This window comes from Giraffa tippelskirchi, chromosome 5 (genome assembly GCF_054371585.1).
Source record: "Giraffa tippelskirchi isolate mGirTip1 chromosome 5, T2T-mGirTip1v1.2.pri, whole genome shotgun sequence".
Classification (NCBI taxonomy): domain Eukaryota; kingdom Metazoa; phylum Chordata; class Mammalia; order Artiodactyla; family Giraffidae; genus Giraffa; species Giraffa tippelskirchi.
The window spans coordinates 109,510,991-109,655,169 of NC_137279.1; the positions used below are offsets into that span (position 1 = coordinate 109,510,991).

The 144,179-nt window shown below is 41.5% G+C and overlaps 1 protein-coding gene and 1 long non-coding RNA gene across 49 annotated transcripts; one reads left to right on the forward strand and one right to left on the reverse strand.

Annotated features, from left to right (window-relative positions):
* Nucleotides 1-8,350: 8,350 nt before the first annotated feature.
* LRIG2 (leucine rich repeats and immunoglobulin like domains 2) lies at nt 8,351-112,793 on the reverse strand. 48 transcript variants are annotated; one of them, XM_081493443.1, is made up of 25 exons: nt 86,549-86,892; nt 85,342-85,407; nt 83,886-83,960; nt 83,598-83,732; nt 82,915-83,058; nt 82,649-82,792; nt 82,036-82,179; nt 81,686-81,829; nt 79,398-79,478; nt 78,594-78,665; nt 78,387-78,455; nt 73,932-74,095; nt 71,883-72,203; nt 70,636-70,917; nt 69,049-69,498; nt 68,303-68,452; nt 65,736-66,026; nt 63,742-63,783; nt 41,143-41,343; nt 40,033-40,580; nt 30,714-30,916; nt 30,309-30,443; nt 29,267-29,365; nt 27,118-27,201; nt 25,851-26,043 (listed from the first exon to the last, which is right to left on the reverse strand). In XM_081493443.1, the coding sequence occupies exons 3-19, from the start codon at nt 83,954-83,956 to the stop codon at nt 41,222-41,224; spliced, it is 2,826 nt and encodes a 941-aa protein (XP_081349569.1). In that variant the 5' UTR covers nt 83,957-83,960; nt 85,342-85,407; nt 86,549-86,892; the 3' UTR covers nt 25,851-26,043; nt 27,118-27,201; nt 29,267-29,365; nt 30,309-30,443; nt 30,714-30,916; nt 40,033-40,580; nt 41,143-41,221. The 48 variants fall into 48 exon arrangements, with proteins under 48 accessions (XP_081349538.1, XP_081349557.1, XP_081349569.1 ...); XM_081493418.1 differs by lacking the exons at nt 25,851-26,043; nt 27,118-27,201; nt 86,549-86,892 and adding exons at nt 41,911-42,012; nt 42,839-42,903; nt 100,004-100,114; nt 112,323-112,793 and having other exon boundaries at nt 29,026-30,443; XM_081493426.1 differs by lacking the exons at nt 25,851-26,043; nt 27,118-27,201; nt 86,549-86,892 and adding exons at nt 41,911-42,012; nt 42,839-42,903; nt 112,323-112,793 and having other exon boundaries at nt 29,026-30,443; nt 30,543-30,916.
* LOC145507284 (uncharacterized) lies at nt 39,867-41,736 on the forward strand. Its single transcript, XR_014054744.1, has 2 exons — nt 39,867-40,277; nt 40,395-41,736. It is a non-coding gene; the product is annotated as an uncharacterized LOC145507284 (long non-coding RNA).
* Nucleotides 112,794-144,179: the final 31,386 nt, after the last annotated feature.

Here is a 144,179-nt window from a genome sequence, read left to right on the forward strand (position 1 = left end):
CATTCTGGGCTCACCTGGATTCTAGGAAGTCTCCAATTTAGACACAAGCCTAATCTGTGGACAGACTCCAGTCTCCCCTGGAACCTAAAATAACATAGGGCTGATACGCTCATGGTATCAATGTTGAATTGAACCTTTTCCTTCTGACAGTTCTGCCAGAAACTTGTTCCAACAGAGTGACAGTGGCTAGCTTGTGAATGAGCGTCATCTGGGGGACCTTCAGCTGCTGCTGCAGGGCCACCTCTAACCCTGCACGGCGGTCCTTCTGGGGCAAAATGCGAGTTGCTGCCTAGCACTCTCTTCCCAGATCTTCCTTGCCTCCCTCACCTCTGTCTGCTTCTCTGAACTTCCTAAGCAGATTGTTGCTACAGAATACACGCCAAGGGCTCACTTCCCCATTCATTAATAGTGGCCTAAGACAGGTACGGGTAATTTACTACAAACTTAGTCCACCACTGTTACTGGCTAAGACTCAGAGAAAGGACCCAGTTACAAGGGGTCAGTGCTTCCCATCAGCGCTCCCCTCCCCACTTGATAATTTTGTTTCCTTAACACACCTGCATGGACATCCCTAGTAGCTCAGCTGGTAAAGAATCCGTCTGCAATGCAGGAGACCTGGGTTCAATCCTGGGTTGGGAAGATCCCCTGGAGAAGGGAACAGCTACCCACTCCAGTATTCTGGACTGAGAGTCGCAAACAGTTGGACACCACTGAGCAACTTTCACTTTTCACTTTCAGCACGCCTGCATACCTTTGTTGCCAAGCCTTTGCTCATGCCATTCCCACCCCACGGAATGCTCTTCCCCATCTCTGTCCTTGGAAGTTTGTAACATCCCCTCTACAAGTTTCCAGACACCCACCACCATTATGATCAGCTCACCCATCTATATTAGCAATAGTACATTCCTCTGTGTGTGCCTGAGACTGCATACGTTTTGGTCAAATTGATTTATTTTATTTCATTTCATTTAACACATTTTTAATATCTTCCCCTTTGTTTTTTTAATTAATTTACTTGGCTGCGCCAGGTCTTAGTTGCCGCACATGGAATCCAGTTCCCTGCTCACTGCTCAGTCACCTCAGTCGTGTCCGACTCTGTGCAACCCCATAGACGGCAGCCCACCAGGCTCCCCTGTCCCTGGGATTCTCCAGGCAAGAACACTGGAGTGGGTTGCCATTTCCTTCTCCAATGCATTAAAGTGAGAAGTGAAAGTGAAGTCGCTCAGTCGTGTCCGACTCTTAGCGACCCCATGGACGGCAGCCTACCAGGCCCCTCCATCCATGGGATTTTCCAGGCAAGAGTACTGGAGTGGGGTGCCATTGCCTTCTCCACCAGTTCCCTGACCAGGGATCAAATCTGGGCCCCCTACATTGTCTTAGAGTCTTAGCCACTGGACCACAAGGGAAGTCCCCATTTTACACATTTTAAAAACATTATTCCAAGAAGAAGTCCATACCTCCCCTGATTACCAAAGGCACCAGAAAGTGAAGCAGCCTTGGTCTAGACTGTGTAGCCCATGCCCTCCACATCCAACAATGCCCAGCATACAGCAGGCTCTCAGTGCCTGCTTGTTCATTTGAACTGGGCCGGTGCAGATGACAGTCCTCACAACCTACTCTGCCAGTGCGTCCCCAGGCAGCTCAAGCAGCTCTGTCTCTTACCAAGGACCAGGGTCACTCTCATTCTACATGTGCTGCTTGGCTGCCCTGCTGACCAGGCCCCAGCACGGCCTTGAGGCTCCCACACTGCTGACCCAGCTGTGACAACACGCAACTGGGATCCAGCTGTGAGCGTGTCCGCAGCTTCTCAAGGTCACACCGCAGGCTCCATCTGAGGGGCCCAGGATCTCAAGTATGAAATACAGTTTCAGCAGAATTTCCCTTTGGCTAATTTGTCTTCTTTAGTATCCAAGCAGAAAAACCAGACTCATTGTTCTGCTCTTAATAAAAATAAAATTCACACTCCAGTACTCTTGCCTGGAAAATCCCATCGACGGAGAAGCCTGGTAGGCTGTAGTCCATGGGGTCGCTAAGAGTCGGACACGACTGAGCGACTTCACTTTCACTTTTCCCTTTCACGCACTGGAGAAGGAAATGGCAACCCACTCCAGTGTTCTTGCCTGGAGAATCCCAGGGACGGAGGAGCCTGGTGGGCTGCCGTCTATGGGGTTGCACAGAGTCGGACACGACTGAAGCGACTTAGCAGCAACCCCACTGGATAGCACATCTTCTTAATAAGGTGTGAATGAGGAAGGTGGTGTTTTGGTGGGTATTTTGTCAGACTTAACCACTTTCATTTCAGGGCAGAGTCAAAGGCATCATCTGCCCTTCCCAACCCCCACCTGATTGGGTGTTTCGGATCCCTTCTGGCACCTTCTGGCAGAGAATTCTTTGAGATACGCAGTAGTGCTGTATTGACACAAGCTGCTAATCTGCATCTTGCTGTGTTCTGTTTGCTAAGGTTGGGGTCATTAGTTTAACACGTACTGACTGTTTTCAAAGGCTCCGTGGAGAGTTAGTCATGGAATAAAGCACATCCACCTGATGGAAACGTTCCTCTGGAGCAAACTTCCAACAGGAAGGGCTTAGAAGGTGTAGCTTTGAGGCATGTGAAGAGATTGTGCCCTCACTTCCACTTGTGTTTTTGGTTATTCATTTATAATAAAAGGTTGGCATTGATGTGGTACAACCTGCAAGTTAGTTTCAATTCTGAGTTTCAGATAAAGCATTGTAAGACAAAATCGGTACATACCGCTCCTTTGAAATTTGGGTAAAAAGTTATACAACCATATATAAAGTCATTTTTATATTTTTTCTATGTTGTAAAACCAAAACTGTAATTTTATAAGTCTTTGATTCACTAAAATTATATAATTTAAATGTATTTTTTGTATATTTAGAAATAAGGAGTTCAAAGACTATGCTTAACTTTCTATGCATGCATTTGGAAGCTGTTTTTACCTGATAATGTAGTAATAAGTTGTATTCATAAAATACTGATCTGTGTTGCATTTCAAAATAAACTGGTGTATGCTCTGCCTGGATTTGAAAAAAAAAAAAAATAAATAAAATTCAGTCTGGAGAAGCAGCAGAAAGCTGGTGGTGTCCACTCAGCTGTGCAAGCCCGGTTGTCACTGAAGCTGATTGATAGTTACATGAGCATACAGAAACGATACCACTTTTATGTCCCTAGAAATTCCTCATTACACATTTTACCCCTCCTTCTGGGTTTTCTGTCGTGATTGCTTCACAGTCAGGGACGGTCTAAGAAAACAACAGGGATCAGACTAATGAAATGCAAGAAGACAGAGTTGATTGGGGAGGGGGAGGAACACAGCTGTCTTGGAGGATCTACTGCATCCCAGACCCTATTTCAGGCAGGTTACAAACTTCCTTTCATTTATTCTCATACCAACCTTCTGCATTAATTATGCTGATCCTCACTTTGCAAGGGGGGAAAGCCAGGGTTCGGAGAGGGCAAGAAGCATGTGCAAGAGCACATAGCACTAAGGCAATAAGCACTAGCTCCACACAGCTAGTGAGGAGCAGGTCTGGGTTTGTCTCAGCTTTGTCCCACCACAAAGCCAGTACACTTCCCAAATTGGTCAAGTGGCCTAGGGCGAGGGCAGCTTCGAGCTCGACCTGGATCTCCGGAGTGACAGATGTTTGGTCCTTTCATCTGGGTCTGTCTGAGTGTCCATGGCCCCTGGTGCTGTCTGACCTAGCCACAGTCCTTGCTGGATGGGTGAAAAAGCCACGTTTTTACTGACCGTAAACTGAGCAACAGGCAAAGTTATTGCCAAGAAGCCCCAGAGCAGGTGGCAGCACTCAGCCAGCCTCTGCCACATTCACAAAAACAGAATATTCCCTTTTCTGAAATCCCCAAATTCCTGGCTGTCCTTTACCAAATTCCTGGAAGGGAATCCCCTGTTGTCCCTTCCAACTAGCATCTTTCCTACTGTTGCTCTGAACATCCTCACAATGGCTTCCTCTTCTTCTGTAAACCTGCCCTAGCAAAGGACTTGGTAGATGAATTCCCTCTGACTCTGATAGGGTCTAGTACATACTGCTCCCAGAGATATTTATATTTTCCAAGAGCCAAAAAATCTTACAGGTCAGGAATGACTTTATAACTGTGAAGTCTTTGGAGGAGATGGGTGAGGTAAGCAGAGAGAAAGTATGAGAACGGAGGGACAGAGGAATGTCTTCCCAGTGGAGCCCCTGAGTTATACTCAGGGGGCAGTTGCCAAAAGTAAAATTAGTCCTTTAAAAGTCTCTATCCAATAAAGGGAACCCTCCTACACAGTTGGTTGGAATGCAAATTGGTATGGCCACTGTGAAGAACATTACAGAGGTTTATCAAAAAACTAAAAATAGACCTACCAAAGGACCCATCAATTCCATTCCTGGGTATATATCCAAAAGAAATGAAAATACTAACTCAAAAAGATACATGTGCCCCAGTGTTCCTAACAGCATTATTTACAATAGCCAAGATATGGAAGCAAACTAAGTGTCCACCAACAGATGAACAGATAAAGAGAATGTGGTATATATGTACAACGGAATACCACTACTCAGCTATAAAAAGAATGACATTTTGCCATCTGAATCAACATGGATGGACTTTGAGGGCATTATACCAAGTGCAAAAGAGAAAGACAAATACTGTATGGTATCACTTATATGTGTAATCTAAAATATACAAAAACTAATGAACATAATTTTTTAAAAAAAGCAGACTCACAGATATAGAGAATAAGCTAGTGGTTATCAGTGGGAGGGAGCCAATATAGGGATGAGGGATTAAGAAGTACAAACTATCAAGTATAAAATAAGCTACATGGATATATTGTACAACATGGGGAATATAGGCAATATTTAATAATAGCTATAAATGGTGTATAACCTTTAAAATTGTGAATCACTAACTATAGTATACACTTGTAATTTATATATTATATAGCAGCTATACTTCAACAAAAAATTAATATTTAAAAAAGTCTCCATCCAGATGAGAATCTTGAAGTTAGTTCTGTAATTAATCACTGGACCAATTTCCTGTAGCCTTTTAAATTCCCAGCAGGGTTTATAGAGAGCCATTGTTTTCCCTTTGTTTCTGATCTTCACCTCTTTGGAGGAGTACTTCTTCTTTAGCTGCCCATTTGGCTGTTGTCTGCAACTGTATCATGATACCAGGATAAAAGGCGATGCCTGAAGAACTGATGCAGGCCTATAACTGTTGTGTCTCAGACAGGGCCAGGTTCCAGTCAGGAGGGGACCTTCAGGGCAAGACAGAGGCAAACTCAATTCACTGTGCTCAAGGGGCTTTCAGTCTGGTGGGGTATGGAGGAAATTTAAAGCATACCCACATATTTTTGTACCTGGAAGTGGACTGCTGCCATAACAAAACCCTTAAATGTGGGAATGGCTTTGGCATTCAACCTGTTGAGTGAATAAACAGGTGGATGAATGAATGGATTAAAACAGAAAGAACATGACATGTTCTGGAAACTGAACCTACTTTGGAATTAGTAGAGCAAGGGGTCCATTTTGATGGGAGGTGCAGGAATTTTCCTCATTCAAAAACTATTTATTGCCTATTTTGTTCCTGATACTATGCTGCTATCTAACACTGCAGTGATGGGCCCAACACACACAGTGCATGAAGCTGGGAAGGTGAGCTGATGGAACCCAGGTACATATAAGGCTCCTCTTTCTCCCTCCATACCTTCAGGGTTTTACAAGGTCTCGACTCAGTTCCTTCTCTCCCTCTCCCTCTGCATCCACCTCCCTCTCCCCTTGGCTCTCAGTCTATATTTCCTGCCCAGACTCGTCTGCGCCCCAGCTCCATTTGTGGCAGGTTGAACTGGTTCACAGAGAGAAGCCCTGAAGACCTCTGCTGGATGATGCCCAGGCTTTTGTTATGCTCACTGAGGGGTGCAAGCTGGGAGCCAAAGAGGAACACCTCAGTTAATGGGAGAGTTTAGAGGGCTCATGAGGAAAGGGAAAGAGGAAGTAGGAATGAAGAAACTATGTTTCTGCTGTCTGGTGGACAATGTCATTATTATAGTCTAATTCCCCCTGAAATCTTTGGCATATTATCTGTTAATCTATATATAATGTCTATTTTTTTATGAATACAGTATCTGTTAGATTAATGGATATATTAACAATGCATTATCATATCTACTTATCATTAAGAAATACTTATTGAGCACCTCCTATGTGACAGGCAGTCAGTTAATGCACTGTGAAATGGGCTCTCTTTGAGGGTGAGAGTCGCAGAGTGAGGGCAGCATCAAGATGGGTGTAGGGGGACTTCCTTGGTGGTCTAGTGATTAAGAATCTGCTTGCTAACACAGGGGACATGGGTTCGATCCCCAGTTTAGGAAGATTCCACATGTTGTGGATCAACTAAGCCCATGAGCTACAACCACTGAAGCCTGTGCCCTAGAGCCCGTGAGCTGCAACAAGAGAAGCCACCGCAATGAGAAGCCTGTGCACTGCACCAAAGAGTAGCCTCTCCTGCCACAACTAGAGAAAGCCCACTCAGCAATGAAGACCCAGCGCAGACATATGCTGTATTGTGCTCAGTCGTGTCCGACTCTTTGTGACCCCATGGACTGTAGCCCGCCAGGCTCCTCCGTCCATGGGAATTCTCCAGGCAAGAATACTGGAATGGGTTGCCATGCCCTCCTCCAGGGCATCCTCCCAACCCAGGGATCAAATCCAGGTCTCCTCCATTGCAGATGGATTCTTTACCAACTGAGCCATAAGGGAAGCCCCAGTGCAGACATAAATAAATAAATAAAGATGCAAGTAGGGCAATGGGAAGATCTTCCCTAGGGATACCCCCGTCTGAGTTATATACCCATTCCACAGATATCCATGGAGCACCTGACATGTGCCAGAGGGCTGCAGAGTTGGACAAAGTAGGCAGAAAGCCCTGTCCTCCTGGAGCTTGGCCTCTTGGAACATATCTGTCTACAGCCCATTTCTTGGGGTCCCACCTCAAATGCAACCTGCTGGACTCCTATTCTTACATTCAGCAAACTTGCTTCTTTTGTATTGTTCCTCTCAGTTTGTGGTGCCTGTGTTCCATATCTTAGCAAAGAACACTCTTATGCACATAATTACTTAAGCAGAGTGTCATCCCTCTCCTTTCCCTGTTATTAACTCATTATTGGCTAATAGCACCTGTTAATATCGACCAACAACCATTGTTGCTTTGCATGTTTGTATTCTCCATTATGAGCTCTATATCAAGACGCCTGGCACATAGGAGAAACTCAGCAAACGTTTATCCAACAGAGGAGGGAAGCAATTGTAATAAAGTCAGCACAGGTAGAATTGATTCCCCCAGACCTTGGGAAATATTCCATGATTATTGTCCTCATTGCCTCTCCTCTCCCTCCTGCAGGTAATGACGGTTCTTGCTGTATATTTCAGCTGTCATTTGGCATCAAATCACATCACTGCCCCTGCTCCAAAATCATCACATCCAGGTTTCTCAAATTCCAGTCTGAATGCCTGTCTAGGCCAGGCTCACCCTCACTCCGGGCGCCGACCCTGCTCAGAGAATCTGCATTTTTCAAGCAGCCTCCTCCATAACTGCTCACTGCTCCCTCCACCAGATGTACATGACCCTCTTCTATGAGCATCTGCTCCTCTCAACCTAGCAGTGGGGAACCAGCCTACTCATGTATGTCTCATTCATTCATTCATTTTACACCCTGCCTTGCTCTGAAGCTAACAGAGATGTAAAAAACAGCAAGATTCAGAAGAGCCACCACATCCAGTTGTGCAGGGTGTTCACTGCACAAAAGCACCCACTGAAGGGGAAGTTGGGGGCTGAAATCCAGTCCATCTCACCCAAGCCATGCAGCCCAGCTCAGGCTACACCTGCCCAGAGACGGCTTCTTTCTCCAATGTGCACAGTCTTCCACGTGCCAGTGAGAATTAAAAGTAGAATGAAAGATGAAAGAGAGAAATAAGGCTGAAGACAAAGAACAGCCAGGAAAGCTATGAAAGCCCCCAAGGAGAAGACATCTGTTCAAATCCTTGCCCAAGTGTGTCCCTTAGGAAAAAGAGAACCATAAACATGTCCAAGACACATCCGGGGCTAAAACGAAGAGAAAGGGTAATCACTGCTGCTCCACGGAGAAAGACAAGAAGGATTTTGAAGAACATGTGTCACACTGCCTTGCACTCTGGTTGTTTCACTGGCCTCATTTCTAGACACATCAGAGTCTAATCAGGTAAGGCAAATGCTTATGAAGGGTAAGACAGCAGCCTCTCCTCCCACATTGAAGAATCAGCATCACTAGTTCACAAAAATATACTTACCTGGGAAATGCTTGTGCGTGGGCTCTGGCCCCACTGTACCAGCTACCAACCGGGTAACCTGGGACTATAGTTGTTTTCTTGGGTACTTCCATTTGCACAATTCTGATATGAATTCTGTGGGTAGAGAGAATGGGGAATGGATTCTGTAAAGGCTATGAGACTCTCAAATCTGAAAAATAAAGATCAGTGGCGATCCCTGGCCCTCCCATGCCTGATCCTACTTACTGGCTTTGCTACCCTTGGCAAAACAATTTAAAAGGGCTTTGGCTTTAGCATCTGAAAGTCAATACTGCAACATGTTTCTCACTCTGCCTGACCCACGTTTTACGGACACAGTGACAACTCAGAGCTACTCAGGAATTTAACTCACCAGTGGGACCAAGAAAGAACTATAACCTCTGCTTACTGGCCCGAGGGTCTCAGATTAAGAATTTTATAAACATTTTGCTTTTCTTAGTATGTGTAATGCGTGGGAAAAACTATTACAATAAACCAAATGATGGTTTACCTCAGGTCCACATCTTATAAGACCCATTCACAAGAGATTATATTAACAAATGTAATTAACACAATGACAAGATGTAACATTAAGTCAACAAGTGTTTCAGAAAGATGATACAGCCACTCACCTGCCACCCCACTGGGGGATGTGTCTGGCTTTGTGGGTGGGAGCTGGGGGTTCAGGGGGTCACACAGGGTCCACCGTCCTGGAGCCTGTCCAGGATCTCTGTCTTGTATCTTCCGGGGGCCTGCAGACAACCCAGCAGCTCCCACCTGTGTGCTGGCCACCTGCCAGCCCTCAAGACTCCAGAGCCACCTCTAGCTTCAGAATAGCCCTTTCATTTCTTTCAAGTACTCTCTCAACATCTCTGAGTTTGTTAACTTATAAAATGAGAATAATACTCTCTACCCCATTCAACAGTTCTTTTGAGGTTTTTTTGTTTTTTTTTTTGAGATAACATGCCAAGCACTTACTTAAAGTACCTGGCACATTAGCAGATCCTCAACAAATTATAATCATCATCAATCTTCAGAGAAATAAAGGGATAGAATGTAGGGGTACTAGTCTAGCTCCTCTCCCTGGTCTTCCTTCTCTGGGTTAACTAGCATCCCAGAAGCTAAAGCAGAAAGTGGACCTCTTCTTTAAAAAAAAACTTTTTATTTTCTATTGGGGTATAGCTGATTAACAATGTTGTGATAATTTCAAGTGACGCAAAGGGACTGAGCCATACATGTACATGCATCCATTCCAGAAAGTGGGCCTCTTTTGGCATGCCATACACTGTGCCTGGGTTTAGGCTTGTGTGCTCAACACTTGCAACGAAGACTGCTTTGTATTCACATCACTGTGGGACTAGAGGCTGAACACGGTCTGGAGAAAGGTACCCAGCTCTTGACCTGGGTAAGCTGGAGAGTCTCCTGGAATAGTATATCTTCATCAATAATAAAAGGCTCTTTATACATATAGAGCATAAGACACATAGCACTTTTTTAAAAAAAAATCTGCTTCAAAGGACAAGAGGCAACCTTTAAGAAGGTGTAACTTGACAGCAACAAAAACAAAAAGAAAGAATCACCATCAGGCTCCTGTCCAAACCCTCACCGTCACACAGCAGGGAGAGAAACCCAAGCTGTCAGGCTTACGTATGAGAGGAGAGACAATTCAAGTACTCTGTGCAGAGGGAAACAGAGGTTACTGCAGATCAAATGTTCAGGGGGTGACTCCTGAAAATTGAGTCAGAAAGGCTTCAGTAAGGCCTTGGAGTCAGAATGGGCTCGCATTTTGCAAGCCTAAACAAAAGCCCCCGCCCCAAACCAAACCCAAACGTAAACTGTTATCATCACTGGTGAGACAATCCCTGAATGATTTTGGCCCCCATACTCTGCCCATAATTAGTTTTATAATAATCAGGGCTCCAGCCAGGGGTAAACATGATAGGCTGAGCGTGAGAAAATCAGACTACTTCCATGGAGGCTTGGTACAAGCCTTGGTACAACCCTGTTACAACAGTCGGGATTTTCTTTCCATGGCAAGTAGCAGAAACCCACTTCAAAGGAGGATAAGCAGAATAAGAGATTTACTGGCTCCTGGGAAGAGGTGGATTCAGGGGCTCAAACTTTGACTTTAAGGTTCCCTTTACCTTTACATCTCTCAGCCGTGTTTCTCTTTGCTCATTGGCTTTATTTCCTCCAGACGGTGTGGTTTTCTACACCCCTCAACACTGATGGAGATAGCTGAACACGAGCTTCCGAACAAGACTTACTATCCAAAAGGAGGGCAGAGCCTCGCTCCTCTGGCTTCCATAACGATGACTAAAACAGATGCTGATTGGCTGTGTTTCAATCATGTGCCCAACCCTGTGCCAATCATTGGTGTCAAGGGTGAGAGGTCTATTCTCATTGGCCAGACTGAGGTACCTCCCTGTGTTGGGGGAGGTGAGGGCAGCAGCACCTGAACCACGAGTAATGGAGAAAAGAGTGGCTTTATTTCTAGAAGAAGTAGGAGGGTAAGGTGGGCAGGCAAAAACAACACAAGTCCTCGACTTCTGATCAATAGGAGAGAACCATTTGGGGGCCAATGGGCAAATTGATATAGCTAGAGCCTCTATCCGCTAGACTAAATTCTAGATATTTGGAAGGAGGGCAAGTCAATTGGCCTTAAATTGGAACCAGGTTTCCATAAAGAGTACTAAGTACCCTCCCCACAACACGTTGGAAACCCAGGGACTCAGAGTGACTGTAAAATTGGCGGGACCAGCTTCTGTGCCACTCAGGGACAGCTTGTGGGTAAGCCAGCCATGTCTTTTCCTGACCTCCCTAAAAGGCCAAAATAACCTAACAGCCCAGACAGCCGGACTTCCTGACGGGACCCTCCTCTGCTTTGCTTTACCTTCAGCTTGTAGTGTCCACAGAAGTGCATGCCCAGCTCCTGACACATGATAGGTCTCCTCTCCTCCTCGTGGGTCAAGCAGTATGTTTGCTAAGTAAGCCAAACTCCTCCCATTCCTCAGTCGGCCCCAGGCACCAAGGAGGCACTTGATAAATGTTTGCTGAGGCCTTTTCCCAGCAGGTGAAAGTAAATACTTTTGAAAAATGACCTGGGCTCCCTATCTGTGGTTTATCCATCAGCAGATGAGAGCTCCTTATAAGACCTGGATGGGCCGTTCTTGAAGACACCCGTACAAGTAAAAAGAGACAAACACCCACAGCCCACACAAACCTGTTTCCCTGTGAGTTAGAAGCTATTAAGGACTAATAACTCGTTTCCCACAAAAAAGCATCCTGAACCCAAAGGGAAGATGGCTTGTTTATTTGCTGAACAAGACTGGTGGCAGCAGAGCCTCAGAAGGTTTTGGCCCTGCAGCAAGAGAAGCTCACTCAGAGTTTTGGCAGGTGTCTCTAACTGCCTCTTGCCTTGATGCCATAATGGAAAATGACCAGCAAGGCTATTTTCCACTGTGTTCTAAAGGCCCATCATGGGTAGTCCTGGGTAGGTCCAGAAAAATATTTATATAGTACTGTTACAGGCTGAATCTGCCTAAAATTGATATGTTGACGTCCTAACCCCCCATGCCTCAGAATATGACTGTATTTGGAGACAGGGTCTTTAAAGAGGTAATTAAATTGAACTGAGGTCATTAGAATGGGCCCAAATCCAATATGACTGCTGTCCATATAAGAAGAAGAGGAGATTAGGACAGAGACAACACAAGAGGAAAGACAAGATGAAGATACAGAGAGAGATGGCCATCTCTATAAACCAAAGAGAGAGGCCTCAGGAAGAACTGACTGCTTCATCTGACACCTAATCTCAGACTTGGCTCCAGAATTGTGAGAAATTACATTTATGTTGTTTGAACCACCCAGTCCATGGTAACTTGTTATGGCAGCCCTAGCAAACTAATACATATGCTTTACAATTTATAAAGCTTTTTTCTCATACTTGAGCTCACTTAATTTTCACAACAATCCAACTGAATGGAGAGTATTATCCTCATTTTATTGATGAAACACTGAGCCTAAGAAGCTATTAGCCTAAAGTCATACTGCTCAAGAGTAACAGAGCCTTGGCTTGAATCCAGAGTTTCTGATTCCAGACCCCATGTTCTTTCCAATAGACTTGCTTTGTCCTCAAAGTGCTTGGTGCCATTGTTGTCATTTGTTTTTCTGCCCATCAGCCATTTAGAGACAGGTTACAATTGGTCCCTTCATCTGGAGAGTGGCTCAGCAATTCACTCCAACTTACACAATAAATTGGTGGCAGGAATGGTATTAAAGCAGCTCCTGAAATTCTGGGTCATTGTTAAGTGACGATTTCTTATTTCTCCTGTTCACTCAGTCAAACCCAAAGAGTCAGGAGCTTTGGGGTGGGTGGTTTTGTTCCCAGATCCAAACAGTAACTGGCCCTGCCTCTAACTCCTACTTCAGGTGAGCCTGCTGAAGGCAATCCTGGAATTCAGATGCTCAGCACCTGATCTCCCGACCCCCCACCCCGTTATTAACAGGCCTCAGTGCAAGGGCGGGATTGATTTGGTCCTTAAGAACCTGCTTTCATCGTTTACCACCTGCTGGGAGGAGAATTGAAGAGGGTTCATGTGGAGTTTGCTTTCAACTTAAAATAGTCATGTCTTTTCCTGAGAACATTGATTGAAAAGTTGATACCAAAGTAAGCAAAGGAGCCAGACTAGCAAACTCCAGTGGTCTGAGTTCTTTTTCCTTTTTTGGGGTGGGGCAGAAGTACATGATAGGTGCAAATAGCAAGAATTGATATCAGAATACATAAAAGAAAGAGAAAATGATACCCATAACCCTATTACCTCAATTTTTTCTTTTGGTGTTCCTTTGTTTCTTTGTCCAGATACACATGTAATTTTTATAGTTATGCAAAGATGAGATTTTATATTTTCATTTAACATCATCATAGAAGCATTTTCTCACATCACCACATAATCATCACAATTATATTTTTAATGGCGCATAATATCACTTGAAGTGATGGAACCCTCATTTGCACAATCCTTCTTTCCTTAGTCATTAGGTTGTTTCCAATTTTTCACTTCAAATGATCCATTCTTTTGCAGACTGCAGGAAAGCGGCTGATTCTTGATTTAACTGGGAGTTTTCTGGTGTCAAACAGTGGTTCCGTTTACAGGTGGGTACCCAGGAGTCGCCCTGAGGCTGTGGTGACTGATGGAGCAGTCAGTACAGAGGGAAGGCTGGGTGGGGAGGAAGGGCTGGGAGCCAGCGAGCTCGAGTCAGGCATGATCGTGCATTTTCCCACCCAAACTTTCCTGCCTCTCAGGGACCCCTGGCAGCTACTCAGCTAGCACTGAGGTAGGAAGCAGCCTGTGAACACGGGGTAAATGAGAGGGTCCCATTTTGGCTGCCGTAAAAAACAAAACCAACAACAAGCTACCCGAGAAGGTTCTGTGCCTTTGGCTCTTCCCAGGCTGCAGAGCATTGGGTCTCCTGATAATAAATACTCAGGCTACTTGGAGGACCTAACCACTAATCCCAAGAGGCTGAGCAGAAGAGATATGATGGATTTTGCTCATTTCATCAAGTTGCATTCTGTCTGACCTGATCCTGGCATATTTTCTGCTTTCCTGCAACTTCTGCCTGAAGGGACAGAAGTCCCAACCCAAACGCAGCCTGGGCACAACCGCCTCAGTCCTGCCCCAGCCAGAAATTCCTTCTGGCTCTCCACACTTCTCCCAGAGTTTCTTACCTGGCCCCTTTGGGAAAAGCCCCCACTTGGTGAGAACTGCTGACAGCCTTGGGAAATAGAAACAAGCAGGAAGACAGAGGTCGCGTTCTCATTGTAATGAAAGTCAGCTCCATTTGGAGGCAATTCAAAATGCAAGCGTACTCATGCAGTCACTGTTGGCCAAGTTAATTTATTGCCTCCTGGTTACAGCAGTGGTCCTGCCCCCCTTAGAATGAATTGAGTTTGGAGTCTTGTGGCTGGGCAGAATCCTACGGGATTTTCTCTATCATCCTCTTCATGGCCCATCCGAAGGTCATTCTGGGTTTGCTTTGACTGACAATAGAAGAAGCCAGCCATGAAGAGTATTTACTGCTAGGTACTAAACAAAATGCTTTACATAAATATCTCAAATGATCCTCATAACTTTATGAAGAAAGGAGTATTATTACCTCCATTCTATGGATGAGAAATTCTATAGATGAGAAAAGGCTCAGAAAGGTCAAGTAACTAACCCCAAGTTATACACGAGGTAAGGGGTATTAGTTGAGACTCAGATTTGGACCGTCTGACTGGAGTGCACCAGTTCCTCAATATGGACACCTCTTCCTGCCAGCCTAGCCGCACCACAGTAATAATAATCATTAAACTGAACCATTTAAGTCCCAGGCACTTTGCTAAGGCATCTGCTTGCATTCCTTAAACTCTTGAATGAGGAAACAGAGAATCAGAGAGGTTAATTCACTTCCCCAAAGTCACAGGATTAGTAAGCAAGTATGACAGGGACTATTTTCTTCTAAGGGCTTCCCTGCTGGCTCAGTGGTAAAGAATCCGCCTGCCAATGCAGGAGACACAGGAGACGCAAGTTTGCTCCCTAGGTCTGGCAGATCCCCTGGAGAAGGGAATGGCAAACCACTCCAGTATTCTAGCCTGGAAAATCCCATGGACAGAGGAGCCTGGCAGGCTATCGTCCACGGAGCTGCAAAGAGTCAGACAGGACTTAGCGACTAAACAACAGCGTCCTCTAAAATCCATTTTCTCCTTCTTGTGGAATAATAGATTCCCATTATTAGCTGAATATGTGGCCTTCTAGGATCAAGACTATATTTATTTGCTAGATTTTGTTAAAGCTAGGTGGGTCCATGTGACTAAATCATGGATAACAAGATGTAAGCAAAAATGCTTTATACACAAGGACCTACACTATAGCACAGGGAACTCTTTTTTTAAATTTATTTATTTATTTCAGTTGGAGGCTAATAACTTTACAATATTGTAGTGGTTTTTGCCATACATTGATATGAATCAGCCATGGGTTTACATGTGTTCCCCACCCTGGGGAACTCTCCTCAATGTTGTATGGTGGCCTGGATGGGAGGGGAGTCTAGGGGAGAATGGATACATGTGTATGTATGGCTGGGTCCCTTCGCTGTTCACCTTAAACTGTCACAACATTGTTTGTTAATCGGCTATACCCCAGTACAAAATAAAAAGTTTTAAAAAATACTATGTGCAACTTCCTGGAAATGTCAGTCTTCTTTCCTCCTTCCTGCTGGTGGAATGCTGACATGAGAGTTGGAGCTGGAGCTGGAAGGGTGCCAGCTTGAGCCGTGACATGACCAAGGCCACAAATAGCAGAGCCACAAGGTAGAAGGAGCCTGGGTCTCCATGGACTCCATGGAACAAAGTCAACTCAGCCATTTTGAGGTAACCACCTCTCAATTTTTACATGAAAGAGAAATAAACACCCAGCTTGGTTAAACCACTGTTGTTTTGGGTTTTCTGTCATTTACAGCCAAACCTAATCTTAAGTAACATAGTGGTGGAGCTGGAATCTAAACCAGTTTGAAACCAAAGGCCCAAATTAACCACTTTGACGTGCTGTTTCTACTGTACAACTCTATGCCCACAGTGGTTCACAATATTATTATCAGTCTTCCACTCCCTTCATTTGGAGAATCTTACAATAAACATTTACCAAGTGCCAGGTCCCGAGCTAGGGAATAAACCAAGAATATAAACATGAATGGTTTGGTCAGTGCCCTCAAGGAGTTGGCAGTCCATCTTGAAAGACAGATGGCTAAGCAAATAAATAAAATACAGTGGGATGAGTCCTATAATAGAGACGTGAGCCAGATGCTGTGGGAGCGCAAAGAGAGAAGCGACTCACTGCCTGAGGACCAGGGAAGATTTCACCTAACAAATGAGCTGCACACGCTAAGCAGCTGCAAGAAAGTGTGAAGTGTCCTTGGTTCTCATACATCAATACATGTAAAGGTGGCACTAGTGGTAAAGAATCTGCTTGCCAATGCAGGAGAAACAAGAGACGCGGGTTCAATCCCTGAGTCAGGAAGATCCCCTGGTAGAGGGCATGAGAATCCCATGGACAGAGGAGCCTGGCAGGCTACAGTCCACAAGCTCACAAAGAGTCAGACACGACTGAAGCAACTTAGCACACAAGCACCAATGACCTACCATCTTTTGTCTAGAAGTGCAGCCCGTTCTCCTTTCTCTCGAGTTTTAGACTCGAATTCTTCAGTGGTGGAACCCCGTGGAGCCCCTTGGGAATCCAGACTGGTTTTGTTTGCTGGACCTTCAGCTATGAAGAAAAAACTTATGTGTGACTCGTAAGGCCAACCCGCCTCACAACAAGGAAGAAAATAGAAGCAGGACACAGAAGGCCCCCAGCAGCAGGGCTGGATAAATAAAGATTCTTCAGCATAGCTGTGAAAGCCAGAATGAGTTCTGTCCGTAATTACTCTGCGCTTGGAAATGGTGTTTCCAATGTGACCTTTCTACCTGCGATTCTAACAGAGGAGCTGCTGTCAGTGTTAATAAAGCCCGAACTCAGCTCTCCTTGATTGGAGCCAATTAGAATTACCCAGAGAGGGCAGCCAGGACAGCGTGGCTGCTAATGAGGGCAGCTGATGTGTTGGCATTGGCTTCTTTGCCCAGTGAGGAGGGGATGGGAAACTCACCCCGCCTAGCAGCCCCCTCTTCCCCTCTCCCATGGCCTCCAATAACTCTACGGAACTATTTCTTGAGCACCAGCTTTAAATCAACACAATGAGATCTACTGGGGAAAAGAATATCTCCTGGATAATGAGGCCAAGCAACACTTTTTCTCACTCAGCCTGTATTTATTAAGCAAACTACCACAGTCCCCCTTATCCGAGAGGATATGTTGCAGAATGCCCAGTGGATGACTGAAACTGTAGTCATCCCTATATACACTGTTTTTCCTTATACATGCATACCTGTGAAAGAGCTTAATTTATGAATTAACACAGTAAGAGATGGAACAATTATAACAATATATTAGAATAAAAGTTATATAAACATGTTCTCTCCCTCTCTCTCACTCTCAAAATATCTTATGGTACAAATTTAATGCCTTTTCCATTTTAACTAAGCACTTATCACACACTGCGGCATTAATTTTGCAGTCTGAGGTTCGACAAAGCTAGCACGAATTTCTCAGTGTTATGTGGCAGCCTGCATGGAAGGGGAGTTTAGGAGAGATTAGGTACATGTATATGCTGAGTCCCTTCACTCTTCATCTGAAACTATCACAACACTGTTAATTGGCTACACCCCAATACAAAATAAACAAACAAAAAAAAACTAGCATGAATTTCTCTTCCTCCTCACAATTTCACAGACAGAAGTTTCATTCTTACCACAGATCTTAGCAACCTCAGCATAGGATTTTTTTTCTTCCTTATTAAGTGTAGAACTTTCACCTTTTCATTTAAAGAGCTTTGCGACTACTCTTTGGCATATCTGAATTGCCAGCATCACAACTCTTGCACTTTGGGGCCATTATTAAGTAAAACAAGGGTGACTCGAACACAAGCACCACAATATTATGACGGTCATGCTAGTAACCGAGATGGTTACTAAATGCTAATGGGGGAGAGATCCTGGATAAAAGGATGATTCATGTCTCAGTGGGAGGAGGTAGGATGAAGCAGGACACTCGATATTTCATCACACTACTCAGTTCAGTTGAGTTGCTCAGTCATGTCCGACTCTTTGCAACCCGATGGACTGCAGCTCACTAGCCTTCCCTGTCTATCACCAACTCCTGGAGCTTGCTCAAACTCATGTCCATCGAGTTGGTGATGCCACCCAACCATTTCATCCTCTGTCGTCCCCTTCTCCTTCTGCCTTCAGTCTTTCCCAGCATCAGGGTCTTTTCCAATGAGTCAGTTCTTTGCATCAGGTGGCCAAAGTATTGAAGCTTCAGCTTCAGCATCAGTCCTTCCAATGAATGTTCAAGTTTGAGTTCCTTTAGGATTGACTGGTTGGATCTCCTTGCAGACCAAGGGACTCTCAAGAGTCTTCTCCAGCACCACAGTTCAAAAGCATCAATTCTTCCGCTACTAAGAATGGTAGGTAATTTTAAACTTATGAATTGTCATTTCTGAAATTTCCTGTTTGACATTTTCCGACATGGCTGACTACAGGATAACTGAAATTGTAGAAAACAAAAGGATTAGGGGGACCACTGTACTATGGCCCAGTAGAGGTGCTGGGGCAACATGCAATAACAACTAAGATACAGACTGAAGCAAACTTAACATGAAGTGAAGGAAGCTTGAGCTTTAGGGCATCCCATCAGCACAAGTCCTGAAAGGGATGCTAGCAATGCTGTTCATGTTTTGGTCAACTTTGCAAAAGTAAGTTATTTTAACCACATTTAGTTAAGAATGCTGTCTCTTTCTGCTCAGGCTCTGTCACACTTCCCCCAGGGTAGAGCAGCAATGAAGTGGCATTTATGGGATCTGGCCAAGGGCAAGTAAGTAGGGGATACGATTAGGTTTGCATTCTGCGGGGGTATATTAGGTGGTTTGCAGTCACTTTTTTAAAATTTTATTTCTTTACTATTATTTTTTTTGGCTGCACTGGGTCTTCATTGCTGCTGTGGGCTTTCTCTAGCTGCGGGGAGCTGGGGCTACTCTCTAGTTCTAGTGCATGAACTTCTCATTGCAGTGGCTTCTCTTGTTGTGGAGCGTGGGCTCTGTAGTTGTGGCATAGGTGCTTAGTTGTTCCTCGACATGTGAGATCTTCCCAGATTAGGAATCATACCCATGTCTCCAGAACTGGCAGGCAGACTCTTTATCACTGGACCACCAGGGAAGTCCTGCAGTCACTTTTTAAATAAACTTCTCTAACCATCTCAGTGTGGAAGTAGCTTCCAGGAATCCTCCTATTGCCCATGGTATCTTCTCATCTGGCATGTGGCACTAAGGAGCAGGGCCAAAGTTAGTATCTGATTTGAATACATCCTACAGAAACTGGCACTGGAAGTATGCGGGTAGTGGAGGAGAAACAAGATTTGAATTGTACAGAGCCAAAAGTTAGTCTATGGGAAAATCTTCTATGTGTAAAATTCTAAATGCAGGATTTAGTTCTCACAGATACCAAGTCATATATACTAGGAATATTCAGTAATACAGTGATGCAATTCTATGCTATACCTTTTTTCTTTTTGATGACAATTATGCCAAATAGGACTTATCAGAATATGTTTGTAAAGTATAAACTGTAGCAGCCCTACAAACAGCAAGTATGTCTGGTTGTGAATTCACATGTTTTATGCATCCCAATCATCAATAATAAATCTTATTTTTATTATGCTGGAGGAAAGACTTAATTCACTTTCCTTTTTCTATATAGAAAAGATGACAAAACTGTTGTTATATAAAGAGGTGAGAAAAGAGTATTCAAACAAAAAATGCAGAGGAAGAAAAGTATTACAGCAGTGTGCGAGGCAATTAATAAAAACATTGTATTACTTTTCTGTATCTTGTGATATTTGTGAAATATTTCAACTTTAAGAGTCCTACAGTTTGTTGTCATTTTTCTCAATCTAAGCAAAGATGCACTTTCACACTGAATTTCGGATTTGTAATTTTGTATTTTTCTTAAAGAGAGTCCTTCAAATTGTCTAAGTTTCAGGTCCCACAGACACCCCTGGAGCATCCAGTCATGGTTTACTCCCTTTCACACTCTGATGAGAGAACACAGTTGCCTCCCCCTGCTCCACACATGTGTGACCAATGCCCACCAATCCCACCAATGCCCGGTTCAGAGCTAGGGCTGGGCAGGCACACAGTGGGCAATGGAGCAGATAAGGCATCTTCCTAGGTGTGGAGAGGGAGACACCACTATCAAATAAGCTAAATCATACAGCATGCTGTGGGAGAGAATAAGGGAGCAAAATTTTCATAGGAAATATTTTAGCTGAGACCCAAAGGTTAGGAGTTGTTCAGATGGACTTCCCTGGTGGTACAGAAGACAGGAATCTGCCTGCCAGGCAGGAAACATAGGTTCAATCCCTGATCCAGGAAGATTCCACATGCTGTGGAGCAACTAAGCCAGTGTACCACAATTACTGGAGCCCGCGTGCTGCAGCTACTGAAGACCATGTGCCTAAAGCCTGTGCTCTGCGACAAGAGAAGTCACCACAATGAGAAGCCCACACACCACAACGAAGAGTAGCCCCTGCTCACTGCAATTAGAGAGACCCCATGCATAGTAACAAAGACTCAGAGCAACCAAAAATAAAATAAATAAATAACTTTTAAAAAAAGAGTTGGTCAAATAAAGAATTAAAAAAAAAGAACATGGCAAGCAGAAAGAACAGCATGAGACTTTACTCATGGTTCTGGGATGGTAAGGGTTTGATGTATGACAGGTACTCAGTAAATATCTATTGAATTAACTTTTAAAAATAAATACAATTTGTGTAGGGCCAGAGTGCTACAGGAGCACATAGGAGAGGCACTGAACCCCTGTCAAGGGCAGCTGGAATGAAGTAATGAGGAATAAGCAAAAGTTAGGTTAAAATTGACTTCCTGGCTTTCAGGAGAAGAAACAGCATGTACAAAGGCCCTGGGATTAGAAAGAGATTAGAAAGCAGTTCTGTGTGGCTGGACAGATAGCAAGCTAGATTTAGGAAGGAAAGTTTGGCTGAGGGAAGATGGAAAAGTAGAACTGGCAAGAAATGAGGCTGGACATGTAAACCAGAGCCAGACCATGATAGAGCCTCATAAGTCATGGTAAGATGTTTGGACTTTATGTTGGTGAGGTGGTTTTAGCAAAGGAAATGACATGCTGAGGATCAGTACATTAGAAAGATTTGGCTGCCAGGTGAAGAGGAGACTGCACGGGGGCTAAGACAGGAAGACCAAGCAGGAAACTTAGAGAAATGCAAGGGAAAGTGGTGGCCAGAGGCAGTGACAGTGGGGATGGGAGAGGTAGAGAGATCCCTAGAGGAAGGTTATGGTACCTGATGCAGCTAGATCAGCAAGGTAGAAGAATCACAACAGGGGCTGGAGCCAGGCTGGTTCCTAGTTCCTCTTCCTCAGGAAGCTAGCCAGTCTCTTGTTTTCTGTGGAGGGTTTCTTTCCAGTAATAGGACTGCCTGTGTCCTACTGGTCATCCTGGGCTCCATATCTTTGTTCACTCCTCGGACCCTGCCCTTTTTTCTCTGACTTCTCGTTGGGTTCAGCCAGTGGGAGCTGACAGAAGACTGGAGGTCGGGGGAGAAAGGTCACAGTATTTAATCCCTGTGGCCTCCCTGAGAGAAGGACCCAGGCTAGTTATGCCCTTCAGTCTCTCTCGGGACAGCCTTCTCATCGCTACTTTCCCCCTCCCTGGTTTCAGTATTCACTTCCCTCCCCTTCAGTTAGGACTTAGGGAGGTTACAGCTCCACTGACCTGCGGCAGAATCACCCCAACATCTCTTGGTTTCCGTATGTCTCATTCACCCCTTGGTAAGAGCTTCTGAGTCAGACCACATCCCCACAAGCCCAGTAGCCAATAAGGCCAAGATCGCACCCTCAACTCTTCCTGGTGACCAACCAGCATCTTCCTGTGCACCTTGTCCCATGTCAAGTTCAGTTTCCTCCCGCAGTATGAAATTTGTCTCTAATTCATGGCTCTGACTCTCAGGACTTCCCTAGCGCTGCCCGCCCCTGCCCTGTTCAGTCCCTGGGGCTTTCCTCCATCACTGGGGAGACCTGGGGAGCCAGTCATCAAATGACTAGTGGTCAAGATCCCTGCCTGCCTCCCTGAGAGGCCAGACTACACCTGCCCAATTGCTGTTCTCAGACTCACCATCCTCTAGGCTCCCTGCTGACCTGTAACCTTCTTTATGTCTATCAAGGTGTATGTGTCCAGTTCAGTCTCTCAGTCATGTCTGACTCTTTGCGACCCCATGGACTGCAGCATGCCAGGCTTCCCTGTCCATCACCAACTCCTGGAAATTGCTCGAACTCATGTCCATCAAATCAGTGATGCCATCCAACCATCTCATCCTCTGTCGTCCCCTTCTCCTCCTGCCCTTCAATCTTTCCCAGCATCAGGGTCTTTTCCAATGAGTCAGTTTTTTGCATCAGGTGGTCATGTAAATAAGCATAAATAATTGTACTTGGAACAGAATCCAATCTCCTTACCTTGCCCCTGCCTATTCTTTTCCTCTACTGCTCATCTCCTTTCTCATCAGGGTCTTTTCCAATGAGTTGGTTCTTTGCATCAGGTGGCCAAAGTATTGGAGTTTCAGCTTCAGCATCAGTCCTTCCAATGAATATTCAGAACTGATCTCCTTTAGGATTGACTGGTTGGATCTTCTTGCAGTCCAAGGGACTCTCAAGAGTCTTCTCCAACACCACAGTCCAAAAGCATCAATTCTTTGGTACTCAGCTTTCTTTCTAGTCCAGCTCATATCCATACATAACTACTGGAAAAACTGTAGCTTTGACTAGATGGACCTTTGTTGGCAAAGTAATGTCTCTGCTTTTTAATATGCTGTCTAGGTTGGTCATAGCTTTTCTTCCAAGGAGCAAACATCTTTTGATAGCTCAGTTGGTATGTGTCTCAGTCTCTGGTATTTGTCTATTCCTCCCTCTCCACCTCCAGGGGCAAGGATGTTGCCCAGTTCTTGCTTTATTCCAGCATCTACCCCGGTGCCTGGGACCTAATGGTTACTGGGTAGCTTTTTATCGACCAGCAGACCAACCAACTGGACTCTCATTTTCCGCTAGACAAGATAGAGCACCATTGATTAGGCTGCAGATTTAGTCTTACCTCCTGGAGAAGCATCTCGTCAGCATCACGACTATTTCCCATTCATATATGACAACTCCTCGGTCATATATGTATAATATTCTTATGCGACACTCCCTGGGCCCAATTAATGTCTTCATTGGCCCTAAGCACTGCTAAGAACACAAGGACTGACTTCACATGAAAATAAAAATAAAATTTTATTTTTTGATCTAACAATTGCTAAAAATTTAAAAAGCAACTTTCTTCTAGATTTTTTGCCTGCCAAATTATGAATAAACTCATTACAGCTGTACTTATGTTTCTTCCTGTCTCTCAGTTTGATGGGGACCCAGGCATGTATTTCCTCTATTGGGCAATGGTTTCCATGATGCAGAATAACTCCATTCACTATATGTGGATTTTACTAGTTTGACTTGACAAAGTCAAGCCAAGGTGGGGGTGGGGTAGGGTAAACCTCCCCCTTCTTTTGTCATCTTGGAAGGATGGAGGGGGCAAGGAGGAGTGAGGAGGAGTCAATTCCCCATTACCATTGCATGTGTTTTTCAACCTTGGCACTACTGTAGGGACAAATCTTTGCATGAGACTCACCTACTCATTGCAGGACATTTATCATTTCTGATTTCCATGTACTAAAGGCTAATAGCAACTTTCAGTCATTGTGACAATTAAAAAAAAAAACCTCCAAAATCTTCCTAGGGCACAGTACTACTTCAGGTTAAGCTGTACTACCTCAGGTTAAGAAGCATTGTGACCTGCATGGTTGAATGGAGATTGAAAGAATGTCCTGAATGGTCCTACCTTCCCCAGTTCTTTACATTCTCTCTGTCCCTCCCTCCTGAACTTGCTGAGCCAAGGTCAGCAGGTCTCTATGCCCTCAGCTTCTCCCCGCTCTGAGCAAGCAACTATGGCTAGTGTAGTATTTTGTCATGTGGTGTGACTCTTGTTATATCATCACTTTTCATATTAATTAACTCTCAGGGTTTGTTCTAGAACATTTCCAAACCTGCTTGGATGTCTCTGAGTAAATCATAAGCTCCCCTGTTTTATACCTCTTTAAGGTGAAGTTTGTCCTTTTATACAGTTCAGGAGGTTCTCATGACAAGTATACTAGGGTGGTTTGCCATTTCCTCCTCCAGTGGATCAGGTTTTGTCAGAACTCTCCACTATAACCTATCTGTCTTGGGTAGCCCTACATGGCATGGCTCATAACTTCATTGAGTTACTCAAGCCCCTTTGCCATGACAAGGCGGTGATCTGTGAAGGGAGGCATGGTGTGCTACAGTCCATGGGGTCGCAAAGAGTTGGACACAACTGGGCGACTGAACAACAGCAACAAGGTGAAATTTAGGTGTAAGGTGACTCAGGAAGATGCATCTAGAGATCAATGTGGAATGTAGGTCTGAGGAGGAGAGAGGAGTTTGGAACCTGACACAGATTTGGGATGCAGCTACCTACAGGAGAGCTGACACTGGTGGGAGAAGCTATGGCATTGTTTGAAAAATGACCACCTTCAGGATGTGGGAGGACATATAATGCCAAACTGAGGAAAAGACAGGATGATAGGCTTGTGGGGGTTCATGGGAATGTTGCTGACTCACAGAAGTCGACAGGGAGGGGACAGGTCACCAGGACCAGAGCACGCAGGAGTGAGGAGGGGCTGCTCCACAGGTCAGCTGAGGAGTTGAACGTGCCTTCTGGGTCCTCATGGTACAATGCTGAGGGTGGGCCATGCTGCAAGAAGCCAGCAAGTAAGCAAAGTAAGGCAGCAAGTGCGGTTTCCAAGAATTTCAGAAGTGAAGGAAAGAGAGGGCAGTCCCATGAAAGGGCAGCTTGGCACAAAGGAGGCATTCCTTAAATATATCTATTTATAAAAATGTGTAATCAATATGTATATTTATTTTTATAAATATATATAAATATATAGGAGAGAGAGAAACAGTTTGTTGGCAGAGGTGGAAGAACTGTGTGCAATGGAGTGTTTGAAGATGCAGGCAAGCCAGGTCTGGGTAGGAGAACATGAGCTCCAGGTGGGGGCTCTTGGACTTGGTGAAGAAACAAACATTCCTGGAAGACAGGAATGATGGCATGCAGGGAGAGTGGGGGAAAAAATGGATATTTTGCAGTGAAGGGATTGCTTCCCTAGCAAGTTTGCCAAAAACATGAAATAACTCTGATTCTTTCTTATTTATGCAGAGTCATTTTGATGGATGTCAGAAGCTCTTGAGCCTCTTATAGAATGCAGGATTTCTGTCATTAGATTTTAAATGTCTACCCTATAACATTATAGCTCTAGCCTAGACAGGGCATTTGAGGGCAGGCTCAGAAAAAGGATATAACACTACCAATGAGCCCAGAAAACCAAAATGCCTCTTTCATTCCAAGTATGGAGGTCAGTAATAAATAAGCATTTAATCCACAGCCTGAATGCAAAGGTTAGAAGCCGGGGGGAAAAAAGGCAACCCTAAACTATATGATGCCCACTCTTCCTTTTTACAACCCTGACAAAAATAGGCAGGAGACAAATCCCATTTGTAAGGACAGCAAAATCTCGATCTCCTCTCTGACCCAAACCCTCTCCATGCATCATAAATATTTCCATAGTCATAAATATCACTGATGAGGAAGCAGAAGGCTCTTAATTGGCTCCAACTCATTTCATGGTGGAGGAAGCTAGGAAAAATGCACTGAATAAGAATAAGACAGAGTGAGAGATCTCCTAGGAGGAAATTAAAATCGAATCTTCTACCAAAATGATGCTCTATCTCTATGCTGATTTACACCAGGAAAGAATTAGCTGAAGACTCATTGTGAGAAGTGTCTTCTCCCACTGTCCCAGGGCCTTTTCTATCTTAGAAATGCCAATTCTCTTCAAGCTGAGTTTTATGGTGGTTGATTTCATTGAAAATGAGCCACTGTAAGGGAAGAATGGAGCTCATTAGCATTTATTAAAACGTCATAGCAGGATAGTGGATAAATAAACAGTAGTATATTCATACAATGGAATTCTATTCAACAGCAAAAAAGATGGGCCACTAATCACACATCATCAGGGACAGGTTTCAGAAACATTATGCTGAGTGAAAGAAGTCTTATATGAAAGAGTACACACTATAGGATTCCATTAATATTATGCGCTCTAATAGGTGATCTATGGTGGGGAAAAAGTCCAAACAGTGGTTGCCTCTGTGGGTTGGGGAAAGATGGGAAGGGATGTGAGGGAATTTTCTATGATGATAGAAATGTTCTCTGCATCTTGATGAGAGTTTGGATTACACAGGCACTCACATTTGTCAAAACTCAGCAAAAGTACCCTTAAGATTCGGGCATGCCATTGTATCTAAATTTTACATCAAATGAAAAATCTAAACAAAGACCGACCTTCAGTAATGATATGCATACTGAAGTATTTAGGGGAAAGTGTTCTGCTGTCTACAAATTACAGTGAAAAGCACCACTAAAATAAAATAGATTCATGGATGGATATAGAAATGGATAAATACATGAGAAAGCAATTTTAGTAAGATGTTAATAGTAATTTAAGGGTCAACAGCTGGTCTAGGTGGCTAGTAGACAGCTGTTCCCTGTAAAATTCTTTCCACTTCTCTATGTGTATGAAAAATGTCACAATAAAATGGGAGAAATAAGAATAGTGTGACTTGTTAAAAATAGCGAACATTTACTGATTCCCTAGGTTCGCCAAGTGCTTTACATAAATTTTTCCTCATCCTATCCTGATTTTACAGACCAGGAGGTTAGCATTCAGAGAAACACAGTTTCAGGGTCAGGGACACTTCTTTGCCCTTCTTTTATGCGTGCCCTCCAGATGAAGGCACTTATAGTTTGGGTAACAAACACTCTCTTCTGCACCTGCAACCACTAAACCTTCCTCAGTGCTGGCTTCTGATTAACTGGGAAAGGGAAGAGACGTTCTTGACCACCAATCAATTAACAGTGTTACAAAGACTAACTAAACACCTACTACTTACCAGGTGGCTCAGTGGTAAAGAATCTGCCTGCCAACACAGGAGACACAGGAGACTTGGGTTTGATCCTTGGGTCGGGAAGATCCCCTGGAGGAGGAAATGGCAACCCACTCCAGTATTCTTGCCTGGAGAATCCCATGGACAGAGGAGCCTGGTGGACTGTAGTCCATGGAGTCGCAAAGAGTCAGATGCAGCTGAACACACATATTCATTACTACATGTAGGGACTTCAGAGAAATATAAAACACAGGCTCGGCCTTCAAGAGGCTCCTGCAGTATTGAGCCTAGCCTGGAGAACTGGATTCTGTGTGTGACTTTGGCACTAATTAGCTGTATGACCTTGAGCAACTTACTTCAACTCTTGGGCTTTCTTCTCTTTATCTGTGAAATAAGGGCTTGAACTAGACCAGCCCTCAGGTTCCTGACCACCTTCATGTTTCTGTGACTCTTGACCCATAGTAATTTAAGGGTCAACAGCTTGTCCAGATAGTGTTTGCTAACAGAATACTGAGGAAGGAAATCTCTAGATGGAGGTGAGTGGGGGAGGAAAAATCTCCAGGAAATGGGGCCTAAGCAATGCCCGTGCGGAAGGGGGAGGAGATGCAAACATGGGGCCTGGAGGGAGGACACACAGGGACTGTGAAGAGGGAGTGTGACTGGAGAGGGAGCTTGGTTACCAGAAGCTGAGACAAAAACCAAGAAAACAATTTGCACTTTAACTTCTGAGAAGCAACATCCCACCAGAGGTGTTAAGCATGGGAGGTATGTGATGAGATGATATCTGAGGAAGATTAATCTATTTATTTTCAGTCCTGGAAGAAAAGAGCAGCATAAATAATCACAAATGGCAGATCATTATAAGACTATGTGGGAGACTCTAGAATACCCTTGATCTGTGGCTTTCAGGTTACCATCTTGAGAACATTAGGGCTCCTGGGAAGCAATGGGACACTGAGGGGAGGCAGGGTCCAGCACCCTCTCCCATTCCCACCTTAACCGCAACAGCACTGCTTTTAATGGTTTCATACATGGGCGTTCCAGATCAAATTTATTTTTAAATAATTCAACAGACTTCAATTGAATGATGTAAATTAATTACACAAATAAGCAGCCAGACAAATGTGTCAGGAGGGGGCTGTTGGAGGAGAAATAATTTGCTGGGCACATGCCTCACACAGCTAACTGAGATGATGCCACATTTCCACCTGTGAGGTGCCAGCTCTGACAAAGGAGAAGGGTCTTAGGAAGAGGGCAGGTTTGGAAACAGCCGTGCCTGTGCCCCACAGTGTTAACGAAACATCCTCACTCCATGCAATTTGCATGTGCACGGGACTTTCAACTATTAAGCCCCGGGGGCCTGACTCAGGCTTAGCAGGGCTCTGTCCTAACTTGATTCCCTCCCTCAGCAGGTCCCAGGGCTTCACTCACTTGCCTCTCTTCCTGGTGGTTGCCTCCAAGTAGCTTTGGGTGGGGCACTGTCTCTCCCCACTCCCTGACTCTTTGTGACGTGCCACCCTAAACAAACATTCAAGAGCTTTCCACCCTGTAAAACTAGACCAGAGTGGCAAAAACAACAAACTTCAGGAGGTTTCACAGGTTCTAGATTCTTGCAGGTGTATTTTGGTTGGCTCTCCTGGCTTTTGTCTTCTTTGCAGGAGATATTAACTGATAGACTCTGCCCTCCACATTTATTCTTGAATGGTCTCATCAGTGGTCTTCTTTCAGACCTGACTCTTAGATGCCCTTAGGCACAGCATTAGCTCTCTGCTTGTTTCAGGTACTCCCTGACCCTCTGTCCCACAGAAAAAAGGCCTTCCTCATAGCTGTGTTTTCACCCCACTACTTCATGCATGACTTTACGCTCTGCACTCTGGTTCTCTAACCCTGCCTGACAAGTCGCCCAAAGCTTAATGGCTTTAAAAAAAATCATCATTTATTCTCTCTCACAGTTTCTGTTGGTCAGGAACTTGGGAAGGACTCCATCATTTATTATCTCTCACGGTTTCTGTTGGTCAGGAACTTGGGGAGGACTCAGTAGGGCAGTTCTGGCCCAGGGTCTCTCGCGTGATTGCAGTCATACATCAGCTGGAGCTGCAGTCATCTGAAGGCTTGGCTGGGGCAGGAGGATCCACTTCCAAGGTGGCTCACTCACCTGACTGTTGAATTGCTGCTGGCTCTTGTTGGAGGGACCCAGTTCCTCTCCGTGTGGGCTTCTCCATGTTGCTGCTTGAGTGCCCTCATGGCGTGGCAGCTGGTCTCCCCCAGGCAAGAAACCAAGAGTCCAAGTCAGATGCTGCAATAACTTTTATGGCCTAGCCTTGAATGTCATACCCTATCCCTCCTACTCATCACACAGGGACAGCCCTGATTCAGTGTGAAAGAGGACCACGAAGGGAGGCAAGTATCACTGGAGGTCATCTTGGATGCTGGCCCACCACATCCAGGGTCAGAAGAGGAGGACCAGACTCAAGCCATCAAGTAGTTTACAACTTAGTTGGTACAAGATGGAGGAGAGAAATCTTACATACTTGTAATAGTAGGAGGTAGAAGGAAGAGGAGGAAGAGGAGGGGAAGGAGGAGGAGGGGAAGGAGGAGAAAAGAAGCAGCAGCAGAAGGGGAAGCAGAAGAAGGAGGAAGAGAAAGGAAGGAAGGAATAAAGGGAACAACAAAGGAAGGAAGAAAAGGTAAGCAGTACATGCCCTAGAATGCAAATTAGGTATGGAGTAAGCATACAGGAAAGATATAGTCTCTGCCCTCTTGAAGTTTGTAATCTTCAAGTGGGAATGACTGTTTTCATGTCAGTTCAGTTCAGTTGCTCAGTCATGTCTGACTCTTTGTGACCCCATGGACTGCAGCATGCCAGGCTTCCCTGTCCATCACCAACTCCTGGAGCTTGCTCAAACCCATGTCCATCGAGTCGGTGATGCCATCCCACCATCTCATCCTCTGTTGTCCCCTTCTCCTCCTGCCTTCAAACTTTCCCAGCATCAGGGCCTTTTCCAGTGAGCCAGTTTTTCACATCAGGTGGTCATGTAAATAAGTATAAATAATTGTACTTGGAACAAAATCCAATCTCCTTACCTTGCCCTGCCTATTCTTTTCCTCAACTGCTCATCTCCTTTCTCACTGAGTGTCAACCATTCGACCACACTGGCCCTTCCTCCCACACACCAAGCTCCCATCTCCCTCAGGACCTTCCACTTCTGTTCCCTGGAATGCTCTCCAGATCTCAGCACAGCCAACTCTTTCTTGCCATTCAGGTCTCTGCATTTAGTTGCCACATGATCTTTTCTGGTTTTGTCATTCAATTCCTCCAACTGGAATGTAAGCTTCATAAGAACAGAGACTTCATTAACCTCGAGACCCAGAGAGCACTTGTTACACACCAAGTGATGAATATATGAGTATATAACGAGTAAATGGAGTACCTCTTTCTGACATGGTTCTAAAATTGTATAAAATCATCCTTGTAGAATGTTGTAAACTGAAGCTCCAGCCCTGTCTCTTGTTCATCTTGCAATCCAAACCAAGGTTGGTGAATTGCAGGCCTATCCGAGATCTAACCTTGCTGACTCCTCGACTCTGAGCAAACAGCATACCTCTGCCACACCTGATCTTCCGCCACATCTGAATTCAGTGGATCCAATCTGGGCCGACTGTGTTGCTTGTGTTTTCCCTCGGAGTGGGGTCCTGAATTTCTGATTGCCTTTGCTTGGCTTCTGGAACAACCCCCCCCCTCTCTCCTCCAAGGGAAGGGTCTTCCAGCCTGTTTTGCTGCACTCATGTTTTCAGCTTTCCTGGGCTGAAATATTGAAAACAGTTGCTCATTAATATCCCAGCTTCCCTGCTTTTCAGGAGAAACAATATGACAAACAGAGATCCCTACACATATTCGTTTTGAAAAACGAATTTTGAAAAACATTTTTAATTTGAAAGTAAATGGATGCTGCTGGTCTGCAGGTCTTTTCACCTGCTGCGGTGTGTGATTAGTGAGGCCTTTCTCTCTGGGTGGTGGTGCCAGCTAATGGACTCACGCTTCCTCTGTATGTTTATTTATCTCAGTTAATTAAAATTTTGCCAAGTCTTCCTCACCGCCCTTGTGCACAGCAAGGCCAAACATTGGCTTGTGGCACTGATCCGGGCTGGCAGGCTGGGTGGGGGCAGCCATTCTATTAAATATTAATCGAAGAGGGCAATCAGGCCTGTGGGCTTCCACCCCTGGGCTTCTCCCTCTGGGAAGTCACAAATCGATGCCAGAGCTCAGTGCTGGTGGCAACTGTCCCCACCAGGCCTGAGTCAGCATCAGATGCAATTATTTGGAATGGTTATTTGACAATAAATCTGAGCAGAATTCTGGGAGATGTCTCTTAAAAACTAGAATGAATTACATGCACATCTGTCTTGAAAGGGGATGTTAACCATCATGTGAAACTCTATCTTATAAATGATGACAGAGTCAATTTGCTAGCATTAATTTTGAAGTTATGGGTTAGATTAAGGCTAGAAGAGTATCCTCTACTTCAGATGTTATGAAACTGTGCCTCCACAGGGCTGGGGGAGGAGATTAAGAATTGAGTGGGCACTCAAGGCTTCTGCTGCCCCATTTTTGGAAATGCTCACAAGTTCACCTTCTCACCAGCCTCCTCCCTTCAGTCACTGTTAGTTGTGTCCTAGCTTTTGAATCATTTCAGCAGGTATCGTGACTGACAAACTTGGAAGACAGGAATAGTGCTCTGTTGTGAGCTGAAGTGTTCTATATGAGCAGAAGATGAGTTGAAGTCTTAACCCCCAGGACCTGTGAATGTGACCTTATTTGAAAATAGGGTCTTTGTCGACGTGATAGTCAAGATGAGGCCATACTGGATTGGGCAGGCCTGATCCAGTGACTGGTGTACTTATAAGAAGAGATCACAAGGACCTACTGTTCTGAAACTAACCCAACATTATACATCAACTGTACTTCAATAAAAAAAGAAGAAAGAAAATAAGAATAGATCACAGAGCCACACAGGGAGACCACCGTGTGATGTGAGAGGTGCAGACTGCATTGATACATCTACCAGCTAAGCTGTGCCAAGGATTGCCAGCAATGCCAGAAGGTAGGAAGAAGCAAAGAAGGACCCTCTCATAGAGCCTTTGGAGACAGCAGCCCTACTGATGCCTTAATTCTGGGCTTCCAGCCTCCAGAACTCCAGAGAGGATAAATTTCTGTTGTTTTAAGTCACTGAGTTTGCCATACTTTGTTACAGCTGCCCTAAGAAACTTCTACACACTCTACTCTGGGCCCCACTGCAGCCTGCCTCAGCCAGCTTGCCTCTCTGCTGGACCTCTTGATAAGCTTGGTCACCCTGGTTCCTTTCCCTTTCTGAGAGGTCTTACACAGTGAAATCCCAATCCCAACTGGCTAGTTGGTTTACAAAGTGGGAAGTCAGACTAAGAAGAAAACCTCATCATATCTCAAGTCTTGTGTATGATTTTCAAAACATCATAGTCTGACTTCTTGCCTAAGTGGAGGTAAGTGAACATAGTAAGATGGTTCATTGATAATAGAGGATGTTGCTCTGCCTCGAGGGTCATCACTCTAAATTCAAGTCTCCCTGGTTGGCATCACAGATAGAAAATAAGATGTTGGCATAAAATTGTACTGACCTCAGCACTTATTCTGGAAATTGAATTTTTATTTTCACATTCCTGACTAGCTCTTTGTCTCCTTTAAAATTTGAGTGTATAACAACAAAGTACAGTTAGATTGAGAGCTAGGGGAGTTTCTAGTAACCAACCTATCGCTAGGTGAGTTTCCAGCAAACAAGATTCTATAATATTCTGTTGTAGCTGTGGGGAGGGATACTGAACTTGAGGTCCGAAAACTTGGACTTGAATTCTAGCTCTGCTCATCCTCACAACAGCCTTGCAAGGTAAGTATAATTATCCCCCAGTTATACATGGCAGGATGGACTGAGGCTGCCCCTAGCCCCTCTCCAAAGAGATATACTCAAGAACTAAAAGGATGGCTTCCGCTTGGTCTTTGTTTTGCTGAGTGGGGCACACCCACTGAAGGTAGAGGCAAACTACTCCCAACAACAGAGTTTTAAGAAGATATAAAGGTGAAAAGGGGAGAGCAGGAAAATGATTGACAGGGAAGAGGAATTTTGGAGGGTAGGTGGGAAAGAAATGTGTGATGCAAGTGCTTAAGCTCCAAAATATCCAAACACCCATGCAATTCAACAAAAAATAAATAACCCAATCAAAAATGGGTAGAGGACCTTAATAGACATTTCTCCAAAGAGGACACACAGATGGCCAGTAGGCACATGAAAAGATGCTCAACATCACTAATTATTAGAGAACTGAAAATCAAAACCATAATGAGGTACCATCTCATACCAGTCAGGCTGGCCATCATTAAAAAGTCTACAAATAACAAATGCTGGAGAGGGTGTAGAGAAAAGGGAATCCTCATACACTGTTGGTAGGAATGTAAACTGGTATAGCCAGTATGGAAAACAGTGTGGAAGTTCTTCAGAAAACTAAAAATAGAATTACCATATGATCTAGCAACCCACTCCTGAGAATATATCCAAACAAAACTATAATTAAAAAAGATATATGCACCCCCGACATGGAAATAACCTAACTGTCCATCAACAGATGAATGGATAAAGAAGATGTAGTACATATATACAATGGGATACTACTCAGTCATAAAAAAGAATGAAATAATACCACTTGCAGCAACATGGATGCAACTAGAGATTATCACACTAAGTGAAGTAAGTCAGAAAGAAAAAGCTAAACATCATATGATATTATTTACATGTGGAATCTAAAATATGGCACAAATGAACCTATCTGCAAAATAGAAACAGACTTAAAGAGAACAGACTTGTGGTTGCCAAGGGGGAGGGGGGCGGGAGAGGGATGCACTGAGAGTTTGGGGTTGCATATGCAAGCCATTGCATTTAGAATGAAAAAACAACAAAGTCTTACTGTATAGCATAGGTAACTATATGGATATCCTGTGATAAACCATAATGGAAAAGAGTATTAAAAAGAATATATAAATATGTGTATAACTGAGTCACTTTGCTCTATAGCGGAGATTGGCACATTGTAAATCAACTATACTTCAATTAAAATTAAAAAAAAAAAGAAAGGTGTCTGATGGAGAATTTGATTTAGTATCTATTATGTAGTATGTGTGTGGGCTTCCCAGGTAGCTCAGATGGCAAAGAATTCACCTGCAATGCCGGTTCGAGCTCTGGGTTGTGAAGATCCCCTGGAGAAAGAAATGGCAACCGTGTAGTGTGTGATCTGTATCTTCTTCCCTATATCCCCCCTAAAAGATTTCTAGCTAATATCTTATTGAGTTGGATCTGGTTGGGCAGTAGGAACCTGATGAGGAACAGAGACCACCCATGAGGATTCAACTGTCCCAAGGCTAAAAGGGAGCTGAAGTTCAAAGAGCTTGAGTGCCTCACACAGGGTTACACAGCCTCAGGTTCTGAAGTCAGATCTGTCTGACCCCACACCTATATTCTCTCCTATAACATACAGCTTATTCTCATCGTCAACTTGCCAAACTATTTTAAGCCCAAGAGGCAGTGCAGGCTGAAATTTTAAATATCGCAAAACTATTTGTATAAATGCCCTGAACAACAAGCAATAATGACTTATTAATTATAGTTTTCATATGGCTAGACCTTTGCAGTTTTGAGACGTGGCCTTCATTTATTGAGCATTTACTCAGTGTCAAACCCTTCCCTGTGCATTTAATGATCTAATCTTCTGAGTAGGCCTGAATAGTAGACATTTTTATCCCTATTTTACAAATGAGGAAATATTAAAGAGTTACTAAACCAGGTTGCTGGTGAAAGGCAACAGATCTAAGACCTAAACACCAAAAATCATGTAATTTACTTTCTCAATAGGTAACATATACACATAGTACAGTGTTTACCAAGGAAAAGATCAACAGTGAAAAGTTAAAGCCTCTCTCTTCACCATCCCCCAAAGACCCAGATCCCTTTCCTGCCAGCCTCATATTACCCACTCTGACCAGTTCTTAAGTGTCCTTCAAAGATATCCTAGGTATTTACACATATTTCCCTGAGGGTGCAGATTTCAGGGAAAAAGAATGTTTGAAGTTAACCGGAGGAAACAGTACCTCCCCTCAGCCCTCCCTAAGCTTCAGTTTTAAACTTCTGGAGCTCAGATACAATGGAGTATGTTTTTATGTTTTCCTAGGAGCCGGTGAGGGATACAGAACAGAGCATGAGGTCTGGAATCTGATAGGACTACGTTCAAGTTCATGCCAAGAGCTGGTGACTTGACCTCTCTAAGGCATTTCCACACCTGAAAACAGAAGCAAATATCCCTACCTCCAAGGGCTGCTAGGAGGATAAGAAAATAAAAGTAAAACATCTGGCACATCAGACAGCCTTCCTCTCTCCCTCCTGAACAAGAGCCTACAGCTTTCACAAGACATCTTTAAGAACAGAGAAAAGGAAAAGCAAACTCCCCACATTTATGTGCAGTTTAGTGATCGGCTTTGACCCAATTCTACTTCAAAGCCTTTCCTTCTCTTTCCTACCTCCCACTGCCTCCCACCCAGCTGCCAAGTATAGAGAATACATGAAAACTTAGGCCAAATGGGAACCTGGAATGTTAAAGCCTTTGAGAAAACAGCTGTTTGTTTGTTCGTTTATCACCATACTTTTGCCCCTGTCTCATTTGATTACAAGAGTCTGTAGGGAAAATAAAAATCCATCGTACTTAGACTAGTCTATACAGGGATATCCCACCCTTGGTTTCACTCTGCAGCAGCTCTGTGAAAGAGGCAAAACTGCGACTCAGGTATTAAACGCTTTGGCTAAGAGGCGCGAGGCAGAAATGGGGCCAGAACTCAGGTCTTCATTGATTTCCTTGCCTTTTGGTCTCTCTAGTAGTTTCTTATGTATAATCGCTGGTGTATTGGTTAGGATCCATTTAGTTGCAAGCAACTGAAAAGCCAAGCGACACTTGTTCATATAACTGGAAATGCAGAGGTTGGATGTCTTTGGTAGAAGCCAAGGACTGTGACACTGTGTTCTCTCTGCCCCTCTCTTGTTTATTTCCTCATCTGTGTACTGGCTTCATTTTCAGGCTGGCTTCTCTCATGCCAAAATTATTTATTGCACTCCAAGCACCACACCAACACATCACAATGTCCAGAGGAAAAGGAAGTCTCTTATTGTGTCTGTCTTATAAATGAGGAAGATTCTTCCTAAGAATTCCCAACCAACAACGCTGTTGGGCCTCAATTTCTCAAACTGGAGCCAGTCTTGTGGCAGAGTCTGTTATACGTGTAGTCGCTCTGTCTCTTTGTAACACTCAGCCTTTATTTGGACAAGGTTAAAATTTTAAGTCCCAAACTTCCCTGGTGGTTCAGTGGTTAAGAAGCCGTCTGCCAATGCAGGGGACACAGTTCAATACCACATGCCACAGAGCAACTAAGCCTGTGCGCCACAACTACTGAGCCAGACTGGAGAAAGGAAGAAAAGTTAAGATGGCAGGAATAGAGGGGCAGATTAGTCTGGGCCCCAACCTGGGCCATGCTATGGCTGAGCCTCTCTCACCTGCTCTCCTCGCCTCCTCCTACCTCTGCATTTCATTCAGCCTCCTCTTCCTGCCCCAGGTTTGATAGGTTCTGCTACTCCAGGAGTCCTGGACTTTCCCTCTCAAAATCAGCCCATGTTGTAGTAGATGTTTGTCTTTTGGGGGATATCCATCATTCCCTTCAACTTTAACTTCATATTGTTGCCTTAATTTCTCTTTGGAGGAAATTACCCATTGTATATATGTGTGTTTGTATATGCTCATTCAATCATGTTCAACTCTTTACAACCCCATGGACTGTAGTCCACCAGGCTCCTCTGTCCATAGGGTTCTCCAGGCAAGAATACTGGAGTGGGTTGCCATTTATTCCTCCCGGGGATCTTTCTGACCCAGAGATCAAACCTGTGTCTCCTGCATTGGCAGGAGGATTCTTTACCACTGAGCCACCTGGGAAGCCCTGCCCATTGTATATATAATGCCTCCCTTATGCTATGGAGGCTGGAATGATTAGATCATTTCTCTCCTTGGTCCAGAGTTGGTGGGAAGAAGAGTGGATACATAAAGCTTGACCAACTGTAGGCTCTTTCCCGGAATTTGACTCTTGGGTGAGAAGCAAAGGGCAGGCTGCAATGGTATGCAGGCCTGAGCATTTCCATGGGATGGCCCTGCCTAAGGATCAATTGCCTGGCCACTGACCTACCTGTGGCTCTTGTCCCATTTCCCAAGCCCAGCCTTCCAGCCTCTTCCTTATGCATTCTGGAAGACTCCATGATCTTGCTGATAATTTCTTCTTTGTTCAAGAGGGCCAGGGTCAATTTCTGCTGTTTGCAATCAAGAATCCCAATCATACCATATGACCAGTCAATTCCACTTCTAGGCATATATCCAAGAAAAATGATAACTTAGGTCTATGCAAAAACTTATACACCAGTGTTCTTAGCAGCATTCATCATGATAGCCAAACGTGGAAATGACTCAAATGTCCATTAACTGCTAAATGAGTAACTGAAATGTAGTATATCCATACAATGGAATACTACTCAGCCATCAAAGAAATGAAGGACTAATAGATGCTGCAACATGGATGAACTTTGAAGACATAAACTAAGTGAAAGAAGTCAACACAAAAGACCACATACTATGTGATTCCATTTATGTAAAATGTCCAGAACAGGCAAACCTACAGAGACAGAAGGTAGATTAGTTGTTGACAGGGGCTGGAGGGGGAAGGTGATCACCAATGGATATGGTATTGCAACTCACCCAATATTTTGCCTGGAAAACTTTTTGGACAGAGGAGCCTCGTGAGCTATACAGTCCATGAGGTGGTAAAGCGTTAGACACGACTGATTGACTGACCACACACTCATGTACTGATATTGATAGTGATAAATGTCCTAATATTGACCATGCTATTGGTTATAAAATGCTGTGAATATACTAAAACCCACAGAATGACCTACTTCAAAAGGGTGAATTTTATGGTATGTGAGTCATATTACAATAAAGGATTTTTTAAAAACAAAAGAGCTCTGAGGATTTCTTGGTTCAGTGGTAAAGAATCCACCTGCCAATGCAGGAGACATGAGTTCAATCCCTGGTCCCATGTGGAACTAAGCCCATGTGCCACAACTACTGAGCCTATGCTCTGGAGCCAGGGAGCAGGAACTACTGAAGTCTGTGCTCCCTAGAGCCTATGCTCCACAACAAGAGAAACCACTGCAATGAGAAGCCCATTAGAGAGCAGCTATTAGAGAGTAGCCCTCGCTCACTGTAACTAGAGAAAAGCCTGTGCAGCAACCCAGCACAGCCAAAATAAATAAATAAAATTATTTGAAAAAAGAAAAAAAAAGAGCTCTAACCAAAATGCCTTCTGGTTTAAAAAAAAAAAAAATTGCCTTCTGGTGCAAGGAGCTCAAGGTGGGAAGGTAGCCTGGGCTCCTGAGAAGACCACCAACCCTGGGCTCTGGAGGGTCCAGTTCTCAACCCAGTTCTGCTTCTTGCCAACCTTAAACTTCACTCTTTTGGACCTTAGTGTTTTCAGTGCTGACAAGAAGGGGCTTATAAGATCAGTGTTTCCCATACTTCAGTCATTCGTGAGCCACCTTTACGATTATTATTGTGTCAACTGAAGGATTATCTACCTGATTCTTTAAACAAATGCATTTTTTAAAACCTAGCATCATTCTAGACAAAAATATTTATCAAATCATGCATTTGCTGTGTTGGTTGCATTTTCCCAAAACACATTAAAATCAACATTAGGTGGTAAAGTTAGAAGGGTTCACTCCCCATGTCACTGTCTGATTCCTACCATTTGGGGATCCTGGACTGGGGTCTTCAAGGCTAGTCTACAAACTAGCCCACTGGGTAGAGGACCAGGTCTTGCCTTTGTTTTCTCTCAGCTAACATGGATTTTTAATTATTGCCTCTTAGGACATGGCCTTGTACTATGGCCATCCCTCGCTCTGGTTGTGGGAACTTCCAGTCAGAGAAGATGAAGACTGTCCCAAGGCCACTCAAGGGGTACTTCCTGAGATGCTGGGGATGGTTATTGTTAATCTGATCTTACAGAGTGGGGAGATTGTCTCAGAAGAGACAGGATTCAAATCCAGATCTTTTCAAAATTCCTGTATTCTTTATATCATAATAGACTATTGGGTCAGATAATTTGGGGTGGATGTAACTCTCAGTTGCCATTAAATCAGGCCCTACACATAACTGCCACCTTTGCCTAAGGGCAGGAACAGCACAGAAGGAATGGGACACTAATGTGGCTTCTGAGATGAAAACTAGATCCATCGAATTTCTATCATTTCTCTATAATAGTAATAAACAGTAACAAACTTTGCTGTACTTCCTTCATTATATACATCCCATTAATATTTCCTTGTTCAAAATCCCTATCCCCCACTAGTCGAGGACCATGTCTTTCTTATTCATTGCTGCTTCTGAACACTGGTCCCAGCATTTGGCACAGAGTAGGCCTAGCTCAGTGGTAAAGAATCCACCTGCCAATGCAGGAGATGGGGGTTCAATCCCTGGGTTGGGACGATCCCCTGGAGAAGGAAACGGCAACCCACTCCAGTATTCTTGCCTGGGAAATCCCATGGACAGAAGAACCTGGTGGGCTACAGTCCATGAGGTCACAAAGAGTCAGACACAACTTAGCAACTAAACACACATAGGCCCCTAATAAGTCTCAATTATAAGTTCGATTCACTCATAGTCCCTCACCTCAAAGGTCCTCTAGCCTAGGTGCGTGTGATTGTGACGGGGAGTGAGGTGGGCCGAGACAAGCCCACAGGCAAGAGCAGGACTCACCGCTGTGTCCTGGCGCCTGCACAGCAGGCAGGAGGGGGTTGGTACAGCCTTCAGTCATGTACCATACATAGATCGACATGTATCCCACATCCTCTGCCATGGAGCAGACGGCTGTAGCCACCTGGGTCCATCTGTGGAAATGGTTTCGATCTGTCCAGATCAGAGAGCAGAGCTGAGCAGCGATGCATTTATTCCACCCAACAAGTAACTGTTGACAGTCAACCCGATGCAAAGTCCTGTGCCAGGTAGGGTGGAGGAGACAAATGCAACTGAGGCTTGTGCTGAGTCCCATGCCAGGCTCCTGGGTACACAGATCCACCAGCCTAAGTCTGCCAATTCCTTGTGTGGTATTCTTTCCACAGCAGCACTGCCTTCCAAAGAGGACGTCTGAGCTGCCAGGATTACAAGCATTCTTCCCTTCTGTATCCTCTGAAAAGATGAACCTGGGACTTCTGCACAAGGGGTCTGCAGTGAGCTGGTGAGAGCATTCCCAGGTAAACAGGACTCATCCTATCCAAGGATCCTTCCAGTGGTGGCTGGGTCAGTATCTAGATGAGATGGAGTGGGTAAGAAGGACCTGCTCTCAGAGGGCTAGACGGGGTAAGATATAGGGTTAGTGCTGGGGTGGGGGGGTGGGTGCAGGTATGGAGGGCCTGTGAAGTGCTGTGTTCAGGGGCTTCAGTGACCTGGGGCTTTCTGGTTGATTCCTGGTCGGGGAGGGGAACACTCCTCCCTAAGGTAACAAGCCCACACACTCCTTCCATAGCCTCTGCCATTTTGGGACCAGCAATGACAATGGACCTAAATGCTCCTTGTTCCCTGCTTCTGGCACTCAGCATGCTTTCCTCAGGTGTTTTCTGCCCTTCAGGCTCCCAGAGAGCCAGGTGTGCCCTCCAGGATGAATATAGTGGCCCACCCCCTTGGGAGGCATTTCAGCTGCACAAACAGATCAAAGATGAAGAACCAGGTAAAAGAGTTTTCAGGGAGTCCTAAAGAGATGATGTAATGGTTGGTCTACACGGGATTTCTCAACCTTGGCACTACTGACATTTGAATCATATCATTCTTTGTAGTGTAGAATGTTCAGCAGCTTCTGTGGCCTCTACTTACTACGTAGTAGTGAGCAGTTCCCCAGTTGTGACAACCAAAAATGTTTCCAATCATTTCCTATGTCCCCTGGTGGGTAAGATCAGTCCTTGATTAGGGACCACTGCTGTACAGGCTTCAAGGCTTCAGATTTGAATCTTGGCTCTATCACTGGCTGTTGTGTGAGCACTGCAGTTAGTTTAATCCAGGCCTTAGTTTTCATATCTGTAAAATGGGATAATAGTAATATCTATCTCAGAATATTGTTATGAAATAATATGTGTAAAGAATAGTGTCTAGCACATCATAACCTCTCAATAAATGCTATTGCTCTTATCACCAGAGACCAAACGCAGATAAAGTAGCATATCAAAAAACTGCTCATAAACACTCACTGTAGTACAAAATAAGAAATTTAATTAGTTCATTCATTTCTGCCCTGCTTATTTCTGGAAAACTATTTGAAGCAGCTTAAAATAAAAGCACACACTCTATTGGGCAATTTAAAGAATTTTTTACAACACAAGGGTAATTTTTATATTTAAAGAAATCATACAGATCAATAAGTAACCACTAACATCACTTAGATTGATGAGGACAGGACATAAAGCACAAAAATTTATAGGAGAAAATAACATGAAAAAGTGCTCAACAAAGATAAAACAATTTAAATACCAACCAAAAAACAACCTATTAAAAATGTCAGATTAATAGATAAGAGGCAATGAAAGTGACAGTTTCATATATTGTAATTAGAAGCATGACAAATTAAAATTGATTCAGAGATGAAACTTCCCTGGTGGTCCAGTGATTAAGACTCCATGTTCCCAATGCAGGGGGCATGGGTTGGATCCCTAGCTAGGGACTAAGATCCTGCATGCTACATGGCATGACCTAAAAAAAAAAATTGATTCAGAGATTAATACCTTTTAAAATTGGAGGGAAAACTAGACAGGGGGGAGTTAATTTCATCAAGAACTCAAAATTGGATAGAGTATTCTCTTAAGCAACAAATAGAAACCTGAGCTTCCTAGCAGCCACTGCAAAAATAAAAACATAGCCAAGAGAACTCACCACCTGGACTTTCAAGATCCATCTAGATTTACTTAAGTGAGCACAGTTCACCATTCAACCATCTTTCTTTTCCCAACTTCCAAATGAGATAAACTTTGTTCACAAAACCCAAGAGGAACTTTCATCAAGTGAGTCTTAACACAAGGGCCTTGAGTAACAGAGTTAGACAACGTTTCAACAGCAGTTCTGAGGCCATATAACATGTGCCTCAGCTAGAACAAAAACTCATCTCAGGCACTACATGCAACTCTATACCTCTGCTCCCGCCGCTCTTCACCTCGAATGCCTTCCCTGCATTTGCTTGCCCCTCTAAGCACAAGTTGGGGCTGGCAAGAGAAGCAGGTTCTCTCCACTGCCTGCTCAGCTGGCCTGCAGGCCCCCTTCCAGGCTGACTACAGGACTGGTGGCTAGGACATGCTGCCAGCTGCTGAAACCATGTTGATGGCTTGGTTCTCTGACTGTAGCCCCTCAGTGAAGGGAGATCCACAACAGAGCCTGGCACTGGGGGCGGCACTATAGCCAAACTCCCCCAGTGCTATTCTGAGTGACTCCCTGGGGACAAGGAGGCAGGGGATGGGCCCAGCTCTGAGGGTGTGGAATAAAAGTAGAGGCTAGGAGTGCCCCCAAGGCAAAGGAACACAGTCACCTGAACAGGACGTGGTGAAAGCAGCTCCTTCCCCTCTTAACCTCGCTGTGCTTCAGTTTCCTCTTCTGTAAAATGGGGATAATATTGACTCATGGGGGTATTGTGAGGATTAAAAGAGTTCTACACATGAAGTGCTTAGAGATACAGCACCTGACATACAGTAAATGTTCACTACTATTACTATTTTTTTTATTTTTGCTCTCAGCACTCTTCTGTGTATATTCTAGACTCAAGCAATATATCTCCTGGCGGTGCTCACAGTGCAGGGAGGTGACAGGAAAATATTTCTGAACCTTTGAATCACTGTGTAGCCCTCAGCCTGGAGACATGAACCAAGTACTAGTTCATGATACACTGGAGGAGCCCTAAGCATGGAGGACTATTTCAGCCCTGCCACTAACTAGTGCCCTGGCACCAGGGCCTAGGGCCTTAGGCACATCCTTGCCCTAGTCTGGGCCTCAGTTACTCACCTGCAAAATGAAAAGAAGGGACTCAATAATTCCTAACTTTGACTATGCATCCACATCATTTCAGTTCAGTTCAGTTCAGTCGCTCAGTCGTGTCTGACTCTTTGTGACCCCATGAACCACAGCATGCCAGGCCTCCCTGTCCATCACCAATTCCCAGAGTTTACCCAAACTCATGTCCACTGAGTCGGTGATGCCATCCAACTATCTCATCCTCTGTTGTCCTCTTCTCCTTCTGCCTTCAATCTTTCCCAGCATCAGTGTCTTTTCAAATGAGTCAGCTCTTCGCATCAGGTGGCCAAAGTATTGGAGTTTCCACTTCAACATCAGTCCTTCCAATGAACACCTAGGACTGATCTCCTTTAGGATGGACTGGTTGGATCTCCTTGCAGTCCAAGGGACTCTCAAGAATCTTCTCCAACACCACAGTTCAAAAGCATCAATTCTTTGGTGCTCAGCTTTCTTTATAGTCCAACTCTCACGTCCATACATGACTACTGGAAAAACCATAGCCTTGACTAGATGGACCTTTGTTGACAAAGTAATATCTCTGCTTTTTAATATGCTATCTAGGTTGGTCATAACTTTCCTTCCAAGGAGTAAGCGTCTTTTAATTTCATGGCTGCAGTCACCATCTGCAGTGATTTTGGAGCCCCCAAAAATAAAGTCAGTCACTGTTTCCACTGTTTTGCCATCTATTTGTCATGAAGTGATGGGACCAGATGCCATGATCTTAGTTTTCTGAATGTTGAGCTTTAAGCCAACTTTTTCACTCTCCTCTATCACGTTCATCAAGAGGCTCTTTAGTTCTTCTTCACTTTCTGCCATAAGGGTGGTGTCATCTGCATATCTGAGATTATTGATATTTCTCCCAGCAATCTTGATTCCAGCCTGTGCTTCCTCCAGCCCAGTGTTTCTCATGATGTACTCTGCATGTAAGTTAAACAAGCAAAGTGACAATATACAGCCTTGACGTACTCCTTTTCCTATTTGGAATCAGTCTGTTGTTCCATGTCCAGTTCTAACTGTTGCTTCTTGACCTGCATACAGGTTTCTCAAGAGGCAGGTCAGGTGGTCTGGTATTCCCATCTCTTTCAGAATTTTCCACAGTTTACTGTGATCCACACAGTCGAAGGCTTTGGCATAGTCAATAAAGCAGAAATAGATGTTTTTCTGGAACTCTCTTGCTTTTTTGATGATCGAGCGGATGTTGGCAATTTGATCTCTGGTTCCTCTGCCTTTTCCCAATCCACCTGGAACATCTGGAAGTTCATGGTACACATACTGCTGAAGCCTGGCTTGGAGAATTTCGAGCAGTACTTTGTTAGCAGGTGAGATGAGTGTAATTGTGTGGTAGTTTGAGCATTCTTTGCCATTGCCTTTCTTTGGGATTATAATGAAAACTGACCTTTTCCAGTCCCGTGGCCACTGCTGAGTTTTCCAGATTTGCTGGCATATTGAGTGCAGCACTTTCACAGCATCATCTTTTAGGATTTGAAATAGCTCAACTGGAATTCCATCACCTCCACTAGCTTTGTTCATAGTGATGCTTCCTAAGGTCCACTTGACTTCACATTCCAGGATGCCTGGCTCTAGGTGAGTGATCACACCATCGTGGTTATCTGGGTCGTGAAGATCTTTTTTGTACAGTTTTTCTGTGTATTCTTGCCATCTCTTCTTAATATCTTCTGCTTCTGTTAGGTCCATACCATTTCTGTCCTTTATTGAGCCCATCTTTGCATGAAATGTTCCCTTGGTATCTCTAATTTTCTTGAAGAGATCTCTAGTCTTTCCCATTCTATTATTTTCCTCTATTTCTTTGCATTGATTGCTGAGGAAGGCTTTCTTATCTCTCCTTGCTATTCTTTGGAACTCTGCATTCAAATGGGTATATCTTTCCTTTTCTCCTTTGCTTTTCGCTTCTCTTCAGAGCATCATAAAATGCAGATTCCCAGTCTGCAGCAAGTCTGGAAAAGGACTTCCCCAGACTTGGGAGTCTGGAAAGGGAGACAGAGAATCTGCATTTTAATGAGCTCCTTGGAAAATCTGGTATTCAGTCATGTTGGAAAGCTATTGACTAGATAAGCTCTAAGGCCCTTTCCAATATTCATGTGCTAAATTAAAATGATAGACTCCTGGAGCAAAAGGAGATTGGAGTGATCATACACCTTAGGGGCCCAGAGCAGGTGACCACTTGCCTGTGAGAGAGCTCCAGAAGAATAAGGCTAGTGCCCTTGGTGCTCTCCCAGGGTTTAACCATCCCCAGAGGTGAGAACTGCAAGGAGATCCAATCAATCCATCCTAAAGGAGATCAATCCTGGGTGTTCATTGGAAGGACTGATGTTGAAGCTGAAACTCCAATACTTTGGCCACCTCATGCAAAGAGTTAACTCATTGGAAAAGACCCTAATGCTGGATAGGATTGAGGGCAGGAGGAGAAGGGGATGACAGAGGATGAGATGGTTGGATGGCATCACCAACTCGATGGATATGGGTTTGGGTAGACTCCGGGAGTTGGTGATGGACAGAGAGGCCTGGCATGCTGCAATTCATGGGGTCGCAAAGAGTCAGACACGAGTGACTGAACTGAACTGAGAGGTGAGAAGTTATACTTTCTGTCTAATCAAACATTCTGTCTTGGCAATCTGCCTCCCACCCTGCAGGTTTTGTTCCCACAGCTGCAGAGCAGGGCTAGTTGGTGCTCTTCACCACAACCTGCACGACCTTGAGTGCTGCTTGAAGTCAGCCTGGTCCTAACAATACTATTGGGGAGATGGATCTTGATTTGGGCCCTTTATCTCCATTCTTGCTTCCCTAGTTTATATGCTGTTAATTCTTCTTGTTTAGACCATATAACAGCTTCCCAGATAATCTTCTGCCCTTCAATCTCTCCAGTCTTCAATCTCTCCTTCTTGGCACCAAAAGTTATTTTCCTACCCCCAATTCTGATTGCATTACATGTCCCGCCCACTCTCCTTCATGCCTACCAATCAAACCTTAATTCAGCTAATCATTCAAGGCTTTTCAGGTTCAAAAGCAAGGCACATTTTTGCTTTTATAGCTAATCGCATTTCTCTTCCATAACCCCTCTCTGGCCAAGAGTCATCTTGGGCTACTATTGACTATCTTGACTATTTTTGACAGACACTTCTCCAAACTTGAATACTGTGGAACTCCATTTCCCCACTACTGCCTTTTTTTGTGTGTGGCAAAATACGGATAACAGCTCATGGATACCAAGTGATTCATGGGACTCAGTTTGGGAAACACTCCCTAGGCGCTTACACCTGCTTATCAATAGCTTGACTCTGGGGTCTGCCCAGGTCTTGAACTCCAGCTCAGAACAACTGCTAAGGTTGTCATGCCATCTGACATGACAGGTTTCTCTCCCTCTGGCTGTTTTTGAGTACCATCGAGGTTCTACAAAGACATGAAACCAGAACATTACTCTGTCCCCAACCTTATTCCTCCTTTGCCTTCCTTCTTGAGCTGGTACTACATTTCCCCCCATTGTTGAATTTCTCAAGGTCCATCTTGATTTGCTTACATGAACATAGGTGACCATTCCACCATTTTTGTTTTTCCAACTTTCAAATATACAGCCTCCTCTTCTAATGAGCAATTTTAGCAGGTACATATTTACCTCTCTTGGGATTACCCCCCTTTCTCACATCTACAATGGACGCTGTTGACTGATCACAGCACTTGCTCCCAAGCCCCAGATTTGATGATGTGGATTCAGAATCCTTCTCAACACTCTTCCCCAGGCAGGTATTATCCATCAACCAAAGGTGGCATGTTAGTTGAGACAGTCCTGCTGCTGCTGCTGCTGCTGCGTCACTTCAGTCGTGTCCAACTCTGTGCGACCCCATAGATGGCAGCCCACCAGGCTCCGCCATCCCTGGGATTCTCCAGGCAAGAATACTGGAGTGGGTTGCCATTTCCTTCTCCAGTGCATGAAAGGGAAAAGTGAAAGTGAAGTCGCTCATTTGTGCCTGACTCTTAGCGACCCCATCGACTGTAGCCTACCAGGCTCCTCTGTCCATGGGACTTTCCAGGCAAGAGTACTGGAGTGGGGTGCCATTGCCTTCTCCGAGACAGTCCTACTTACCATCAATGACCTAGTTGATTAAATGGCTAGTGTGTCTACTAGAAAAGCTCTGTTGAGTTTCAGTTTCAACTCTCTTATGGAAACTTAAACTAGAGTAGTCTCTAGTTACATTCTATCTACTCTGGTCTTTGAGGCTGGAGGATTTGGGCTGTGGGGGAGGCTCTATTAGAAGTCTCATTTGGCATAAGAATTGAAATAAGATTGCCACGGTCAGAAGGGTTTCAACTAAGAGCTGTCTTGGGGCATTGTCTACTTCCCCTCTCCTCCCGCCAAAACCCACAGAAATGTCTGGTGAGCTGGCTGGTCTCTAGCCATTAAAAGTAGCACCTGAGAGACTACAAAACAAATAATAAACTACCTCTAGAAAGATGAATCTCTGGGGCAGGGAACAATTGGAGATGCCTTTGATGTCCCTGAGTAGCGGCAAGGTTTTCAATTTGGCCTGAACCAATGGAAAAATCATCATTGGAAACACTGATATCTTTGGTCAGATAGCAGGCTGCTCCAGTTTCTTCTCTCTCTCTACCCCTCCTTCTCCTCCAAGCTGATCACATTTCCTTGGTGATTTTCATGCTTAGTCAGTAGTTCTTACGGGACAAGTGTCAATTCCATAGGGACCTTGTCCTATAAACTACTGTGTACTAATGTTATCCTCTGTATGGTTTCTTCCTCCTGCCAAAAGTGCTGATTAAACACCTACTATGTGCTATCTGGTGAGCACCGCTGTGGAAAGCATTTGAACCACAAACAGGAGTCACCAGGGGAGGCTCTGTCGAGACAAAGATAATAGCACTGCGCAGATCAGCAGAAAAATGCATTTCAAGTTACATTCTCTCTTCTTTAGATCTCGAAAGAGCTGTAACTGAGTGGGAGCAAATTGAGAGCTTGGCAGCTAGAACGCAGGAATTCCAGGGATTCTACAAAATCATGAAGAGGTGAACATAGGGTGAATACAAAACAGTCTCAAATCCAGAATACAACTGAGAGAGGTCAGCAGAATACTTTCTAGACTCTCTAAATCCCCATAATAATGCTCTGAATTAAATATCTCATTATTATCACTCCAAAGATGAGAAATAGAGGCACAAGAGGTTAAATGACTTGCCCAAGGTCAGCAACTAGGAAGAAAGTGGTGGAGTCAGGACTTGAACTTATGTAGCTCTCACTGTAGAGTCCCAAACTACCTGAAATATGTACATTTAAACAACAAAGAAAGTGTTAATTCATGGATTGGAGTGGGGTGGGGTGGATAATAACTGGGTGGAGTTTTTGATCCAAAGATATTCTGTTAGTCAGAGATGGAAGTTTGGGGGACTTCCCTGGTTTCCCAGTAAAGAATTCATCTTGCAGTGCAGAGGACACCGGTTTGATCCCTGGTCTGGGAACTAAGATTCCACATACCATGGAGCAACTAAGCCCACACATTGGCCACAACTAGAGGGTCCGTGTGCTGCAACGAAAGATCTCTCATGACAGAACAAAGACCCCGTGTGCCGCAACTAAGACTGATACAGCCAAAAATTGTTTATTTTCTTTTTGTTGTTTGTTTGTTTTGGCTGCGCTGTGCAACTTACAGAATCTTAGTTCCCCAACCAAGGATTGAATCTCGGCCCTCCAAAATAAGAGAGTGGAGTTCTAACCATTGGACTGCCGGGGAATTCCTGATAGAAGGGTTTTGATAGATGGGAAGCTCAGAGTGTCTAGCATGCCCTCACGCTTCTAAGGAAGGACACACGAAGGCCAGTCACTCCCCTAGACTCACTCAAATATGCTGGTGTGCCCTTGACAGATGGTCGACTGGGGCTCCAGGGCCTGAGCCAGATTATAGTGTTCATGTTCTTTAATGCCAGACATGGAGACAGATCTGCATGGGTCCCTGTAAAAGCAACCTATATTTTTGACTAGAAAAACATGTGATGTAATTAGTAGTGCAGCAATGTTGCTGGTCCTAGAAGCCTGAAACCCTACCCTCTACACTGGACTCTACTACCTAATGTCCCTTAATTTGGTTTCTTAATCTGTAAATATTTATTCATTCAGTAAACAATTCTGAGCCCCTCTCTGTGCCAAGTACCACAGGCTAAACTCTGAAATCACCAAGTTGGATTCGGTAGTTGGCCCCCAAAGATCTATTTACTGGCAGAGACAGACAGGGAAAGGGGTCTTTATGATGCCCTGTGTCCTCTCCAGAGATCTAGGGAAGGCCCCACTCTGGAGGGCCGCACCCTGCCCCTCCTCCCTGGGAGTGAGTGAACAGCAAATGAGATCACACCCACGGAAAGTGCTTGGTAAACAACAGAGGGTGAGAATGAGGTGTGCAGGGAGGAGGGAAGGGCTGTACCCCAGGAACTGTCTGCAGTGTCTGGAGGCCTTGGGCAGGCTGCTGACCAAGCTAAGTGCTCAATCTGGGGCTGGGAACCTGGGTGAGGCCTCCTGGATGCGAGGGGACCAAACCTGAAGCCCTTGAGTCGCTGTCCCAGCAGGCTGAGCCCAAACTTTGCAACCTGGCCAAGCTTCTCTGGAATCTGCCAGGCAGGAAACTAAACCTGTGTGATGTTGCCTGGGACTAGGTGCTTTTGCGGCACTGCACCATCCACGATCTCTTCTGGGTTGTAGCTTGAACGTGACAAAGGCCAGGTCACCCCTCTATTGTGCAGCCCATGAAGCCTGATTCCCAGAAATCCTCTTATATAATGAATAGCCCCAAGGAACGCAGGCCCTAGGTGACGCCAGCTACTACCATTCTCTGTGCTAAAGCGCCACCTAGAGGTCAGCTCTAGCTCAAACGATTGTGCGGGTTCGTCTCACCATTTGCCTCGGCCCCGGGAAACGTGGAAAAGAGATGTTCAAAGGAGTAAAAGGCAAGAAAACGGTAGGTGACGAGTAAGAGGACCCCATCATTCCTCCACCAGGCCCCCTGTCACTTGCTGATGAGATAGCCAAGGGCTGAAATGTCTCAGCTTCTCACTGGACAGGGTTTCCTCTATGACTAGGGACCAGTGTGAGAATGTCACTGTGTCTCACATACTCTAAACTGTAGATCCGAAAGAGCAAACATGCCAAGAAAACCCTCCAGTTTGCCCTGCAGCCTATACCCCAGCCCATCTGCTCCTCCTCTCCTACCCCAAAGTTCAGACTCTCTGTCTAGCTTGGGAAAATAGTTTTTCAGCAGATAAGCCCTCCTCTTAGGGAGAGTTTGCTGATGCTGCTTACATTTCTGGGATCAGCTATCCTACCCTGAGCATGAACACACGTTTATCGTGGGCCATTTATTCAGAAGTAGCTGGATGAATCTACAGAAGCATCAAAGATAAGCCAATACTTCAAAATCAGCACAGAGTTATTTTTTCCTGAAGAAAATCCAAGCCAGATGGTAGTAGAGTATCAAGAAAAGTAAGCCAAAGCTCCCAAACTGAGCGAGGATCCCTTTTTTAAACCCTCTTACTTTAGGTTTTTCTCTTCAGTCTTTTGCCAGACCCGCAATTTAGTTTCCTACTACTAAGCTTTTTGAACTCAAGTATAATTGGAAAACAAGATCCATAAAAGATTCAAGCTCCCATTATCCATCAAAGTGTCCTAGTTCATGCTTCTTGGAGATATGGGTAGTATCCATGGAATGCCCACAAAGACAATACATCTTTGCCTGCAAGCAGCTTCTGGTCGTTCTTCACACCAAGGACAATTCAAACACGGGGTAAACCCCGAGGAGCCTTAGGAAAACTAGAATGATGTTTTGAATCTATTTTTTAAAAGCTGTAGCTGTTTGTCGTGGATAAATTGCAGTCCACTGACTGACCGAAGGGGCCAGAGGAAGTGAAGTTGCCATTTCCCTTCACCTGTACTCTCAAGTAAGGTGGATGAAATAAATTCCCAGGTGGTACAGTGGTAAAAAATCTGCCTACCAATGCAGGAGATGCAAGAGACTCGGGTTCAATCCTCTGGGTCAGGAAGTTCCCCTGGAGGAGGTAATGGCAACCCACTCCAGCATTCTTGCCTGGACAATTCCATGGACAGAGGATCCTGGTGGGCTACAGTCATAGGGCCACAAAGAGTTGGACATGACTGAGCAACTGGACACACACACACATATGCTAAATCTAGTAGATCCAGTTTGCTTCTCCTGGTAGCAACAATTCACTCGATGCTCACAGCAATCTTGACGTGAGATTCTGAAATGAGTACTATTATCATTGCTGTCTTTCAGAGAAAGAAACAGAGGCTAAAAGAAACTGCATAATTTTCCTATAAGTGAAGTAGCCAAGATTCGAACTCAAGTGTTCTGCTTCCAGTTTTCCCAAGGTCAGCATCTCTCGTGGCATGAAGTCCATGTATTAAGTACTGAAAATAATGTTCTGAAAAACAATTCAGTCTGCCACAGATTGTTGCAAGAATTCTTACAGTCATTAGTACTACACAGTAAGTGGAATTTGTAGACCAAGGATGACCCTCATTCAGGGTCACTGGAGGTCAGTTCATACAATACACTTTCTGGGAGGATCAATGTTTCTCCAACAAAAAGACTTCTTTAGACTTTGGTTCCCACTTCATTCCTTTCATTTAAGCTAGACAGGTTCTTTGCCCCCTATAAAATCCCATGCAAGTGTTGTAATTATTATTCCCTGATAAAGTGAGTTCCCTCCTGGGGCTGGGAGACTGGGTGAGGCCACCTGGATGCAAGGGGACAAAACCTGAAGCCTTTGGCTCGCTATCTCAGCAGGCCAAGCCCAAACCTTGCAGCCCTAGCCAAGAATGAAGAACCACGAAACAATAACTGGAAGAAACAAAGACACAATAGGGACAGTGGTGAGGATGGGTCTCTCTGCCCAGAAAAACCAGTATTTCAGAGCTGGAATGGGGCCTCTGAGAGCATCTGATGACATTCCAAATGCTCTCTTGGCAGATGATATCAAGACCCAGCAGTTAAGCTACTTTCCAAGATCACATGGTCAGCGAGTGGCACAGCTGATCAGAATGTCAGTCCAACTGATTTCTAGCTAAAGGCACTTTTTCGTTTAACCATAGATTCAGGAGATTGTATCGTTTCTAAATAAAATCCAACTAGGAACCCAAATCTCTAGGGCTACCCTTGAAATAACTTTTGAGGGAAACTGGACATTCCTTACCTTGAGCTGTTTCAGATGGGATGGGATGGGGATAGGATGGGGATGGGATGGGATGGGGAGAGCAGGGACAGGAGGGAAGGGGAGGGGCGGGGAGTGTTCTTGGGTGCCCATAACAATAGCTAATAGCTGAAGTTTTTCCCACAGTTTGCTGGGAACCGTGCTTAGTACTTTAAATGCATTACCTCCTCACAACAACCGGATATGGTAAGCATGATTCTTTCTACTTTACAGAAAAGGAGACCAAGGCACAAGACTTGAGCTTTCACAATGTGTAAGAGGTGAAGGCAGGACTGGAACAGCTCTGTTCTACATCAAAGACGGTGCTTCAAATCACCGACTTAAAAACCGTATGGTTAATGCAGGGCCCAGGGAAACTCAAAATTTTGTTGGTCATAAGAAATCCTCACATACCAGTCAGTTGTCCCTGCAGAAAAGCACAGCTCTACTGAGCTTGAAAGAGGGTATTTCCACCATGGATGGCAGATGGGGTACTTAGGAGTTTAGTTTTTTTGCTTCCTCTGCCCAAACTCTCTTACTGGGGCATGAGAGAAGAGTAGGATGAGCAATACGGAAGGGAAGATTCAGGACTGGAGGTTTAGTGGAGACAGAAAGGAAACAGGTTTGCTTTCTAAGCCAAGGTGTGCACGCTAAGTCACTTCAGTTGTGTCCAACTCTTTGTGACCCTACGGACTGTAGCCCTCCAGGCTCTTCTGTCCATGGGATTCTCCAGGTAAGAATACTGGAGTGAGTTTTCATGCTCTCCTCCAGGGGATATTCCCAAGCCAAAGGTATTGTAAAAGCCCACTCTGCCTTCAAGAGCTACAAAAGAAATTCTGTGCCATTCTTTTCATTATTATTATTTTTCAAGCCCTCCCCCTGTCCCCTCCCCACCTATGCCATTCTTAAATTCTGTCACTACCCTCAGTAACCATTTCACTAACAAATCCTGCATCTGGTAGAATTTGAATTAGACACAAGGAAAGACTTCTGGGGAAAATGAAGCAGTCATCTCTGTAAACTGGAATTTCTCTTTATAGACTCCCTTTCCTGGAGTAAGGGAAGTAATATACCTAGCCAGTTCTTAAGGGCGTCTGTAAATTAAGGCTGAAAGGAAGAAACATTGAGACTTTCAACAGGGAAGACAAAGGAAATAGTTTTCCAACTTCTTCCCTCCTCAGAGGGAGGAGCTTCCCAAGGACCTTCCAAAGGAACCTCAAAGGACCTTCCAAAAATGGTACATATTCACAGGTAAGACAGGTGAATAAGGTGTCAGAGAAAACTGGTGCTTGTGGAGGAGTGGGGCCCGGGAGGCAAAACTCCAGGCAACAGGATGCATTGCTTTTTCCCCAAACCTGCAATTCATTGTGATTTATTCTGTGCTTCTCCAAAAGTCAAAAGTCCTCAACATTACACACTTGAGTCTTAACCTGAAGTTCCTTTTCAGTAAGAGCTCATCTGTGTAGTCCCCATGCCACCTCCAGATTACTCATATAAAGAACAGGGCCCTGGAAACAGCAGTAATTCACTGTTTCATGGTAATTGTATTTCTTCTCTGCACTAACTGTTCCTAGCATGGAACATGTACTCGTGCACTTGTCTCTGGAGCTTTCCCAGAAGAATAAATAATTCAAGCTAGCCTCTAGCACTGCCGACCTTAACCACATGCCTATTGTTTTTGAGAGAGAGGAATTCACACAGCCTTTGATGGCATATTTAAAAAGGACAAAAAAATTAAACTACTTGATCTGGTATATGACTCAAAAGCAGCCAGTCATTCCACATGTGGGATTCTACTTACTGATTTAAAAACCTGGCCTCTCCTTTGGAAAGAATAAAACAGAAGCTTAAAAGCATTTATTTCTAAGTGCTTCAAATACCTTGCTTTTGGTTCCAGATGCACTCAACATACAATCATTTACGCCGTAAACACATGTCAGTTTTTTGTGTTTTGGCAAAGCATTGTTCAGTACTGCAGTCACTGTTGTTGCAACCGCTGTGAGGCTGGCGATGTGTGATACTTCAGAACTCCAAGCATGCCAGCCAGTGTTCGCTGGTTTCATTTCCAGTCTCTCTACAGTGCATTTCAGTAGATAAAGCATCAACTGGTGTAAGAGAAGCAGCAGCAGCTCAGTAGAAGACCATGGGCTTCAGATCATGTGACTACACAATTCTTTTAGCCTGAGGTGTAAGAAAATTCTACCAACCTGGCTGGGTTACTGAAAGACTAAATTAGTTTGCTGGGGCTACAGTAACCAAAGACCACTGAGTGGGTGGCTTAAATGACAGAAGTTCACTTTTTCACAATTTTGCAGTCTGCAAGTCCAAGGTCAATACGTCAGCGGGTCTGGTTTCTTCTGAGGCCTCTCATTGGCCTCCAGATGACTGCTTTCTCACTACATCCTTGCACATGGTCTTTCTTCTGTGCACTTGCAAGTCTGGTGCCCAGATTTCTTCTTGTTAGAAAGACACCAGTTATATTGGTTTAGGGCCTAAAGACTTCACTTTCATGTAATTACCTTTAAAGACCTTACACAGTCACATCCTGGGGTACTGGAGATTAGGGCGTCAACCTGTGAATTTGGGGGGTAGGGAGGTGGGGCACAGAATTCAGCATATAACAAAGACTACATGACAAAGTAGGGCCTTGATAAAAAGTTCATTTTTTCCTTTCTAGGCATGGGGTAAGAACCTGTGCTTTGAAATCATGAAGCATAATTTTAACTACTGCTTCTTTTGCATGTTAATTATGTGAATTTGGCTAAGTTACTTGTTTCAACATCTATAAAAACCTCCTGCAGGGCTTCCCTGGTGGTCCGGTGGTTAAGAATCTGCCTTGTAATGCAAGCGACACCAGTTCGATCAGGTCCAGAAACATCTCTCCTGCCGTGGGGCAGCTGAGCCCCATATGCCATAACTAATGAGTCTGTGCTCTGGAGCCCGTGTGCCTAGAGCCCGTCCTCCGCAAGAGAAGCCACCACAGTGAGAAGCCTGCACACCACAACTAGAGAGTAGCCCCCACTCACCCCAACTAAGAAAAACAGCAACAAACACCCAGCACAGCTAAAAGTGAATAAATAAAAAAAAAAAAAAAAAAAAACCTCCTCAAACCAGTGTTGTGAAGATGAAGTGCTGAGTATATAAAGTGCTTAAAAATACCTGAAAGGGGTAGGCAGAATGTATTTGCTAAAATTGCATTATTTGCTCCTAGCAGTAACTGATTAATGCTACCAGACCACCTTCCTTGTCTCCTAAGAAACCTGTATGCAGGTCAAGAAGCAACAGTTAGAACCTTACATGGAACAACTGATGGGTTCAAAATTGGGGAAGGAGTAAGACAAGGCTGTATACTGTTACCCTGTTTATTTAACTTACATGCAGAGTACATCATATGAAGTGTCACATGGATGAATCACAAGCTGGAATCAAGATTGCCAAGAAACAAAGCAACAACCTCAGATATGCAGATGACACCACTCTAATGGCAGAAAGCAAAGAAGAACTAAAGAGCCTCTTGATGAGGGTGAAAGAGAAGAGTGAAAATGCTGGCTTAAAACTCATTCAAAAAACTAAGATCATAGCATCCTGTCCCATCACTTCACAGCAAATAGAAGGGGAAAAAATGGAAGCAGTGACAGATTTTATCTTATTGGGCTCCAAAATACCTGTGGATGGTGACTGCAGTCATGAAGTTAAAAGGCACTTTTGCTCCTTGGAAGGAAAGCTATGATAAACCTAGACAGCATATTAAAAAGCAGAGGTATCACTTTGCTGACAAAGGTCCGTATAGTCAAAGATAGTTTTTCCAGTAGTCATGTATTAGATAGTTTTTCCAGTAGTCATGTACAGATGTGAGAATTGAACCATAAAGAAGGCTGAGTGCTGAAGAATTGATGCTTTTGAATTGTGGTGCTGGAGAAGACTCTAGGGAGTCCCTTGGACAGCAAGAAGATCAAACCAGTCAATCCTAAATGAAATCAACTCTGAATATTCATTGGAAGGACTGATGCTGAAGCTCCAATACTTTGGCCACCTGATGCAAAGAGCTGACTCACTGGAAAAGACCCTGATGCTGAGAAAGAGTGAAGGCAAAAGGAGAAGGGGGTGGCAGAAGATGAGGTGGTTAGATAGTATCACTGACTCAATGATCATGAGTCTGAGTAAACTCCGGGGGGGAGTGAAGGACCAAGAAAGCCTGGTGAGCTGCTTGGGGTCATGAGTCAGACATGAGTTAGAGACTGAACAACAATAGTGCTTCTTACTTGTCTCTTTTCGTCAAGAGCTTTGGGAGCTGACTTTGATGTTGGCCTATGACCTAAATAAACAAAGTGACCAAACTTGGCCTTAGAAATTTCAAGATTTCTTGATTGGCTGAAAAAAGCAGCAGAGGTGGCAGATGGAACATTCCCTATAGAGCCTTGATTACACAAGGCTTAGTGTATTTTACAAACATGTAGGTCATAGCAACTGGCCCTGCAACACAGACAGCTTCAGCACTGGGTTACAAGCTTCTGAATAGCTGAGTGCAAACAAATACCTTTCATAACTCAGCAGGACTATTACTTGGGTCCTAGTACATCACACTTCAAGACAAAAAAAATGATAAAATCATGGCATTTTTCTTCATTCCACCTAATAAGAGAAGAAAATGACAGTGTGTTTTCCTATCAGGAATAAAGTAAAAATCAGCTTCCACTGTACATTTCCAGCCCAGACTTTGACCATATTGAAAGTAATCAATGCCCAGAAGGCTTTTATTCCAATGTTTGTGAAGACTGTAAGCACTCTTCAGAAATGGAAAATATCACAGTGGGGAAAATCGTGAACATGAGTCAGAAGTTCTGAATTCAAATCCTGGCTCTACTGCCTAAAAGCTTTTTAACAGTTTGATGATCTCAATGAGCCATTTTTGGTAAGTAGAAAAAAGCAGAGATTAAAATCCTCTGCCCAATCCACATCTTAGGAATAGTGGGTGAGTCAAACAAAATGTTTGTGGAACATGCCTCAAAGAATAAACTGCAGCAGAGGTGACGATGGGATCAGTATTAAGAGCTTGGCCTTCAAAGAGTTGACAAACTCCAAGGAAATAGCCCCTAAAACCATACAGCAAGGAGGCTGACCAGAATACTGACATTCTTCAAATATCTTATTAAAGATTTACCAGATTAGAAAACAGTCTTCAAATTCTTGATGCAGAAAGCACTCTTATTTATTTCAGTTGTACTGGATCTTCATTGCCATGCACCAGTTTTCTCTAGTTGGAGAGAGCAGGGGCTACTCTCTAGTTGCGATGTGCAGGCTTCTCATTGCCATGGCTCCTCCTGATGTGGAGCACAGCCTCTAGGCACACGGGCTCAGCAGTTGTGGCTCTCAGGCTCTGGAGCTCGGGCTCAGAAGTTGTGGCACATGAGCTTAATTGCTCTGCAGCATGTGGGATCTCCCTGGACTAGGGATCCAACTAAAGTCTCCTGCATTGGCAGGCAGATTTTTTTACACTGAGCCTCCAGGCAAGTCCAGCACTCTTATTTTCTAACAAACTGTCAGATGTGTTTCTTTCCATCCACCAGGCATACCGCACCACAGTGGGCAGCGTAAGGGAGGAAGAGGATAACGAGCAGTGGCCACCTGGGGCAGCTCACAGTGTAGGCTGCACCCAAGGCAGGCTGGAGGCTGTGTGTGACTGCTAAACATGGCAGGAACTAGAGAAGAGCAGCTCTTCCCCATTTTAACTTGTACAGCTGTTTGGAGACCCTCTCAAAAGGACCACAAACTTTAAAATGCAACATTTCATTCCTGTCCTTTCGGCAAGAAAAGACCAAAACATCATCATGTATTTTAGCTTTATTGAAGACATTACAGTAGACAAACAAGTAGACAGACACATGCTTTATAAAATATACATTCTCATGTGTGAGAAAATATAAATAGATACTAGGAAAGGGCCACACTGAACGACAACTTGGCTTATAATTCTCTTTACATACATCGAGTACCACGGCTGCTCAGACTGACATCCTCTGATGGGTAAAAAGGGAGAAGGGGAAAGGAGAGGGGAGAAGTAGTCTCTCAATGGATAAAGAGGCCACTTCAAGTAGCCAAGAGATAGCCAAAGAGCGCTTGACCACATGCTGATCAATTAGAGCTGATAAAAGATCCCTTTACTCCTTACATTTGAAAACAGGTTCAAATCAAGCTGTTTCTTTACCTTCACCCCACCTGTTTGTAGAGATTATGAGAACTGCTAACAAACACTCAACATACAACCTTGAGGGAGCAGGTCCAAGTATTACTCCTCACACACGCGTATGTGCACGCAAACACACACACACACACACACACGTCCCTCACTACCCACAAAATCTCCAGGTGATTCATGGGCTTTCAGGTGTTGTTAAGAGAAGTTTGTAACATATCTCAATTCAGAACATGTTATTTTTGTCAACAAACCAAGCAGTTGTGAAAGAAAGGAACTGAGCAAAGAAAGGAAAGAAGGGAAGGAGAAAGGAAAGAAAGAGGAAGAAGGAAGAAAATTAAGGTTAACTGATGTTGACTTAGATTGTACTCCAAACAAAAAAGTTTTAGGTTAGAAGCAAGAGGGAAAAACATCTGCCAAACTGAACTAGGAAAGAGACCACGTAATGGAAAAATGAAATGTTACTAACAGGCTGCCTAGCAATCTTAACTCAACTTTCTGAGGTCCAACTGCTTCACAATTACTTCTATAATTTGCATCAGAAGCAAAATAAGAAATGGAAGATGTAGCATAAAATGACAGCCAATTTACCTCTGTTACTGCACTACTCTTTTGGCATTTCTGTGGCTATTAACATGATTAGAAGAGGCCACAACACACTTGGGTAAAACATTGGGTACAAAACTGAACAGCACAATCCCATTCCCATTCCCATGGAGTCCCACTGATAAAAAAAAAGAAATGGTGGGGGGGAGGGGGAGTGGCGAATAAAAAAAAAGAAACAGGAATAAAAATTAAAGAGTAAAAGGGTTATAAGCTGTAACATTATTTATTATGGTAATGCCATTTGGGTTAGGAACATTATAGATTTTCTCAAAAGGATAAGCCCAGTTTCATGTTTTCCATTATTAACACAGAACAGGCTCCTTTTGTCAACCAAAGAACATAATCTTTTAGTTAAAAATAAAATTTTTTAATTATACAGTAAACTTACTGTATACAAAGGATTCTGAAGGACGAAGATTTTAGACTGTCTCACTGCTTCTGGAGATTCCAATGATAAAACTGAAAGAGGGTTAAAGTCATCTTGTCCATATTCCCTTTCAACGCAGAAATTTCTCCAATGCTCTTAACAAATGATTACTTAGCTTCTGTGCATACTTCTCCCATGAAAGGCTGACTATTCCTATTGTCAGACAAATCTAACTTTTAGAGTGTCAGGGTATATAGAATTATTGGCAAGTGTATATACTCTACTTCCCTGTAGCTTCTGTCCCACTGACATGACCCCCTGTCCAATGGAATAAGAAGAGTGCGTCTAATCCTTGTTTCCTATGACAACCCTCTACATAACTAAAGACTTCATCCCTTGCTCTTCTTAGGAAAATGGGTAAGATTCTTAAGTTGCTTAACATCTTAATGTTTCCTTTACAACCTCCCAGTGGGCAACATGAAGGCAACTGTTTTTAAACATGACATTTACCTTACAAGAAAAACACACATTTAAAGCATTATAAGATGGCACACTAGAGGGGACAGCACACTGGGCTGGGTTTCTGGTACTTCCTGTTCTACAGGTTCACTTGCGTCTAGGGAAAGCACATCTGAGGCTGAACGACAGAAAGCCAATGCTTTCACTTGTAGATTCTGTGGCAGGGAAGCTTCAAGTACAAGGAAAACATTGTTTCTTCATCAAGGCAGACTCACAGAATGAGTCTCAGAGGGGCACAAACAAATGAAGAGAATTTATGCATCCCTACTGATATGAAGTGGTAACTGGGAGGGGGACAGAGTATTTCTCTCAACATTTGTTTGCCTTGCTTTTACAACATTTCTGATTAAATTGGTGGCAGGCAGACATTACACTGCTGGGAAGAAACACTGATGAGCCACTAATCCTGTTTACAGCAGAGCATCTGCTTGGTCAAAAACATGCAGTAATGAAAAATTTCAGGAATTCCACCTCCTAAGGTTAGAATTTATTAAATTTACTATTTTTAAGACCAAGGGTAGACTATCCCCATTTAATCAAATTCCTGACTAGTTTTTTAGGCAAGTGTTTTTATTTAGGAAAGCTAGCAGTATCTGGGAGGACATCTCAACCAGCTGACATGACAGAGAACCTGGCTACACAGGAGCAGCCTGACACCGGTGGCAGCAGAGGGACCACTGCTAAAGGAGGGGCTGCTGCTGCTGCTGCTAAGTCGCTTCAGTCGTGTACGACTCTATGCGACCCCATAGACGGCAGCCCACCAGGCTCCCCCGTCCCTGGGATTCTCCAGGCAAGAATACTGGAGTGGGTTGCCATTTCCTTCTCCAACGTGTGACAGTGAAAAGTGAAAGTGAAGTCGCTCAGTTGTGTCAGACTCCTAGTGACCCCATGGACTGCAGCCTACCAGGCTCCTCCGTCCATGAGATTTTCCAGGCAAGAGTACTGGAGTGGCGTGCCACTGCCTTCTCCAAAAGGAGGGGCAGCGATTGTATATTTTAAGTTTTCTAGAGCACTGGTTTTGTCCTCTCACATGTAACAGCTGATGCTCATTGCAGCCTTGCTCTAACTTCACCTTTTTCACTGAAGAAAGTCCATCAGAACAGGAGTCAGAGTACTATAATTAGAAGAATGACCTTGAATACATTAGAAAGGTGAGTCATAAACTGGTCACAAATTAGCAGTGGCGTACCTCTCAACAGATTTGGATACTCTGGTGTGCTGTAACACACCAAGGGTGGTTCTCAATCTAATCAAGATTCTTCACGTTTACTGATACTGTTTAAGAAGCCGAAGGTTTTTTCTCTTCATGAAAGATTCTTATAGCATTACTCTTGCTACAGAGGAAATAAATCTGGCTCAAGTCAGAGTAAGCAGCATCACTCCTGTTCTACTCTAACAAATATTTCATGAAAGCAGCTTTTTATTAGAGTAGATAATCCTCCTTGATTCCTGGAGGGACCACAGATTCATAGAACATTACAGCTGGAAAGGGCTTTAGAGCATCTAGTAAAACGTCGTTTCATAAATGAAAAAGTCAGGCTGAGAAGTAAAGAGACTTGCCCTTGATTATACAACTGGTAAGTAGCAGAGCTAAAAGTAAATCAGGTTTCCCGATTCTAAGTCAGCCCAGTACAAGCTACACTATTAATACAACCTGGTAAGTAAGAAGAGGGATCCAAAATTGAAAGGAGAGGAGAATAGTGGTACTTAAGAAGTTCAAAATGAAAATTAATGAGGCTATTTAAAAAGGAAAAAAAAAGAAAGACATGGTGGTATAAAACAGCTAGAAAAGTGCTGCTGCCTAAGGGACAAAAACTTAGGATGGAAAACTAGTATGAAATTCAGCCAAACTTCCTAGCATAGAGCTGAGAAATTACATAAAGTTTAAAACCCTTGAAATGTACAATGACTTAAAAATTGATATTTTCATTTAAGTGACTGAATTCATCTAGTACATAACTACTCCTCACTGAATTCAGAGGACAGACTCCGACAGCCTTTCTTTCTGAAAGTAGAAAGAAAGAAGAGCTTTTAGTTCATTACACTTTATTACAGCACTAAGTCTTTTGCTAACCTAAAGCTTTTTGCTATCAGAAATTCAAGAAAACGTTTTGGCTTAAATAATCACTTGTACAAAACAAGGACCATGCTGAAGTTTTATGAGTTTCTGCATGTTCTTCCCCAAAGCAGTATTCCCTTCTTAAAATATACTATGCATTAGTAGAAGAGATATTAAACTGTTTAAAACAAACACACACACAGAGAAAAAAAGCAATCTTTCGTTTCCTTATCAACAAAGTACTTTGCTGAAAGAAGATATTCCCAAAACAAGTTTTCCTTTATCTATGAGTATATGGCAATAACAAGACTACTAGTCTTTTGAAAGTCTTTTTATGCTAGAAAGATTATATTACCTGGCACTTGTAAACAGATGACAAATGATTAGATGTATGAATCTTTAGTATCAAGAAAGTGGTTAATTACACCAAGATTGTGTTTCTGTGTATGCAACCACTAGGTACCGTGCTTCTATACTTATTATACTTCTTAATAAGTATGTATTCAAAACTTGAAACAAAATCTTTGGATTCACTAAACCAAGTTGTACAAAATCGGTGGTCTGAGAAGCTGTTGTCAATATTATAACTGGGTATTATATATATAATTTTAGCATATCAAAAATATTTACATTGCAACACATATGATCAATGAATACAAAAATTATTTATAAATGCACATATATTTACAATGAGACCCCTGGACGACAGGGACCAAAAAAGAGAGAGAGATTCACAAGAATACAAAACCCTTGACCTGGTAATAGTTGGTCAAGTCTGGGATTCCTGTCGACGACCTTGAATATCAAAGCCCCACTCTCAACTATACGTTTAAAATCACTGCAGAATCCCAGGCACACTTCCCAGGGGCCTCCAACGTTACTTCTCTTTCTTGGAAGGCAAAACAAAATGGCGTTGTTTATTCAGGGTCATTCTGCAGGTTGAGACAATCCAAGGTGTTAAGCAGCAAGGAGACTCTTCCTAAGAGGCCATGCACACCTGGGCACATTCTGGTAGAACCATCACAAAGCACTTTGTCCTTTATCTTCCTCTGCCCGGGTTGCACATTTTCTATTAGATGCACCCATTTCTGTCAGCCGTTACCCTTTCTTCATCAAGAATAAGCCAAACAAATGCGTGGCCTACCTTGGTGTGGTCAGATAGAATTGTAGACATAAGTAAAGCACATGCTGACTTTGGGGTTTCTCCTGAACTCTGAGGTAGTAAATATAAAATCAACTAATCTGAGTCTGCTGAAATTTCATCCTAGACTGAGTTTCATGTGCCCTCACTGCCATCTTGAATGTTCCGAGTCCTACTAAAATCAAAAGTGTGGTCGTGTAACCTGTGACAGGGCATGGGGGAAGTGGAACAGTCTGGATCACTCTCTGCCAGGCCCTCGTTTGGATGGAGTTGTGATGACTCAAGGACTGACTGCTGGGGAAAAGGAGGATGAGGCATACCTGGTTCTCTGCTTATGTTCCACAGAGGCCGCTGCAAGGTTTCTGAGAATGAAAGACAGTAATAATTACCAGTGGTGAATGGAAGTTTAAATTTTCTAATACTTAATTTTCTTCTACCCAAGTCTTCAAAGAAATAAAGATGCCCAATATTCCTACATAAGGATGTTAAGATCCAATGTATACTTGCCATTTTTCTTGCAACAACCAAAAAAAGAAAAGAAAACAAAAACTGGAACTACGGTCTTTCAAACCCTTCTACCCAACAACCTCACCAATTAATTACTGAAATCGTGCTACGTGTCATCTACTTTCACATATTACTGGTGTTTCTGCTACTATAAAAATGAAAGCTTAAAACTCTTTATACACATGGAAACAGACTAAAAGAGAATTCGTATCCAAATAGTAATGAAAGTTGCATAATACATAGAAAAAAAACATGGATTAAGCAGTCATTATATCGTTAAATAACAAATATCTATCTTTAAAAAATAATTTTAAAAATAAACAACCACTCCCCTTCAGCTTCTAGCATGCCAGTAATTCTAAAAACAAAATAATTACCAAAAGCTGGTGTTTAAAATCAGGTTATCTGTACTTTGGTTTAAAAAATATGCATTTCTCATTATTATTTACTGCAGTGGTGAGATCTTTCCCCAGAGAACACTGACTGAAAGTTATATTATTAACTTCATGGGGCTGCATTTTGGAAAAGGCTAGCCCAACATTCTAGAAACGAACACTCAGAAATAAAAATAAGACCATGTGCAAAATAAGCTAGCGTAGGGTTCTCGAGCTTTAATATGCATAAAATAACCTGGAGATTTTGTTAAAATACACTGTGGTTCACATGCTCTGCATTTCTAACAAGCTCCTAGGTAATGCTAATGCTTTGAGTAGCAAGAAGCTACACACCCTAGGTAAGGAACAAGCAGCGTACCAAAGCACTCTCATTTGCTGATTTCCTCCCTTACAGACCAGATTAACAATGTAGATAACCCCAAAGTTAGGGAAAGATACACTGCGTTTTTAGTTCTACTTAATATTTCGTGTGTGTACAGCTCTTCCAAGACATGGATTTGGATTTGGAAATGGATTTAGTGTTGATGCCTTTCTTTCATGGACACAGAACTTTAAAGACGAGACTAACTTTAATAACAGGATATTTTTCTCTGACCTGTATGTACCCTCTTTAGAAAACTTAGTTAAGAGAACAACAAAGCACATAGCAAAAGTCCATGCTATTCCATTTATTCCAGCCAGAACCATCCCTGGAGGCACCGCTACACAACGTCTTCCACTGGAAACCCGCAGTGGTCAGCCCCACCCTCCTTCCAGCGCTCTTCCATTCCAGGCTGACAAGAGGGTGAGAGCTGATGAAGAGCCTGGGTGGATATGAAGACATACTCAAGAGTGCCCTTCATGGTCTAGAAAGAGTTTCACTTTGCTTTGTTTTGATTTGCTTTACTGACTGGGTTGTTTCAAATGCCCCATCTTCACAATACAACATGTGTTCCTCTTCCTCATCTACACATTACAACTGAAAGCAAACACCTGCCAAGTCATACTGACCTTCAACATTTTCCTGATAGAACAGCAACCAAATAAAATGTTTTTAAATCATAGAAGTGAAAATATTCACCAAATTATTGTATCCTTGGTATTTCAGGTCTCCATTATTTAAATAAATATGGAAGAAAAAAGTACTGCCTTTGTGAAACTTTTTTTATAGAAACCTTTTCTGTAACTTTTCCTGAATCTTTAGAAATAAGATCTTGCTACTCCCACAAAAACTGTTTTCATCCTACAACTTCAGACTTCTTTCCATAAAAATCTCTGGCTCTAGTTTATAAAAGTTAACAGTAGCTAATTATTACAGTATACCAATTTGTTTGTTTCTGTCAAATCAGAATGCTACGGACATGATAGAAGGAAAAATCAAGCAGGTGAAAGTGAAAACAAAACAAAACAACAAAAAACACTGTGCTCTTTACCACTGCTCATCTGTGTGGAGGAAAGTTTCTTCTCATTTATCCTCTCATGGTTGGTGGGAAAGGCAGATCTCTCTCTCTCTGCTGACAACACCAGGCTCTCCAGGGTAGTGGCATCTTGGGGAGGATGTGCCAAGTAAGTCTCTTTGGGCATCTGGACCATGAGGCTAGACAGTGTCTGATCCAGAACATCCTCTTCAGTAATATAGGTGTACGGACAGTATTCTCGGGTCCGGGAGTAGATGTTAGCATTGTCATAACAATCTGAGCAGATAACTCGGGTGCCAGCACCACCTAATGACAACATGGGAAAGAAACCAAACATCCTTCAGTTAAGGACTCAGTTTTGCCAATCATTAGTTTTCTCTAACAGTTGTCATCACTGTCATCACAGCTGGCATTTGTTCAAAACTTACTTTATAAACGTGATGAAGTTTCAAGGTCTTTCTGTGAATTAACTTATTCAATGCTTATAATATGCTTGTGAGGTAAGTACTAATTATTATCGCTATATTACACATGGAATAACTACAACACAGAGAGGGTGGGTAACTTGCCCGAAGACATACTGCCCAGTGGAAAGCTGAAACTTAAACTCTGGTCCTCTGACTTCAGCACGCACGCGCCTGAATAGTATATTAAATCATCCTTGTCCAGCCTGAATAAAGTCATGCTAAAATCAAGAAAGCCAAGACAAGGTTGGCACTGTGCTACAAGATACATGTTTGGCTTAAGCAAACTAAAGCAGAGAACAAGAAGCTAGGATGACTTCACTTCACAAAAGCCCCTATTACTTTCATGAGTCAAGAGGTTAAGCAACACTAATTGCTAAAAGGACTCCTAGAGAAAGTTTCTGACGGTCAAGGGTCCTGCCTGACAAGTGTGTGTTTGGTAGAAGTAAAGGTTTAATAATGAGCTCCCTGGACCATTATGTGTTTGAAAACTGAATGATAAAAGAAAAGTGAGAACTAGAGAGTGAGTTACTTATTCATGATCAAGCATCAGAATTGTTAGAACTGGAAAAGAACTGGAAGTAATGAAGTTTAACCCAGAAAGTAGTGCTATTTCCTACAAATTGCAAAGAGTAGAGGCTTTTAAGTATTCTTTAAAAAGCCAGAAGGACTTCCCTGTCAGTGCAGTGGTTAGAATTTGGTGTTTTCACTGCCATGGCCCCCGGTTCAATCCCTGGTCGGGGAACTAAGATCCTACAAACTGCTAAGTGCAGCCAAAAAAACCTAGAAATACCCTCCTTTCCATGGAAAGCCAAAAGAAAATCCAATTTGTCGATTTATATAGAAGTTCTAGTAACACCCAGTCTAAAAAAAAAATCTCTGTAGAATGAAATAGACCTTCCATTTGATTAGTACTTGAAATACGACACAGATTCATTCAAAGAATCTTTGAGAATCTTGAGAGAAATGCTTTGTAAAATATTGTTGCTCTATTTTTAAAATGAAGAAATTAAAGCTCAGATTTTAAATAACTTGTTCATGACCACACGGCTGGAAAGAAGAACTGTGAGTCAAGCCCAATTCTATCCCTTCATTCTCCTCCCTGTGCTCTGTCACTCCCCATGGGAAGGGTGGAGCGGAGAAAAGTACTGTCGAGAAGTTAGGTTCTTAATTATTAGAACTTAATTATTTTATATCTTAACTATTTTATCTCTCTCTGATGCTCTCCAATATATACTGAGAATCATCAATGCCCTTTAAACTTGAGTGAATGTCTACCTGTCAGCAGATAGAACAAACTTCCTGGACATGGTCTGAAGGGTGTTCATGCCTGAAAAGGATAAAAGACACCTGAAAGAAGTTTCTAGAACATCTCTCTCCCATAACAATACTTTGGTTTGGAAGCCTTTGCTGTGTTCGCCAATCCCTTGTTTAAGAATGTGTTCCTCTGGAGTAGGAAATGGCACCCCACTCCAGTATTCTTGCCTGGAAAATTCCATGGACAGAGGAGCCTGGCGGGCTACAGCCCACTGGGTCACAAAGAGTTGGACATGATTTAGCACACACACAAGGAAATAATTACTGTGTATGTGTCATTTTCTCTTTATCTGCTTATAATTTTTAATATATTTGTCATGTAGTAGATTAGCTAATGATCTGGGTTGTAGAAACAGATCACCTAGGTTTGAATTTTTTCTCCCTCTAAATGATCACTAAGTGTAGTCTTGTATAAATGTCTTCATTTCTCTGTACCTCAGTCTTTTAATCGGTGCAGTAGTGATTATACTGGTACTGAATACATAGATTGTCATGGGGACTGAGTTTGTACATGTAAAAATAAATGGTTTCTGACACACAGTAAACATCATTCAATAAATGTTAACTATTTTTGTCTTTTTGAAAAAAAAAAGAATGTGCTCCTCCTTTCTGTCAAATGATTTTCTCCTCTGTTAAGACTCTAGTCAATTTTCATCCTATTTTGCATGGATCCAAATGTTTTCATTGTGTATCTTATTTTAAAATACTGCTTCAAGTTAGTGGGGAAGACCATCCACTGAAAACTAAACTCAACCGGGTAGGCTGAAATGGTAATAAGCACAGACAATGAAGAGTCATTACCATCAGTGCCTTTGTGTAAATATCCATTGGCAGGAGGCATAAGTTGCTGATGACTGCCTGCCTCAGAGTTGCTATAACCTTCCTGTGGCTCAGACAGCGTTCCTTGGGAAGACAAGTAGCTGGGAATGTCTGCAGGCAGATTGAGTTCCTCTGTAAAAGAGACACCTGTAACTCTCAAATAAAGTTAGGCAATTTAGGCCAACACTCAGAAGACTATTTTGCAAATGTATTCTACTTCTGTACTAATGACCAGGAAAATGTTATGTACCCAGGAACTCAACAGCTCTTAGAATTTTCTCTGAAAATTATTTCTCATTAGAATTCTCCCCCAAGCTTCATTTTAAAAGTATTAGCAAAAGAAACAAAACCTAAAGTCTGAAATCTTGTCCACAGATGCACTTTCACAATCTATCTGGCTGTATTGTACCTCATCTCTCACAGGGCTTCAGGGTGAGTGAGAGGTGTGAAAGACTGACCTCTGTCATAGGGACTCCACTCTTTCCCACAGGAAAATTACAAGAGAAATGAGCCTTATGAATTAAAGAAAGAAGGTGCACTGCAACTGTTTATAAGAGCAAAGTCTGTCTAGAAATTCTTAAACTTATTCACTAGAGAGGTTCCATCACATCAAGGAAGTAGGACATTTTAACAGAAAAACTCTTCCTCTATCACACACAAAGTATCAAAACTCTTCACTACATTCTGACTCAGACACAAGCCACAGTGGTCAACCGGATACCACTCACCTGTGTTTGTGATACTATAGTCTTCGTTTTTCCTTCTCATGTGGTAAATAACAATGACCCAGATCAAAGAGGTACCCACTACACAGCAGACCACGACAATGATGACAATGCCAACTGTGGTCCAACCATCATCTTCATGTCCAATGCTACTCTGGGAAGAGTCACAATTGGGGGATGAAATCACATTTAGGTAAATGTGACCACGTTCTGTCCCAAGGGTGTTTGACATAATGCAGGTATATTTCCCAGCATCATCTAGCCCAGCATCTACGATGATGAGGAGCTGATTGGCTGCAGCAAAGAAGTGCCGTTCTGTCACCAGCAAAGGTCCATCATCTTTCGTCCAGTTGAGGCGAGGGGTGGGACTCCCTCCAGCTATGCATTGTAATACTGCAGTTTCACCTCGGGTTACTGTCTTGTCCTCCAGGGGTCTAATAAATGAGGGTGTCTCTAACAGAAAGATGTATTAAAAAAATATCAGGTAATTTTATCCTTAAAATTCTATTGAATTAGACTAGTGAGGTTATGATGAAATAAGCACTTTCATAAGCTCATGGGAGGATGTTAATGTTTCAGAAAAACAAAAGCCTCAAAAAATCTAAATCTCCTCTCAGGAATTCTACCTAGAGCAAGAGATCCTAGGCAAAGAAGTCAAAGATTCATATACAAAAATGTTTATTACAAAATTATTTGCAATTTTTAAAGATGAAAAAATCTTGCAGAAAAATGAGTAACTTAGAGTACAGTCACATATTTCATGAAGACTTAATGACAAGGTAACCCTGTGATAAAATATTAAGTGGAAAAAAGTAGGTATACATAACCACATAAAGATGAGTATTTTTAAAAAGTCCAGAATATGTCAAAATCTACACAGAGTTTGAGTGACTTTCCCTCATTTTTTCAAATTTTCTGCATATCTTAAAATTTTTTAAAAATAAATTTATTTTCCTGGTTACACAAGTAGTTAAACAAACCAACACATTTTTTAAAACCCTAACATCTGGAGGCAAAGAGAATTTGCCTTGATTTGAGTCCCATAAAGACGAGTGTTCTAATAAGAAAAAAAAACTGGCTTATCAGGGGAAATCTACAGGGAAAAGACATTTTACCAGAGCACAGGATTAACAGGAGCACACTGGAAGGAAAACAGGAAATCTAACCAGAAGACAGGTCTTTTCATCTTTTACAAAAATTTTTTTTTTAAATGAAGTAACAGGGAAAAGTTAAATTGTCTCAAGTTCTCTGAAGCAGTATGATGAAAATTCACTATGAATAGTAGAAAAAATATATACATGAAGTAGAAAGCTGATAGAGACATAACAGGATAGAGGGATCTGAATTTTCATTCATGGGATAAAAATCTCCAATTCTGCCCTCAAAATTTCCCCAGATTCCAGTTAACTGTTCCACTAACATCCAAGCCTGACTACATACCTGTATAAATTGGCATAACAATGAAAAAAAAGACATAAGGATCCCAACTGAAATCTCAAACTTGAGATTTTTCTTGCCATTAAGACCAAGTGTTGATCCAAAATAAAAGGACTTCCACAAAAGTATGGATCCATGAAGCAGTAAACATACCTAACACGATGAGTGAGGCATTTGCAGAGAGACCGCCTGCTATATTCTGTGCCATGCAGCTATAGATCCCCATGTCTTCTATTTTCACATTTGCAATGAAGAAGACATCATCCTCAGGCATGACATGCATGCGTCTCTCTCGAGCTGCAGGAAAGTCAGTACCACCATCTTTCTGCCAGGAAATCTGAGGTGCAGGGTGCCCCTCCGCAGCACATTCTAATCTGGCCATGGCACCAGTGCGAATAGTTAGATCCATTGGAGTTTTCAGAAAAGATGGCATCTCTGTTCCAAAAAAGATCACCAAAAGATAGTGGGTGGGGAAAAATACACACACACACACACACACGCACACACACACACACAAGGGAGAATCTATTAGGCAAAATACCAACTGTGTGCTGCTCCATTTCTTTGAGAAGACATGCTCTCTGCATTGACAGTAAATACAACTTGAGAGGCCATCTTTTCTCTAAGAATCTCAGAGCATGGAGTATAGTGATGACTAACTCTTCCAGAATGCAAGACAAATCTACCTGATCTCCTTGACAGGGACAGAAAAAGCTGAGGCCGTAAACTTTTCTGAACCAATATTTTAGCACTTAATATTTACTATTCCTTACTTAAGAGATGCATGATTAAAAAAAAAAAATTATGCCTTCAAAACAGCTCATAAAATGGCCCAGAAGCAAGACACATGTACCTCTTCTGGTTGTACAAAGCCTGAAGTGCTGTAGTTATTCAATGTAATAGGCAATAGACCAATCAAGCTGTTGTTTATTTTTTTCAACAGACACAATGAAAAAGAGCATTATTTTCAAAAATAGTTTCGTTGACTACATTTAGACAATGATAATGATCAATGGCCCCAGAAATGTTCTCAATACTCCCAGTTATTGGACAGACCTGTGAACAGTGTCAGGAATAAATTTTATAGTTTTTAGAACAGAATTACAGTTCTAGAAAGAAAATGGAGAATTAAAAATAATTTTTTTTCAAAAACACAAAAGAGAGTAGTTCATCTCCTGAAACCATGGAATTCACCTTTACTCCTCAGTCAAAGACTAATCAGGGACAGTAAGTGGGTAAATTAACAATCCAGCCTGTATACTATCATAACCCTAAAGACAAAAACAGTAAGGACCCTCACCCAGTGTCAGGTTTAACGTAATCTTCTTGGTCAAAAGTTCAAAAATTAAACATGAAAAATCCTTCTAACTATAAAATCATCAGGGAGCATAATTTCTTACCATTCACAGTCAGTTTGGCTTTATGAGAATAGTTAGAACCAAAGTGATTAGTAATAATACACTGATATTTTCCTTCATCTGTGAAATTCACATTGAAAAGATGTAGGATACTAGTATATTCCAGAGCTTCTCCAGCCTGTTGCTGATAACGAACAAAATTCTCAATATCAACATCATACAAGACTTCACTGTCTTTGCGCCACAGAGCAGACATGGGTGAATCACTGCTGCTCACCACAGTGCACGTCAGAGTCACATTCATGCCTCTCAGAGCAACTGTGGTTTCAGGATGAGTTCTTATCTGTGGCTTGAGCAAATCATCTAAGAGGAAAAAATACAGGGCAGGAGCCAAGTCAGTTATTTATTTTTGCTTCTACAGATTCAATTTTAAAACAAATAATGTAAAACCGCATGTTCTGTTGACAAAATGTCATGATAAGGTTGAAAGGGTCTACAGAAGTAGAACCCAATTCCCTTATTTCAATATGAGGAAAATGACGCCAAGAAGGGTCAATGACTTGCTCTAAGATATATCAAGTCAGCAGCTCAGCCTGGACTGGAACCCAGGTTTTCAAACTTCAGGGCTTAGTACTCTTTCCACCCTTCCTTACTGTCATTTATGCTTAGAATGCACTATCTTAAGTATTACTAGTTGCAGTACTTAAGTTTTGCAAAAGCAAAAACTTAAATTAGAATTCTAAAACAAGCTCTAATTCTATTACCCTTTGTATGTATGTGTTTGTGTATATATAACATATATAAAAAGATATTCTATTAATAAAACATACTATTTGAAAGTACTTTGTACATAACTTTCAACTAAAATAGTGAAAAATTTCAAATATGTTGAAAGTCCAACTGAAGACTGGCTTAGGACTGGCTAATAAACTATAGATTCATAAATAATAGTATATGATTGAATTGATTCAGAGAAGCAGGTATACGAATTTTTAACCAAATATCTTTACTCAGTAACATTTCACTGTGTCATATGTTTACATTTATAATAAGTAAAGTCAGAAGGGCATTCATGGCAATGTAACTAAGTTCTTTGTTTTCTTCTTTAAAATTTGTTTTACAAGTTTTACAAATTTAAAATTTGTAAAAACAAGTCAAGTATTTTATGCACCCGAACTTCCAAATGTCCTAAGTATTTTTAAGTGATCTGGCAATATACAGGTATCTAAATGCTACTAGCAATACAGATACACTGATCTAAAAGTTCCACTGTGTAAAAGCTAAGACTTAGCTACTTTAAAGGAAATGTAAGTGTAAAAGAAAAATCTCCAAAATGAGAACACAGATGTATACTTGAAATGACAATTAAGTGTTAGAATTAAGACAACTCGTCTATGACAACTTGTCTATGTCCCCTCTTCCCCTCCAAAAAACTGCCAAAACTTGCTGCTTTTGTCTTAAGAAAATGTATCAAAAGTAGAAACCAAATGAAATTGGTACATCCATACACTGTTGGTGACCACATAAACTGTGACACATAAATCTGTTTGAAAACGCCTGGTAGCACTTTTTCAAGATCTACCAAATAAAAAAAAAGTCATACTTTTGAATCAATTCATGAACAAACAAACTCATACTTTTTGATGCAGGAATCTTACTAGATATTTATTCTAAGGTTGCTGCTGCTGCTGCTAAGTCGCTTCAGTCATGTCCGACTCTGTGCGACCCCACAGATGGCAGCCACCAGGCTCCCCCGTCCCTGGGATTCTCCAGGCAAGAACACTGGAGTGGGTTGCCATTTCCTTCTCCAATTTTAAGGCTAACAATCGCCTAAAAAGAAAAGGCTTACATTCATAAAGGTGCTACCATACTGACATTATTTTAAATGATTGTTTAAGAATACACAGAGGAAAAAAGACTGCCTAAGTTATATTAAGTCAAAGAACACAAAATTTAAGCTACAATTACAATATTAGAGAAGAAAGTAAAGAAATGGAAACAGGCTAGTGGGAAAGCATTCTACTTTAGATTTTTTTAATTCTGTTAAGATAGTAAGGAATAAGATACAATATTTAAAACAAAAATACAAACCACAGACAAAATCTTTCAGATCCACATTCAGGATGCTTTGCCCTGCAAGCCATTCAGGGTGTGCACAGCTTACATTCACAGAATGTTGAAAGTTATTATCAACCAGCCACTGAAGCAACCACTTCAAATGGCAGTCACAGAGCAAACTGCTTGTGTTCAGAATCCTGTAGAAATAAAGAGGAAAATAACTGCTCTCTACTTTTCATTCCAAGTTTCTCCAGCATTAAAAGCTTACTACACATCTATTCACTTTTCTCGCCAAAAAAATGCCTAACCTGATTCTAACCATAAGAAAACAAATTCAAGCGGTCAACCTTGTTTCCTGATATATGACAGCGTGATGCAAGACACGAACAAAAGGTGTTGGGGGATAAGGGTAAGGGATCTATTTTTAGTCTAAAGGAAAATAAAGAGTCATTACAATCAAATGTAAAGTGAGATACTTCATTAAGAAAATATATCTACAAAGGACATTTTTTTGGACACTGGGGAAATCTAAGTATCCACTGCATATTAGATATTATTTTATTAATGTTAATTTCATTAGGTGTGATAATAGTATTGTGGTTATGCAAGAAAATAACCTTGCATAGGAAATACACGCTGAGATATTTTAGGAGTAAAATGTCATGATGTCTGTAGCCTACTTTCAACTGGTTAAGCAAAGTAATAGTATATATATGTATATGAGTGTGTGTGGAAAGAGGGAGAGGGAAGGAGAGAAAGGGAGGGGAAAGGAAGGGAGGAGGGAGAGAAAAATATATAACAAATTTAGCAAACAGTTAAGAATTGATGAATCCAGGTAAATGGAATATGGATGTTCACTGTGCCTTCCTTTAAATTTTTGAGGTTTAAAAAAATTTTCCCAAAGAAACTTGGGGAAGAGCTTACTATATATATTAGAACAAAGAGACAAATTTGTTGTGGAGAGGGTATAATTATTCTCAAATTATTTCATCAAGATTAAAAACATTGCAGCCCTCTGGCAACGTGTACTGCAATTTAAACTAAGAACCACTGAAAAATGCTTTGTGGTCATAACAGGCCTACAAAATACATTTAAAAAGTCAGTGTTTTCTTTTAATCACCCTTAAATGTCCCATCCCCTTGAAACCAGGGAAAGCAAGTGATTTTGACAATATTATAACCTGCTTTGTGTGCATCTCTAAAATCCTCAAGTAGTTTTACAGTTTGGTATAAAAATACCTAAGATCTGATTTCAAAGAAGTTTCAAACAGTCTTTAAGGGTACCCCAAAAGCCATCTTTTATCAAGGGCAATTTTAAGTAAGCAGGCCAAAGACTACTTCTGCATTTAAGAATTCTTATGCTATATGCATTCATTCATAGAGAAATATTTGAGACTACTATATGCCAGGCACTGTTCTAGGCTGTGGCACTATCGCCCTCACAAAGCTTGTATATTTAGACTCAAGCAATAAACAAACAAATGCAAAGTAAAGTTACAAAGTTAAGTCCTATCAAGGAAAAACAAAGCTGGGCAGAGACAGAAGGAAAGCAGCTACCACTTTAGAGACACAAGCTATCAGTTTAGATAAAGCAGTCAGGGAAAGATTTTTTGAGAGATGGCATTTGGGCAAAAACCTGAAAGAATCAAGAAAGCAAATCACGTGATCCTGGGTAACGGTGTCACAAATGGAGGAAACTGCACAAACACCTTGAGGCCAGTGCTTAGGAAAAGCATCTATACCAGGAAAAGAAAGGGGGCCACTGACGCCAGAGCACAGAAAGTGAAGGGACAGGGATGGGAATGAGCTCCAAGAGCTGGGCAAGAAGGACCAGGCCATGCAAGTGCTTTATAAACTTAGGAAAGAACCTGAGTTGTTCTTTTCCTACATGTGCTGGAATACACTGGAAAGTTAAGAACAGAGGAATGATATGGTCTGATTTATGCTTTCTTAGGTATAATGTAAGTTGGCTCATGAGACCTGCACTCATATCCTAATTTCACTACTTACCTTAGGCAAGATACTGAATGCCTCCAAAATCTGTTTCTTTTTCTGGAAAATGGGATTGAGAATGCCTACCTCCAAGATTGTTTTGAATAAAGCATTTAGCACAGTGCCTGGCCACAGATACCACAGAATCCACATTAGTTCCCTTCACTTCTACTTCTTTTGCATCTTTCCACTCTTCACAAGCTAATGAACCCTGTCTCGCCAATGGAGTATAACCTGTGTTCTCTCCACAAGTATATGGAGAGATATACATCAAATACTAACAGTGGTTGTCTTTTGAGTACTGAGGATTCGGGGTCTTTCTCTCCCTTGGTTTAATTACCAAATTTTCTACCATGATTATATAACTTTAATGCAAAACAATTTTTAATTTATATTTGACTCTCCCATCTCCCCTCAATATTTTTGCAAAGCACTGTGAAGGATACAAAAAAGTATCAAGAGATATTTTAATAAATGGTGAAGTCGAATTCAGTATTATAAACATGACTTAAATTTTTAAGAGCAACTAAAACTTCTCGGTAAAAAAAATCAGTATTAGAATTCCTGCATTAGCAGCTTATTCAAACCAACTCATAAAATTACCAAATGACTCTCTGAAGAATGAAACTACAGTATTTGCTTTCACCTACCATATAAATTATATTTAAAACAGAGTTCTCTTTAGAATTAAAACTTTCTTGCTGGCCCTCAGATTATCACAACCAAAAAATCGTAATACTGATATACTGTTATGCAGTTAAGTTGTGCCTTTTCAAGTTCAAGTGAGCCTTAAAAGAAATAACTCAAAATACGTCAAGAGACCAAAAACAAAAAAAAAGCCACTTTAAAAATCTGGCAGAAAGTAACAAAAAATGATCTCCATATTTTAACTTTTGCTGTTATCTTAGTTATTCATCTCTTACTGTGTGCCATGCTCTGCGTGAAACATCTTCTCAAAAGCTTTCTAAAGCATTTGGGGGATGGGAATCCTAACTATTCATGGCCTATTAGGCCCTATATGATCAGGTCAGCTTAACTCTCTGCCCTCATTTCCTACCACTTTTCCCCTTGCTCTTGTCTTCCAGCCACACCAGTGTGTCTGCCATTTTTCAAGCACAAACAGCAAGTTTCTACCTCTGGGTCTCTTCACCTGCTCTTCCCTGTGCCTAGACTGCCCTTCACCCAGTATAAAATGGCTTGCCAATTCATCTCACTAAGGGCCTGGCTCTAAGCTGTTATCTTTAGAAAAGCCTTCCCTCACTATTTCAAATAACAATCCCTGTCACTCTGTACACCTTTGACTCAGTTTTTTCTTCAGAACGTTACCTGATGAGATATCATACGCCTACTTGTTCACAATTTATTTTCCCTTTAGAATTCAGTGCAACATGCTGTGAGGACAGAGAAGCTTTATCTTGTTCACTGCTGCATTTTTAGCATTTAGGATAGTATCCTACATAGCAAATGACAATAAATATTTCTCGAACAAACAAATTATCTCATTTTATCCTCATATAACCCTGAAGACAGTGCTATTCTCATTTTGAGATGGGAAACTGAGTCTTAGGCTAAATACATAGTAATAAAGAATGGAACAAGAATCTAAACCTAGACAGTTTGAACTCACATACTTCCAGTGTATCGCAAACTATATGTGGAGAAGGACCAGTTTTTTAAATTCTCAATCTGTTTTGATCAATACTTTTATAAAATTCAACAAAAGTGTCATAGTAATGTCAAACTGTTCTTAAAGTTTCTAAAACCATGTGTTCTGAATTTCTGTCCTTATCTTGTCATGAATCCACTCTGGTCCACAGACCTCCCTTTGAGTAGCCTTCTGGCAAAGCAAGATAAGTTGATATACCCCATTGATTCTCACCAGTGGCTAAATATTCAAATCACCAGAGCTTAAAATTAATAGCAGTGCCCAAATAACCACCCTTCCCCTGGGAAATCCCCGTCCAGGAAATAAGAATAATTTTTTAAAAATCATGAATAAAAAATGGTTAAAATGATATGTATTTTTCTATCATAACTATTCAATAGTTTTGGAACATTTTAGTAGTTTGAACAGATTACAGACATCCTCTCTGTTAAAATGAAAGTGCCAGATCACCTCCAAAAAGTTACGTAATATCTTAACTGTAACCCACCCCAAGGGAACACATGTCTCCAATAGCCCAAAAAGGAAGAAAGGAACAAAAAAGAACAGTAGGATAAACATAAAGCATACCGAGTAGTGCTAGGGTCTCTTAACTATAAGCATCAGCAGCATAGGAAAAGAAATAGAAGGTCTTAGAGCCACACACTCTGGGCTTTTCAATGTTGAGTTATTTTTAAATTACATCCAACCACCAAAATAACTGAATGTTAACACTTTCTTTTTTCCTGCCTGAATTTTGTGCTTTGGGAAATATCTGGGTCACATTCATCACACATACACAACAAGCATGGATAACGATCTAATTAGTGACAAAAAAGACTTAAGTTACTTACAATTCTTTCAAGCGAGTCTGGGAAAAAGCATTTTCTTGGATAGACATTATAGCATTGTTGTTCAAATCTCTGAAATGAAGAGAAATGAAACATTCCCAGTCACCATTTCTATAATTAAATTATATAAACACTTTAAATGGTCATGAAAACCTCTGCTAATAGGAAAGATTATTTATATACTAATCAAAATGAATGATAAATACTCACAGATGCTCAAGGGACTCGAGACCAATGAATGCTTTCTTTGTAACTGACTTAATCTGATTTCCTTGTAAGATTCTGAAATACAAACAACCCTTTCTAATAAAGCTCTCCACTAAACAAAATTAAGTTCATTAAAATAAACATTTACCTATAGAAAGTGAAAATAAGCTTAACATGCATTTTTAAGAAAGTTGTGAACCTTTATTATCAACCAATGCAAAGCATAGAATAAAGGCGTCTATTAACATGTTGGTGCTCAATGAGGAACCTGTAAACAACTATCCTGACCACAGATAACACTTGTGGTTTTCAATAATAAACTGGATCATATTCCCAGATTCTCCCTTCTAAGCAAAAGATCATTCAGTCAAAGAAATTCAGGCAAGTGTGAAGCCTTGGAGACATTCTTAATGGGAGATCTAAAATCTCACTTGAGAGAATTCTCTTTTGCTAGTTAAATTACTCATAAATCTCACATGATTAAAAAGATCACTGGTTCATTTGTGGTTTCATAGCATTTCTTTTACTTAAACTGAAATTTTAGCTTCACAAATAACTTCTCTTTAAGTGACCTTAGGAATGCTCTTTCAGAGAAAGTGCCCCACCACACACACACACACACACAAACACAGAGAGAGAAAGAAAAACAAACCAAAATGCAAAAATGTTAATCAACAACAAAGCTTCTTCCTTTAGTGGATGAGTCAGAAGGCTGACTTTCTAGACATAGCAAATAGATACAATCTAATCACATTTACAACCGATTCTTGACCTCTGTAAACAAACATAAATGTGAAAAATACATACAATTTAGTGAGACTTGTGAGTCCAGCAAAGGCTTCACTAGCATCTTCTATGGCCCATGAAATTTCATTGTTTCTTAAGTTTCTACAAAAATGTCAAGGATAGACAGGTTATTCTAGTCAGCATGACCATCACACCATCAGGCATCATCCTAACATAGCAAAGTTAATTTTGACCCTTATATTAAAGGTTATTTATGGTAAGCACTTAATTCCTCCTTTTAAAGAATACTGAGATAAGCATGCAAGCGCTAATTCTCACAAGCTAAGAATTAAGCCATGGATAAACACATTAAGCAACCCGCTAAGAGTATTCATCTTCCTAGTTAACAGCCTGTAACTGTGCCAGCGTATTAGAAATTAGTCAGGGACCTACAAAAGGCAGGAAGAATTCAAGATGCAAGGCGTATGGCTTACCAATCTGATTTCAGACTGATAGGATTTGGGGTGACCCACACCTTCCCCTGAGACCTCAAACCTGACAAAAACTAATGTCAATAGAGAGCTTCACAGCTCAACAGCAATTAAACATGACCCCTGGGAAGTAACAATGATATACTCATGTGCTAGAGTGATCACTCTGCTTTCTTTAAAAGAAAAAATACGCGTCTTTTAAAAATTCATTCTTCCATTCTCAGAGGACATGCAACTGCACCGCACCTTGTCCTCATGGAAGAAATACCAGTTAAAGATATTTAGTCACTTTTGTTCCTTAAGTCATCTCAGAACAAAGCACAAAGCTTTTTGTTTTGTAAGACATATGTAAAGTTATGTGAATAACAGTAAGGAGATAGATCACTCTTCCCATTTAGCTGTGTCTTTACTTGAAGTGAAAGCTACAAAAGATCATCTTATTTTACCAAAGAACAAACAACTGATGGCTCAACTCTGCAGGACTCGGTACTCCTCCGCAGAACTCACTCACCAAAGTGATTAACAAGTATATCTACTTTGGCAAGAGCATTGATCCAAAGCCAGAATATTTCAGATCTGCTCCTAATTCTGCCTTAACTGTCTTTGTAGCATTAGTTATTACTGCTGCAATTACTTTCCTAAGCTTTAATACTAAAAGTAATAATCAGTGCTGTACTGAAAGAACCTGTCTGCCATCCCATGCACTGCCAAAAGGCTACAGCTGCTTCTAATATAAATTCCTAAAGAAATAAATTCCTGAGATTGCACTGACCTAATTTAACCTCTGATAAAAATAATCATTTTTAATTTTTCAAGGTCAAATCTAAAGGAGGACTATTTCATTAAGTTAAAAAAAAAAATCAAACACACACTTGTGCACCCATAGACACCTTCACAAAATCATCATGCTCTGTCACTGATGGTTAGGTCCCAAAGTTCGGAACCTGCCTCTTTTCTAAATCCATTTATCAACTAAAGCTGATGACCAAAGAGTCCCCTATTCAAGAACCTTAACAATCTACAAATTCTACTAATTACTCTTACTTTATTATGCTCTATGTTTGAGATTACTGTATCTCATTAAAATATCTCTTCATTCAATTATATTCCATGATAAGGATAAAACATCCAACTTACAGAACCACAGAGTTGAAAATGCCTTTTGCAACTATCTAATCCTATGTCCATCCTTCACTGGACAAAAAGATAAAGAAAAAAATAACACCCAGGAAAGGTTAAGTGATTCTGTTTGTCTGGTAGTAAAGTAAAAAATCACACGAGCTTTAGTATAAAAAAGACCTGGGTTCTAATCCTGGCCCAAACATTTACAAGGGATGCAACTTTAAATAAATCATTTTAATCTCTCTGAACTTCAGTCCCCCAATATGGAAAAGAGCAGTAATATCCTAATACTCTGAAAGCCCTTGACCCATATCAGATCATTAATAAATGTTAGTTTTTTCTGTCCAAAATCATGCAGCAAGTTGTTAACAGTAGCAGGTCTCCTGCCAGGGCTGTTCCCATAATACATCCTGCATCCTTCTGAGTGACAGAAGTGGTAGTTCTGGTATACTACACTTAGCGGAAGGTCAGAAGAGTAAGAAAATGTGCGTTCTTAACAACTGTGTACTATTCCACAGTAAGAGATGCGCTGTTGTTTAGTTAACTCAGAATTCAAGTACAAGCTGAAATCACTAGAGATAAGTAAAATTTATGTATAGGGATAGAGATAACCAAGACGGTCTTGTCCCACGGCATAGAAGAGAAGAACTGCAAAATATTAACATACATAAATTTGTAGATTCATTAGTTATTTTGCTTCACTGCTTTAAAAAAAAAAGTCAGCAAAAAAACCCCAAAAAGGACAGATGTACTTACAGTGTTTGCAGATTGGAAAGAAACCTAAATACACCATCAGCGATGTGAGTGACTCTGTTGTCCCCTAAATTCAATCTCTCCAGTAAGCTCAGACCCACAAAGGCAGATTCATCCAGACGGGTCAACTGGTTATAGGACAAATCACTAAAAACAGGAAACATGGTAAACAAGATAAAGAATTCACTCTCTTTCAGTTCAACTTTCATATTCTTACTCTGCTTACATGGTAAATTTAGGGCTTTCAAACTTCTAATAAAAAGGGATATTAGATCTCATTACTAACCATGGGAATGACTTAGTCAATCTGCTCTAGTCTCGCAGCCCCCACGGAAATCCCATCCCACACTCACAGTTCAGACAGTCTTTGGCAGAACTCCCACGCATCAGGGCTGATTCTTTCAACAGCATTCTGGCTCACATAGAGCTGCTGTAACATTCGCAAGCCGTACAACCACCCCTTGTTCACCTCTGTAAGGTTATTATGCTCCAGTTCTCTGCAGAATTAGAGAAAGAAAGAAGGAAATATGTTTCAAACAAGGCACTGCAATGGGAGACTCCAAAATCTTCATTAAGGCTTGAACAGAGAGCCATACACTTTTGCTCAACCCAAGTGAACAAATTCTTTTCATAAATATGTTACTTTAGATTTAGTTCAAGAAAGCAGTGAGACTGTCTAAAATGTACCTATAAAACAAACTCACCAAAAGATATAGTATACCTGGTTCTAGATAAATTCTGATAATTTTCACCTACCAAACATTAAGGGAATATAAACACTTTAGATGAAATGTTTGAAAAACGGTAACAAAAATATTGGTTAGATAACAAAGCTTAAAGTTTAACTTATTTCACATAAAAGCTAAAGTACTTTGTTATAATTAAAGTTACTATCCTAGCTGTTTAGCACTGAAAAGTCCCAGACTCCTTTCCTAACAATCTCCTATTCTAGTTCACAGTACTTACAATTCTTCCATGTTATCCAAGCCAAAAAAAGCTCCATCCTTAAGTTTGCTAATTCCATTCCGTTGCATTTTCAAAGATCTTAAGGAGTCAAGCCCTTGGAATGTGAGACCCTCCACAACTTTAATCCTGTTTCTTTTAAGTTCCCTTTAAAAAAATTGTTTTGCAGTCAGAAAACCAGTTTGCTGATTTGCCCTAATAATAATAAAAAGAAACAGACACTAGAAGAAAAAACAATCTTCTTATAATCCATCTATTCAGTAACTCACAAGAACTGGAGGTGAGGTAGCTTGAAGATCTTGGGTGGAATCATGCTAATTCTGTTCCTGTTTAACTTCACCACTAATAAGGAACTTGACAAATTATCAAAGCAACCAGCCTCCAAGACGGTTATCCTATTATTACTCAAATTCCTAAAATGAACAAGGTAACAACAACAAAAAATTAATGAAACTAAAACACTCTACCACCAGAAAGCTGCCCCAAGTCTATGACTGAGTCTCAGTTCTACCGCTTAGCAAGTGTAAACAATTTCACAATTCATCTAACTGCTTTGCTTCTTCAACACAAAACAAGGGTAATACCTACTTCATTTGGGCTGAAACAGTGTGAACATGTTTTGTAAACTGTAAAACACTAGCATACATGCTAATCATCATCACACAGAGTAAGCTGCTCTTTAACAGACCACTACCATTTATCTTTTACAAAACTGTTAGTAAAATACAATCCACAATTAAATCTCAAAACTTGCCCTGGATACTTAATGTTTTCTGTAAATAGGGTACTCTTTCTTCAAGGGCAGGGAAAAAACCCAAAAAATCTAACCTAGGTTTGTTTCACACAAGCAAAATCACAATAGACAACAGACATATATCTGGGAAGATAAGTATCAACGAACAATAAACATGCACTTCAAAGTAAATCTAGTTTAAACTCTTATTTTACTTACAGATATTTAAGCTGCATTCGAGGAAATGAAGATGTCTTGATTTCTGATATTAGATTTGAACTGAGATCTAAAGTCTCGAGAGCAGGGTAAAACTGGAACACTTCTGCATTTATTTCTGGGATTATATTATGAACTCTACAAAACAAAGATTACATTGAAGCTATTGCCAGGGATCCACCCTAGAGCACAAAAATAACTACGGTTAACAACAAGGGTCCCTAAAACAAAAATAAAAAACTGTGTACTATTCACAATTTAAGTAAAAGACCTGACATCTTATTTACTTACAATGAGAGGAGAGTAATATTAGAAGTTGGTTCTCCAAAATACGGGATTTCTGTTAGTTCATTATAGTTCATTTTCCTGGATAGGAGGAAAAATAGATTTAAAAATTTAGTGAGGGAAATATTACCTCTTGAGTTCTAGTTTCTAGCTAATACATATTCTTTAGAATAGATGCCACATTTGGAAAAAAGCCTATGACCGAGAATGAGTCACACTAAATGTATTCTACTGAGAAATTAGAAATTTTAATTAACAAGTTTTCATAGTATACAACTATAATTTGATACCAACATTTGAAAGTTTAGGAAATATTTTGCAACACTATATATTTTTAATTCCCAGCAAGGTTCTTTCAATAGTTATAAAAGTTATTAAATATAGTTTTAAAATATACACACACACATTTTTTTTAAGTTACTCAAAGTTAGGGAAAGCTGTTTGACATCACAGACCTAATAGATATATCTCAGTTGTTTTAGTAGCAAATCTAATGCAATTACATTTCACCAACCTGGTTTTCAATCACTGAGCAACCTCAACATCTAGAATACAGAAAAGAAGCCAGGAGTAAAATGCCTCCAATCAACCAAATGAAGTAACGAAGTCCATGCAATATATAATAAAGCTCATGCACTCCCCACTGAGCATTTTCCTTCCCTCAGGGCCTACTCTTTCAGCTAATAAGCTTGTTAATTGTTCATTCAGTCAACAGCAGATTAGAGGTGGTCAATTTGAGGCAGGGAAGAAGAGAATACAGAGACAATGAGAGCAAACTACCCTTTGTCACAAAGCTATTCAAGAGAAAAACTCATCTGAGATTCTGGGGGTGTTTAGCACAGAGGTGAACAGTTGTGCTTCTGAGAATATCACAATGCAATAACTACATTAATAATATTTTAGAAAATCCTCTCCAAAAACTACATAATAATACATTTCAGTACGAAAGGAAAAATGTCAGTGAAGTGGAATATTGAATTACATTAAACAACACACTCCAAATGATACCAAAAATATTGCATTTCATATAAATTCACTTCAGACATGACGCTTCCACCTCAGACAAGTCAAAAGGTAAAAAATAAATAAATTTACACAACAGAGAGTTTTAAGGCTAAAACTCTGGCAAAAAAAAGAAAAAAAAATATATATATATACACACACACACACACGTCACTCTAAAGAGGAGAGAAATCTTACTTTAGCACCCTTGGAAGGAGAATAGTATTTCTATGCAGTTTACAACTGGAAATCATCAACTCAATGGCATAATACCCGAAGAGTTTGTGATAATAACAAAGCTAAACATAAGTTTAGGTTTTTAAACATATTTTAATCTAAAGTTTTCTTTTCTTCAATTTTTTTTTTTTTGACATTTTTGGACTGAATATCCTGAAATTCCTAATTCACCAAATCACCTCAAAGAATTTAATGTAAATTTAAGTAAACAAAAATAACTTACACTTCTTGTAATGTTTGAGACTCCAAGCTGATGTTCCAGTTAGACAACCGATTATGACTCAAATCCCTAAATGGAAGACAAAAGACCATTCTTAGGTTAATGCTGGAAAGCACACTTAAAGGAAAGAAAAAACTATGAAACTAAAATAGGAATCTAAAAGCGCTATCAAACATGAATCTGAGTAGCACAGATTAAAAAAATGTTTACAAAGGATGAATAAAAATTCATCTAGATTTCAAAATAGCCTTTTCAGTTTTATTGAGGGCTTTTTAATTTTTATTTTTACTCACAAGGAAATACATTCACGCGGTTCAATAATTAAGAAGTATAAAAGGATGTACAGTAAAGAGTCTCCCACACTTTTCTCCAGTCATTCAACTTTCCTCCCCAACATCAACTGAAAATATATTAATACCATTTCTTTTATAGCCTGTCAGATATACCAGAAAAATTTTATACAAATGGTAGAATAATTTACACATGATTTTGCCTCTTGCTTTTTTCACTTAACAATACATCTTGTAGATCATTTCAGTGATACGGTTTCTCCATCCCTTCTAGTGATTACTTTTTATTATAATGCACTATATTCTATATACTTTTGAAAGAAATACACACTTTTTAAAGTAATAAAAAGTAATATATACTTCTAAAGTAATATACACTTCACATAATATATAGTACAATATTATATATTACACTTTAACTATAGATAAACTTGAAGATGGACTGGATTTCACAAGTCAAGACAGTGAGTTTCTATTTTAGAGTTGAAGTTGACCACATCCCTGATAGAGATGCAGTCTTCCTTAAAAAACAAAAAGGGAATCTAGCTTCAGAGAAGGGACATTCATCTCACTCCATGTTACCTTAATGATGAAGATAGTAGTGGCAGCAACAGCTAACATTTATTAAGTGCCACGCACTCTTCTATGCACTTTATACATATTAACTGTCTGAATCCATACAACAACCTGATGAGGCAAATACTTTTACAATCCTCACTTTTCCAACACAGAAACAGATGGAGAAATGAATAATTTGGCAATTCAAGGTCACACAGCTAATAAGTGAGGAAGTTGTAATCTTGAAATTCCATCTCACTTCTTGTATTCTTGAAATTCCATCTCACTTCTATCAGATACAGTAGAGATTTCACTGATATTTAGTCATGAGTCTAAATATTTAAATAGGCTTAAAAATTCACCTTGATGCTTTCTGGCATCTTTTCAAGGCTGAGATGGAATCCAGCCCACACAAGCTGTCTGCCCAAGAGATGTATTATACATTACAATATGGCTAGCAATGGGGACACACTAGAGACACATTACAGATCACTTTATCTCACTGTGCCACCATGGGCAGCTGACAGATGCATGCAGTTTGAACGGTGTCTCTATCACAGCACAACAATTTGTTCTCAGCTAGATTCCTGTCTGTGCATCTGTAAAACCTAGCCACTTTCATGTAACAGCCTAATTTACACCATAATGTAACTAAGGCTAGATCCAACCATCACTTTTTCACATAGTTCTAAAACCTTTTTCATACAGTTCTAAAATCTATATTCTAAGATATGTGGCACCAGGTATCAGCTCAAGGACATTCATGGATGGAGGGATGTGCTGGAAAATGTTAAGAAATAAAAATGTGAATTCACTACACATAAAAATCTTATATGCACTTTCTTTTATTTAACTTTAATTGGAGAATAATTACCTCACAATATTGTGATGGTTTTTGCCATACATCGACATGAATCAGCCACGGGTATACGGGTCCCCCCCATCCTGAACCCTTCTTCCACCTCTCTCCCCACCCTATCCCTCTGGGTTGTCCTAGAGCATTGGCTTTGGGTTCCCTGCTTCACACATCGGACTTGCACTGGTCATCTATTTTACATATGGTAATATACATGTTTCTACGCTACTGTCTCAAATCATCCCATCCTAGCCTTCTCCCAGAGTCTGTTCTTTACATCTGTGTGTCTCTTGCTGCCCTTATGCAGACACTTTCATCCAATTCACACTTGCTACTGAACAATAAACACAAAATTTCATATTAATACAAGCGAAAAGATATTTATTTATTGTAGCGCTTCAACTGAAGGAGAAATTCAACTGTTCTAATTTAAGTTAGATACTCCATATTCTGCTTCAAGGTGGCTGGGCTGGCAAACAGAGAGGTAACATCTGTATAGTAGGCTACCATAGTATGATTTAATTATATATCTCATGCTTTCTGGAAATTATGTTTTTTTTTTTCCTCTTACAGATTAAGGGCTTTCATTTTCATCAGTGTCTCTAATGCCTTTCCAAACCCTAATCTCCTTGACAGTATAACTTTTGGCTGTACGATCCCCTACAGTTCCTCTCATGGATGTCAATGATGACCAGACAATCAGTTTTAAAGAAAACCATTATTAAAGAAATCTAAAGCAATCAAATGAAACTCAACTTATATATAGTATAAACCACTATGTATTCAGTATCAGCGAAAACTGTCCAGTGTCTGGACTAGAGTAAAGAATAATTTTCTCTGTATGTTTGAAAAACCTCTAAGGATTTTCAGTGGAACGCAAAAGATACCTGAAAAACTCTGGAGCCTTTCTACAGAGTAATGCTGTCTTAACAATATATGCCTCACAGAACCCCATATAATGAGGCTCTCTGGACTTTTCTGCAACAAATTCACATAGTACAGATTAAAAAATACAGCAAACTGAAATTCACTCCCCAAAGTAGTACTATCATATAAAGCAACTAGTATAAATCATATAGCTGCTCTATCAAAATACCAGGTGTGTAACTACAATTATACGGATTGATCTGATCATCAGATATTTATGCAATAAGTATTCACTGAACCATATGCCAGGCAGTGTGCAAGTGCTAAGGTTACAACCACTGTCAATTTTACAAATCTTTTTGTCTTTTTCAAAAGCTGCATTTATAGTACTCTGTGGAGTCACTTCAAAAGAGTAAACACGAATTTAACACCACCTCAGCTACTACCCTTCATGGAAAAGGTGTAAATTAACTTTTTTATATCTTAATTTCACTCTGGCATTTAATGTTACATGGGCATATGAAGGGGCTTCCCAGGTGGCAATAGTGGTAAAGAACCCACCTGCCAATGCAAGAGACATAAGTAGATGCAGGTTTGATCCCTGAATTGGGATGATCCCCTGGAGGAGAACACGGCAACCCACTCCAGTATTCTTGCCTGGAGGATCCCATGGACAAAGGAGCCTGGTGGGCCACAGTCTATGGGGTTGCAAAAGGTCAGACACGAGTGAAGCAACTTAGCACACCCACAGGCATATGGAGGTGTGTGTGTGTGCACGCATACACACACACACACACACACACACACACTTGCTCTCTACAAGCATGCCTTATTTCTTTTTTTTTTCTTTAAGTATTCCAAAAAGCCCAAAGAAGACAAATTTGAAGACTTCAAATATCAGATATAAAACTCTTAAGATTAACAATTTGAATAATTTTCAAAATTAAGGTCTCTCTCACTATTCTTGCCAATGGCCGGTCATTAATTTCATTTAGTTCAGTAAAACTAATGCTAGTTTGTTTTTAAGTGGAAATCCTGAAATGGAGAACTGTCTTTCGAAGATTTTCCCCTTGAAGTATCCTTAAAATGCACTTAAATAGGTGAAGCAATTTAATGCCTCATAAACATAACCTAAAGGGTCTAGCTTTCTAACAGTCAATAATCCTTATTTTTTAACAGCACTAATATCTGAATATTTATTGATATGATATTTGGAGAATAAAGACCTGAGCAAAAGCCTTAGCTCAGTGTTATACTCAGCTCTCACTCATGCTAATCTACAGGGATGAAGCTGTAATAAAAGATGAATTATTTAATTCTTGATATCATGTGGAGCCAGAGGTGCCATTAATGCAGCCATTTAGCATCATCAGGGTGTAAATAATTTATAGGATGTGCAGAGCAATCACAATAGTTTGAGGAGAATCAAGTTCTGCAAGCTAACTGCAAAGAAGTCCTATAGCACTGGAGACACTGGAGTTTTCTTCTGTCCAGTCATATACGTACATTTTTGAGCCATCATCAATATTTTTTGTTTTTCATAATATGTAGCACTAATAGTTCTGAACTGTGAACTTCAACAATAACAGAATTTCTGATAAAGGGGCTCTTTGCAAAAGTTATAAGATAGTAACAATATATATTAAGTCCAATAGTTTGAGTATGACAATACTTTATGTATTTATCTGGTATAATTCACCCTTTCTTCTGTGAATGGAAATCCCTGTTTTGCTAATTAGAGTGTATCCAGCATAATTTACTTTTAAAAATAATACTCAGGATTATCATGTTGGTGAATTATAGCACTATGATTTAACAGGCTGATGTTCAATCAGCCTTAAGGGCTCTTGCGGTACACCAAAGACAAAGATTCCAAAACAACTCCAACTGCTGTCTGCTTTTAGGTTTACTTTTCCTTTACCACTAACAGCTGTATACAAAAGCTATCCCTTCTTGGAACTGTCAGTCTTCCTGTCTCTAACAGTACTACTTGCATTTTTTTCTAATTTGTCGCTTCTTATCAACTATCATAGGCTAGAAAACCCAGTGCCTGATAGAACTGTCCAAAATAGGAGTAAATGAGATAGATGTGTGTGAGAGTATGAGAAGCTCCTTTACAAATAAGTGCTTCCTGGGAGCATTTTTGCTCTTTTGGTTGAACTAGTCAATCCTAAATGAAATCAACCTTGAATATTCGTTGGAAGGATTGATGCTGAAGCTCCAATACTTTGACCACCTGATGTGAAGAGCTGACTCATTTGAAAAGACCCTGATGCTGGGAAAGATTGAAGACAGAAGGAGAAGGGGATGACAGAAGATGAGATGGTTGGATGGCATCATCACTGATTCAATGGACATGAACTCTGGTGAACTCTGGGAGATGGTGAGGGACAGGGAGGCCTAGGGTGCTGCAGTCCATGGGGTAGCAAAGAGACAGACACGACTTAGCAACTAGACAACAAAAGGCATGGCTGGAGATACTGGGCAAATATCTTTTAGTATAAATAAGACCGTATTATGGCATGAAACACAATGCTACTCCAAATTAAAGTTTCTATCCTTCATTTGCATTACCTATTTGCAATACATTGTGTAACACTTTTTATATGAATACAACAAGTTGGAGGTAGTAGGAAAATGGGAGCATTAACTTCAAGAATAAGAGGCATATCTTATTTTCTTCCATTATCTTTCTCTGGGATCTTAATGATTGAAAATATTGCTTCATTGTGGGGACCACAACAAAACAAAAAATACAAATTCTATAGTAACACTTAAGAATAGAGTTCCTGCATGCCCAGTCTTAGTACCTGGGGTAAGTCATTTAACCTCTCTAAACTTGAGTCTTATCTACCATTAAATAAGGATACTATTAGTATCCTTATTGTAGTAACAACCTCAGTGGATTGCTCAGATGATTAAAAGGATATGGATAAAATGTTTAGAATACAGGTCAGTGTGTAAACTGTAGGTGATTACATAATTGTTGTTCAGTCGCTCAGTTGTGTCCGACTCTTTGTGATCCCATGGACTGCAGCATGCCAGGCTTCCCTGTCCATCACCATCGCCTGGAGCTTGCTCAAACTCATGTCCATTGAGTTGATAATGCCATCCAACTATCTCAACTTCTGTCATCCCCTTCTCCTCCCACCTTCAATCTTTCCCAGCATCAGGGTCTTTTCTAAAGAGTTAGCTCTTTGCATCAGGTGGCCAAAGTTTGGGAGCTTCAGCTTCAGCATCAATCCTTCTAATGAATATTTAGGACTGATTTCCTTTAGGATTGACTGGTATGATTTCCTTGCTGTCCAAGAGACTCCCAAGAGTCTTCTCCAGCACTACAGTTCAAAAGTATCAATTCTTCAGCACTCAGCCTTCATTATGGTCCAACTCTCACATCCATACATGACTACTGGAACAATCAGAGCTTTGACTGTATGGACCTTTGTAGGCAAAGTAATGTCTCTGCTTTATAACATGCTGTCAAGGTTTGTCATAGCTTTTCTTTCAAGGAGCAAGCGTCTTTTAATTTCATGGCTGCAGTCACAATCTGCAGTGATTTTGGAGCCCAAGAAAACTAGATTAAATAGAATGATGGTTCAACACTATCACCTCTTCTAAGTATTTATTTTTTTGTATACAAAGGCATAATCCACTTCCCAAGGTAAATTTTTTTTTTTTTTTGGTCATGCCACAGAATGTGGGATCTTACTTCCATCCCAAGGATAGAACCCTCTGCACTGGAAGCACAGAATCTTAACCACTAAATCACTAAGGAAGTCCTGGTAAAATTTTAATTAACTGGAACTACTCCCCTAACTTGTTTATTAAAGTTAATATATTGCTTCTGAATTCCAATTTCATGAGAAAAATGCCAGTAATAAGGCAGTCCACCAAAGATTTGGTCAAATTATTGAAGTATAAATCTACATCACAAAGGCTTCCCAGGTGGCTCAGTGGTAAAGAATCCACCTGCCAATGCAGGAGATGTGGGTTTGAGCCTTGGGTCAGGAAGATTCCCTGGAGAAGAAAATGGCAACCCACTGCAGTCTTCTTGCCTGAAAAATTCCATAGACAAGAGGACCCTGACAGGCTACAAAAGTCCATGGGATCTCATAGAGTCAGACACGACTGAGCAACAACCCTATATCACAAGATGTTTTAGAATAACCCAGTAATGCTTCTAAGAATCCATTCTACATACACAGCCATATAATTATTAAGAGATACCTACCAGGAAGTTACTATAATAGCAAAACCATAAAATAAAAAGAAATCTCAATGTCCATTAAAACAAGATCAATTAAATAACTTATGAAAGTTCCATACAATGGAAATCTCTGCAGCCAGTAAAAAGAATAGCATCAGGAATATGGTCAATAATATTGTAATAATTTTATATGGAGACAAATGGTTATCATGATACCAGACTTATCATGGTGATCACTTCATAATGTATGCAAGTGTCAAATCATTATGTAGCACACCTGAAACTAACATAATACTGTACATCAACTATATATTTCAATTTAAAAAATAATAAGAGATATTTATACATAGTACATAGAACAGCATTGGGGGAGGGTTGTTTAAAGGAAAGGAAGGACCTCCAGGAAGGTTCCACCAGGGGGCACCTCCTAGGACTGCTGCTGCCAGTGCGTGTATCCCTGAGGCAGGCCACTGCTAACCCATGCCTCCACGGGAGACCTTCCAACACCAGCAGGAGATGAGTGCACGTCCTTCTACTCCGCCACCTTGAAGTGACGTCCCATGAAATCAATAAAGAGATATCGGCCCCTTGTGTTCAATATGGCATTACCTAAAATAGCCAAGATGTGGAAACTAAGTGCTTATTGATGAATGGATAGAAAAAGGAGATACAAGGATATATGTATATGTATGTGAATATGTATATATAGACATATATCTGTATTTATATATTCATATATATAATACATATTACATATATTTATATATCTGCATTATAAACATACATATACAAATATTATTCAGCCACAAAAATAAAAGAATCCCTGTGATTTGTGACGAAAAAAAAGGAAAAGCCATATATGTAAAACTTTGTGGAAGTACACCCAAGAAACAGTTAACAGTGAGCCTTCCTTAGATGGAACAAAGGAAACTTTCACTTTTCCATTTTATATGCTCCTGTACTGTCTTAATAGTTTACCATAGGAAAGTATTATTTAAAAATAAACTCACACATAAAACCTATCTTTAGCCCAAGATGTAACTGGGAAAGAAGATTTTAATTCTGTTACTTTTCAAAGAGATTAACGCCCTAAATTGACCCAATGAGGTTAATTATGACATTGGACAATGGAAAAAATAATAATCAGATTTTTTTGTATTTCTAATTAGTAATATACCTCAGAAAGAGAGTGTAAAATACATATATACCAGACTTAGTTTTTGGACTGACTTATCAAACAGTGAATTGCACTTTATATCCTGGTGTCTGGCCCTCAAATTTCAAGCCAATGAACAGCTAAATTTTTAGTAAGCAGTACAAAACCATGGCATACTAATTCCATGCTTGTATTTCACTGGATATTAACTGCTTTGCAATATTGTGTTTCTGTTGCACAATCAAGTGAACCAGCTATATGTATACATATATCCCCTCCCTCTTGGACCTCCCTCCCACCTCCCCTCACCCCACCCATCTAGGTCATCGCAGAGTTATCCCATGTTTTCAATTTTTTTTTTTTCCATTTACTCAATAAAATAAAAAATAATTCAGCAACAGCAGGACAAAGGCTGTTGCTTATATATGAAAATATACAGAAAGCTAAGATACATTCCATCATCAGTTTCTGGGTATCAACTGGGTACACATCTGTGTATCAGACTATTTTATATTTATATTTGGACAGACTATATTAGGTTGGCGCAAACATAACTTTGTGATCTCAGACCATGAATTTTAAATCATTATAACTAGGCTCAAACAACATCTTTATTAATTAAAATAGGAACCATCATCTTCAACACATTTTTGCCAACAAGAACTAAGTTTGTTTATTCCTGTAGCATAAAAATGTGTGCTTTGGAATTCGACGAACTTTTGAAAACATCCTGCTAGTTAGCTGTAGAAGCAAAAGGTTGTCAAGATACTTTAAGAAGTGGTAGTCGGTTGGTGAGAGGTCAGGTGAGTATGATGGATGAGGCAAAACTTCATAGCCCAACTCATTCAACTTTTGAAGCACTGGTTGTGCAATGTGCAGCTGGGTGTTGTCGCGGAGAACTGGGCCTTTTCTGTTGACCAGTGCCAGTTACAGGTGTTGCAGTTTTCAGCACATCTCATTGATCTGCTGAGCATACTTCTCAGATGTAAAGACTCTGCTGGGATTCAGAAAGCTGTAGTGGATCAGACTGGCAGCAGAGCACCAGTGACCAAGACCTTTTTTTGGTGCAAGTTTGGCTAAGTGCTTTGGAGCTTCTTCTCAGTCATAACCTGATCTTCTCATGCCACAATCCGATCAAGAAATGGTGCACTGTTGTTGTGCAGAATAAGAGATGACACTTCAAAATGACAACTTTTTTGATTTGCAGTCAGCTCATGAGGCACCCACTTACTGAGCTTTTACACCTTTCCAATTTGCTTCAAATGCCGAATGACTGTAGAATGGTTGATGCTGAGTTTTTCGACAATTTCTCATGTAGTTTTAAGAGGGTCAGCTTCAATGATCCTCTCAATTGGTCACTGTCAACTTCAGATGGCCGGCCACTATGCTCCTCATCTTCAAGGCTCTCATATCTTTTGCAAAACTTCTTGAACCACCACTGCACTGTATGTTTGTTAGGAGTTCCTGAGCCAAATGCGTTGTTGATGTTGCAAGTGTCTCCACTGCTTTATGACCCATTTTGGAGTCAAATAAGAAAATCACTCAAACTTGCTTTTTGTCCAACATCATTTTCCTAGTCTAAAATAAATATAAAATAAACAGCAAATACAAGCCATAAGTAGAAAAAAGAAAAAGCGAGAAATGTGTATTAAAATTATCTATAACATAACCACATTTATTTAAGAATGTATTCCAGTATCAAATGGCAAAGTTCAACAATGAAAAACTGGAATTACTTTTGCACCAACCTAATAATTATTAAGTTACTGTAAAGATTTTGGGAAGTGAATAGATATGCATTAATATAAGTTGTCTTATTACAATATTGGCAGATAAGGCAGGTCTAATCAAAGCCAAGCATCAGCTGGTTTCTCATTATTAACATAATCCATTATTCCTTAATACTCATGTAGCTTAACCTGGCACCAAGTCTAGTATCTCCTCAAATATGCCTAATTATGCTCAGGGTTGGCTATGCTTTTCAGGCTGCAACCTGCCAAGATTTTGATTATATAAGCAGGATGTCATAGTGATTTTGAAAAGGAAATACAAAAAATAAAAATATCTATAAGAGAAATGCAAAGATAAGAAGCATTTAGCAACAAATTTATTTACATCACACTTCATTAATGTTGCACTGTTTATGGTTTAACTTTTAAACTATTCATCACTACTAGTAGTTGTGATAGTTATTCCAGTATTTAAGTTTATTACAAACAACATAGTTAGTCTCTTTTTTGGGGAAAAGTTGGGGAATGACAAGAGAAGCAGAGGAAAAGAATACACACACTTAAAAAAAGGTTTACAGCAAAGTAAAAAAAGCTTGCATTAAATATTCTATTCTGGTTTTTATTCCAAATATGAAATTAATAATTTGGATGGAATATAATTACTTAAATTGCTTTTGTTTTTTTATTTGCACCAGCAGAACATCTTAATATTTTTGATGACTGGAATAATACAGAATAAACAAGATGTGTCATTTAGTTTGGCATAAAAAAGAAAACAACATAAAAATGCATTCAGTTATTTTTTTTTTAAACATTTTTGCTAATCTCTTAACATGATTTGTTTTCTCTACTGCTTAAATGCCACTTTTCCATCAGGATTAAAGAGTCCTTAATAAAGAAAGTATACTATATAAAATATCATGAACCTAGGATGAGGGAAATGTATTTTCTAGCATGGGGAAGCCAAATGATTATCTTAATGTACAAGTAATTCTTTGATTACTCATGTGCTGATTATATATGTTGTATATAAGGAAATGCAAAATACTTTTAATATAATGAAACATAATTAGGATAACAATCTCTATAAAAAGAAAAGCATCTTCCAAAGCATAAAGGACTTTTAAAGAATTAAGTAAAGCACAGATCTTTCAATTAACATTCAGTAAGCAACAACCATTTATGGTTCAGTGGTTCTTCACCACCACTATACATCAGCATTACCAGGAAATATCTAAAACACTGATGCAGGGGTCTCCTTCAGACCAATCAAAGCAGAATCACTGGGGTGTGATACCCAACTATTGGTATTCTGCTAAGGGTCTCCAAGTAGTAGTCTAACCTGCAGCCAATGCTGAGAACCACTGAGCTTCTCCAGAAATCTAATACCCAAAAGGATGCTCTGCTAAGATTCTTTCTTTTCCTTTTCTCACCTTACAATAAACCTGTCAACAAATATTTGACATCTACCATATGCCAGGCACTGCACTAAGCAGCATAGAATAAAACAGGCATTTAAGGAGTTATACAATCCCTCTTGGAGTTTACAGGATCACTTTAACATAAAGTCTCAAAAAAAAAAAAAAAAAAAGATAAAAGTCTCACTGACACCAAAATGTCACTGAACAGTGTTCATTATCAAAATGAAGTTCCTATAAATCCCTATTTGCGCCACAGGAAGGTAGGATAGAAGGGGTAGAAGGGATGGATGCTTTTCTATTTAATTCACCTCTGTTTTGCTTATTTCTTTTAATAAGAATACATGCCCTTTTATAATTTATGCATGTTTTCTAAAATTAGATTTTAAAAGTGAAGTGTTAGATAAACACAACAAGACATACTAGTCGATTGTTGGATAGCTCCTTGGATATCTCACTGGAGAAGAGTCAGGAAATAGGTTTAGGTAGGGGAGTCTATGGGATTCCCAATCTATGGTAAAGAACCTGTCTGACAATGCAGGAGACATAAGAGAAGTGGGTTCAATCCCTGGGTTGGGAAGATCCCCTAGAGGAGGGCATGGCAACCCACTCCAGTATTCTTGCCTGGAGAATTCCATGGACAGAGGAGTTTGGCGGGCTACAGTCCATAGTGTTGCAACAAATTGGACACAACCAAAGCGACTTCGCACGCAGGGGAGTATGAGTGAGTGAAGTCGCTCAGTCGTGTCTGACTCTTTGTGACCCCATGGACTGTAGCCTGCCAGGCTCCTCTGTCCATGGGATTTTCCAGGCAAGAGTACTGGAGTGGGCTGCCATTTCCTTCTCTAGATCCAAAATGCAGTACTTGGATGCAATCTCAAAAATGACAGAATGATCTCTGTTCGTTTCCAAGGCAAACCATTCAATCAATATCACAGTAATCATGACCATAAAAACAAATAAATGTTGGAGAAGAGGGGTTCTAATGCCCTTTACTTGAAACAAGCAAAAAATTGACTAATACAGTTGGTCCTTCAATTCTCTGTGTATGGGGTGTGGTAGGGGTGTAAAATCAGAACAATGTGATACAGACCTCTGCACTCATGAAGAATCCAGTGAGTTTTTAAATAACCAAAAAAAATTTAGAAGTTTCTGACATACAGATGCAAAGACAGTATCTACGGAATTCCCTGGCGGTCCAGTGATTAGGACTCAGTGCTTTCACTGAGGGGCCTGGCTTCTATCCCTGGTCAGGGAACTAAGATCCTGCAAATCGAGTAACATGACCAAAAAAACCCCCAAAAAACCAGTACCTATAACTGGTACAACCATTATGGAGAAAAGTATGGAGATTCCTTAAAAAACTGAAACTAGAACTATCATATGATCCAGCAATCCCACTCCTGGGCATATATACAGAGAAAACCACAGTTTGAAAAGATACACGCATCCCAATGTTCACTGCAGCACTATTTACAACAACCAAGACACAAAAGCAACTTAAATGTCCACTGACAGAGGCATGGATAAAGACAATGTAGTACATATAGACAGTGGAATATTATTCACCCATAAAAAGGAATTAAATAATGCCATTTGCAGCAACATGGATGGACCTAGAGATTATCATACTAAGTAAGTCAGATAGAGAAAGGCAAATATCACATACTGCTTATATGTGGAATCTAAAAAAGAAAAAAAGTACAAATGAACTTATTTACAAAACAGAAAGAATCACAGACTTTGAAAACAAACTTACTGTTACCAAAGGGGAAACATGGCAGGGAAGGAGTTTGGGATTAAAAAATATACACTATATATAAAATAATCAACAAGGATCTACTGTACAGCAAAGGGAATTCTACTCAATATTCTGTAATAATCTACATGTGAAAAGGACCTGAAAAAGAATAGATATATGTGTGTATATATATATGTACATGTATATATATATATATATATAATGAATCCTTTTGCTGTGCACTTGAAACACAACACTGTAAATCAACTATAATATAAAACAAATTTTTTTAAGACAGTATCTAATAATAAATAAAGTTTCTGTCCAGGAAAAAAAAAAATTTATCTTTACTCACACACACAATGCTCCTGACACCAGATATTTTGGGGTTTTTCCCCCCACACGAACCAATTCTCCAACATGCACTGGATATCCTATGATTCAATTCTGACACTAACTAGAGTTAGTGCTGACCCCATAAGTTAAGGGTTTAGTCCCACAAGACTGCCCCCATCCCCACTTCAGACACCAATCACAAAAAGATGGTTGTGTTACCCACAACTTCTGTCTGACTTGGCTTACAAACTGGAGGTTTCCATGACCCCCTCCTCGGATTCAAACACCTGCTAGAACAGTTCACAGAACTCAGGAAAACAATTATGTTTACTAGTTTACTATATAATAAGAAAATACGATAAAGAACTCAGATAAACAGCCAGATGAAGATACACACAGGCGGAGGTCCAGAAGGGTCCAGTGCAGGAGCTTCAGTCTCCGTGGAGGTGGGATGAACCACCCTCACAGCATACCTACCAGCAGGTGTGTGCATCAACTTAGAAGCTGTCTCAACTCCATACTTTTAGGATTTTTATGGTGGATTCATCACACAGGCATGATCAAGTACTACCTCAATCTCTACCCCCTCCCCTCCTTCAGGAGGATGCAGGGGGCAGGGGAATGCAGCTGAAAAATTTCCAAGCTTCTAACCACAGCTTGGTCTTTCTGGTGACCAGCCCCCATCCTGAAGCTATCCAGAGCCTACTAACAGTCACCTCATTAGGTCAAAAGACACTCCTATCACCCACAAAATCCCAAGAGGTGTAGGAGATGTGTGTCAGGAATCAGGGTCAAAGAACAAATATTAGACCAGCAGGCATTCCAAACACTCTTTTCACTTTGGAAATCATGGGGATTTCAGGAGCTCTGTGCCAGGAACCTGAGGCAGAGATCAATTTACATATTTTCTGTTATTTCACAGCCCACACTCTTGGTCTCTGGCCAACCCCTCCTTACAGCAAAATGATGCACAACTCAAAAAAGGCACTGGGACATTGTTAGAATCCCATTCAGTCATTAATAACTGGACCATCCGTCATCATATGATATGAAAAATAATTTCCAGGCAAGGCCACTTGGGTTTGCAGGCTTCCAGTTAATCTTGTCAGGTTCCAAACGCAGGAATGGTCTAGGCAAACATATGATTTCATTCTTTTAGTTGTCTGATGTAACTGAACTAAGATATGATATCATCTACTACTCTGAGCCCTTCTGAGGTCTTAATATTGGATTTCCCTCACTGTAACAATCCATTTATTCCTTTATCTTCAGCTTTTCCAACCCAAACTCTTCCAACTTTAGAAGACACATCAGGTTCCGCCACTGTGCTGATCTAGATAGCAAACAGTAATACTAGTTTAGCAAGTTCTTCCCCTTCAATCCACTCATTCATTTAGGGTAAGGTTACATAGGTACAGAACTTCTGGGCTATTTCTACCACCAGGCAATATAGAGACATTCACTGTTGACCTCAATTTTGTGAGATGGAATGAAAGGACAACACACCTCACTAGACACTTAGGAACTGTGACCCCAAATTTTAAATTAGAGTTAGTTTCTTGCGTAAGAATCATCCATTTCCAGCACTTGTATTTGCAGCCCTGGTCCTGGTAGCCACTGCATCAAGCAGGTGAAAAAAGTTGATATGATATGGAGAAAAAAGAAAAAAGTATAGTTATTACACCAGCATTCTTCTCCCTTGGTAAGAATTGCATAGTCATTCCATACCCTCTTTCCCAGACTCACCAAAAGAGAACTCTGAAGAATACAGCCACTCCCTTAACCACACCCCGTGTTGTGAGTACACTTTGATGGTATATAAGCCAGCCCTTCCCGTCTTTATCTCCCCCATCTTAGATAACAAATGTTTTAATTGCCCATTCCGGTTCTCCATCAAACTAGTACCCTGAGGAGGCTCTCTCTCTGTCCACTGTTGGGACACTATGGGCTGTAAGTATATTCTTTGGTCTGAAGAAATGATGGTCGGCCATCCCAATTGGTACAATTATCTTCTCTTCTGGTTCTTTTAAAGCACTCTTGAACATTGGCATCTACCATCATGTAAGCAAAGTCTGGTCCAGAGTCAGTGTCTACTCTATCAGGACTCATCTGTAGCCCCTCAGACCTACCAGCACCAGGCTCACTTACCAGCTATGTGCAAGCCTTTCCACCAGAGCAATCTGACATAACCATCTGCTGTCTTTGTCTCTTTTGCTTAAAGACAGAACATTATTCTGTCAATGATTACTGTCATTTTGTGCCTCAGGGGTACAAGAGAATTGTGTCTACAGATTCAGACTATCTCTGCATTCCTGCAGTGTCCCCATATCCACTCATTCAGGGACCCAGGTGGCTACCTCAAGAAAGCACGCAGGCGTATTTGCTTATTGATCCTAATCCCCTTCTGAACCTAGAAGGGGCTTCTCCTGGTGGGCATCAAGAAAGTCCTACTTTAATGCACCCTTCAAATTCCCACAGTAATTCCCACAGGGCTCTGCCCCTTAAGGGCATCCCTTAAATAGGCCAGGTTTTCACTGCTCTTCTGCCTGACTATATAGCCTGGCCACAGGCCACTGCCCATGAGTCAAACTCAAAAATAGGGGGTTTTTACCACTGTTCAATCCTTACTCTAGGAAAGAAGAAGACTCTAGGAAAACAGCATGCAATTCAGCCCACTTAGCTAATGTCCTTACCTTCTTCAATCAGTGGTGGCTTTCCAAATAGGATGCTGTCCATTCACCTTGCAACTGTCATTCACAAACTAAGCAACTCTTTGTTGGTCAGTTATAGGACACTGCTAGGTGACAACAGAACCCAGCAGCTCCTCACACAGTTCCAGAGCCAGTCCTAGGGGAAAGAGGCTCCCTACTCTTCAGGATCTCCTCCTCACACTCCCCAGGCAGTATGATCCTGTGTAAACCATTTCCACTTTATTCCTCTTCTGGGCACTGCCCTCCCCCGGAGTGTTTATCAGGCATTATGCAAGACATCATGACTATTTCACATTTCAAGATTACTTTATGAGTTTTAGACATAGTGGCAGTTTCAATTAATGTCCAATAGCAAGCCAATAACTACCCTTTAACTGGGAATTCTGCAGTCTATAAAGTTCTAGTAGTTGTTGCTGGGAGGCATTCAGGTACACAAAGGGCTATCACACAGACAATTTGTTCACACCAACACTCCAGCTTCTACCCTATGTTGTGTGGGCTTGGTCCATCTCATTGGTTCCCACTTAGCAGGTTCAATTCATATTGCTTGAAGGGTAGATTTACATGCCTTCTGTTTTATGATACTATGTGGTAGAGGAAACATTCCCTGATCAGATACAATGTCCATCCTCATTATATAATCAGGTATAAGTGTGATCAAACGTATCATTCTCCTACAAACTTTCACCTTACATTCTTAACTGTAGCCTCCACTAGGGCTGATATTAACAGGTTTTCATTTTACAAAACTAAGTAAGGGAAGCAATCCCCATCCAGATGTAACACCCATTCCCATAAAATATTCAGATAAAGGAGATACAGCTTTTTTACATAAAGTCTGTTTAAACATTCCTACTTTCACAATCCTATCAACTCTTATGTTTTTATGTTCTCAGCTGCATCAGGTTTCACAAATGATTTTGGTACCACAGGGCAAGATGCTCTATCAAAAAATCCTGGGAAATTCTCTGCCTTCTGACCATTATCCACTCTACTACAAAAGGTTTCAGGGTACTCCCACCATAGGCTGAGCCAAGGGATCCTGGTCCTCTTTGTCAATTTTTTTTTTTCATCCATGCCACAAGGCATGCAGGATACTAGTTCCCCGACCAGGGATCAAACCTACACTCCTTGCAGTGGAAGTGGGAAGTGTGGCATCCTAACCACTGGACTGCCAGAGAAGTCCCCCTTTGGGTCAATTTTTATCCCATTTAATCTGCCTAGCCAATGACCCAAGCATTTGCTGGTCATGTTTCTCACTGCAATCTCAGTCTTTGGACTTTTAGACTTCTTCAAACTAAACAAAGCAGATTCAAGGCCCTTTACTCTTCAGGGATCAGAAAGAGGTCCCTTCAGCCTGCCCATCCTTGGATAGTGCAGTATTAAAGCCTTTGTTTCCACCCCATTAAAGTCCATTTTATTCATCCCATTTCTTAAAAGTCATCTAAAGCCTTCCATTCTCCATTCTGCTTTCCATGAGTTGGATCCCATGATTCTTCCCTATTTCCTCTGTTTTGCTAAAAATATTTGCTTTATTCCCCACATTTCTAAAACCTGTTTAAAAATGTTCACCTTGCTAAGATCAGTTCCTTGACTCTCTCCTTTGCCTTTCCTCATTATTACTAACCTCATGTTTTCATTGGCATCTATGTAAGATCCCTTGTAGCTCAGTCAGTAAAGAATCTGCCTGCAGTGCAGGAGACCCAGGTTCAATCCCTGGGTTGGGAAGATCCCCTGGAGAAGGAAATGGTGACCCACTCCAGTATCGTTGCCTGGAAAATCTCATGGACAGAGGAGCTTGGTGGGCTGCAGTCCATGGGGCCGCAAAGAGTTGGGCAAGACTGGGCAACTAACACTTACTTACTTACTTACTTAAGCTCCAGAGGGCAAGCTGAAGCAGCAAATGCAAAAGGCTTCCACATCTGTCCCTTGGCTTTGCAGCAGTAAGGTTATATGGGTTGCCCATATAAGAGTTCCCCCTCAATCACAGCATTTACCATGGACTGGGTAACAAACATATTCAGCCGGTGACTATCTCAATTATCAGAAAGATAAACCCACACGGCTAATATACGAAACACACTGTTTGCTTTCACTTGATATTTATTGGAGGAGGTGGGCAGTCCTCTTTTTCAGGGATAAAGAGACCTTACAGTGGCTTCTGTCCAATCCATTAGGCTGGCTGTTCCCTCAGGAATAAACTGCTTTGTGTCTGAATCACATATGGCCACCAGTGATTGTTTCATGGTAAGCTGTGAGTCCTTCATCAACTCAAACATGCTTTTTCCCATTGTAGCATCTAAAACCAGATACTGCTCCTAAATTAATTACTCCACAATCCACTTTAATAAAGGTTCTTCAGGGTATTCCCTGGTATTCAGTAAGCTAGTATTACTGATCCACAACAGCAAACGTCTTCTTCACACTCTACTCCTTGATTTCAGTAGTTTCTTGGTTTTCCTCTCCTCCCACCCTGACTACATTCTTGGTGACCAGGGTCTAAGAGGTACTTTCTGCTGTCCTTGCATAATTTTTTCCTTGGCGAGCAGCTTTGAGGCCAATGACCAAAGCTCTGACTTAGTGATATCTGACCTTGGTCCAACATCAAGGTTTGACTCAGGACTCTTTTAATTTCAATTTTAGCTCTTACTCATTATATTACATTATTTCAATGTCAGCTATTATAAGCTGGTTATCACAATAACCAAGAGATTAAACATTTCACCTTCTTCTTGTTAGTTTCCATTTCCTTATGCAGCCAGTGGACCAACAAGCTGGGGATTGGATCCATCTCTAAATTCCATTGGTGACTTTCACCTTTAGTAACTGAGAGCAGCAAAGCTGCTGCTCCATACCATGGGTGACCACATGCTCTCCCAGGAATTAAAGGTTCTGCATCCCCTGCCTTTTATCCTTTCTCTTCCCAAACCATGTTTCCATGAGCCCGGTCCATTCTAGCAAGTCTCCCTCCTGTGATACCATATGTCCAGGAAAAACTCCTTGTGCTAAAAGAAAAAATAATCAATGACACTTGTTAAAACCTGGTAAGAAAGACTTTATTCAAGGCGATGCAGGTTATCTTTATGAGTACAGAGACTAAAATGATGAAATTCTGCAGTGAGGGAAGAAATTGAGCTCAACTCCAAATACTGTATGGGCTAATACAAATTTGTAGCCACGAAGCAGGGTGGACAGACAAGGTCAATGGATGGAAAACTGGAAACAAGGGTAAGGGGGGTTCTGGCTAAATAGACCTAAGTGGATTCTTGCTGAAGACAAACCATGGTGATCAGACATCACCTGAAAGATGGCAGAAGATGAGAAACCAGATCATACATCAAGGGTGATCAGATATCAAGGGTTTACTGCTAAACTGACTTAGCAGGATTCTTGCTAAAAGTGCATTTTACAAGGAAGTATACAGATGAGCCTAGTAGGTGGTGGTTCAGGAGTCCAATTAAAATTTAGTCAAAGAATCTTTGTCAGGCCCCTTTCTGTTCAAGGAAAAGAGAAACACAAGTCTATTTTCTCATTCAGTGGTCTTTTTCTCATTAAGGACCAGGGTAAACCTGTGGAGACTTGGTATTACTGGATATTTCCTCAATGGTGCCAGCAGTCAAGCATTTAATAATGGCAGTCTCTATGAAAATAAACCAAAATTTATAGCTAGATACCCAGTTTCTCAATCCAGACGCAGCCAGTTGGGATTCTTAGATTTTGAACTTGAAGCATCTTTTAATGGTAGTGTGAGGATGGCAGTGGTCACCTGAAGAAGTTTCCTGGTTTGCAGTTTGAACGTCTCTGATGATGGCACTAAGTGTTCAGGAGGCACAGAGGGTGCCCAGATACAAGGTGTTGTGGTGGTTTTTTTTTTAAGTTTATACCAAGTCATCCAGCTTCATCTTGCAGAATTTCAGGAAAAGGGAAATTTTAGTGCTCAGGGATGCCACGTCAGGAGGGTGGGAGAAAAACTGGAAATATCAGTTTGGTGCATCATAGCCAGATATCAGAGAAAACTAGAATTGAGAATGTGGTAAGGACTGGCCAATGTGCAAGACAGAATTCACAAGACTGCACTACAGTTTTATACTGAAACAAAAAACTTTCTCTCTACAGTCAACCTTTTAATTCTTGTTTGCAAATTCTGATCTCATTAGACTAGTCCTGATTATTTACATTCAGCAAGAATACTGACTGACCATATAAGTAGGCTCTTTTTGAGTTGGTTCTACTGAAATTTGCCAAAAGGAAACTCAGATTAGGCTTTTAAAAGCCTCTCGAGGCTAGGAAGACAGCTCAGGAAGTAGCCACCAGACTTTCATCTTGCACTCCTCAGAATTCAGGTGAATTTCGCTTTTCTTGGGGTCCCCAAGATATCCTAAGGGTCCTGAGCCAGCCCAGAAGCAACTTTCCTTACTCATCCTTACTCATGAGGTTGGGAACCTTATCAGCCAGATACTAGGCCAGTTTTCCCAAGAACACTGGTCCATGAACTCAACTTTGGTAGCTTAAACCAGATTCCATACACAGTTCACTCTTAAATATAACATTTCAATCAAAGCCACAGCAATATATCAATCATTTCCAAGTTGGATACTGTTACAAGAGCATATTATTGAACTTATTCAAATTACTACATTGTCATGAAAATAAGAATACTAGCTAAAAGTTTCTGAATTCTGGAGGAACCAGGTAGGGAGAAAAAGTAATTGTTTCTTCTTTGTTCACAAAGGTATTACTGTTGTAAGCTATACATAACACAAGACAAAAGAAAAAGGTTATTTAAATCTAAAGAAAAAAACATTAAAGAACCAGCATTGCTTCAAATAAAGAGTGATAAAAAATTATAACCATTCTCATTAGTTTATTCAGTCTGACGTAATTAATTCTTATTCTACTTGATCTTGGGTTAACAGTTTTATCAATTCATCAGCTTCATTACTTCTGGAAATTCTCAGTCTTGTGGCATGGCTTTCCTGATGCCATCATGGAGCATTCTTGCCTGTGGCTGACTGTTTATACTTTCAGAGAAGGAGAGTAAAACAATAACTTGTTCATGAATGAAAAAAGACTTAAAATGGCTATGATTGAAGTTCTGATGAGAGTTCATTTGATAAGGAAAATTAGTTATCTCCGTGGCATACAATACTTCAACATAATAACCAAACAAAGCTATTTCATATCTCTATGAACTTCATAACTTTTCTGAAACACCTATATTAGTAACTTATACTCATACATGTATAACCTAAGGTTTGTCCTCATTTCTTTACTATGCTTCTCATGCAATTTAAAATATCAAATAAATCTAATTAGTTTAATGTATCCTTTTACAAGGTGAGAGATATATCCTGTGAGATTTTCCAGGGACCCTCTGGAAAGTCTCAAAGTTAGCTTGAAATCAAACAGATTCCATTCAGAATTTGATTTTGTGAGGTCAAAAATATCAAAAAGTTTTAAAAATCTGACTAAGATCACAGGTCATTGTGAAACAGTACTTAGTTATCCATTTAAACAAAGTGGAAAAAGATTTCAAAGGCAAATACAGAAAGTCACAGTTGCTTAAAAAAAAATAGCTCTTCTAATAAGAGAAAACTCAATTTTTTAAAGTAATCAAAGATCTGAAAAAGACAACATGAAATACAGGAAATTATTTTGATAAGATACAAAATCTCTGTTTCCTAGACAGATTACTTAAAAGGCAAAGGAAGGACTTCCCTGGTGGTCCAGTGGTTAGGAATCCACTTGCAGGGGACAAGCATTCTATCCCTGGTCCAGGAAGATCCCACACGCCACTGGGCAACTAAGCCCACGCACAACAACTGCTGAGCAGATCTTAAAAGGATCGGATCAATAATCCAATAAAACTCTGGGATTCTAGTTTTGCATCAGGAATACTTATGTAATTGCTCACTTATCTCTAAGCCAATTTGAACAGGACTGGATTTTATAAATTAATTTGGCAATATCTAGAAATAGAAAAATTCACATATCTACAACATATATACAAACCTACATAAACATACACACAGATTCTAAGAGATCTCAGTTTTCACTGGAAAATTTTAGTCCTAAGTTAGTAAACACAGAAATACAAACTCACTGGTTTACATAAAATAATAACCTCTTGTATTTTCACTGTATTTTTATGTGAGTTGTGTTTATGGCAAATGGGACAAGTTAAGGTTATCTGTTTACTGGTTTTGTACAGACCACCTTCCCTTGCCCTGATATATAATCATATGGAGACTATGGACCAAATTTTTTAGGTGTTGACTGAGGAGATATCAAGAGACTTATCTGGATGTCTCCAAAGCCCATTCAACTGGTGAAAACACCCAGTGTATTTCCAATTAGCCTTTTTCTTTTTCAGTTGTTTTTGGGGGTCCCTAAGTGCCTTAATAGTCTTCAGTGGAGAGCAGGTGGTCCAAAGTTCAAGTGACTATAAAGATGGAGGTAGGAAAAGGTTTGGCAGGGTGGACACAGGGATGAAGGATGAAGGGATTTGGAGGGAGACATATCCCAGGTGGCGCTAGTGGTAAAGACCTGCCTGCCAATGCCGGAGACGTAAGAGACATGACATGGGTTCAATCTCTGGGTAAGGAAGATCCTCTGGAGAAGGGAATGGCAATCCACTCTAGTATTCTTGTCTGGAGAATCCCATGGACAGAGGAGCCTGGCAGGCTACAGTCTCTGGGGTTGCAAAAAGTCGGACACAACTTAAGTGACTTAGCACGCACACACGCATCATGGGATTCAAGGGAATTGGAAGGAAGACTGAAGGCGGTTAAGAGAGCAAAGGAGGAGCAGAAGCAAAGAGAAAGGAGAGGTCTTAGAGAGGCCAGTGTAGAGAGATCTCAAGTTTCCCAAAGAAGTCAGTGAAATTCCACATTATCCTCAATAAAAGCATGCCAACAAGAATGGAGGCAGACAGAGTCAGCAGGGATTCAAGAAGGGGGTTTGAGCCATCTGATAAGTTCTCATGGAAGAAGTAGGACCCAAGAGAGAGAGGCCTCACAGACAGCCAGGAAGAAAGATTTCCAGCATAAGGAGTCAAGGAATAATCCCCACTCAGGAAAAACAGAGCCAGGAAGAAGAGATTTCCAGGCCAGTAAGTACGGTTCAAACAAAGAAGCCTAGGACTCTAACTGAGCTTTCTTACAAACACAGAACCTGGGACTCTAACCCAGCCTGTGTTTATCTAGGACTCTATCCCATTTTCTTGAGCATACAGTTGACCTCTGAACAAGATGAAGGTTAGGGGCACTGACCATCTGCAAAGTTAAAAATCCACAGGTAACTTTTAATTGCCTTCCAAACATGAGGTTTCTCTGTATTCAAGGTTCTGCATCTGTGGATTCAACCAACCATGGACCGTGTAGTACTGGAGTATTTATTTACAGTTCAAACCCATGTTGTTCAAGGTCAACTGTACTCAAGACTCTTAAATCTAAATCTGTCCTTACCAGCTTCCCCAGATGTTTGTCCAGTGCAATGGTTCAGGAGTCGGACTCACCAATGGATCCCCGATCAATCAGTCAGGAGTGAAGATAAAGACTTCAAAGGTATGCACTTAGGGTCCTGGGTGAGAGGTCCGGGGGTCCAATGATGAATCTGATCCTATCCCGAGTTGTGGCACCACAAACTGTTAAAAGGAAAAAAATATTCAATGATACTTGTTAAACCATGGTAAGGAAGACTTCTGGGGATGAGGCTTTCTCCATATAGGAACCACTGCAAAGAAGTTTTGAAGTTTGGGAAAAGAGATTGGGCTTAACTCTGAATACTCCATGAATAAGAGGAAACTCACAGCTAAGAAGCAAAGTAGGGTTGGTGAATGGAAAACTACTTAAGAGTAAACATCAGGGTAAGGGGGTTTTTAACTAAACAGACCCAACAGGATTCTTGCTGAAGACAGGCCAGGGTAATCAAATATCACCTGGGGGGTGGTATAGGTGAAGGAATCTGATCAGACACTGAGGATGGGGGATTCCCACTACACTGACTCAGCAGAGATACTGCTAAAACTGCATTTTACAAGAATGTGCAGAAATGGTCCAGGATAAGGTTCAGGAGCCTGACTAAAGTTTGATTAAGCAAAAAATTTTTTTCCTTTACTCACACATTAGTACTTCTGACCAGATGTGTGCTTTTTTCCCCCCAACACCAACCAGTTCTCCTTCACCAACTGGATATCCTCCAATTCAATTCAATTCTGACACTAACTGGCATTAGTGAAGACCTCACTGCTTAAGGGCTCAGTCCCACAAGACAGCCTCCCACTTTAGACACCAATCACAAGTCCTCATGTTGCCTGCAACTTCTGTCAACTTGGTATAAATTGGAAGTTCCTGAGACCCACCTCCTTGGATTCAACCACCTGCTTAAAGCAGCTCACAGAACTCAGGAAAACACTTACTTACATTTACTGGTTTAGTATATAATAAAAATACAATAAAGGACACAGATGAAGAGCCAGATGAAGACATACAGAGGGTGAGATCCAGAAGGGTCCAGTGCAGGAGCTTCTGTCTCCATGGAGTTGGGATGTACCACCCTCACAGCATAACCAGTAGATGTGTTCACCAGCTTAGTAGCTCTCTGAACTCCATACTTTAGGACTTTTATGAAGGCTTCATCACACAGGCATGATCAAATACTACCTCAATCTCTAGCCCCTCTCCTTTTTCAGGAGGATGGGGAGGGGAGATGGGGCTGAAAGTTCCAAGCTTCTAATCACGGCTTAGTCTTTCTGGTGACCAGCCCCCATCCTGAAGCCATCCAGAAGCCAACTAAAAGTCACTTCATTTGGTCAAAAGACATTCCTATCACCCAGAAAATTCTAAGAGATGTATGAGTTCTGTGTCAGGAATCAAGGTCAAAGACCAAACACAAAAATGAAAGGCGCTCCTAGTTCTCCTGTCACTTTGGAAATTACAAGGGTTTCAGGGGCTCTGTGTCAGTAACTGGGGGTGTTTATATTAAGTCAGTAAATCATGTCCAACTCTTTGTGAACCTATGGACTGTAGCCTGCCAGGTCCTCTGTCCATGGGATTTTCGCGGCAAGAATACTGGAGTGGTCCTTCCTAACTCAGGGATCGAACCTGCATCCCCTGCATTGGCAGGCGGATTCTTTACCAGTAAGCCACCTGGGAAGCCTGTAACCGGGGACAGATACATATTTTTGAACCCAGGATTAATGAATTTTGTCTACCAACTTTCTGATGACTACCACAAGTTACAGCATTTGAGTTTGAATCATTAATAATTTAAAGCACTGCATGTGTTTTAAAGATTCAAAAATACATAAAGAAACCCATGTGCATTGGTGGTTTCGTAGCTGAAAGCAACTGATTTTTTTAAAAATGTTATATTTCTCAGTTTAAAACAGCACAATCCCATCTTTTAATATCCTAAGAGTTCTTTTGCTAATGTAAGACTTCCATCCAATTACATTTCTTCAAGAGAATTGCTCTCCAAGGCATTTCACTTCAACTGAAAATGTCAATTTCACTAGAAGACACTTAAAGTTTTTGAATTTTATTTGGCTTTGGGCAATTTGTCTTCATTACACAAAAATCAAACCTCGACACAAAATAAATGTATCCGACATGAAACTATTTCTAATTATTGTTTATCTACCAATGGATGAGCTTAAAAAGTAGGCCACATTTATTTCAGTTACAGCTGAAGTTGTGTTGTTTTTAAACCTGCACCAGATTTAGTCTGTCATAATCAGATAGCTGTTTGAAGAATTTCTTAGGAAAAGGTACTTGTTGCATAACTAAGATATAATGCTAGGTTTAATTCAGACGATGTTGCACACTGATATAAATTTTTACCTTTTATTTGTGTCAACAGAATCAGAATTAGTTAAAGGTGTCACTATCATAGAACAACAGAAAACACCTTATTACACTGCAGATCTATGCTATGACAACATTTGCTTGTTAACATTAATTTCCTCAAGGAATTTACAAGGTAGCTTTCTTTCCTAACATAACCTATTTGCAAATGTATAAATGCTTTAACTGCTGCAAAGAGAGACATTCTATTTGTATTACATTTCTTTTTTAATTTTTTAAATCAAAAGATAATCGCTTTACAGAATTTTGTTGTTTTCTGTCAAACATCCAACAGCCCCTCATACTTTAGTCACACTTCGAGCTATTTTTCCTGTGTGTGACAGGACTTTTTTTAGAAATGACTCTATTAGAAGTCTGTCAATTAATAAATACATTGTTCAGTTAGTGGCAGGAAAATAACTGTATGTTAGTGGTTAAGAAGTTCCATAATTGCAGCATTTAATACCTACTGTTGCTCCTAATGCCATCAGGCTGACTCAGACTAATGAGCTCTCCAGGTGCCACTGTATAACACAGGCCTGTCAAGATGAGCACTCAGCAGTGGAGTCTCCAGAAGAATTCATCCAACCATTGTACTTGCTTCTTATACATAAACACAGAGTACTGATTTTTAGGTTATTTGCCACAAGGAAATGCACATCACTTAATTCTGTCAAAGATAAGCCTTCTTCTTTACAATGACTCTTAAAGTAGAAAACGCTATTTATAAAAATGCTTGTTCAAGGTAGCACTGGATGTAGTAATACATGAAGTTTTAACCCAGTTAAATATCAAAAACAGCAAAAAACTAGCCAAAACGTGAATGACAGCCAGAAAACAGTAGATAAGTCTTTATGATAAGGATATAAAACCACATACCTGGGGATCATTCAAGCTGATGCATTGGATGATGCAGCCCAAAGTGGCCGAGGAGCCCCAACCATTCACAGCCAATGCCGGTGCACAGAACTAGTGAGCCCTTAACAACATCCCCGCCCCAACTCCTCCCAGGCCAGGAATCATACACTCCCTGGTCCCAAGAATTTTAACTGTGGTCTTCATACAAGTCTCCAGAACCTTAACACCAGGATTTCAGGCTCCCACCATCCTCCCGAAAAGTTCACAACATCGCAATGGCATCTCCCTTCAGGACTTAGGCTCCCGGCCGCACCCTCCAGCCAGGCATCTCTCTCCTGCCCCTCTAGGAGGGGGAGCACCCACCCACTCTCCCCGGCTTTCCTTTGGTCCCCGCCCAGCAACTCTACTCACAGGCTGACTGCATCGGGGGGCAGCGAGGTCGATAGCGCCCGCCAGCTGGGCGCTGGTAGTTTCCTGCGACTGCAGTCCAGCAGCGGGATGCGGCAGGAACAGGGCACGGGGCAGAGGCCTGCACGGGTGGCTGGCAGCAGAAGCAGCACTGCCTGGGCGAGGAAGAGCAGCCGGGAAAGCAATCTTGACCCACACTCCAGCGGCGGCTCCTCCCGAACGCCTTGGGGCGCCGGCGCCATTTTTCCCTACTCCCCACCCCCCCGCGACCTGGACCCAGCCGAGAACAGCAGCCAGCTAGAAAAAGCAGCTAGGCGGAGACGTCTGGCGGCTGCGCGACCACTCGGAGAAACGGCTGTCGCCAGTACCCTCTAAAGGCAGGCAAGGGGCGGATACAGCGCGGCAGCGGGGGCGGCGGCCGAGGACACAGAACACAGGCCCTGTGGTCAACGCTGCTTCGCCCCGCCCCACGACGCAACGTCTTCACGCACAGGAGCCAACCAATTGGTGCCACAGGACGAGGCGCGTCGGGGCGGGACTCCGCGAGGGGAGGTGTCGGAGACAGCGAGCTCCTTAAGGAGGACTTTAAGGTGTCCACAGCTTAGGGGGCGCCCCTGGAGTTCCACCGCCGTTTCTCCGCTGGAGGGCGCAGTGGCTCCTTAGGAGGGAGTGAGGGCAGACGCTCTGAAGTCCGAAATCCTGATTTGCGATGTATCCGCTATGGTATTAGAAAAGGATCTTTAATCGTCTCTGGGCATCAAGTAAGGGGAATGGCAGAAGAGGTGCCTCCCGAGTGGCAAACACTAAGGGGCTGCGGGACCTTTCATGAGCCCATTGGACTCCAGAGCCAAGCTTGGGCCTCCTCTGCAAGTCCTGCTGGTCTATGGCTCCTGCAAATGCAAGGCAACTCCCAGTCTCCTAACAGGAAGCCCCATCAGTTGGTGGACTCTTAAGCTCGTCAGAGCAGACACCGTATTTACTCATCTGTGTACCTCCAGCTTCTGTTCTGTCTTGGAGTTCAGTAAGCGTTGATGGGGCCACACTTGCAAGGCATGTGTTTAAGGAAAATACTCCTGTTTCCTCTGTTTCGGAGAATGCTGTGGTGTATTTACACTCACTCTCACAGAAGCAAGCAGGACATATAGATAGAGAGTGTTGAACTATCAACAAAGAAAAGGCTTGGGTGTGAGGAATATTTTTTTATTCTAAAGCAGAGGCTGTGGAAAACGTAACAAGAACACTGAAGTCCATTGTTAGTGTGAATTCATATGACCAAGGCACAGTAAGGCCAAACAAACTGAAATGTGAGAGTTTGGAGAAGAGAAAGGTTTATTGCAGGGCCATACAAAGAGACTGGTGGCTCAGGCACACAAAAAAATCCCCCAGCTCCTGAAGGGTTTTAGTAAATAAATAAGTGTTAGTCGCTCAGTCGTGCCCAACTCTGCGACCCCATGAACTGCAGCCCACCAGGCTCCTGTGTCTGTGAGATTTTCCAGGCAAGGATACTGGAGTGGATTGCCATTTCCTTCTCCAGGGGATCTTCCTGACCCAGGGATCGAACCCAGGTCTCCTGTACTGCAGGCAGATTCTTTACCGACTGAGCTACAAAAAGGCCAAGTGAGGGAAGGGGTCACAGAGTGTGTGATCAGCTCAGGCACAATTCTCTGATTGATTGACAGTGAGGTAACAGGGTGGTGTCACAGGGGTTAACTTTATCACTCCTTCAACTCCAGGAGGACTGGGGCTATGTGCTCCAGGTCATCAAGTAGTTAACATCTTCCATTTGGTGGTGGTTTTTCACATCTGAGGAGATAACCCACATGTGAGGAGATAACCCACGTCCAGGGGCAAAGGAGAAGCCCCAGCAAGACGGTAGGAGGGGCGAAATCACATTTAGAATCACACCCCATACCCACCAAAGACACTCAGAGGGCTCAAACAAACCTTGGGCACACCAGGACCCAGAGACCCCACAGAGACTAAGCCAGAACTGTGTTTGAGTGTCTCCTGAGAAGGTACCGGTCAGCAGTGGCCTGCCGCAGGTCTGGGTGCAGCAGACCTGGGTATGGCATAAGCCCTCTTGGAGGAGGTCGCCATTAACCTCACCATAGAGCTGCCAGAACTTACACAGGACTGGGGAAACAGACTCTTGGAGGGCACAAACAGAACCTGTGTGCACCAAGACCCAGGAGAAAGGAGCAGTGACCCCACAAGAGACTGACCCAGACTTGCCCGTGAGTGTCCAGGAGTCTCCAGGCAAGCGGGGGTTGATGGTGGCCTGGTACAGGGTTGGGGGCACTGAATGTAGCAGTGCTGCATGGGACCTTTTGAAAGAGGTTGCCATTATCTTCATTCAGTTCAGTTCAGTTCAGTCGCTCAGTCGTGTCCAACTCTCTGCAACCCCATGAACCGCAGATGCCAGGCTTCCCTGTCCATCATCAACTCCAGGAGTCCACCCAAATCCATGTCCGTTGAGTCAGTGATGCCATCCAACCATCTCATCCTCTGTTGTCCCCTTCTTCTCCTGTCCTCAATCTTTCCCAGCACCAGGGTCTTTTCAAATGAATCAGCTCTTCGCATCAGGTAGCCAAAGTATTGGAATTTCAGCTTCAGCATCAGTCCTTCCAATGAATATTCAGGACTGATTTCTTTAGGATTGACTGGTTGGATCTCCTTGCAGTCAAAGGGACTCGCAAGAGTCTTCTCCAACATCACAGTTCAAAAGCATCAATTCTTCTGCACTCAGTGTTCTTTGTAGTCCAACTCTCACATCCAAACATGACAACTGGAAAAATCACAGCCTTGACTAGACGGACCTTTGTTGACAAAGTAATGTCTCTGCTTTTCAATATGCTGTCTAGGTTGGTCATAATTTCCTTCCAAGGAGTAAGCGTCTTTTAATTTCATGGCTGCAATCACCATCTGCAGTGATTTTGGAGCCCAAAAAAATAAAGTCTGACGCTGTTTCCACATCTATTTGCCATGAAGTAATGGGACTGGATACCATGATCTTAGTTTTCTGAATGTTGAGCTTTAAGTCAACTTTTTCACTCTCCTCTTTCACTTTCATCAAGAGGCTCCTTAGTTCTCCACTTTCTGCCATAAGGGTGGTGTCATCTGCATATCTGAGGTTTTTGATATTTTTCCCGGCAATCTTGATTCCAGCTTGTGCTTCCTCCAGCCCAGCATTTCTCATGATGTACTCTGCATATAAGTTAAATAAGCAGGGTGACAATATACAGCCTTGATGTATTCCTTTTCCTATTTGGAACCAGTCTGTTGTTCCATGTCCAGTTCTAACTCTTGCTTCTGGACCTGCATACAGGTTTCTCAAGAGGCAGGTCAGGTGGTCTGGTATTCCCATCCCTTTCAGAATTTTCCACAGTTTACTGTGATCCACACAGTCAAAGGCTTTGGCATAGTCAATGAAGCAGAAATAGATGTTTTTCTGGAACTCTCTTGCTTTTTCGATGATCCATTGGATGTTGGCAATTTGATCTCTGGTTCCTCTGCCTTTTCTAAAACCAGCTTGAACATCTGGAAGTTCACGGTCCATGTATTGCTGAAGCCTGGCTTGGAGAATTTTAATTTTATCTTCTTTACCTCCACCATAGTTTTGCCTCAGGTCAAATAACAGGGAGGGAACACAGCCCCACCCATCAACAGAAAATTGGATTAAAGATTTACTTAGCATGGCCTCGCCCATCAGAAAAAGACCCAGTTTCCCGCCCCCCAAAAAGTCTCTCCCATCAGGAAGCTTCCATAAACCTCTTATCCTTATCCATCAGAGGGCAGACAGAATGAAAACCACAATCACAGAAAACTAACCAATCTGTTCACATGGACCACAACCTTGTCTAACTCAATGAAACTATGAGCCATGCCATGTAGGGTCACCCAAGACAGACAGGACATAGTGGAGAGTTCTGACAAAATGTGGTCTGCTGGAGAGGGGCATGACAAACCGTTTCAGTATTCTTGCCATGAGAACCCCATCAACAGCATGAAAAGGCAAAAAGATAGGACCCTGAAAGATGAACTCCCCAGGTTGGTAGGTGCCCAATATGCTATGGGAGATCAGTGGAGAAATAACTCCAGAAAGAATGAAGAGACTGAGCCAAAGCAAAAACAACATCCAGTTGTGGATGTGACTGGTGATGGAAGTAAAGCCCTATGCTATGAAGAACAATACTGCATAGGAACCTGGAATGTTAGGTCCATGAATCAAGGCAAATTGGAAGTGGTCAAACAGGAGATTGCAAGAAGGAACATCGGCATTTTAGGAATCAGAGAACTAAAATGGACTGGAATGGGTGAATTTAACTCAGATGACCATTATATCTACTACTGTGGGCAGGAATCCCTTAGAAGAAATGGAGTAGCCATCATAGTCAATAAGAGTCCAAAATGCAGTATGGTTGCAATCTTAAAAACGACAGAATGATTTCTGTTCGTTTCCAAGGCAAACCATTCAATATGACAGTAATCCGTCTATGCCCCGACCAGTAATGCTGAAGAACCTAAAGTTAAACAGTTCTGTGAAGACCTACAAGACCTTCTAGAACTAACACCCAAAAACGATGTCCTTTTTGTTATAGGGGACTCGAATGCAAAAGTAGGAAGTCAAGGGGGGCGCGCGGGGGACGCCGGGACCAAAAAAAAAAAAAAAAGTAGGAAGTCAAGAAATACCTGGAGTAACAGGCAAATTTGGCCTTGGAGTACAGAATGAAGCATGGCAAAGACTAACAGACTTTTGTCAAGAGAACACACTGGTCATAGCAAACACCCTCTTCCAACAATATAAGAGAAGACTCTACACATAGGCATCACCAGATGGTCAATACCGAAATCAGATTGATTATATTCTTTGCAGCCAAAGATGGAGAAGCTCTATACAGTCAGCAAAAACAAGACCGGGAGCTGACTATGGCTCAGATCATGAACTCCTGATTGCCAAATTCAGACTTAAATTGAAGAAAGTAGGGAAAACCACTTGACCATTCAGGTATGATGTAAATCAAATCCCTTACAATGGAAGTAACAAACAGATTTAAGGGATTAGATCTGATAGACAGAGTGCCTGAAAAACTATGGACAGAGGTTTGTGACACTGTACAGGAGACAGGGATCAAGATCATCGCCAAGAAAAAGAAATGCAAAAAGGCAAAATGGTTCTCTGAGGAGGCCTTACAAATAGCTGAGAAAAGAAGAGAAGCAAAAGGCAAAGGAGAAAAAGAAAGATATACCCATTTGAGTGCAGAGTTCCAAAGAATAGCAAGGAGAGATAAGAAAGCCTTCCTCAGTGATCAATGCAAAGAAATAGAGGAAAACAATAGAATGAGAAAGACTAGAGATCTCTTCAAGTACAGATACCAAGGGAACTTTTCATGCAAAGATGGGCACAATAAAGGACAGAAATGGTATGGACCTTACAGAAGCAGAAGGTATTAAGAAGAGGTGGCAAGAATACACAGAAGAACTATACAAAAAAGATCTTCATGACCCAGATAATCATGATGGTGTGATCACTCACCTAGAGCCAGACATCCTGGAATGTGAAGTCAAGTGGGCCTTAGGAAGCATCACTATGTACAAAGCTAGTGGAGGTGATGGAATTCCAGTTGAGCTATTTCAAATCCTAAAAGATGATGCTATAAAAGTGCTGCACTCAATATGCCAGCAAATTTGGGGAACTGAGCAGTGGCCACAGGACTGGAAAAGGTCAGTTTTCATACCAATCCCAAAGAAAGGCAATGCCAAAGAACATTCAAAGTAGTGCACAGTTGCACTCATCTCACATGCTAGCAAAGTAATGCTAAAAATTCTCCAAGCCAGGCTTCAACAGTACGTGAACCATGAACTTTCAGATGTTCAAGCTGGATTTAGAAAAGGCAGAGGAACCAGAGATCAAATTGCCAACATCCGCTGGATCATCGAAAAAGCAAGAGAGTTCCAGAAAAACAACTACTTCTGCTTTATTGACTACGCCAAAGCCTTTGACTGTGTGGATCACAACAAATTGGAAAATTCTTAAAGAGATGGAATCTCTTAAATCTCTTAAAGAGATTTCCTGAGAAACCTGTATGCAGTTCAAGAAGCAACAGTTAGAAATGGACATGGAACTACTGACTGGTTCCAAATCAGGAAAGGAGTACATTAAGGCTGTATATTGTCACCCTGCTTATTTAACTTTTATGTGGAGTACACTATGAGAAATGCTGGACTGGATGAAGCACAAGCTGGAATCAAGACTGTCAGGAGAAATATCAATAACCTCAGATATGCAGATGACACCACCCTTATGCAGAAAGCAAAGAAGAACTAAAGAGCCTCTTGAGGAAAGTGAAATAGGAGAGTGAAAAAGTTGGCTTAAAACTCAACATTCAGAAAACTAAGATCATTGCATCTGGTCCCATCACTTCACGGCAAATAGATGAGGAAAGAGTGGAAACAGTGAGAGACTTTATTTTGGAGGGGCTCCAAAATTACTGCAGATGATGACTGCAGCCATGAAATTAAAAGACACTTTCTCCTTGGAGGGAAAGTTATGACCAACCTAGACAACATATTAAAACACAGAGACATTACTTTGCCAACAAAGATCCATCTAGTCAAAGTTATGGTTTTTCCAGTAGTCATGTATGGATGTGACAGTTGGACTATAACGAAAGCTGAGCGCCAAAGAACTGATGCTTTTGAAGACTCTTGAGAGTCCCTTAGACAGCAAGGAGATCCAACCAGTCCATTCTAAAAGAAATGGGTCTTGAATATTCATTGGAAGGACTGATGCTGAAGCGGAAACTCCAGTACTTGGTCCATCTGATGCGAAGAACTGACTCACTTGAAAAGACCCTGATGCTGGGAAAGATTGAAGGCAGGAAGAGAAGGGGATGACAGAGAATGAGATGGTTGGATGGCATCACTGACTTGATGGACATGAGTTTGAGGAAACTCCGGGAGTTGGTGATGGACAGGGAAGCCTGGCATGCTGCAGTCCATGGGGTCACAAAGAGTTGAACATGACTGAGTGACTGAAATGAACTGAACTGAACTGAACTGAACTTTCACATGTGTAAAACAACTCAGGAAATGTGCATCAAAAACTGTTATCTAGGTACTTCAGAGAGGAGCTAAAGCAGAAGATATGAGGGAAGGCCCCATAGGGTCCTGCTTGATTACAGCCTTATATTCATTCAGCCATATATGATACCCAAGATTATGAATAGATGTTATCAATAGACGTTAAAAATAATAGTGATAGTCCACGTACATTTAGTGCTTTTATGCTCTTCAAGGAGCATTTACATCAGTTACATGGTCTGATCTCTCAACTACTGTGAAGTTGGCAAGACAGTTACTACTGTTGAGGAAACAAGCCCAGAGAGGTTAAACTAACTTAGCCAGAAACAAAGGCAAGCTGGCATTACTGTGGGTTTTCTGACTTGTAAATTAAAAACCTGAGCAGGTTAAAACGAATGATAATGCCTACGTCATAGAGTTGTCCTAGAAAGTAACAAAAATCAATCAATCTTCCCATGGCAAGTTTGGAGTCACAATTATGGTTTTAAGGACCTTTTTCTGTTTCTTAATATTGAAATATTTCTTGGACTCAAAGACATATCCAAAGCTCCAATCCAAGCTAAACTTTTAAAAAACCAAGACAGCAGAGTGAAACTTGCTCTTAGCCTCACTTCCCTGCTGGTGAGAATCTTAACAACCTCAACTAAGAAACTGGGCCTAGAAAAGAGCCCCACAAAAAAAAAAAAACAATGAGGCATCTTAGTACCACTGTGCATTATAGTTTCAAAGCTTCCCTATGGGCCCTTTAGATGTGCTAAAGGGCTCTCTATCCAGTGGTCTTTTCCAATAAGTGGTGCAGGTCACACCCATAAGGTGTCCCTCCCAGCTCTTAATTTCTTCTGCACATTATTTTTTCCATTTTGATAGCACGTATATGTACCTTATGTATCTTTATACTCCCATATGGACTAGCACAGATACTGCCACAATAATAAACATTCAATAAATGTTTGATAAATGACTAGATGATGAGATTGTTTTACACTCTACTTAACAAAGTTATCTAAACATTTTTCTGGGGCTTCTCTGAGGGCTCAAGTAAAGAATCCACCTGCCAGTGCTGAGGACATGGGTTCGATCTCTGATGCGGGACAACTAAGCCCAATGCCTACTGAAGCCTGCATGCCTAGAGCCCATGCTCCACAACAAGAGAAATCACTGCAATGAGAAGCCTGTGCGCCACAACTAGAGAGTAACCCCAGCTCACCACAACTGGAGAAGGCCTGAGTACAGCAGCAAAGACCCAGCATGATCATAAATAAATTAAATAAATAAGTCTTTAAAAAATAAAATTAAATTTTCCTTTTGAAACTTTTTTAGTATGAAAAAAATTCAAATAAAGAGAATCACAGTATAACCCCCCATGTAGCCAAACAGATTTAGCAAATGCATGTTTTTAATAAAGAGTTTAGTGATTCGCTTCTCATTAAAAATGGAATAAAGAATTTTGTATTCATTGCTCTAGAATTATCTAATTAATCCTGGGTGCCAAAGTACCTGGTCAGAGTTTTTACAGTTCAGTGTGATCTACAAGCAGAGATAACTCAGTTCCAGACTCCTGAATAAAACAGGTTGGGATTCTTTGGTGGTCCAGTGGCTAAGACTGTGAGCTTCCAATGCAGGGAGCCTGCGTTTAACCCCTGGTCAGGAAACTAGATCCCACACGCCATGACTAAAGATCCCATGTGCCGCAACTAAGACCTAGCACAACCAAATAAATAAATATTTAAAAAAAGAAAAATAAAACTGCTCACTTTGGATACCTTGTTCCAGACCTTTGTATAACACCACCCCGTTAAAATTTAGCTGCCCCATCTTCCAATCTATCTCCCATTACATCTCCCATTGTCTCTATTTCGGCACAGAGATATTTGTACTGAAATAGCTATAAGGCTTTTCTTCTTTGACACACACGCACATATATACTAGTATATGATATATAATATAGGTCACATATACCATATAAGATATATGTAAATATCTACTATATGAGGTATATCATCTATGTGTATGCTAAGTCACTTCAGTTGTGTCCAACTTTTTGTGACGCTATGGGCTGTAGCTCACCAGGCTCCTCTGTCCATAAGTTTCTCTAGGCAAGAATACTGGAGTGGGTTGCCATGCCCTCCTCCAGGGGATCTTCCCCACCCAGGGATTAAACCTGTGTCTCTTGTGTCTCCTCTATTGGCAGGCAGGTTCTTTACCACTAGCGCCACCTGGGAAGTCTGAATACCATACATGTGTATAAAACATAATATTCCAGACATATTCATTATAAAAACTCTTCACCAGCTTGGAACATATGAACCTCCTTAAACTGATAAAAGGCATTTACCAAAACCCAACAAACTTCATACTTAATAGTGAAACATTAAAAAATATTTATTTTTGGAGAAGGAAATGGCAAACCACTCCAGTATTCTTGCCTGGAGAATCCCATGGACGGAGGAGCCTGGTAGGCTACAGTCCATGGGGTCGCAAAGAGTCGGACACGACTGAGCGACTTCCCTTCCTTCCTTCCTTCTTCAGAATTTTCCACAGTTTGTTGTGATCCACACAGTCAAAGGCTTTGGCATAGTCAATAAAGCAGAAATAGATGTTAAAAAATATATATATATATTTATTTTACATTAGGATCAAGATAAGGATGCCTATCACTGTTTCTATACAACAGTGTACTAGAGTTGTAACAAGTAACAAGTAACAGTGCAGAAAGAGGTCCTAACAGATACAAGCAAAAATATTAAAGGTACAAGGATTTTTAAATTGAACTATAGCTGATTTACAATAATATATATTAGTTTGAGGTGTTCAACATAGTGATTCAATATTTTTATAGATTATACTTTACCTAAAGTTATTACAGGAACTTCCCTGGTGGTCCAGTGGCTGGAAATCCACCTGCCAATGCAGGGGACATAGGTTCAATCCTTGGTCTGGGAAGATTCCACATACCACTGGCAACTAAGCCTGTATGCCACAACTACTGAGTAGGCATGCTGCAACTACTGAAGCCCAAAGCCCACACACAGCAATAAAGACCCAGCACAGCCAAAAATAAATAAATAATTTTTAAAAGTTATTACAAAATAATGGTTATATTTCCCTGTGTTGTACGATACGTCCTTGCTGCTTATCTGTTTTACACAGGGCTTCCCTCATAGCTCAATCGGTAATATCTGCCTGCAATTCAGGAGACCCAGGTTCGGTTCCTGGGTCGGGAAGATCCCCTGGAGAAGGAAATGGCAATCCACCCTAGTATTCTTGCCTGGAGAATCCCATGGACAGAGAAGCCTGGCAGGCCACAGCCCACAGGGTTGCAAGAATCGGACACGTCTTAGCGACTAAACAACAACAACAACAAATCCCATATGCCTATCTTGTCCCTTCCACTTCCCTCCTCCCAGTGGTAACAGCTAGTTTGTTCTCTATATCTGCAAGTCTTTGGCTGTTATAGTCTCTAGTTGGTTTATTTTTTAGATTCTACACACAAGTGATAACATAGAATATTTGTCTTTCTCTGTCTGACTTATTTCACTAACCATAATACGCCCTAGTTCCATCCACCTTGTTGCAAATGGCAGAATTTCATTCTTTTTTATGTCTAAGTAATATCCCATTGTATGGATATACCACTTCTGTATCTATTCATCGGTTGGTTGGCACTTCAGTAACCTCCATACCTTAGTAATTGTAAATAATGCTGCAATGAACATTGCAGTTCAGGTATCTTTTCAAATTAGTGTTTTGTGGGTAGTTTTGTGGCTTTTTTTGGATAGATACCCAGGAGTAGAATTGCTGGGTCATATGATAGCTCTACTTTTAGTTTTTTGAGGAACCTCCATATTGTTTTCCATAGTGCTTGCACCAATTTACATTCTCACCAACAGTTTACATTCCCTTTTCTCCACATCATTGCCAACATTTGCTATTTGTAGTCTTTTTGATGATGGCCATTCTGAGAGGTGTGAAGTGATCTCATTATGGGTTTGATCTGCATATCTCTGATGATTGTCAATGTTGAGCATCTTTCCATGTGCCTGTTGGCCATCTGTATGCCTTCTTTGGGTAAATGTCTACTCTGATCTTCAGCCCATTTTTTTATTGGATTGTTTGGGTTTTTTTGGTATTGAGATGTATGAGCTGTTTATATATTTTGGATATTAACCCCCAGTAGTCACATCGTTTGCAAATATTTTCTCCGATTCAGTAGGTTTTCTTTTCATTTTGTCAATGGTTTACTTTGCTGTGCAAAAGTTTACATTAGGTCATTAGTCCTTTTATTTCTGAGTTTATTTTTGTATATGGCATAAGGAAATTTTCTAATCTCATTCTCTTATAAGCAACTGTCCAGTTTTCCCAGCACCACTTATTGAAGAGACTGTCTTTTTTCCATTGTATATGCTTTCCTCCTTTGTCATAGATTAATTGACTGTAAGGGCATGGGTTTATTTCTGGCTCTCTATTCTGTTCCTTTGATCTATGCATCCTTTTTTTGTGCCAGTATAAAAACATAAGGATTTTAAAAGAAGCAACAAATTACCCTTACTCACAGAGGATAAGATTGTCTGAAGAAAAAAATCCAAAAAATCTTCAGGTAATCTATTGGAACTAGCAAAAAATTCCAACAAAGTTGTGCCTACAAGATCAAAATACTAAAATAAATATTATTCTAATAAGTCAGCAATAATAAAATACAATTTTCAAAAGATAGCATTTGTAATAGCAATAAAAACTAAAAGATTCTTAGGATAAGCTGAGAGATACCTAGATCATGCAAAGAAGTGCAAAAGAATACATATGTAGAGAATATTATAAAACATATTGAAAACCATTTTTAAAAGACCTAAAAGATAGAGAGTTTTTTATTATGCATTTACACTGAAAGAATGGTTATTATAAAGATATCAATTCCCTCATGTCAGTTTGTAGATTTAATACAATCTCCTCAAAATTCCCTAATGTACATGGTATTGCAAGGGGAAAATAATAATGAAAAAAGTCTTGTATATATGTACTTGCTTTACCGGATTTCAAAATAGGTTTTAAAGTAGTAGTGATTAAAAAGTGTAGTATTGGGGGGAATACTGGTGGTCCAATGGTGAGGACTCCACACTTCCACTGCCGTGGGCATGAGTTTGATCCCTGGATGGAGAACCAAGATCCAGCATGCCTCGCAGCAAGACCAAAAAAAAAGTGTAGAGTTAATTCAAGTCGATACATGCACCTCAATATTCATAGCAGCACTATTTACAACTGTTCAGATACAGAAGTAATCTAAGTGTCCATCAACAGATGAATGGATAAAGAAGATGTGGTGTGTGTATACAATGCAATAGTACTCAGCCATAAAAAGGGAGTGAAACTTTGCCATTTGAAACAACATGGATGGACTTGGAGGGCATTACGCTAGGTGAAGTAAGTCAGACAGAGAAAGACAAATTCTGTATAATATCACTTATATGTGGAATCTAAAAAGTAAAACATATTAGTGAATACAACAAAAAGAAACAGACTCACAGATATAGAAAACGAATTAGTGGTTACCAGTGGGGAGAGTGAAGGAGAGAGGGACAAAGTAGAGATAGGTGATTAAGAGGTAAGATGTCATGGAAAAACCTGAACAAAATTTCTGGCTAACCCAACACAAAAATCATTTCAAGACCTAAAAATGGAAAGCAAAATCGAGACTCTTTTAGAAGAGAATAGTAAAGACTATATTTTTCACTTGAGTACAAAATTATATCTTAAAATGAAAAAAAAAATTCATAAATACAAGAACAGTAAATTTTAATATATTACAGTAAATTTGAATTTACAAAAGACACCATAAAAAGATTTTTGCAACATTCTTAACCTCTGCATGTGAGCCACCTGAGAGGGAAGTGAAACCTCATGAAAGACCCTTTTATATTCCCATAGTCTTGCAAACAGTCCTACTTACATTTCTGTTTTAATTTAGTCACCTTTCTACATTGTAATTTTTTTTCAAGTTATACACAAACATATAGCTTCAGTTCTTGAATTTCAGCAAGTATCAGCATCACCTGAAGGGCTTGTTAACACTCAAATCCCAGAGTTTCTGATTCAGTAGGTGTGGGTTGACACTTGAGAATTTCCTTTTCTAACAAGTTCCTGGGTGATGCTGAAGTAACTGGTCCATGGGCCACACTTTGAGACCTACAGTAAAGTGTATTTTACACAGTACATGTGTTTTTGTGGTTGTGGGGAATTAGGAGACAAAGCAGTGAAAGAAAGTGTGGCACTCTCCACCTTCACCTTGGGCGGAGGCCAGCATGGAAGCTCATAATTCTAGGTGGCGAATAGGAGTGCTGACAGGGCAGCAGGTAGGAGCCAGGTGTCAGGAGAATGAGTTTGACTTGAATTCCCTTTTCCCTAAATATATGCCCGAACAGGCAGGTATGATGTAACTGGTTGAGAAAGTAACTTGGCCGACTTCTCATCAAACCATGCCGCCTCCCCATCAGCCCCCACCCCCCCATGCTCACTATCCCCACTTCCCCATCCTCAGAATAAACTCTAGTTTCACATCCTGATCGTAGGAGGGAGGGAGTTGAAAATGCCGACTCCATTGTGTACCCAACAAACCAACTGTCCCTGAGCTGCTGGAACTTCTGAGGTAAGCTGTTAATCCATTTTCTTGTTTTCAGCTAGTGGGGCCACTCCCCAGGTCTGCTCCTTTATCCTTCCCAGGTCGGGAGGGAACCTGCTCCCACTCTGGATGAGGCACTGCATGTGCCTGCTAAGGCACTCAGTCGTGTCCGACTCTTTGCGACCCCTGGTGGACTGTAGAATCCATGGTGATTCTCCAGGCAAGAATATTGGAGCGCGTTGCCATGCCCTCCTCCAGGGAACCAGAGGATCTTCTGGACCCGAGTCTCTTACCTCTCCTGTATTGGCAGGCGGGTTCTTTAGCACTAGCGCCACCTGGGAAGCCTGGATGAGGCATTAGTGAAGGTTTAATGGGTCCTTGGGAAGCTGGGGGTTTGCATATTCTCAGCGATCAGCAAGAGCAGTCGTGCGTATCTGGGCCCTCCAGCTTGACTCCGCTCACCAGCCTTCCAGGCCTGGAATGCACCCACAAACTCTTCAGCTGATTAAAAGCCCAGGGAACCGTGTGTGTGTGTGTGTGTGTGTGTGTGTGTGTGTGTGTGTGTGTGCGCGCGCGCGCGCGTGTATGAGAAAGTGCGCGTGCGTGTGCACGTGCCCAAGGGGAGCCGAAGGCCAGTGCACAGAAGAAAGCTAAAGGCTTCCGGCTAGTCATTATCTCCAGGCCAGAACTTTCCAGTCCCTAAATGGGGCTCTTCCAAACAGCCAGACTCTCTCTGTATAATGAAGTGCTCCCTGATTAACCTGATGATGTACCAAAACACTAGGACCCAGGATGATCCATCTGCTGCCAACTCCGATTCCTTGTTCGACTCCCCCATGGAAATGAGGATGTCTCTGCAGCTCCTCTTCCACCTCCCTTCCCCAGCTTGATGTGCATCCTTAGAGGACCCTGCTGGGGTGGGGGGTGGGGGTGCGGGTGCGGGGTGTTGAACTGAAAGGACAATGACAACAACAGTTTATTAATTGGACTAATGAGAGGCTTAGGCAGGGAGAGAAAGAGAAGCTGGAAGAGTAAGAAGGAAGGTGATAAACACAGGAACATCTACAGCACAGGAGTTCAGGACAAGATTTCAAACTGGAACCAGCAACTCGCTTTCTATGTGCCTGGGGAGTGAGCAGGCAGGGATTTGAAGGATGGCTTTACAAGCCTCACACTTTTTATAGGGAACATGGTCATTTTCATCAGCAAGTTGTACCATCCCATGTCCTAAAAGCCTGTGCTCTGGGCACTTTATTATTTGCTTGTTTGTTATTAATATTTATGTGGCTGTGTCGAGTCTTAGTACACGGGATCTTCCATCTTCCTTGTGGCATATGGGATCTTTAGTTGCAGCATGTGAACTCTTAGTTGTGGTGGGTAGGATGTAGTTCTCTGTCCAGGAAATTGGACCTGAGTCCCCTGCACTGGGGACACGGAATCTTAGCCACTGGACCACCAGAGAAGTCCCTACTTGATTGTTTTAGGAACATTATTTCAGTTAATCTTCACAAGAACCATATGAGATGGGAATTCCTTACATTCATTTTTCCCCTGGAGGAGGAAATGGCAACCCACTCCAGTATTCTTACCTGGAAAATTCCATGCACAGAGGAGCCTGGCGGGCTGCAGTCCAGGGGGTTGCAAAGAGTCGGACATGACTGAGCGACTGAGCACACAACTCAGGCAGGTGGAGAACAGGAGTTTTCGTTGCCTCCCTTAATCTCTCTTTGTTCCAAGCTCCGGCAGGTATCTTACTTAAAAGAAGGCTAGCTGCAGAAATGGGGAGACGTCATTATTCTCTAGTGGAAGCTACAGTTTGACACAGAAGATAAGGATAGCCATGAGCTTTAGCCTGTGGAGCTGAAACCTAACCAAGCAAGCCTAGGGGATAAATTGCCAGAACCTGGAGCTAGAAGCTTATAATGGATGTAACTGCAAGGGTTCCTTCAGGGCAACCTAAATCTGGCTCACTGCTCTCTCCGGCCAGAGGTTTGAGGGAGTTGCTAACAGCATGAAGTTTTCCTCAACATTTTAAGATCTAAAAAAAAAAAATGTTTTGCTGTCCACGAGGTTGACAGGATAATCTGCACTGGTAGCTGTGTCCTTCCTGTTTGTCCTTCTGAAGCAGTTCCAGCTGACCAGCCACTGGGAACCTGCTGCTTAAGCAGCTGGTAATGGACTGCAAAAACAACACGAGGAGGGCCTGGCAGGCAGGGGTCAGTGCCCTCCCGGGGCTGAGGGCCTTGCCTTGCTGATAGGAGCCAAGGAACAGAGACACAGGAGCACAGCTGATGCATGCATGTCTAGCTGCCTTCTGCTCTGGGCTTCTTTCAATTTTTTTTTTTTTTTCAAAAAATAAGAAATGCTTATAAGGCAAGTTCAAATCATATGGAAGAATATAAAGTATAAATTGAAACTCCTCTTCCCAGATCTCCCACTCACGACTGCTATTTGCTGTCTACCTTTTCATATCTTTTTCTGCCAAATGTTGGCATAACTATGAGCTTACATTTTTAATTTTTTATTATCTAATATAAAATGGAAGGGATATGTTGACCTTCAACTTGATAACAAGCTTTCCAAAATTCGATATCAATTTACCCTCTCACCAAAAGTGTATAAAAGGGTACATTTCCTCCCATCCTAGCCAACAGTGACTTATTTTGTAGTGGAAAAAAGTGCTAGTATGTAAACTGTAAAACTACCTCTCCTGGGACTTCCCTGGAGATCCAAGAGGTTAAAACTTCAAGCTTCCACTGCAGAGAACTTGGGTTCCAGGGAACTAAGATCCCACATGCTGCATGGTGCAGCCAAAAGTAAAAACAAAACCAAAAAATCCTCTCCCACTTTTTTCCTTTCCTTCCACCCTTTCACCTGTGCTGTGCTGTAGTAATTCTCTTCAGTCGTGTCCAACTCTTCGCGACCCCATGGACTATAGCCCACTAGGCTCCTCTGTCCAGGAGTGGGTTGCCATGCCCTTCTCCAGGGGATCTTCCCAACCCAGGGATTGACCCAACCCAGCCTCTCTATGTCTCCTGCATTAGCAGACAGGTTCTTTACCACTAGCACTATCTGGGAAACCTGTCTTTTCACCTACTTTCTATTAAATTCACAACCTCTGACCCATGCATATTACAGAATTCCAAAGGTTTGTCAGCCAATGAAAAAACAAAGGGAGGGGGATTTTATGGCTCATCAACTGGCATACACAGAGACGCAATCCTCTGTAAAAGGTGATGTCAACCCATCACCTATATTAACTAGAGTTCAAAGGTACAGCTCTTTGACCAACAAAAAAAAAAGTATGTTAAAGACTTATTGCTAAGTTTGGGATCTCATTTGATCATCAGATAATCATGCAGTTTAAAAAAGCAAGCGTTATCTCCCTATTTTAGAGATGATAAAAAGGAGACTAACAAATTTGGGCAATGTGCCTAAGGGCACAGTGCTCGTCAAAAGTAGAACTCTAAATCAGTATTCTCCCTCTTATGCTACATCCATGATTTATTTGTGTAAATAAAATATAGGTGTGTGTGTGTATGAACAATAAGTACACAATGTGTAATTTGTGAGCACATATTTAGATCACACCCTGTTTTATACCAACATACATATACTAGGTATAATCTCTATGTGTATAATACTGATACAATGTTTATAAAATGTAGTAGATTATATATATATTGTGTTCAGGAGACACTAAGAGGTGGTTTAAAAATAAAACCCCACCTAACTGTCACCTGGCAGGCCCTGACAAATTCCTGACAAAAGTTTGTCAGGGACTGCAACATGACAAAAATAACACTGCTGTATGTTACACGTGTAAGTTCCTAAGAGAATAAAGCCTACGAGTTCTCATTATAACAAAATTTTTTTTCTTATTTCTTTAATTTTGTACCTATATGAGATAAAGAATGTTCACTAAACTTGTGACAATCACTTCATGACATATATAAATCAAATCCTTATGCTATAACCTTAAACTTATACAGTGCTATATGTCAATTATATCTCAATAAAACAGGGAGAAAAAAAGTATGTCAGAGACTAAAAAGAGTTGGGAAAGGAACTCTAAATGAGATCGCTTACAGTCACAATTCTGGAACAAATGATGTGTAACAGGGGTTAAGTGAATGGAATTTTGGAATCAGATCATCTGGATTCAAGTCCTAACTTAACCACATGCTAGATGCATGACCTTGGACTACCAAGTTCAGTTCTCTGGGCCTCAGGTTCTTCATCTGTGATAAAGAGATAAAATTCTCTATCTCATAGGATTGTTATTGAGAAGAGGAAATGAGATAATACAACGAAATATCTTATAAGTCTTATAAGGAACATATAAGTCTCAGTAAGAGTGGTTATTATTAATTCTTATATGTTTGCCTATATTCTTATTATATTCAACATAGTTCAGCTGTACAAAGAACTAAGCCTATGATGGAAGAAGTGGCAACAACGAAAATTAGCATAACGATTCTCTATTGCTGCCCTGGCTGCTCACTAGAATCATCATCTGGTAAACTGAAAACAAACTACTGATGTCTAGGCCAATGAAATCAGCAACTCTGAAGGTGTTAAGAATCACACTTTAAACAGAGGTTGCCATGAGTGTGAAGATTTGGAGGCTACTAAAATCCATGAATGAGGTTATATGAAAATCAAGGATTTAGGAAGTCCCTGGAGGTCCAGTGGTTAAGAATCCGCCTTCCAGTGCAGGGGATGTCGGTTTAATCCTTGGTCAGGGAACTGACCATGTTGCATGGTATGCCCCAAAAATTTAAAAATAAAAAATAATAATTAAAACAAGTTGCCTCTGAACTTTCTAACACCATGAACTGATAAATTCCTTTGTTGTTGTTCAGTTGCTCAGTCGTGTCCGAATTTTGTACACTGTGGACTGCGGCACACCAGGCTTCCCTGTCCTTCACCATCTCCCGGAGCTTGCTCAAACTCATGTCCTTTGAGTCGGTGATGCCATCCAGCCATCTCATCCTCTGTTGTCCCCTTCTCCTCCTGCCTTCAATCTTTCCCAGCATCAGGGTCTTTTCTTGATAAATTCCTTATTCAAGTCTATTTTTTCTGTTTGAAAGCATCCCAGAAAAGTATTTCTTATATAGGTAGCAATAGCAACGGACAAGGAATGCCTACTGTTTCTTCCTATTTCACAAGAAAATAACAAGTATTTTGCTAGAGCCTCTTCCTTCTCTTTCTAGAACCCATAGCCCAAAGTAGGCTTTCCTAAGCAAAAGCAAATAAACAATAAACAAACAGAACAAAAACTCTTCTTTCAAAGTCATAACCAATTTGAACTCAGGTCTCTTGAACCTATGGCAAAAGGCTTAGGTTCTCCTTGTTAAGTTGTTGAGGGGCAGTTACACCAGCATCATCACCACAGCTCAGACCCCAGTACACTGCTCATACACTTTCCATGGCTCCGCAACACCCCTTAAGGACCCTTAACAAGCTGCCTCGCCTCTATCCTCATCTCCCTCTGCACTACCCTATTCTCTCATCAAATTGTTTGCTATTCTCCAAATCCAATATGGGGTTTCCCAGGTGGCGCAGTGGTAAAGAATCTGCCTGCTGATGCAGGAAGTGCAAGAGATGTGGGTTCAGTCCTTGGATGGGGAAGATCCCCTGGAGTAGGAAATGGCAACCCACTCCAGTATTCTTGCCTGGAAAATTCCATGGGCAGCGAAGCCCAGTGGGCTACAGTCTTGGGGTACAAAGAGTCAGACAGGATGAGCACACACGCAATCCCAATATGCTTTCGTGTTTAATTCGCCAGTACCTTATACACAAGCAGTTCCCCTTGCCTGCCGTAGTTTCCTCCCTCCTCTACATGGCAAATCCACCTTCAAGGTGCAAGTCAAGTGCCACTGCCCCCATTTTTCAGAGGCAGGGCAGGGAGGCTTTCCTTGGTCTTTTTGCTGCACTCTGTTGTACACACCTTCATCACAGTGCTTCTCACATGCTAGGGTCCAGTGTTTCTGTGCCAGTCTTCCCCACCAGGCCATGGCACCTCAAGAGCAGGGCTTCTGCCTTTTTCATCTCAGTATCCCTAAAGAGGCAGTCTAAACTGGTGGTTCAGTAAACTGGTTTTAGAGGGAGGTTGCCTAGTTTAAAATCCCAGGTCCTCCTCCTATTAGCTCTATTACCTTGGATGAGAGAGTGTTCTCTGCCTCAATTTCTTCATCTGTAAAATGGGGATTTAAAAATAATATCCATATCATAGATGACTGTTAAACAAAGTCCTCTGGCACAGGGCTTTGCACAGGTTAGCAATGACGATGATTACAACTAACAGCAAAGACAATTAGTACCATCCTAGTCCCTTGCATGTTCTAAGCACATTGTTGAAAGTAAACAATAGGGACTTCCCTGGTGGTCCAGTGGTTAAGAATCCACCTTGTAATGCAAGGGATTCGGGTGGGATCCCTGGTGTAGGAACTAGGATCCCACATGCCTTGGGGCAACTAAGCCCATGTACCACAACCAGAGAGTCTGTGCGCAGCAAAGAAAAATCCCAAAGGATGCAGTGAAAGTCCTGAGCTCACAACTAAGACCCAACACAGCCAGATAAATAACTTTTTTTTCAAAAAGAGAACAATAGTCAGATTTCTTAAAGACTTTTAATTTAATCCCAGAGAGGCACAATGCTATTCTCTGATTACTGCTGAATCCCAAAGACTTTGACCCCAAGGGAAGAGGAATGTGAGGTCTCCGAGGGAGCTTATATGGCTCAGCCTTTGCAGTTCTAGTAATTAGGCCACCTCTGAACAGCTTCTTACAGTGGCCCTTTTTGTTCTGCATGCAACCATTTTGAGGTCTCCCCAAATCCATTAATTTCTGGGCTCAAAACAGCCTGATTTTTTTTGGCTTCTGTGGTCTTATTTTTCAAACATTTTAAGTTCCTTTTTTTTTTCATAACAACTTAAACAGCACAAAAAGGAGAAATTAAATTATCACCTCCCTAGTCCTAACTTAAGAGGTAATTATTGCTTATTGCTTCCTGTATTTCCTTACACATTTTTTTTTTTAGTTTCAGCTTTAACTGAGGTGTAACTGACAAATCATAAACTGCCTTTAGTTAAAGAGTACAACTTGGTGAGTTTAACACACGTATATACCTGTGAAGCCATAACCATGATCAAGATAATGTACCATCCATGGCTTTCCCTAAGCTTCCTTCTTTTCCTTAGTAATCCATCCCTCACTCCCCACTCCCCAACCCTGTCTACAGGAAACCACAGATCTGCCTTCTATCACTATAGATTAGCTTACATATTCTAGAGTGACAAAAAGTACTCTTTGGGGGGGGGGGAGGGAATCTGGCTTATTCCATGCAATATAATTATTTTGAGATCCATCACGTAATTGTATACATCAATATTTTGTTCCTTTTTATTGCTGAGTAATATTCCATGCTATGGATATATCTCAATATATTTATCCATCCATCACTGATGGACATTTGAGATATTTCCAGTTTTTTTCTATTACAAATAAAACTGCTCTGAATGTTTGTGTACAAGTCTGTGTAGACATAAAAGCCAGTCTGATTTGAACAACTGTTAAAACAACAGCAACAACTGTGAGTGATAGTGGTGATGTGTGGATTGAACACAGATCTGACAGGCTATCCTACACATATGCTTAGCCACCATGCATGCTACCTTTCAGAAGAATGACCAGGTCAGTGCGGTCCTAAGTTAAACTGTGCCTTAACACAAATGGTTAAAGAGTCTGAGTCTGCATTTTCAAATATTTTCTGAAAATACTGTTTCTTTTTAGTATGTTTAGCTAATATTTGCACAAAATCCTAAGCATCAAGTTATCTCAACATTTACAAATAAGAATCACTGAGCTGACTGCAAACTTTGATTTCACCAGTCCGAGTTCCCAAGTTCCCACCTTGTACAGACCCAACTCAAACACCATCACTTCTGGGAAGAATTCAGACAGGCACCAGTCATCCTGAATACACTGTGCAAGAAATCAAAACACTGACAAGGAACTCCCTCAGGGTAGGAATTTTGATCATTGCAATATTCCAGCACCTAGAGCCTGGACTCTCTCTTTCTCTCTCTCTCACACACACACAAACAAAAATTTTTTTTCTAAGTAGCTCATTTCATGTTTGGACAGTCCTAATGATTATAAAGTCTTTCCTTACATATAGCAAATATTGACTACAATTTTTGTCTTAATTATGCCCTCTGGAGCCAAGTTTTCCACATGAAACTAAAAAATATTTGAAAATACAGACCTAGACTCACTAACCATTTGTGTTAAGTCACAGTTTAACTTAGGACCACACTGACCTGGTCATTCTGAAAAGTAGCACGCACAGTGGCTAAGCATATGTGTGGGATAACCTGCCAGATCTGTGTTCAATCCTAATCATAGCTGTGTGATATGGCACCAGTGTTTACTCTTATTATGCCCCAGTTTCTTCATTTGTGAAATGAAGATAGCAAGAGCTATCAAGTAAGACTGTTGCAAGGATTAAATGAGAAAATATACTAAAGCCTCTTGCACAGTGTTATTATCATGGAATATCCTCCAGTTCTTTAAAGATTTGCCTAAAAGAACATCCACCAAACCACATACAAGGCTCCAGATATGGCCACTCCAGGAAGAATTCTTTTACGTCTGTTTTTAGTAGTCATACTAAAAATAATGAAGATCCCTTCCCCTCAGGGTTTTCCACGGGATTTTCTTTAGAATCATTCATTCAAAATCTCATACCTGTTCAATCTGTTTCTCGACTTAATTACAGGATGCAATATTCTTATTGATTTGGGGTAATTATTCCAAAATAACAAAATCTTTTTGAATCTTGGCCCTGTTAAGCTAATTCATTAGATACTGTTCCCAAATTTGTCATCTACCAATTTAATAAAAACACTTTTTTAAGCCCTTGATGAAAATACCAAGGAGGACAGGACCAACAACCCCGAATCAGTTCACATTGACATGAGCTGTTTAACCCATACAACCTAGCACACCATATTAGAATCTTGTCACATTTTTCATCATTTCCATAATAATATGAATGAACTCTGTAAATGTCTTGCTGAAATCACGATAGAGTGAAACTATTGCATCACCCGAATTCACACATCTAGTAACTTTATCATAAAATAAAACACAGACAATTTGATAGGAAATATTCCTAGAAAACTCATTCCAAGTGATAACATCTTTCTTTATGAAGTGTCAGTGTAACTATTTAATACACTATTCTGAGATTTATTTTTTCTTGTGATCAATATCCTGCTGCTGAGGTTCTGAAATCTGCCCCTTTCTCATTTATGGAATTGATATTTTCATGTTTCCTGCCTTCTGACACCCTTTCATTTTGCCACAACTTCGCAAGGGTTCTTTTAAAGTTAAAATATTTATAACTTTATGCTCAAAGATAAAAAATTGGTGGTAGATCCGTGATACCGTCAACAAATTATTTTACTACTATGGAATATAATTCTCTGGGCCCAGAAATTTGGGGGGCATTCTTCAAAAAAATTTGGGGAGGGACATTTTTTAAAAGCTCATTTACCATCTCCTTACTCGCTCTGACTTCAGTTTCTTCACAGCATTGTTCATGTCTTTATACTTGCTACACTAGACCCTTTTACCTTACAGTGTCTGTGTGTCTAGAGTTTTGGTCTCAGTGCCTCTTTAGTGTGAGAAAGAAAAACAGAAAACAACAAAATCAACAAAAGTCAGTCCTGGCCCACACTCATCCTTGTTACATTGCTCCATTAATTTTAAACTTGATAACTTAAAATTCATTTATCAGGTATTTTGATGTATAATTTTTTGAACCTTTTGAATTACTGGCATTTAAATAAATAAAAGCATATTAATTTCTAGAGACATTTCAAAATAACCACGAATGATTTTAGGCTATTTGTTTGCCCTCTCTGTGCTTTAGTTTTTTCATCCATAAAAATGGGATAACAGTACTGGCTTCATAAGATTATTGTGAGGATTAAATAAGTTTGTATATGTCAAGTACTCAGAATAGTATGTGATACACAGCAAGTATTTGTTGTTTCATTGTTAGCCCAAGGCATGCATGTGTGTAGTAGACATTACTGAACACTTGAGGAGACATTATAGAAAACAAACTGAACTTGATCATTATTTCTTCCCCAAAGACTCCTTGCTTATCCAGTTTTCAAACCCCATTCCACTTCCTTGGACCTCTCAGAAACGCTGTTCCCTTCTCTCTGTTATGCAAAACAATTGACATCTTCACCGGCTAACTCAACCCTAGGCCTTCTCTACAAAGACAGACTCTTGACTGTGCTCTGGTAACCAGTGAGCATTTTCCCCAGAGCCAACATTTCAGGGCCACTTAGAGAGCCCTTTTCCCCTCATATTCCCCAAGAGCCCCTGGGAGAATCAGGAATCAAGATAGAGGTTCATTTCCCTATCAATATGCATTTTGTCACCTTCCTTAGAAGAAAGAATCTGTAACAATCAATTATCAGTCCAAACTGCAATTTTAATTACTGAGACTTATAATCATTTTAAATACATACTTTAAACACATTTTAACAGACACATTTTAAACATATTTTAATGTGTTTATGTTTAATATGTTAATATTCTATTAACTTCCTTACGCTTCTGGCTCTGACAGTAAAGGATCTCCCTGCAATGCAAGAGACACAGGAGACACAGTTTTTATCCCTGGGTTGGGAAGATCCCCTGGAGGAGGGAATGGCAACTCACTCCAGTATTCTTGCCTGGGAAATCCCATGGACAGAGGAGCCTGGCAGACTACGGTCCATGGGTTTGCAAAGAGTGGGACATGACTGAGAGACTAACGCTTTCAGTTTCAAAACAAACATTTTAAATGTATTTTAATATATTCTATTAACTTCCTTAATATGAAATGTCATCAGTGTGTTGCTTAGGTCTTGATATTTTAATTAGTCTGATGTTGCAGCCATGAAATTAAAAGACGCTTACTCCTTGGAAGGAAGGTTATGGTCAACCTAGATAGCATATTTAAAATCAGAGACATTACTTTGCCAACAAGAGTCCGTCTAGGCAAGGCTATGGTTTTCCCAGTGGTCACGTATGGATGTGAGAGTTGGACGGTGAAGAAAGCTGAGCGCCGCAGAATTGATGCTTTTGAACTATGGTGTTGGAGAAGACTCTTGAGAGTCCCTTGGACTGCAAGGAGATCCAATCAATCCATCCTAAAGGAGATCAATCCTGGGTGTTCATTGGAAGGACTGATGTTGAAGTGGAAACTCCAATACTTTGGCCACCTCATGCGAAGAGTTGACTCATTGGAAAAGACCCTAATGCTGGGAAGGATTGGGGGCAGGAGGAGAAGGGGACGACAGAGGATGAGATGGTTGGATGGCATCACTGACTCGATGGACATGGGTTTGGGTAAACTCCGGGAGTTGGTGATCGACAGAGCCTGGCGTGCTGCAATTCATGGGGTCGCAAAGAGTCGGACATGACTGAGCGACTGAACTGAACTGAACTGAAAAGTGAGGTTTGGAAAAGTCATCTGGGTTTCCTAATTCTGAGAAGAAAAAAGTCAAGAAGGATGTAACTGGCTTGTTCACCCACAGATACAGCCCTGATTCTACCTAAGAGGGGAAGGAAATCACAAGTAGAACTTGAGGGGTGCTGCTTCCTTGGTTTCAGTGAATGACTGAGCATCTTCTCCTCCACTCTCTCAAGTTCTCCCAGTTGTTATTTCTCCTTCCAAGCAAGGACCTGCCAGACCTGCAGGAGCCCCCTATTCCTAAACAACTCCAAAGGGAGATGGGAAGGTGTCCAAGGAGATACTGGACTTCCCGCCACTAAAGGCAGTTGGGGGCTAGGCCATAACGATAGCTTACAGTGAATGATGTCAGATTCATGATCTCTGGACCAGGGTTGATCACTCAAGAGCTTTTGTGTAGCAGAGTGTCATTAAAGTAAGAAAAGGGACAGAGAAACTTCTGACATAGATATCAGAAGGGGGGCAGAGAATACCCCCTCACTAGTGTTAGCAAGGGAGTTAGATATTTTTTTAACCAGTTATTACAATAAATCAAAAGAATGTAGTAAAGATCTTACTAGACTCACTCCCATAATTTATATTTTAAAATAACAGAATTAGCCAAAAGGTTTTCAGGAAGAAGAAACTGTCCTCAGGCAGGATACATTGTTGTTATGTAATCCTTAGTTTAAACTGAGTTGTTTATTGTGTAATCATCAGTTCTGGGCTTAAAGAAAAAAAACATTTTATGCGACTAAGAAATGTAGAGAAAAAAAAGATGTTTGCCTTTCCTTCTCCTTGAGAATTCCAGGCACCTATCTCTGCTTCAAGAGCCCCAGACCACTTTCTCCTCCTCGGGGACCCCGGACTTCTTATCAACCTGCCTAGGAATTGACTCTCTCAATAAGTAGAAAATTAAAGGGAAGGGAAGTCGCTCAGTCGTGTCCGACTCTTTGCGACCCCGTGGACTGTAGCCTACCAGGCTCCTCCGTCCATGGGATTCTAAAGATGAGACTAAGCTACAAGGCATGTCAGACCAGTTATGTCTGATTATGCAACCCAAAGTGTCCCAAGACTTCATTAGCCCAAAACTATAAAGTCACACCTCTTTAATATACACGTTACCATGACTCCAAGTTGTCTGCTCTAGAATGTGAGTAGCTGATTCCCACTGGATCTCAGTTTTCTTTCTTGTTTGTTTGTAGCAGGAATCACAGAAGAAACCCAATATGATCCTGGCATTTGCAGGTTTCCTCCCCAAGTACACTTGCCACCTTTGCTGCTGTTCCACATCTCCCAGACCACGAGATGCCATCCGGGGACTGGACTGTCTCTTCCCTGATGCGGGATACTGCTGCTGCTCTCCCCAAGGCGTGTCTCCCCAACATGGAATAGGCTTCATCCTTCCCTCCCCAAAGCACAGAGAAGGCCAGCATGTGAGTGTCAAAAAAATGTCTGACAGAAGATTTGAGTCTCATGAGAGTCATGACACTGAAATGGAGAGACACCTAAACTGGAGGGGACATATCACAGCTTTCTGAATTTGTTAGTCCACACACTCACAAGGGGAGCCTCTACCAGAGCTGGCTCCACGGGCCTTCAACTTGTGCAATCACACAGACCCCCATGCTTACCAGGGCCCCACATTTAATATTCTGCTGTTGCTATCTTTTTTGTTTGTTTGTTTTGGTTTTTTAATTAATTTGTATTGGAGTATAGCTGCTTTACAATGTTATGTTTATTGTTGCCATCTTGAAATTCTTAATACAGTTTTGAACAAGAGGCCCTGAATTTTCATTTTGGCTTGAGTCTTGCAAATTATGTAGCTACTCACACTCTCTACTTTTTAATTGAGATATAATTGGCATATATGTAACAGTATATTTAGGTATACAATATAATGATTCACTATTTGTACATATTGTGAAAAGATCTCCACAATAATTCTGGTAACAATTCACCACCATACTTTGTTACAATCACGCCCTCTATGAACCATTCCTCTCCCAAACTCCTGACCTGCCTATGTTTGCAGAGACCAGATCACTCTCACCACCCAAAGTGTCTATGATTATGCCCCTTATACCTGGAGTTCTGGTCCCACTCCAGGCACAAAACTGCTTCAGAGATGCAACCTTACCCACAACAAAGACAACCAAGTAGATCACTTATGAGAGATGAAACTGTCCTCCAAGTACCATAACCACAAGGCAGTGTATAAGGTGCTTTGATTTTAATATGAATAGATAACCAGCATATATCTGGGGGTCATACAGATCAGATCACCCAAATGTGATTATTTAAAGATCCAGACAGGGCTTCCCAGGTGGCATTAGTGGTAAAGAACATCCCTGCCAATGCAGGAGACATAAGAGAAGCATATTTGATCCTGGGTTGGGAAGATCCCCTGAAGAAGGGAATGGCAACCCACTCCAGTGTTCATGCCTGTAGAATCCCATGGACAGAGGAGCCTGGCAGTCCATAGGGTCGCACAGAGTCGAACACAACTGAAGCGATTTACAAAAGATATTTGGTCCCAAGCAGACCAAAAACTGAGGAGGGCATGGCAACCCACTCCAGTATTCTTGCCTGGAGAATCCCCATGGACAGAGGAGCCTGGCGGGCTACAGTCCATGGGATCACAAAGAGTTGGACACTACTGCACAGCACAGATCAAAACCAAGCAAACAACCAAAAGTTTATCTAAGACATGGTTTGGTTGAGGGATTTGCAACTACACAGACTTACTCTGCACATGAAGATGTTTTGGGGAAAAGCCAGAATGTTCCATGATACCAGAACATTCTGAAACTTTTGCTGTTCTCATCTCACCTCCACCCTTCATCTCCCCAGTCTCCCACCCTCTCCTTCTCCTCCCTTCCTCAACTCCATCTTAACCCCTTTAGGGCAGTTTAAGTAACTTTCTAGACCAGACCCTTGTGGTATCTCCCCAGCAGGAGTCCTTTAGTCTATAGAAGTTCTAAGACTTGGGGCTACAGGGGTGATGGTCTACCGGTGCCCAGCTCTAGTCACAGCTGGGAAGTGGCAAAAACAAGAACCTGGAGGAAATGGGTCACTGCCCATGCTTGGCAGGAGCAACTGCTGTGCCTGAGCTTTTATTCTGGGAACAAATCTTTGCTCTCTTCACCAGTGACCCACATGACCCATAATTCCCAACAGCAATAAAATGGGGCAATAAAGAAGGGCTGATTCCACATTTGCCGGGTAAGTGTTCCCTCGTAAGAGAAGAAAGATAGAGAGGCATAATGCTTTCGTGGAGACAAAAGGAAATGAGAGATTCTGAGAAAATGAGATTTTTAGAAAAAAGTCTGAGGCTTGACTGACTCCCCCTAGATGCCCTCACGGAAAAAACAAAAAAAAACCTTCTTCTTTTTGTAATCCCTCTTCCTATTTTAAACACCCCTTCTTTTCCTTTCAAGGTGAGGTAATGGGGAACGAGTGTCCATTGAGCCAAGTCAAGCTGAGAGCTTAGAATCATGGGAGCCGGCAGAGATCTTGGCAGAACTCGGCTATTTGTTCGATGGGTCCCGGAAACACGCACTGAATTGGCTTCTTCGTCCTTCCTGCAAACAAGATTGGAACAAGATTCATCTACTGCCTGAAGTGATGACTTTGTGACCTCTTGGCCTTAGTCACGTCCTCTCTCCCACCCCAGCCCCAGAGACTCGCTTTTCCTTGGCAGCCCCAGAGTCCCAGAGTATTATTTATCCGTTGGCAGCAGAGGGCGATCTGCCCCTGGAGAATGACCGGGTCAGCTCCCACCTCTCACACGCACCCAGATCGCTAATGACTTGCAGCTCCATCAACATAAAGCTACCTCTTCACAAAGGAACATTGTCACTAAGCATTTTCCTTTTCATTCGTGAAAGCTCACTGCCTGAGCTAACCCCTTCCCCCTCCCTCCTGCCTTCAGGCTCCCTTGCTTTCCTCTCCCAGCCTCTAGGAAGCAGCAGGAAATGAACAAGGTCCACAGTGGAGAAAAACAAATCCCAGGGCCCTGATGAAGGAAACCACAGGGAAATGACCAAGTGGCATTAGCAGCTATAGGAGCTATAGGCCACTCTGTGTGTGTGTGTGTGTGTGTGTGTGTCTGTGTGAGAGAGAGAGAGCCAGAGAAGGAATGTGTGTGTGTATCCAATATAAGTACTCGCTAAATTTCAGTATACAGAAAGATCATCTGGAGAGCTTGTTAAAACGTGGCTTCCTGGGCCTCACCCAGGAATTCTGATTTGCAGGTCTGGAGAGGGGCCCAGCATTTACACTCTTCATACTCCCAAGATATTTTCATGCTGCTAGTGGTAGATCCCATCTTGAGTAGCACTGTTGTACACCAAATGCAGTGAATAGACTCTACAGATCTGAGTCAGGGGCTTTTTTGAATAAAATCCTGATAAGGTGAATTCCCCTAGAACAGTCCAGATCCTTCCAAATCCAGGCCAGAAGATCTTATCATCGCTCAGCCTCCTGCCCTTGCCTCCCCTTGGAAAAGGATCAGAGACTTCATCAAACAGAGCATTGTTTGGAGGGGGATGAGTTCAGATAATAGGCGGGTTCTCCATTAACTGTTTATCTCATCCCTACCAGCAAGAGAATCCCATAGGCCCTAGGTCACAGTAGGCAGGGAATGGGGATTCTGTCTACATGCTGTCTCTACCACGGCTGTGTTCAGCAGCTTGTGGTCCAGAGGCCTCTGACCCCTACCTTCAGCATCCTTCAAACTTCTCTATAGTAACAGAGGTTTGTGTAATAAGCTGGTTATTCTCCAGATAGCTGAGCACATCAAGACACTTAGAGTGTCTTAAGGAAAGCCACTGGCTTCTGTTTCTGCACCAAAAGATAACAAGACAGAGAAAATTCTAGCAAACCCAGTCCTAGTCCTTAAGGAGCCCATAGGCTAATTGGAGAGAAAGATATGTAATATGTAAGAGCAAATGTACCAAAATGTAGTAGAGCAGAGAGATAGCAAAAAAAAAAACCTTGAGGCCATCAGAGGAAAAGGAAGTCATCCTGAAATAAGAGAGATTGCACTGAGATGGGGAGGGTCAGTATGAGTTCACCAAGGAGACAAAAGGGCAAGGGCAAGAGCCATCTGCTTGGGATGGGAAGAAACGTGTGGGAAATGCTGAAATATAAAAGGCAGGCTGGGATGAGGGTCCTCTTTCAGAGCACCTGGTATTTCAGCCCACTTTGGGCATTTATCACCACTCCGAAACCAAAAGGGAGACCAAATGGGAAGATTAGTTTCACAAACTCCTGTTAGTAACTGTCAGCAGGAGGTACTTTCCCTGCCAAGACCTTGTCTATCCCAGGGAAGACATTGGGTGGGTTGGGTGGGTCGATTTTCCCTCTGGAGGCCACTGTGTGAGCCGGAAGAGATCTGTGGGTCTAGAGGACTGATGCTCAGCTTCCTCATGTGTCTACTTGGCCCTGGCAGCTAAAGGGCTAGCAGCTTGCTGTGCCAGGCTATAGCAGATTAGCAAACAGGCAGAAACCACAAAAGAGCCCAGAAGATCGGTGTGCCAGCACAAGAAAGCCACTCCCAGTGACTCCAGAATGACTCAGGAGAATCAAGAAGGAGAGGTAGGTTGTTAAAATACCCTGGAGTGGGGAACAAAGAGCACTGCTTGGTTACTGCTACCATGACTCAGTTTCTTCCCCTGGGCTCACAAGGGGATCCAATTAACATGGAGACCGGCAGGGCTGCCACGGGTTCCAGCATGGTAATCCTTTAAGAAGAGTATAGGACCATGGATAGTTTTGAAGGACCCAATTTCCAGGCCCACTGTTTTCATTTGTGTTCTTCCATAAAGCTGGCGTGCCTCAGAGGGCATCTGCAGCCCTGGTTTTCTTTTCCTATCTCTTTCGCAACTGCCCTCTTGCCATTTTACAGGAAAAAAAAAATTTACCTCTCCCTCTTCTGTAATCCTGTTAAATGATGCATTCATTGCTCCAGGATATAAAATCCTCTGGGACTTCAAAGGGACAATCCCACAATTATTTTAATCCAAAGAACCATAAACACCTCCCCATTTTTTCCATCTCCCAAAGAGACAAATTCCCAATAAAATTTCACTTCTTAAGAAGTGAAGTAATGCTGACTAATTATAAAGATTTGTAATATGTGTTGTTTTCATAAATGCTACTACTAGTAACAGTACTATTTTTTAAACAATTAGAACCTTCTGTCATTGGAAATATTTCAAAATGAATGTCAATTGATGTATTTTTTCTGACAGAAAAGTAAGTATAACAGAGAATCAATAAAATACTTTGTTACCAAATTATATTAAGACAGGGTTGGGACTTCCCAGGCGGTCCAATGATGCAGGGGGCCCAAGTTTGACAACTAAAAGATCCACAGTCTGCAACTAAGACCTTGTGCAACCAAATAAATAAATAATACATTTTTAAAAATTAGTTTCATTTATTTATTTTTGTGCTTGGTCTTCGTTGCTATGTGGGCATAAATAATCATATTTTTTTAAAGGAAAAAAAAATTACGTGAAAGAGGGATTTCAGGACTTCCCTGATGGTGCAGTGGACACAGGTTTGATCCCTGGTTGGGGAAGATTCCACATGCCACATTGCAACTAAGCCCTCGAGTCACAACTCTTATAACTCT

Excerpts from the sequence above, each read along its gene's own strand:
- LRIG2 (XM_081493409.1), bottom strand. The coding sequence starts at position 112,561 with ATGGCGCCGGCGCCCCAAGGCGTTCGGGAGGAGCCGCCGCTGGAGTGT. Across the intron at positions 83,961-85,341 it reads TCTCAAACATTACAAGAAGT|GAAAATGAACTATAATGAAC; the intron begins GTAAGTTATTTT and ends CCTCCTATCCAG. Across the intron at positions 79,479-81,685 it reads CTTTCCAATCTGCAAACACT|AAACTTAAGAAACAATGAAA; the intron begins GTAAGTACATCT and ends ACATTTTTGTAG.